The sequence below is a fragment of the Jaculus jaculus genome, chromosome 16, assembly GCF_020740685.1.
Source record: "Jaculus jaculus isolate mJacJac1 chromosome 16, mJacJac1.mat.Y.cur, whole genome shotgun sequence".
In the NCBI taxonomy this organism is placed as follows: Eukaryota; Metazoa; Chordata; class Mammalia; order Rodentia; family Dipodidae; genus Jaculus; species Jaculus jaculus.
Window position 1 is genome coordinate 13,847,257 of NC_059117.1, and position 132,094 is coordinate 13,979,350.

Consider the following 132,094-nt stretch of genomic DNA (forward strand, 5'->3'; position numbering starts at 1 on the left):
GACAAGCTTTATTGTACAGGAATCTGAATTACAGCAAAGACAGAAAGAGCAGAAAGGCTTAATCACAAGCAAGAACAGCATTGATCAGGAAGGTGGGAGCCCCCAAGTGGAGACTCCTCTGAGGGCTGAATTCGGAGGGCTTAAGGCTATCTGCACCTATAATTAAAAGTGTCCTATGGGCTGGAGAGATGGCTTTGCGGTTAAGCACTTGCCTGTGAAGCCTAAGGACCCCAGTTCGAGGCTCGATTCCCCAGGACCCACATTAGCCAGATGCACAAGGGGGCGCACACGTCTGGAGTGCATTTGCAGTGGCTGGAGGCCCAGGTGCACCCATTCTCTCTCTCTCTCTCTCTCTCTCTCTCTCTCTCTCTCTCTCTCTCTGTCTCCCTCTTCCTCTCTCTGTCTGTCGCTCTCAAATAAATAAATAAAATAATTTTAAAAAAAGAGAGGACTACCTGAAAGTCGTTTTAAAATGTGTCCTAAACGTATTGTCTCTTGAAACTTTAGCAGTAACCTAGAATTCTGTTGAAAAATAAGGGGTGAGCATGGACTGGAGAGATGGCTCAGTGGTTAAAAGCGCTTGCTTGTGAACCTGATGGCCCATGTTCGATTGCCCAGTACCCAAGTAAAACCAGATGCACAAAATGGCATATGCATGTGGATTTTTTTTTTTTTTTTGCAGTGGCACGAGGCCCTAAAGTTTGTTCTCTATCTATCTATCTATCTATCTATCTATCTATCTATCTCTCCTTGCAAATAAATAAATGAATAAAAATATTTTAAGAAATAAGAAGAGATGAGTTTGACTGGAAAGCTAGCCACAGAGAACCATTAGAAGCAGCCAGCTCTAACTGAACTTCCCTAGCTACAACGTTTTTCTGGCTGAATTTCCAGAATCCTGGTAAACTCTCAGAGCCCCAAACATCCCCAGCCACCCATAGTGGTTCAAAGTGAGCCATGCCCACCCTGCTCTACGTGGATGGCTGAGGCACTGAACCTGGGCTACAGTGGTCTGGCTGGAAGAGTGGGAAAACCTGGGCTGGTGCTGACATCACCCAGTTCACCACGTCAGGGGGGAAAAGTGCTTAAGGAAAATTGGTTTCCTCCAAAGAGAAGATGGAGCTAAAAATAAATAAATAAATGAGATGAAGCCAGCTCAGTTAGATCTAGTTTTTTGGTTTGGTTTTGGGGCTTGAGTTAGTTTTGTGCATTGTCATGGTTACATGTGAACCCCCAAACTTGAACTATGAGATGTGACTCAGCAAAATAGTAATATTCCTTTTTTTGTTTGTTTTTTGTTTTTGTTTTTTCAAGGTGGGGTCTCGCTCTGGCCCAGGCTGACCTGGAATTAACTATAGAATTAACTCAGGCTGGCCTTGAGCTCATGGCAGTCCTCCTACCTCTGCCTCCCAAGTGCTGGGATCAAAGGCATGTGCCACCACGCCCAGCAAAATAGTAATATGCTTGTTTACTTGCTGGGTTTTGCTTTTTGGAGATGGAGGTGGTCTCATGTAGCCCAGGTTGGCCTGAAACTTGATATGTAGTAGAGGCTGATGTTGAATTCCTGATCCTTCTGCCTCCACCTCCCAAGTCTGGGAATTATAGATAGGCCCATGCCACTGTGCCCAGCTCAGAGCTGAATGCTCTTGCATTTAGATTTAAATTGCTGTGGCACAATGGAGAGGTGACTAGACATACTCTTGTCTAATAAGTGTTTTAAATAATTTTATTTATTTATTTATTTATTTATTTATTTGAAAGCAGAGAGAGAATGGGCATGCCAGGGCCTCCAGCTGCTGCTGATGCATTCCAGATGTATGCTCCACCTGGCTTAACGTGGGTTCTGGTGAATCGAACCCAGGTCATTAGGTTTTTCAGGCAAGCACCTGAACTGCTAAGCCATCTCTCCAGCCCAAGTTTGTTTTTAGTTTACTTAAATTGAGACCATAGAAGAAATTTTTTTTTAGTGTATTTTGGAATATTTACTCAGTTTCCTCATTTGTCAAACAAACTGTTCTGAGAAGTAGAGCTGGCCCTGGGGTCGCCCAGACTAGAGCAGACTACAAGGACAAAGCTGGGGACTTTCAGAGTGTGGGGGCGGCGAGGGGGCTAAGTTCCCATTGGGGGTCAGCTCTAGCCTAGGATTCTGCACACGAATGAGAAGGACTCAGACTTCACAGCCCAGTAAGTGGGAAGGGGCAAAGCGCTAAGAGGAAAAGACCACCAGGGCCTGCCGATGGTCTCAGCCATGTTCCCCTTCCCCCAGGTCCCGGCCGCTCCCCTTTCCCAGAAAGGTGAGACAGCCCATGGTGGGGCGAAGGGCGGGGGCTGGGGTCATTTTGTAAACGTCCAGCCAGAGGCACAGAGAAGGAAAAAGCAGCAGCAGAGCCAGGCATGTTGGCTCACGTCTTTAATCCCAGCACTCAGGAGGCAGAGGTAGGAGGATTGCCATGAGTTCAAGGCCACCCTGAGACTCCATAGTGAATTCCAGGTCAGCCTGGGCTAGAGTGAGACCCTACCTCAGAAAACCAAAAAAAAAAGCATCAGTAGAATAGAGCCACTTCCAAAAGCCTACACTGGCCACCCCAGAAGCACAGCCACACAAGTGCTGGGACCCAGAGACAGTACACACAGCTCAGCGCTACTGAACAGTACTACTGCTGGTGGTGCAGCCTGGTGAGGGTTGCCTGGGGTCCTGTGTCCAAAGCTGAGAGGCCACCAGTGAAGGCCCCTGGATGGGCAGAGGTGTGTGGTCTACACCAAGGAATCGCACTGTGAGTCAGTAAGTACACAGTCACCCTGAGTCCCTGCTAACCCCTCCAGGCAACAGGATCAAGGAAATGTCCCCAGAGCAAAAACAGACACAGTACCCAGCAAGGTATCCCACCCCTGCCCTTTGGCACCAGCTCACTTGACACAGGAGTGGTCATTCTGAGAAGAGGCCTTCCAGTATCTCCTGCACAGACAACCCAACCCTCGGGCAATACCCTACATTGTCTGCAAGAAGCAAGTGGCTCATTCTTGTAATTTCCAGAAACTACAGAAAAGCACCAAGAGATATCTCTGAGAAAGCCCCTACCCCTGGGGCTTGCTTTCTAGCTCCTGTTTGGTTACTTATGTAATTCAGTACAAATATGGAACCCTTTGTCCCTGAAAAACCCTAACACAACCATTTAAAATAACTATTACAGAGGGCTGGAGACATGGCTCAGCTGTTTAGGCATTTGCTTGCAAAGCCTAAAGGTACCTGTTAGATTCCCTAATACCCACATAAATCCAGATGCACAGAATGGCACATGCATCTGGAGTTCCTTTACAGTGGCAGAAGGCCTTTTTCTCTCTCTCTCTCCACTTTCACATATACAAAACAGGACTGGAGAGATGGTTTAGTGGTTACAACACTTGCCTAGAAAGCCAAAGGACCCAGGTTCAATTTTCCAGGATCCACATACGCCAGATGCACTAGGAGTCTAGAGCTCATTTGCAGTGGCTGGAGGCTCTGCCATGCCCGTTCTATCTGCCTGCCTCTCTCCCTCTCTCTCTCTCTCTCTCTCTCTCTCTCTCTCTCTCTCTCTCTCTTTCCTCTCTCCAATAAATAATTTTTTTTCTTGGGAGGGGTTTAAGGTAGGGTCTTGCTATAGCCCAGACTGACCTGGAGTTAGTCTCAGGCTGGCCTTGAACTCACAGATATCCTCCTACATCAGCCTCCTGAGTGCTGGGATTTGTTTTTCAAGATAGTGTCTCTCTAGAGCAGACTAACCTGGAATTCACTATGTAGTCTCAGGGTAACCTTGAACTCATGGCAATCCTCCTACCTCTGACTCCTGAGTACTAGGATTAAAGGCATGTGCTACCATGCCTGGCTCAAAAAAATTTTTTTTAATGTCCATTACATTTATAACATATCTTCCCACACTGGTTTTCTGTTATTTTGAGGTAGGGTCTCACTCTAGTGGAAGCTAAGCTGGAACTCACCCTGTAGCCTCAAGCTGGCCTTGAACTCACAGCGATCTTCCTACTCTACCTCCCAACGGCTGGGATTAAAAGCATGCACCACCTTTCCCAGCCTTATTACAGACCTTATTTCTTCTTCTCTGGTCCTCAACTTCCTTTATTCTCATAATAAACATGGGTTACTTTGTTGTTGTTGTTGTTTCAAGGTAGGATCCCACTTTAGCCCAGGCTGACCTGGCACTCATCCTGTAGTTCCAGGCCGGCCTCCATTAAAGGCAAGTACTTTTAAAATGTGTTACTTTTAAAACATTAAAAAAAAAAAAAAAAAGCCGGGCATGGTGGCGCACGCCTTTAAACCCAGCACTTGGGAGGCAGAGATAGGAGGATTGCCATGAGTTCGAGGCTACCCTGAGACTACATAGTGAATTCCAAGTCAGCCTGGACTACAATGAGACCCTACCATGAAAATCGAAAATAAAAAAAATAAAAAAAAAAAAAGATGACGCTTACAAGGGACTTTTTTTTAAATCATGACCTTGCTTGTGGCACTCCTCTGGGCCTACCAAGAAGGAAGTGCCTGAGCCCATCTGGGACTGCGCCAACCTACCCACCTCTCCTGTCTTCCTCCTGGTGATCCTTTAAATGCACGCTAGGCACTCAGGCTGCCATCAGTCAGTCACCTGCCTGCCACCACCACCTGCCACCATGCGCTGTCTCATTAGCCTTGCCCTTGGCCTGCTCGCCGTGGAGGTGGCCCTTGCTCTGGAGCCCGTCTTCACCGCAGGTAGGCCCCGCCTCGCCGCTTGACGTGGTTTGGAGAATGCTTCCTCCCAACACTGAGCTGCGCTCCCCATGCAACCGAGCGTGCTGAGGTCCCTGGCAGTTTGGTGACAAGGCTAGGAGGTCAAAAACAGAATGGCTAGCCTCAGAGATGACAAGAAAGCAGGGCCTTGTTTCCATAGAGTGGGTGCCTGGAACAGCAATTCCAATGCCAGGACCTTGGATGAGGAATGTCCACGCTGGCAGATTGGAGTGATGGGCCGGGGGAGGGGGGATTGTCTTCCTGCTCTGGCCTCTTCTGGTCAGGCTGTTAACTTTCCTCCTGTGACATGAGCCTAGGACATGCTTCCTAACTTTCACAGCTGATCGTGCTCTGTCACATAGGCCACAGTACCAGTAGCTTTTTCTTTCCCACTAAGAAATGGAGCCTTGGGTTGCTGGAGACTGGCTTCCTCATGGACTCCATCCATATCTCTTGACGTTCCCCTGAGGAGCCGTACAAGTAGGCGCAGGGGCCTTCATTCACCTTCCTGTCCCTTGTGCAGCCCAGTCCATGTGCCCTAAGGCCAGCTCTGAAAAGGAAATGTCCTGTACCCAAAACTGCCGCTCCAACCAGGACTGTGAAGGAAACGCCGTGTGCTGCCCCAGTTCCTGCGGCCTCACCTGCAAAACCCCCATCAACTGTAAGGCCCTGAGTGACCCTGGGTGAGGGGAGGGGAGGGACAAGCATTGTCAACAGTCTCCCTGTAAAGGGCACAGCAGACCTCCATACCCGCATAGCCACCCTGTCTGTAAGCCCCTCTCATATGCCAAACTCTGCCTAAGGCCTCTTGCCCAGCCTGGTCCCTGAGGGCTTTGGGCTGCCAAGGGCACTGCCTGAAGCCAACAGGAGGAAGGCCCCTAGCAACTTCCCCATTTGCTAACTGGGGTTTTCTGGTCAGAGGTCCAGTAAGGTGAACCCAACATGGCTGTGAACATGAAAGGGTTTTGGATAGTAAAGGGCTGGCCCATCTCTCCCTAGTGGATGCCCCAAAGGCTGGCCGCTGCCCCTGGGTTTCACCCCAGATCATCCCTTCCGAGTCATGCTCAGAGCAGAATGAGTGCTCCACCGACAGTGACTGTGAAGGCAACGAGAAATGCTGCACCTCTCGGTGTGCCATGAAGTGCGTGGTCCCCCAAGCAGGTATGCGACCCCAAGACTCTTGGACTCCCTTTCTCCCTTGACTTCCTCTGGCCAGTGCCCCACCCTTCAGCAGCCCTGGGGCAGCTACTGTGCAAGAACAAGCCTAAGACCAGGTCCCAAGTCGGGGAGGGGAATGGTTTTGCCAAGCAAGGCATGCCACCCTCAGGCATCTGTTGGCATTTGATGTGGTCACTCCAGCCAGGAATGAGTGTTAGTGATAGGGGAGAGGGGAGGCCTGAGAAAGCACAAAGACACCAGGACTCAGAGCTGGTGGCTGGTGGGACTTGGTCCTGGTGGGCCTATGAGCTAGGCTGGTCCTTTGCTATTTAACCTGAGGGGGCAATGAAGAACTGAAAGTTAGGAATCTGAACAAAACATGGGCTCAGATCCAGCGGTCCATGCCCACCTGTAACCTGGATGTCCCCACTGCAGACGAGGGTGACCTCACCCACATACCTGTGGGGGATGGAATGACATGTATTCCCCTACCTACGCAGCCAGGAAAGATGCCTGCCCTTCAGGTCCCTAAGCTGACAAGCAGGTGGGTGAGGGGCAGAAGTGACATCCCTCCTCTCATTCCCGCAGATGATTCCCTTCAGTGAGCGGCCTACACCAGGATCCTCTGACTGCCAGAAGTGACTGGCCCGTGCCTGCTCAGCAAGAACCTTCCCTCCTGGATCCAGACAGAATATGATGTCTCCTATCTGCTGCTAATAAAAAAATAAATTTGGCTTTATGTCTCTTTGTCTTTCTGTCTATCTGTCCTGGGCTCTTGAAGGAAAGATAAAGGAAGCACAGGCCTCCCGGCCCCCCAGGATCTCCAGAGTAGCTAGGCAGCCTGCTGGGATGAGCTTGTGTGGGAAGGCAGGGAGCGGATCCAGATTCAAACTCTGAGAACTATAAGGCCACGGTGGATCTTGGCCAGAAGTTTCCCCACATACCTTTATGGATATGAGCCGGGTCTCCTGTCTGCCTCTTTAGAGGTGTGACTGCCCAGTGTGGGGACAGAGCGGAAACTGAAACTGTCCAGAGGTTACTGATTCATGGCGCCTCGGCCAGTTTGGGGGCACGGAGAGGGTGAGGAATGGTCACTGAACACAGAGCATGAGGAAGAGCATGGGCACAGGAAGATACAGCTGTCAGGCAGCACTGTGCAGATTCACCAGCAAGGAGAGTGTATCTCGCTTGGACACCAGCTGCACATTCCAGAGCCCATGCCCTCATATTGACAGACTGGATTCACATCAGACAGCACACGTTAGAGATCCACTCTCACGGACTGTTCTGACTTCGGATGCTAGACCCAAGTCCGGAGGCCTCCATCAGTTGGCTACTGATTTGGAGTCTCCCAGGATCTCTTTGTAGCCATCTTGGCAGGAGTGGAGCTACTCTAAGTGAGATGCTTGTGCCCTGCCCTTTGGCTATCAGACTACTGAGATAATGGACCCCAGGGAACTGGAATTTCCCCAGGAATCTCATGCTGGAGAAGGACAAATCTGAAGCCCTGGTCCAGCCAGAGGAGGAATTTGTCTCCCAGGAAGAGATTCCACACAGTACTGACAATTCGTTAGGCCGCCATGCAGGATTCGCTGGAGCCCAGATGACAATAGGTTAAAGGTGGGCAGGAGCTCACCTTGACCAGGTTTGCTGTTATTCATACCTCCCGCCCTCTCCTTAAACATCAACCCATGTCAGGACAGTAAAGATGGTTCTGGGAAGGGTCACTGGATTTCTTGATTTATTTCTCTTCGCAATGTGGCCATACTGAACAAGTCTCCTTTCTCTACTTTTCACTACTACTCGGCATATTGAAGACATGTAGCCCAAAACTAGGGCTACCAGAGCCCAGATTTGACCCCAAAACCTCTGGTAACACCTTCGGCTTCAATAGTTCATTAGAATGACTCACAGAAGCTGTCAACTTATGATTATGCTTTTATCATAAAGGACACAGATCAAGAGCATCCAGAAGAAGAGATGTGCAAGATGGGACTGAGGGAGGAGACATGCAGGAATCTACTCCCTCCCAAGGCAGTGAAGCATGGCACCCTCCCAGTGTGTACACCAGCCTGGAAGTCACCCTGAGCCTCCATGGCCAGAGCTTTTATGATGGTTTAATTACATATGCATGCTTGATTGAATCACCAGCCCTGAGACGAGAAGGTCCAGCCCACTAATCCAGTGGCTAAACTTTCTTGTGACCAGCCCCATGTGAAGTCTCACCTGACCAGCCTTCATTTGAAGCTGTGTCTTGGTTGGCTGCCCCTAAATTGGACTGGGGTGTTGCTGGGGAAGGTTTGTCACAGAGGGGTGCTCCTGTCAGCAGCAGCAGAAGATAGGCCGGAGACACAGCTCCATGCTGCCCCTTCACTTCTGGGACTTACACAGTCAACCAAGAAACTAAGAAATAACATGGTTGACTGGGAAATGGTTGGTGCTCTGGGAGTTCAGCCAGAAGCACTACAGCTGGCTAGAGGCAAAATGACAACACTTCTCTGTGATCAACTTACCAGGCAGCTCTCTAATCCAATAGATTTCTCCATTACTGTAAACTTCCAATAGACAGTCGATGAGCTAAGACACCTGGAGTAGACAGCTTCACTCTGCTGGGATGCACATGCAAACCAGACAGAGTCTGTGGGAAGAAGTGATCTACTCCTCGCTTACCCATGCAAGGAGGCACTGTCATGGTGGAAGAAGCCTCTTCCACACACCCAAGCAGAAAGAGACAACCAAACCGCCCATAAAAATCAAAAGCAGCAAGCAGCAGGTTCCAGGCAGAGCTCACAACTCTCTGCACACCTTTTGGATGGAATTCAGATCCGCCCCCGGAAACACCTTATGGCTGGACTCCAGGATCCACTCCCTCACCCAGTGACACCCCCTCCAGCCAAAAGGCTGGAGACCCAAGATACAACTTTAATAAAACACCTGAGTCAGTGAGAGACTTACATGCAAACTAACACAACACCTTCTACTACAGATAAGACCCCCAATATACAGGCCTTGAATTCAGCCCTCAGTTGTTTCCCACTTTCAGGGGCTCCCATCCATATCAATGTGTGCTTTTCTGCTTTTGACAAAGCCTGCTGCCTATGCCTTTACTGTATTTCCAAACTTTACTTAATAAAGCCAGTTGCATTCATTCCTCCTATATACAACTTTGTATATTGTCTCACAGCCTGGGAACAGTAATACTTTGCGGCTTCCTGGGTCAGAATCCAATCCATTCCAGCAGAGCTCACCAGCTGTTGCTGGCTCTCCCCCTGTTTAAAGGTGAAGCCTAGATTCTCTTTTTTTTAACTTCTTATTGACATCTTCCATAAGTATAGACAATAAACCATGATAATTTCCTCCCCCACCCCTGTTCTCCCCCGCAAAAAAAAAAAAAACACCATCCATTGAATCCCTTCTTTCCAGTCAGTCTCTCTTCTATTTTGATTCATATGCTTTTCCTCCTATGATGAGGGTCTTGCGTAGGTCATGTCAGGCATAAATGTGAGGTCATAAATCTCCAGGCCATTTTGTGTCTGGAAAATTACATTGTAAGCAGTCCTACTCTTCCTTTTGCTCTTACATTATTTTGGCCACCTTTTCCACAATGGATCTTAAGCCTCGGAAGGTGTGATAGAGATGTCTCAGTGCTCAATACTCCACTATCACTTTTTATCAGCACTATGGTGACTTTTGAGTCACCCCAGTGGCCAGCTTCTCTATCCAAAAGTGAAAGTAGGCTGGGCATGGCAGTGCATGCCTATAATCCCAGCACTTGGGAGGCTGAGGTAGGAGGATTTTTGTCAGTTCAAGGCCAGCCTTGAGACTACATAGTGAATTCCAGACCAGCCTGGGCAAGAGAGGACCCACCTCAAAAAAAAAGTGAGAGTAGCATTAATATATGGGCATAAACATATAAAAAGTGATTAGAGGACAGTTCAGTGGGCATAATATATGCATTTATCCAGACAACAGCAGACATTACTTCCCTAAGGCTTATGGCCTCCAAAGCCATAGGCTTTTGACTAGGTTTTCAGGACCAGGCATGTATTCCTTCCCATGGATCAGGCCTCTAGTCCAATTAGAGAGCAGTTGGTTTCCCCATAACAGACATGCCACTATTGCACCAGTTGGCACATTTGGCCTGGCTGGCCAATCTCAAGACTTGCAGGGTCTACTGCTATTTAACACTGTTGATGACTTCTCTCTCCCAAAAGGCTGCATGCAGTGGGGCATAATGGCACATGCCTTTAGTCCTAGCACTCAAGAGGCAGAGGTAGAAGGATCACTGTGGGTTCAAAGCCAGCCCAAGACTATACAGCAAGTTCCAACTCAGTCTGGGCTAAAGTGAGACCTTACCTCAGAAAGAAAATGCTACATGAAGCATAGCTCTTTCCAGCTGTCTGACAGCCAGTCAATGTGGAGGAGGTTTCCAGCTCAGCTCCAGCCTGATTTCTCAAGCATGTAGAGTCTTCAGCAATACAGTCTTACTGTCTAGTTCTGGTGGGTAACCAAGAGCCTTGACAGTGGTCTGTAATGTTCTGGGGGTGTCAGGGAACTCCCTGGACAACAACTCACTGAAAGGTGTCCAATTCCTGCCACTGAATTTTTTTTCTTTTTATTTATTTATTTGACAGAGAGAGAGAGAGAGACAGAGACAGAGAGAATGGGCACACCAGGGCCTCCAGCCACTGCAAATGAACTCCAGACTCATGTACCACCTTTTGCATCTGGCTAACGTGGGTTCTAGGGAATAGAATCTGGGTACTTTGAAGTATGGGAATGGGCTTCTCAAAAGAAAAACAATTAAGGGCTGAAGAGATGGGTTAATGGTTAAGGCACCTGACTGCAAAGCCTAAGAACCCTGGTTAGATATTCCATTACCCATATAAGCCAGATGTACAAGGTGACACATGCATCTAGAGTTTGTTTGCAGTAGCTAGTGGCTCTAGTGCACCCATTTACTCTCTCTCTCTCTCTCTCTCTCTCTCTCTCTCTCTCTCCCTCCCTCCCTCCCTCCCTCCCTCCCTCTCTCTCTTTCTTTCTCTCCCTCCCTCCCTCTCTCTCTCTCTCTCTCTCTTGCGCACACACACTCTCAAATATATATTTTTTAATTTATAAAAAAAGAATAGCAACTAAGTGTCTTTACAATAGCCATATATATGATTTTAGTAGCTTTTGAATTACATCTCAAAGAGTTGTAAAAGGAATATAAGTGAGATCATAGAATGGTTCCTGATGCACTGGGTAGGAACAAAGCTGATAAGGTAAAACCCTAGGTTACAAGGGTTGCATGGGAAGTTATATTCTTGTTATTCCCAGAAGATATCTGGGAAAGGAATAAGGCCATATTTTGAAGGCCCATGTATATTCAAGCTTTAATCATGGTTCATTGCTATTTTAACATTCTTTTTAAAAAATTACTTATTGGGGGCTGGAGAGATGGCTTAGCGGTTAACCGCTTGCCTGTGAAGCCTAAGGACCCCGGTTCGAGGCTCGGTTCCCCAGGTCCCACATTAGCCAGATGCACAAGGGGGCGCACACGTCTGGAGTTCGTTTTCAGAGGCTGGAAGCCCTGGCGCGCCCATTCTCTCTCTCTCTCTCCCTCTATCTGTCTTTCTCTCTGTGTCTGTCGCTCTCAAATAAATAAATAAATAAATAAATAAAATAAAAATAAAAAATTACTTATTGGGGGGAGGGAGGGTATTACCATTTATCATAGGGTATTTTTTATAATCATGTAAAATGTTAATAAAAATTTGAGAAAAAATAAAAAGTAAAAATAAATTACTTATTTACTTGCATGAACACATGTGTTTTTGTGTATGCGTGTATGCAAACAGGGTCTTTTGCTGCTGCAAATGAACACCAGGTGCATGTACCATTTTGTATGCAGATTTATGTGCATGCTGGGGCATTGAACCCAGGCCATCAGGTTTTGCAAGCAAGTGCCTTTAACTGCTGAACCATCTCTCCAGCCTTAACATTCATTTTTATGGATTCTGACAAGAAATACTATTGTGTCTTTACTGACATATACTTGAATACTTGAATTTACAATTCCATTTGAAAATTAACATTCAACTTACATAAACTAACATTTTCTTCCACAGATTTCCAATATATAAAAAATGTGGATGTGGAACCCAGTGGAGATGCTGGGACCATCAGATGGCTGCTAGGGCAAGCTGCGGGCTCCATTGAAGTATTCCAGGACTGTGAGTAGCCTAGTTGGAGGGGCAGAATTGCTGGTTAGAATTATCAGACTTGGAGATTTGTCACGGGCTAGAATTGTTGGACTTGAAGCTACTGAGTTTGATGTTTGCCCTGGTTGTTTTAAATCTTATATTGGCTGAATGTTTCTTTGCTATGCCCAATGCCACCTTCTGCAGTGTGAATGTTTATTCTGTGCCATTATGGGTTTTTGAGGTTAATTTTTGGTGTTATGGCTCAGTTAGAAGATCTTGGACTATGGTATTGTAGGAATATCATTGGGGTTGAGAAAATCTATGGGGACTTTTAAAGTTAGATGAATGCATTGCATTTTACATCATGTATGGTTATCAGTTTATGGGGGCCAGGGGTAGAATGTGATGGTTTGATTCAGGTGTCCCCCATAAACTTAGGTGTTCTGAAGCAAGGTTCCCAGCTGATGGAGATTTGGGAATTAATGCCTCCTGGAGGCAGTGTATTGTTGGAGGCGGGCTTATGGGTATTATAGCCAGCTTTCCCATGGCAGTGTTTGTCACACTCTCCTGTTCCTGTTGTCCACCTTATATAGGCCAGGGGGTGATGTCCACCCTCTGCTCATGCCATCATTTCCCCCTGCCATTGTAGAGCTTCCCATCGAGCCTATAAGCCAAAATAAATCTCTTTTTCCCTCCAGCTGCTCTTGGTTGGGTGAATTCTACCAGTGATGCTGAAGCATACTGCAGCACCATGTGTTTGAGACCACCCTATGATACATAGTAAATTCCAGGTCAGTCTGAGCTAGAGTGAGACCCTTCCTTGAAACTCCCCCCCCCAAAAAAAAGAAGCAATGTGGGGGCTGGAGAGATTTCTCAGTGGTTAAGGCATTTAGCTGCAAAGCCTCCTCACTACCTATGTAAAGTCAGAAGCACAAGGAGGCACATGCCACATGTTGGCAGTGGCTACAGGCCCTAGCATGTCCATTCTCTCTCAAACAAATTAATAAATAATGGCCAGAGAGATGGCTTAGCAGTTAAGGCACTTGCCTGCCAAGCCTAAGGACCCAGGTTCAATTCTCCAAGTCCCATGGAAGCCAGATACACATTGTGGCACAAGCATTTGGAGTTTGTGTGCAGTGGCTAGAGGCCCTGGCATGCTCATTCTCACTCTCTCTCTCTCTATCTCTCTCTCCCTCTGTTTATCTCTAATAAATAAATGAAATATTTTTAAAAAATAAATAAGATTATTTTGTAAACAAGCAATATGAATGGTATAATCCCATGTGTTGGGACTCCAGATTGAGTAACAAGGAGACTGTGAGCAGAGGACAAGCATTAATCTGCCTCTGCATCCTAAGTGCTGAAGCAAAGTGACTGCCTCATTCTTCTGACACCATGGCTTCCCTGCCATGAAGAACTATGGCCAAAATAAACCTTTCCTCCCTTAAGTAGCCTCTTGTCAGGTATTGGGTCACAGCAGTGAGTAATTAATATATACTGTGAGTCTAAAGAATCCACATAAGGGGCTGGAGAGATGGCTCAGTAGTTAAGGTGCTTGCCTAAAAAGCCTAATGACAGGGGCTGGAGAGAAAAAAAAAAAAAAAAAGCCTAATGACCTGAGTTTAATTCCCCAGTACCCATGTAGAGCCAGATGCACAGGTGGTATGTGCATCTGGACTTTGTTTGCATTGGCTAGAGGCCCTGGTGCACTCATTCTCATTCATTTTCTCGCCCTCCCAGGTATGGTGGCACATACCTTTAATCCAAGCACAGGAGGCAGAGGCAGAAGGATCACTGTGAATTCAAGACCAGCCTGAGAGTACATAGTGAATTCCAGGTTAGTCTGGGCTTTTGGAATAAGATTCTACCTCAAAAAAAAAAAAAAAAAGTTAAGTTTTCTACCATAAAACATTATCATGTACAACAAATAATTTAGCCAGTTAGCACAATACACTCTTTTAATCCCAGCCCATTTGTGTGCTGGTGATACAGATTCAGCAGTAGTTAGGGATTAAAAGCTAGCTTGAGCCGTGTATGGTGGTGCACACCTTTAATCCAAGCATTTGAGAGGCAGAGGTAGGAGGACCACTGTGAGCTCAAGGCTACCCTGAGACTACATAGTGAATTCCAGGTCAGCCTGGGCTAGAGTGACACCCTATCTCAAAAAACAAATGAAACAAAAACAAAAAAAGCTATCTTGAGCAAGAGAGAAGGGCACTATATTTTAACAGTCTTGAGGTATTTCCATATTTCTTTTCTTTTTCTTTCTTTTTTGGGGGAGGGGCTGACCTGGAACCCACTATGCAGTCTCAGGGTAGCCTTGAACTAATGGCTATCCTCCTACCTCTGCCTCCCGAGTGCTGGGATTAAAGGTGTACACCACTGTGCCTGGCTATTTCCATATTTCAAATAAAATACTCTCTCTGCGGGCAACCTTCACAGCAAGGGTTGTGAGTTGTGCTCACATTTTTGACTCTCAACTGGCTTGAGGCTTCAACCTGACTCCGTGGTGAGGACTTTTTCTCCTTCCTGTGTTCACTTAATTTTCCTTGTCTTTTTATCCTGCCTTACTCCCATGCACTTGTAAGTGGCAAGTACCAACCCACACACTGTGATGTATTGAGAAAATTGACAGATATTTATCTGGTGTTTCTCTTTGATTCTTGGCACAAAGCTCCTAAAACCCTAGGTGGATTTACCTGGTAGTTGTGGTGGCCACCTAAGTTTAATTGGCTTTATCTAGAGAGGAAACAAACTGAATATGTCTAAAACAAGACAGTGTCTCACTCTTTAGCAAAAGTAAGGGTGGTGGTTTGAGTCAGGTGTCCCCCATAAACTCATGTTTTGGGGGCCTGAGTCTCCAGTTGGTGGTAATTTGGAAACTGGAGCATCCTGAAGGGAATGTGTTATTGGGGTCAGGCTTATGGTTACTATAGCCAGCTTCCCCTTATTGGGGTTTGGCACACTCTCCTGCTGATGTTGTCCACCTTATGTTGGCCAGAAGGTGATGCCCAGCCTGTGCTCATACCACCAGTCACCAGGGAGCTTCCCCTTGAATCTGTAAGCCAAAATAAACCCTTCCCTCCCACCAGCTACTTTTGGTCGAGTGCTTTCTGCCAGCAATGAGAGGGTAACTGCAACAGTTAGTCTGGAACTTATGGTGATAGAGGCAACTTCAACCATATGGCAGTTGAAGGTGTCCAGGAAAAATCCCAAGCTGGCATCAGAACTTGGCCATGTTGCCCACATGGTGCTGGTTTTGGAGGTCTGAAAGATACAAGATTGAGTGGTCAGAGTCTCACACCATAGTAATGAAGTAATGTAAGGTAGGGTGAGATCCCATGCAAGGAGGTTCTGAGAAGCCACTGTGTAAAGCTGGAAACGTGAAGCTTATGTTGCAAATAGAGACCCCAGGATGTTGGAGAGGCCAGGACCATGGGACATCTGCTGAGGAAAGCTGCTGGCATGGGAAGAATCTGCCCTGAGAGAGGGGCTACAAGCAGCAGAGCTAATGGAGCAGGGCTATTCAAATACCTTAGAGTCCAGATGATTCCATCCTAAGCCCCAGGTATCCCGCATGCAGCTAACATGCTAAGTCACAGTCTTGCTTTGACCTGATCTCTCCTGCTATGCCCTCATTCCTCCCTTTTGGTATGAAAATGTTAATGTGTGCTCATGCATATATTGGAATCATATAACTTGTTGGTTGATTTTATAGAGGCTCACAGTTAGTTAAGCAATTGCTTTGAGTCTCAGAAGACTATGTTATTTATTTGCAAGGAAAGGCAGAGAGAAAACAGGCCAGGACCTCTTGCTGCTACAAATGCACTCCAAAAATAGGTGCCACTATATGCATCTGACTTTACATAGGTACTTGGGATTTGAACCCAGATTGAACCTGGGCCAGCAGGCTTTACAAACAAGTAACTTTAAGCACCATCTCTCCAGCCCCAACTTTGGACTTTTGAACAGTGTTGGGACTGCTTAAAGCTATGGGGACTTCTTTTAAAGTTGGGAGAAATGCTTTTTACATTATCAGATGGCTATAATCCATGGGGCCCAAGGGACAAAAGGTCATGGGTTAAAAGTGATGCTTGTCAAGTCAACAAAGGGGTGGGTTATGAGGTTAATTTTAACTTGATACAATTTAGAATCACAACAGAAACAAACATCTGTGTATATCTGTGGGTCTCTATATTAGGTTAATTGAGATGGGAAGACCCCCCCCAAATGTGAGTTGCAGCATCCTATGGACAGAGGTTCTGAGCTGTATAAAAAGGAGAAAGTGAGTTGAGCCCAAGCATCCATCTCCCTGCTTTATGACTGTGGACACATGTGACCAGATGTTTCATGCTCCTGCCACATGCCTTCTCCACCACGAGGGACTATCTCCTCTCAAAATGAAAGCTTGAACAAACCCTTCCTCCTTAAATTGTGTTTGTTGGATATTTTTGCTGTGGCAATAAGACAAGTAAATAGTAAGTAAATAGTGCAATAACCCAAACTCAGTCTTTTTTATTTTTTTATTTATTTATTTTTTTGGTTTTTCAAAGTAGGGTCTCACTCTAGCCCAGGCTGACCTGGAATTCACTATGGAGTCTCAGGGTGGCCTTGAACTCACGGCAATCCTCCTACTTCTGCCTCCCAAGTGCTCGGATTAAAGGCGTGCACCACCGTGCCTGGCTCATTTTGTTACAGCAATAGAGAAGAGACTGAAACAAGCATGAAAAGACCCCTTAAAATTAAGTACCCCAAAGCCAGGTATGGTGGCACATGCCTTTAATGCCAGAACTAGGGAGGCAGGGATAGGAGGATTTCCATGAATTCGAGGCAACCCTGAGACTATATAGTGAGATCCAGGTCAGCCTGGGCTAGTATGAAATCCTATCTCAAAGAAAAAAAAAAAAGTAAGTGCCCCAGAACCATGTATAAGATAAGAAAAAAGGTCTTGCTCCTTTTTTATGGTAGAAAACTTGTTAAGAAGCTGGAGAGATGGTTCAGCAATTAAGGTATTTGCCTGCAAAGCCAAAAGACCCAGGTTCAATTACCCAGGACCCACATAAGCCAGCTGCACAAGATGGAGCATGTTCTAGAATTCATTTGCAGTAGCTTCATGCCCTGGCGTACCCATTCTCTGTGGGTGTCTCCCTCTCCTTCACCCTCTCTCTGCCCCTTTCTCTCAAATAAATAAAAATATTTTTAAAAAGAAGAAGAACACTTGTGAAGGCAGTCCTCAGTGAGGGAGGGGAAGTTGGGGTGCCAGAGGCCATTTCAGAAGGCACTAATGTCAAAGACTAGAAATCAAGAGTGCAAGGACCAGGCTGGAGAGATGGCTTAGCAGTTAAGGTGCTTGCCTACAAAACCTAAGGACCCATGTTTGACTCTGCAGATCCCACATAAGCCATATGCACAAGGTAACATAAGCCCAAGGTCACATATGTGTACAAGGTGGCACACATGTCTGGAGTTAGATCACAGTGGCTGGAAGCCTGGCATACCAATTCTCTCTCTTTCTCTCACTCTCTCTCCCCTTTTGTCTCTCTCCCCTCTCTTGCAATCTCTCCCTTGCTCCCTTTCTCCCCCCCTCCGCCTCATAAAAAATATAAAAAACTGCAAGGACCTATTTCTACCAGCTATGATTTGCATCTAAAATGTTCCTGATTAGCTCATGCTTTGAATCCTTATTCCCCAGCTACTGCTGCTATTCTGGGAAGCTGTGGGAAGTTCAGGAAGTGTGGACCTGGCTGGTAGAAGTAGTTCACTAGGGATAAACCCTAGAAGGTTCTAACCTGGTCCTGGTTCCTAGCCGTTATCTACTCCCTGGTCCACTGAGACATGAACCTCCCCCATTCACTTTCACTGCCCTGGACTCTTCCACGCCTTTCACTGTATGCCAGACTCAATCTTTCCTCCTTTATTTTGTCTCCATGTGGTATTTTGGTCACAGCAATACAAAACAATTGGTCTGGAGAGGTGAAGGCACTAGCCTGCAAAGCCAAAGGACCCAAGTTCTATTCCCCAGGATCCATGTAATACAGATGCACAGGGTGGCGCATGTGTCTGGAGTTTGTTTTCAGCAGCTAAAGGCCCTGGTGCACTCGCTCTCGCTCTCTCACTCTCCCTCTCTCTTTCTCTCTCTCAAATTAAAAAATAATAATAATAACACACCATCATTCTGCTAGAAGTATCTCCCTACTTAGTAAGGAGACTGCAAGACTCAGAGCAGCAAAACTGTGGCAATTTATTTTCAATCATGCAAGCTTGGGTGCAGCCCAGGAAAAAAAGCGGTGGCAAGCTGCACAAACATCGTAGGTAATTTTATAGTTCCTGAGCAGGTGAATCCCTCCTCCTCTTTACTATTAGATACTCGGGGAGGCAAGAGTTCCAATGTAATCCCTGCCCTGAGGGGGTTTTGTTTGCTTTTGAGGTAGTTTATCACTCTAGCCCAGGCTGACTTCAAACTCACTCTATAGTCTCAGCCTGGCCTCAAACTCACAGCCATCCTCCTACCTGATCCTCCTACTTTTGCCTCCAGAGTGCTAGGATTAAAGGCAGGTTAGCCGGGCGTGGTGGCGCACGCCTTTAATCCCAGCACTCGGGAGGCAGAGGTAGGAGGATCGCCGAGAGTTCGAGGCCACCCTGAGACTACATAGTGAATTCCAGGTCAGCCTGAGCCAGAGTGAGACCCTAACTCGAAAAAACCAAAAAAAAAAAAAAAAAAGGCAGGTGCCACCACAAGGCTTTTGTTTTGATTTTTTATTTATTGAGCTTCTTTATTTAGCTGGCCTTGGTTCTGATTCTGCTTTTAGAAGAAATGAGGTATTTATGTAAATCTTAGGGCTTTGATATCTACAGACCATGCTCTGAGTCACTTCACAACCTGTGAATTTCCACTCTGGACAAAAGAATCTAAATGGCAGGTGTTCAGTACCTCTGGTTTGCTAAACCTGTGAACTCAACTCTTATGTGAGGTATATATTTTAAAAGACCATAGACCATCATCATATTTTTCTTGTTTACAATTCCATCTGTGATCACTCAATAACTCAGTACAGCCATCATGTATGTCTTCTTTAAATAAATGTCCATCTAAAAATCTTCAACAATTTAGGGTCTGGGAAGATGGCTCAATTGTTAAAGGTGCTTGCTTGCAAAGCCTTGTCAGACCAGGTCCAATTCTCCAGCACTCACACAAAGCTAGATTTTAAAAAGTAGTGTGTGTGTGACATTCATTTACAGTGGCAAGAGACTCTTGAACTCATATCATGCACACACATAAATAACAATTTAAAAGGAAATCTTAAAATAACATTAAGAACAAAAACTCAATAAAAAGTGTCCAGCAATTTTGTTTTTTACATGTTCTTATTTTACTTATGTGAGAGAGAGACAGACAGAGATAGTATGGGCATGCCAGGGCCTGTGCCACTGCAGACAAACTCCAGACATATGCACCACTTTGTGCACCTGACTTTACCTGGGCACTGGGGAATCAAACTCTGGTCATTGGGGTTTTCAGGCAAGTGCCTTAACTGCTGAGCCATCTCTCTAGCCCCACAATTTTGTTTTTAAAGATGGGTTGTCATGTAGTCCAGGCTGGCCTTGAACTCACTACATAGTCAAGGATGGCCTTAAACCCTTCACCTTCCTGTCTCCACTTCCCACATACAAGGAGTAATGTGTGCCACTATACCCAGCTCCCTCTGACAATTAGTTATTACTTATTTTAAAGCTGTAAGCAATTTTATGTCCTTAATTATCTCAGATATGTAATTTGTAAATATTTTTATTTTTAAAATCTCTTTTTATTCATTAGAGAGGAGAAAGAAGGGGTGTACCAGGGCCTTTGCTACTACAAACAAAGTGCAGATGCATGTTCCACTTTGTGCATCTGGCTTTACATGGGTACCAGAGAACTGCACCTGGGCTGTCAGGCTTTGTAAGCAAGTGCCTTAAACCACTAAACCATCTCTCCATTCCCTCTCCCTTTGGGCAGTGCTAAGGACAGAATTCAGGGCTTTGTGCAGCTAGACAATTGCTCTGCCACTGAGCTACATATCCCCAATCCATTTTTTTTTTAACCAGGAGTGTTGTTTTTTGAGGCAGGGTCTCTCTCTCTAGCCCAGGCTGACCTGGAATTCACTATGTAGTCTCAGGCTGGCCTCAAATTCACAGCAATCCTCCTACCTCTGCCTCCCCAGTGTTGGGAATTAAAGGCATGGGCCACCACACCAAGCCAATCCTTGTTATTCTGAGACAAGAGTCTTGTTATGTGGCCCACAATGGCCTGGAGCTCACACTCCTCCTTCCTCCACATGCAGAGTCCTGGGATACACCAACACCTCCTAGGCAATTTTTTATTTCCTTGATGGTGTCCTTTAAAGGACAAAAGGTTTTTAATGTTTGTAAAGTCCAATATACCTGTTTTTTTTTCCTTTTGTCATTTTGCTTTGAGTATCATGTCTAAGAAACCACTGCCTAATTCAAGATCATGAAAATTTTGTTTCAAGAGTTTTATACTTTCAATACTGACATTCATGTCTATGATCCATTTGACTTAATTTCTGCATATGGCATGAAATCGTAATATGAAAAAGGTAAATATAATATGATAGTGTGAACCTATAGTCCCCGCTACCTGGGAGGCGAACACAGGATAGTTTGGCTAATATAGCCCTGCCTCTTATTAAATTGATAGGAACCACATGCTACAACTTGATCTTAGCCAAAAGGCAGAGAAATGACACACTCTTACAAAAAAAAAAAATAATAATAATTAAAATAATTTAAAAGGAAAAACAATAAAGTCCAAAATATTTATTAATTTCTTATAAGATAAAATGCAGTGAAAGAAGGAAAATTAATCAAGTCCATACATAGACTTCAGCTATGTTTTGGTTGCTCCATGTGTTTAATTTGGGGGGGGGGTTGTTTGGGTTTTTTTCAATATTTTATTTATTTATTTGAGAGAGAGAGAAAAAGAGGCAGAGAGAGTGGGGGAAGAATATGGCACGCCAGGGCCTCCAGACATGGCAAACTAACTCTAGATACATGTGCCATCTTGTATATCTGGCTTTATGGGGTTACTGGAGAACTGAACTTGTGTTCTTAGGCTTTGCTGGCAAGCACCTTAACCACTAAGCCATCTCTACAGCCCTATTTTTTGTTTTTTGAAACAAGATCTTGCTGTGTAGCCCTCGCTGGCCTTAAACTCAGGATCCTCCAGCTTTGGCATCCCAGTGCTGAGAGTACAAGTGTGTACCATCAAATTGGCCTATACATTTTTAAAAATATATTTTATTTTTATTTTTTATTTATATACCTATTTGAGAGGGTTAAAGAGAGAGAGAGGCAGATATAAAAAGAGAGAATGGCTGGGCATGGTGGCACACGCCTTTAACTCTAGTACTCAGGAGGGAGAAGAGGATTGCCCTGAGTTTGAGGCCACCCTGAGGCTACATAGTGAATTCCAGGTCAGTATGAGCTAGTGTGAGACCCTACCTCAAAAATTAAAAAAGAAAGCACAGCGTGCTGGTGCACGCCTTTAATCCCAGCACTGGGGAGGCAGAGGTAAAAGGATTACCATGAGTTCTAGGCCACTCTGAGACTACATAGTGAATTCCAGGTCAGCCAAAAAATTTAAAAAGAAAAAGAAGAAAGAAAGTGGGGGGCAGAAAGAGAGAAGATTGGGGCTGGAGGAATGGCTTAGTGGTTAAGGCACTTGCCTGCAAAGCCTAAGGACCCCAGGTTTAATTCCCCAGTACCCAGATGCACAAGGTTTGCAGGGTCTAGAAGCCTTGTCACCCATTCCCCCCCCCCCACCAGCTCCAGATGCTTGTGTCACCATGTACATCTGGCATTACATGGTACTGGGGAATTGAACTCTGGTCCTTAGGCCTTGCAGGCAAGCACCTTAACCACTGAGCCACCTCTCTGACTTACATCTTTTCTTTTTTAATTTTAGAGAGAGAGAGAATTGGCACCCTGGGGCCTCAGCCACTGACAACTCACCTAGTGGGCTTGTGCGACCTTGCACTTGCCTCACCTTTTGTGTGTCTGGCTCACATGGGATCTGGAGAGTGGAACATGGGTCCTTAGGCGTCACAGGCAAGCACCTTAAGCCTTCTCTCCAGCCCAGATTTAAGCTTTTTGATGTTAGGCCTAGACAAAATTGCCTGCATTTGCTCAAATAGACCTGCAGCAGTGACTTATCATTCCAGTCCTCTTAGTAGGACTGCACACCCCACGACTCGCCACCGACCCCTCACCCAGGACAGCCGCCCCAATTCACGCTGTTTCCTGCAGAGCCTGTGAAAGGGCCAACGGGTTAGCACCGACTGACAATAAAGGGTCGTCTCCCCGCCCTCGGCCCCCGCCCGTGCAGCGTCCAAGTATGAGGTTCTGCTTCGGAGGCGGGGAACACAAGTCTCCCGGCACTGCTTTCTCCGTTCTTTATCCTCTCCCTTGTCCGTTGACCACTCTTTGCCTCGCTCTGTATTTCCCACCACGGCAGGCGCGCCCTCAACAAAGATGGCGCCTGGCTGGGGCAGGGCAGCGGGCGCGGCTTCGCTCCGGGCGGCGCGAGGGCAGCCGGACTTCCGGTGGCGCGCCAGTGACGTCCTGAGCGCGCCGCGTGGGCTCGGACGGTGCGTGCGGTGGAGGGAGGTCAGCGGGGTGGTGACCACCCAGGTGTGTGCTGCGCTTCGGGGAGAAAGGGCCGAGCGTGGGTACCCCGCGCATGGAGGCCTGGCTGGGCAGGAGGAAGTAGTAAGGGCCGGCGGGGTGGGAGCCCGAGGAGGCAGGTGGTGTTTGCACGAGACCCGGAGAGCCGGGCGGAGAGGGGCTGGTCGTGGCGGTGGACCCGGGCCCCGTGGCCATTGGCGCCGCTGAGGTGGCCGGGGCGGGGGGGGAGCGGCCGTTGGCTGCGGCGGGGGCTCCTGCTGGCTAGTGCGCACGCGCCGCCCGGTCTGCAGGGCGCTGCCCGCGTTGACCCGCGTCTCCCAGCCAGTCCGTTTCCGTGTCTTCACATCTCAAGGCCGCACTTCCGCGTTGCCACTCTCCTAAATCCTATTTCTGGGCTAAAGTTTCTTACTCTAAATTGCATTTAGAGCTGTCTTAAAAATCGGAAAGGTGGGCTAGAGAGATGGCTTAGCGGTTAAGGCGTTTTCTTGCAAACCCAAAGGACCCAGGTTCAGTTCCCTAGGACGCACGTAAACCAGGTGCAAGTTGGTACATGCATCTGGAGTTTGTTTGCTACAGCTGGAGGCCCTGTTGTGCCCATTCTCTCATTCATTCTCTCTCTCTCTCTCTCTCTCTCTCTCTCTCTCTCTGCCTTTTTCTTTTTATCTCTCTCTGAAATAAAAATAAAACTTTTTTTAAGTGGGAAGTGGTGGCTTTTTTCCTTTTTTGAAGGAAGAGTGAGGTTTTTTCTTTCAGAGAAAGAATTGGCTTGTCAGGGCCTCAGCTGCTGCAATCGAACTCTAAATGCTTGTGCCACCTAGTGGACATGTGTGACCTTTCGCTTGTCTCACGGTTGTGTGTCCGCATTATGTGCCATCTGAAAAGTCATACATGGGTCCATAGGCTTTGCAGGCAAGCCATCTCTCCAGCCCGCAGCCCATCTTCATTGAAGAAGTTTGCTCCTGTGTCTTAAGATTTTTTCCTAGAAGCTTTAAGAGTGTAATTTTTGCTAGGTGTGCCTTTAATCCCAGCACTCAGGAGGCAGAGATAGGAGGATTGCTGTGTGTCCAAGGCCTGCCCGAGACTACATAGTGAATCCCAGGTCAACCTGGGCTAGAGTAAGACCCTGCCTTTAAAAAAAAAAAAAAAAAGTAAGTTTTATATCCTAGATTCTAACTTAGAATATCCTGTCCTGGGCCAGGCGTGGTAGCACACGCCTTTAATCCCAGCACTCGGGAGGCAGAGATAGGAGGATCACCATGAGTTCAAGGCCACCCTGAGACTACATAGTGAATTCCAGGTCAGCCTGAACCAGAGTGACACCCTACTTCAAAAAAAAAAAAATCCTGTCCTGTTGTTTCTTGATCCTGGTTATCCTTGGGGGATAGGGAGTTAGTAGCAGCTGGACATGATGGCTCCCATCTGTAATCCCAGCTCTTGGAAGGATGAGGTAGGGCTATTGCCTTGAATTGGAGGTCTGCCTGGGCTAGAGTGAGACCCTGCCACAAAGAAAGAAAAAAAAGTGCTGTCCAAGATTTACCTGCCTAGATTCCTATTCAGGAAGTAATTGGTTTGAATGAATGAGGTAAGTTTTTGAAGTACAAATGGGACTGAAAGCCTGCCAAGCTGTAACACTCCTGAGGTTTTTTTTTTTTTTCTTTTATTAACATTTTCCATGATTATAAAAAAATATCCCATGGTAATACCCTCCCTCCCCCCCCCCCACACTTTCCCCTCACTCTTGAGTTTTGATGTTTGACTTCATTCTGTCCTGAAGAGAAATTGCAAATGGGTCTGTCTCATGTATGTGACTATTCAGAGTGGAGAAGGATTGCAGTCCATTTAAGGATGGTGGTGACTTCACGTCATTTGTCATGTTTTTCTAAGTTTGTAGCCCTCTTTTTTTCTTTTCAGGGCTTTAGAATCACTGGCTAGGGGTCTTATCTCCCTGCCTGCCCACCCACGCAGACCATCATGGCAGCACGCCTGGTGAAGCATTGCATGTGCCTCTTGAGAGAAACTACCCGCCTGGTCCCTACCATGGCTCCACTTTGCCAACTGAGACTTGCTGGGGCGACTCATAAGACTTTGACCTCTTCAGTCACATCACCCAGTTCCCCCTCCCCGGCTTCCTTGACAGAGCTGGTGGGAAAGGAGCAAGTGTTTACTCCCTACCCAGAGCACCAAGAGGCGGACTACCTCATCGAGAAAGCCACCAGGCCAGAGCAGCTCCTGGAGCTACTTGGTGCTGACCACAGCCTGCACCACAACCAGGCGGCCCACATACTCATCCGGCTCCCTCGCCTGCTGTCTGAGAAGCCAAAGGAAAAGGCCTTGCTTTTGCAGGATGCTCGCTTTCAGCGACTTGTCCACCTGGTCAACAGTCAGGTAGGTGCTGACATGTTGCCTGCATGCTTAGGTGAGGGGAGAGTAGCTGCAGGCATTAACTTCAAACAGGGGCCATCTTGTGGCAGTTCTGCCTTACTCAAGACTTCATAGTGCTTTCATGTACTTTCTCACAGGTGTCCCATTGGGTTGATCTTGCTGTTGTAGACAGGCAACCCAATGCCTTTTATTACAAGTACAGGAGGCGAGCTTGATTCTCAGTTCCTTCTTGACTTTCCCTTTAATATGCAGCCTTTGCTTACATACTGTTGCAGTCAGGTTAGCATTGCTGGCAGAAATCACCTGACCAAGAGCAGCTTTGGGGGGAAAAAAGAGTTTATTTTGGCTTACAGACTTGAGGGGACACTTCACAAAGGCAGGGAAAACGATGGCATAAGCAGAGGATGGATATCACTTCCTGGACAACATCAGGTGGACAACAAGAACAGGAAAGTGTGCCAAATACTGACAAGGGGGACACTGGCTATAATACCCATAAGCCCTCTCCCAAAAATATACTGCCTCCAGGGGCATTTATTCCCAAATCTCCCATCAGCTGGGAACCTAGCATTCAGAACACCTAAGTTTATGGGGGACACCTGAATCAAACCACCACACATCAGTGCTAGTTGACCCTGCTCTTAAAGTCAACTTGACTGGCATATGGGGAGCGTCCCTAAAGGTAAAGATGTGTACTAGCCACAGTCAGACCCTCACAGTATGAGCATGAAGAGACAAAGTCTGGGGGTGGGAAAGGAAACAACACTACAGAAGCCGGTTTCTACCCGGCTCCATTGGTCAAACTGGTCCTCACTCCCTAATCTGGGGGGTCAGATTCCCATGTAGTGTTGCTGAGTATGTACTGGGACATGAATTCAATAGGCCCCTTGTTCTGTGAAGCTTTTAATTCCAGTTGCTGGGGGTTCTTTTGTTTTTTATATACACTGTTTTATGATGCAAGACTAAATATTGAAACAAAACTGCAAAAGAATAGCAAAGTAGAAAACCGTCTTTGCAATGTAAATGATGGTAGGGCTTTCGCTCAAAGAGTTTTACTGCTGTCCAAGAAACCAGAAAGATCCAGAGTACTCCAGTGCTTGTAACTGCCCAGCACTGCAGACAGCAGCTTCTCTGTTCCCAGTTCAGCTCCTTGCGTATATCCATGTTTTCCCTTGCTCTCTCATGGGTGAAGGGACAAGAGCAGTCAGTGTGGGGAGAGTGGGCAAAAGTAATGACGGCCATTCTCATTTTACCATTTGCTGTCCTCAGCGAATGGTTATAGGCCAAGTTGACTTGTCCTTGAAGCTCTCCAAATCCTGGAGTCACTCCATGCATGGCAGAACATCCTCTTCAGAAAAGAGAAAGTCCAGCACCAGCAACGGGTGGACAGGGTGAAGGCTCTGGACCCAGAACTGTTCTGAGACTTGAGAACTCTGCTTTTGCTCAATGGCTGCTGATAAGCCTCAGAGGATATTGGTGTCTCATGGTGAATGTAGAAAGGCTCTGTGCACAGTAAGAGTATATTCGGGTGCTGTGGGCAAAGTTTACTACCAGGAGTGTTTTTACTCATGTCAAAAGCTTTCTGTGGAGCCCTTATGTATCAGGAGAGCCTGCCTGTAACTATAGCCAAGGTGCTATATGTAGGTTTGGGTTATATATATATATATTAGTTACTTTTCTCATAGCCATTAGAAAATGCCTAACAAGGGCTGGAGAGATGACTTAGCAGTTGAGGCACATGATTGTGAAGCCTAAGGACCCACGTTCAATTCTCCAGGCCCCACATAAGCCCTCATAGCTGTTAGAAAATGCCTAACAAGGGCTGGAGAGATGGCTTAGCGGTTAAGGCGCATGCCTGTGAAGCCTAAGGACCCACGTTCAATTCTCCAGGCCCCACATAAGCCCTCATAGCTGTTAGAAAATGCCTAACAAGGGCTGGAGAGATGGCTTAGCGGTTAAGGCGCATGCCTGTGAAGCCTAAGGACCCAGGTTCAATTCTCCAGGTTCCACATAAGCGAGATACACATGGTGATGTATGCATCTGGAGTTAGTTTGCAGTGGCTTAGAGGCCCTGGCATGCCTATTTTCCCCACCCCCCCCATCTATAATAAATAAACCTTAAAAAAAAAAAAAAAAGAAAAAGAAAATGCCTAACAAGGCAACTTCAGGGAGAAGAGATGTGTTTTTCACCACTGGTTTAGAGTGCAGTGTGTCATGATGAAGAAAGCAGGGCCGTGGCAGCCTGAGGCGCTGGTCACATCCAGCAACACCAGATGGAAGCAGGACAGGCCGTAAGCCTCAAGGCTCCACCCCTAGTGGCCCATGTCCCTTATCTCCTGTGTGTCCTAAAGGTTCCACAACCTCCCAGCTGGGGACCACCTGTACCGATGTGAGCCTGTTGGTGGAGGTGGGGGGAGCATTTCATATGGATACATACCAACATGCCACCCAAGGGTGTGGAAAATGGCAGCCGTGCACTTGGACTCTGCTTTACAGCATTTCATTCTTCTGTTTATCGTAGTGCTTACATTCCTGAGAAACCTCCCATAGCCAGAAACTTGTTTATTTAGAGAAAAATTGAGTTAGAGCTTCTCAGACTCAAAATAACTTTATTTTTCTAAAGAAAAATCAGGGGTTTTGTTACTATTTTTGCTTTTTTTTTTTTTTTTTAAGACAAGGTCATGTATAACCCAGAATGTCCTTGAACTTCGGGTCCTCTGTCTTCACCTTACAAGTGCTGGGTTTGCAGACATGTGCCCCTGTACCCAGTTTATGTGGTGCTAAGGATTGAACCTGGGTCTTCATGCATACTGGGCAGGCACTGAACAACTGAGCTGCATCCCCAGCCCAAGGGTGTGTGTTGTTGTTAATTTATTGATTTGCAAGCAGACAGACAAAGAAGGGGTGTTCCAGGGCCTCCTGCCACTGCAAACGAACTCCAGTTGCATGCACCACTATATGCATCTGGCTTTTGTACTGGGGTATCAGACCTGGGTTTTTTTTGGCTTTGCAAGCACCTAAACCACTGAGCCATCACTTAAGCCTGTTTGTTGTGGTTTTAAAGCTAAGACCAGCCTCAAATTGTGATCCTGCTGCCTTGGCCTGTAGCAGTTACCTGCAGCATGTGCCACCACAACTGGCAAGTCACGGAGGTTTTTTGCTATTTATTTGCAGGCAAATGGCTTTTTGCCACTGCATACAAACTCCAGATGCATGCATCACTTTGTGCATATGTCTTTACATAGGTAATGGGAATCGAACCTAGCCTGTCAGGCTTTGCAAGCAAGCACCTTTGACCACTGGGCCATCTCCCCAGCCCAAGGTCAGGGTTTTTAATACCTACAAATATGTCATTGCAAGCAGAGTTAGTAACAAAACTGGACTTAGAGCACTGGCGCTATTGCCTTTGCTATTGGAGTCAGGCCTCTCAGAGCCACGCTGACCCAGTTCTAGACCCCTGTGCTTGCTGTTCAGTGTGTATCCACTCAGCTGTGCCAGGAGTGCAGACCAAAAGCCCTATTTTCTGTTGAATCGGTCACATCAGATTGGATCTATATCAGAGAAACTTGGAGAATATCTCTTGGCATTCAGAATTCTTTCTTGAAAATGATGGCAAGCTGCCTTGCCTGTTTCTGAGCAGACGCTGGTGATCTGAGTAGAAGTATTCAATTCTCCGGAGGCTGCAGTGCCAGGCCAAAAGCAGGTCCAGTACGGTCGAGGGAGGAGCTAAGTGCTCTGAAGAGTTGTATTAAATCCCTACGAAACAGGCTTCATATAGCTCGTTTGCAAGGGTGACAGGGTGCCACCATGTGCCTTTGTTATTTTCCTGCCCAGATCACCTCAGCCTGGCATGGAACCCTTGTGAAGCTGCTGCGAAGCCTGTACACACTGGGGCTCCCTGCCACCTCCAAGGAGCTGCAGTCGGTGGAGCAAGAAGTGCACTGGCGCCTGCGAAGGCTCAAGTACAAGCACCTGGTCTTCCTGGTCGAGTCCTGCGCCTCCTACATGAAGGAACAGCACTCCCAGGAGCTGCTGGCTGAGTTGCTGGTGCACCTGGAGAGACGCTGGACAGAGATTGATGACAGCCGCACAGTGGTGACCTTGATGGTGAAGGCAGGGCACCTCTCAGAGTCACTGATGAACCGCCTGGAAGACAAGGTATGGCGCCAAGAGCAGGCCTCCCTGGGGTCTTTGGGTTTATTTGGGTGACCGTCTTCAGCAGAAGAGAAGGTTCATGTATACTAGAATGAGAATCTTGGAAGCTTCTGTCTGGTCTCAGGTTTCACATAAGGGTATAACAGGCCACTCCAAAGGTAACAAACAGCTCCTGGCCAGGCTTGTACTAGCCCTTGCATAGATCAGCTTTTGGATAGAACTCTCCCAGAGGTGCTAAGTCCTGCCTCACCCTCCCTCCAACCCATGATAATGTAGTCAAGTCAAATTCAGTCCCCATCCTATAGTGGTGGGAGCTGGCCCAGATGCCTGCCACAGCAAGCTCTGCTGCTCATGGGCCCTGACTCTCTTGCCCTAAGACCTAGGGATAAGTTTGGCTGCAGACATTGTGCTCCAGGCCCAAGAGTTCCTGGGCCGGGCAAAGAGGCAGGTCCTGCACAGATAGGCCTGTGTTGAGTCAGCTCAGGCCCAGTTGCTGTCTCACAGGGGCTGCACTGGATGGGACCCCTACCCCCAGCTCGTCCCCATCACCTCAGGCCATCAAGCTGACCCCTGCACGGCTGTGGTTGACAGTGCCTGGAGCTGGTGGAACAATTTGGCCCCGATGAGCTGCGGAAGGTGCTAGTGACTCTGGCAGCTCAGAACCGGCGATCTGTGCCCCTGCTGCGGGCTGTCTCCTATCACCTAGTACAGAAGCCCTTCCCACTGACAAAAGGCATGCTCCTGGACCTGGCCTACGCCTACGGTGAGGAAACAGGGTACCTGGCCACCTGCAGCTGTGTCAAATTCAGTGCCTGCCCTGCCAATGGCAGGCACTGGCCCAGGAGGCTGCCATAGAAACTCTGTGACCCATGGGCCCTGTTCCCCTTGCTCGGGCTCAGGGATAAATTTGGTCACAGACACCAAGTCCATAGACCTCAGGGTTGGGGTAGGGTGGGGCAGTGGGTAGCCATTGGCCTCCCTAGCTAATTGCCTTAATCTATTGCACCCCAAAGGAAAACTCAACTTTCACCAAACCCAAGTGTCCCAGCGCCTGGCTGCTGACCTGCTGTCCATCATGCCCAGCCTGACACCTGGTGAGGTGGCTCGCTGTGCCAAGTCCTTTGCTCTCCTAAAATGGCTCAACCTGCCCTTGTTTGAAGCCTTTACCCAGGTGAGTCAGGATTGTCTGTGCCTAGGGATTCTGTAGGCCTCTCAGATGGGAACCACTGCTGTAATCAGGAAAGCAAAGCCGGCCTGAAAGCAGTTGTTTATAAGTGGTAAATAGAGGGTTTTTTAAACTATTTGTTTGGAAAGCAATGTTTATTGATGAGGGCGGGGAGCATATTTGAGAGTCTTTTCCCCTGCTTCATCCCTGAATGTCCTTTTCCCATTTGTCTTGGGGTGCCTGTGTCTCAGGACAAGGATGGGAGGCTGAGGGTCCACTCAGAACTCTTAGGCACTGCTGAGCACCTGGGTGGAATCGCAGGGAACAATGGAACCTGCATTCACATATCCCCTCTGTTATCACTGTAGGAGAATAACTAAAAACACTGTCAGGGAGGTGGATTCCAGTGTCGGCCCTCTGTGGGCAGTTTCTGCTGGGTGGAGAAGGGTCTGGGCCCTTGGGAAGAGAGAACAGCCTCTGGCAGGGTACTTATTTCATCCTTCTGGTGGCCCAGCACCTCCTGAACAGAGCCCAGGACCTCTCCCTGACCCATCTGTGCAACATGCTTCTGGCTTTTGCCCGTCTGAACTTTCGCCCAGAGCAAGAGGAGCAGTTTTTCAGCTTGGTATGTGTATTGGATTCTCCCTCCCCCTCTCCCTCCCCCCCCCCCCCCAGCTACAACCCACTGTCCCAGGAGGCCCTAATACCTAGCTAGGGAGAGTGAGATACCCCACAAATCCTTGGGGAACATACATAAAACCCCATTGTGCCATCTTACGATGATCCCCTTGCTGCCTGGTGATGCTCAAAAGCTTCAGGTTCTTCTGCACAAACACCAGATGCCTGAGGACTGTAGATTTCTCTGCTCAGTGTACAAGCCACAAGGATGAGGGTGGCAGTGAAGAACTAGGGCATCCCAGAACCAGTAGGCTAGATTTGATGACCCCAGGCTCCCTGCCTCACCACTGGAGACCTCTGAGAGCAGCCAGCCAGAGGACTGGCTGCTTCAACTCTTGGGTGCTCTGTGATTCTCTCAAAGGGCCAGAAATGCCTCCTTCCTTATCCCAGTGCCCAGGGACATTATTGGGACAGAGATGTGGGACCTTTGGTCCCTGCTGATGAGTGAGATGTGGGTAAGCCTCATTTGATGCCAACATCAGGCATCACTCTTTGGAGCACAAGAAAGTTTCCTTGTACTTCCAGATTGGTCCATGACTCACCTGCTCTGGGTCCTGCTTTTGTTCCCCATAGCTGCCTATGGCTACAGTGTGACAGGTCAAAGTCCAGTCATTTACTGTGGTCTGTCCCTAGACAGAACCTGTACTCTTCACTATACACTGTCCTTTTGTCTAGGTGCATGAGAGGCTGGAATCCACCTTGGGTAGCTTGGAGCCAGTCCTGCAGGTGGACCTGGTGTGGGCACTCTGTGTGCTACAGCAGGTTCGGGATGTCGAGCTGCAAGCAGTTCTTGATGCTGGTTTTCACACACAGTTTCTAGGTGAGGACCCCACCACACCCATGCACATGCATGCACACACATTTTACAACTGGGAAGCCACCTGGTCTGCCAGCCAAGAAAGAAGTTGGAGCAGATAGAAGGCCAGAGCATACCCCAGGACTTTGGGCCACACGCCTGCAGTTGACCCACACAACTTAACCAGGAGCCCTAGCATATGTCGGCCACTGCCTTCCCATCTGGGCTGTCTTCTGACCCTGCTTATGCTCCTGCACTTCAGCCTACGTCTTTCTGTCTTCATTCTCCAGGAGGCAAATCTCCAAAGGACCAGAGTACCTTGCAGAAGTTGGTTCACATCAACACTACTGCCAGGCTGGAGCACCCTGAATACAAGGGCCCTCTCCTGCCAGCCTCAGCTGTAGCCCCTATTCCCTCGGCTCCTGACAAAATGACCCCTCTGCAAAAGGAGCTACAGGATGCACTGAAGGCACTGCTGGGAAGCGCTGACCGGGGCAGCCTGGAGGTGGCCACCCAGTATGGCTGGGTACTGGGTGAGGGCTCCCCTCAACAGGGAAAGGGCCTAGATCTAACAGTTAGGGAACCCCCCCCCCCCCAGGTAGAGTCTCACTCTAGCCCAGGCTGATCTGGAATTCATTGTGTAGTCTCGGTGGCCTCGAACTCACAGTGATCCTCCTGCGTCTGCATTGGGTGCTGGGATTGAAGGCGTGCGCCACCACACCCAGCTCAGTTAGAACCACCTCAGCCCTTGCAGCTGCAGCCACCAAGCCCTACTCCTGTTTCTGCCCGTTTTGGTGAGGAGTCTTGGGAGCAGCACCCACAGGTTCTCATCCCATACTTTCCTCCAGATGCAGAGGTGCTTCTGGATGCTGATGGCCAATTTCTGCCCCTGAGGGACTTTGTCGCACCTCACCTTGTCCAGCCGTCTGGAAGTCAGCCACTGCCCCCGGGCGCTAAGAGGTAGGTGGGGGAGGGGGCCTGGTCATGGTCCTGGTACAGGCTACGGCACCACAACCCCTGGTGGTGCACGGGCTGTTGTTTCTCTTCCCTCTTCCTCTGGGGGCTGACAGAGCACCCCCGTCTTCCTCTGCCAGGCTCGCTTTCCTGCGCTGGGAGTTCCCCAACTTCAGCAGCCGAAGCAAGGACTTACTGGGCCGCTTCGTCCTGGCCCGGCGCCACGTGCTGGCCGCAGGCTTCCTGGTGGTAGATGTGAGTACCTATTGGGCAGGTAATCACTGCCCAGGGACCAGCCCCCGCCCGTTCTAAAGTAGGTCTAGATAGAAGGATACAGACAGATGCCCATCCCTGATCCCTAGCCCAGGTCCTTGGACCTTTCATCCCTTGAACACACAGGAGTCAAGGTTCAGACCCTATGGGTGTACCCAGAAGATCACAGGAGTTCCCATTTAGGTTTGGGGGCAGGCAGGCCTGGGTTCTGCGTGTGCAGGTGAGGAGGTAAACCCATGAGGGCCACACAGCTGTGAAGCATTAGCAGTCATCCTCATCTGTGCTCTGCCTCCCTAGCCAGGTGTCCATTCTCCAGAAAGGTCAGACCTACAGCCCTGTGTGACCACATGGTTCTCCACTGAACCTGCAGGGAAAAGACCCAGGTCAGCATCTGGCTGCTGCAGTGGAAAGCCTTGACTATGATCAGGGTGCTGGGTGTTCAAAGGGTTAGACAGGAAGTACAGAGCCTGAAGAGCTGTGTAGCTTCCATTGTACTTTCCTCAGAAGCCCTGCTGGGCCCTGTCAGAGCCAGGGCCACTCAGTGTACAACTTCCAGTAGCTTGGGTTCTTCCTGAGGACTTGGAGGTCAGGGCTGGGTATGCAGAGCTGACAGTCATCAACACTACCAGAGTTGGAAGGGCAGCAGGTAGGCAGTGGACAGAGCTACTGGCCAAGAAAAGGCCCCCCAGCCAGTGTGACCTGTCCCCACTGGTTCTCTCCAGGTCCCATATTACGAGTGGCTGGATCTCAAGTCTGAATGGCAAAAAGGTGCCTACCTCAAAGACAAGATGCGCAAAGCAGTGGCTGAGGAACTGGCCAAATGACCTATTCCGGCAGTGGAGATTAACTGCTCAGAGGCCCAGAGTGAAGGCTGGGCAGGCCGAAGGTGCCACGCTATGGGAGGGTAACTTCAGTGCAGTACCTTGCTGGAGTGGGTGTGGCTCGCAGCTCCAAGAGACAAGTGGCCCTCTCTTCGCTAATAAATAACTTTGGTCAGCACCAGGTAGCCTCCTGGACTTGGAATATGTCTTTGTCTCTGCTCACACCCACACACAACCTTCCTTCTTTGCTCTTTCCTGTCTGCTTTAGAAGACAAGGAGTGGCTCTCCATTGTCCTCCTGCCCCTACTGGACACAGCCCAGCATAGAAGGGCTGGCTTCTTGCAAGACGGAAATAAACATGGGCTCAGCTCAGACTGGTGGTGTTCAGTTCTGGACTCCAGGGATGAGGTGCTTCCCCGGGGGAGCTGACTGCTTTTCGAGTGTACTGCAGGGTTCTGCTTGCAGTCCTGGAAGGCCCCCTCCTGTTCTGGAGGCTCCTTGATGTCCTCTGCTGACAGGTGGTGGTGAGGGTATTTGTGAGGCCCGGCTTTTGGTGGAAAAGCCTACTTGGCTAATGTCACAAGGTTCAGAGCCAGGCTCACTTCATGATCTCCCTGACCATAGCCATGTGTTGCCGTGTCAGAACCATCTGTTCAGAGGGGGTCCTGCGTCTTCCCTGCTACTGAGTCGCAGCAAGGTGTCCACCTTCTACCCACTGAGAGACTGCCATAGGCAGGGTCTGCCTGCAGGAAAGTTAAAACAAGACCCGACCCTTCTCCTTAAAATCACCAAGTCATTCTTCCTCTGTGGCCTAGCATTTCTTTCAGCACAGGTAGGTTAGTGCTAGGAACACAGCTCAGCTTATCCAGTGCAGGTTGCCACAGAGGACTGGTCGCAGTCCAGGGGAAGGGGGTGAGCAGCTGAAACTAGCTGAGAGGAGCATTCAGAAGAGAAGGGTTAGCTGGCTGAGGTGGGGTGGGCCCAGAATGCTGTGATGAGGCTGAGGAGCCAGCTAGGGAGGGCTGCTGGTGTCCTTGGAGATCCGGGCTTGTGCTGTGTCCCACTTGGGCTTTGGAACTAGAGATCTTGCAGGTCAGCACGTAGGTAGCGCCCTCTGGTAGACCTTGCTGACGCCTGTGAGGATGTCATCACAGGATCTGTATCTTCAACCATGTGCTCCATTGCTAGTTGTCAGACAGACTGTCACGTGAAGACATTCACAGGATGTGGACTTCGGGAACTGGACTTGGAGAAATGAGCCTCCCAAGCTTCAGTCATGCATGCACAGCCAGGTCATCCCTAGGTATGCCCTAGATAGAACCCTAGGTATTTAGTAGTGGACATCATAGTCCACTGACCTGCTCACCCACTGGAGACAATAGAGTGTTTCTGATTTGGGATATTACCAGTAGAAAAAAAAAGACTGCCTTGAAACATAAATTATTTAAAAAATAATAAAGTCGGTTGGAGAGATGGCTGAGTGGCTAAAGCAACCATGAAATCTGTCCAGGGTTTTTCTTTCCTTAACTTTGTTTATTTCAGGATAGGGTCTCACTCTAGCCCAGGCAGGCCCAGAATTCACTCTGTATCCAAATCCCAATCTGGCCTCAAACCCACAGTGAGCCTTCCACCTCTGCCCCCCGAGTGGCAGTATTAAAGGCATGTGCTACCACATCAGCCCTTTTTGTTTTTAAGGTAGGGTCTCATGCCAGCTGACCTGCTGGAATTCACTAGCCTTAAGTGGCCTCGAACTCACAGTGATCCTCCTACTTCTGCAATAAAACTTCAGATGCACAGGGGCATGCATCATTTTGTGTATTTGGCTTTACAAGGGTGCTAGGGAATTGGATGTGGGCCATCAGACTTTGCAAGCAAGCATTTTTAATTGCTGAGACATCTCTTCATCCCTAAAACTTATTTTATTTTATTATGAGAGGGAGAGAGAGAGAATTGGTGTGCCAGAGCTTCTAGTCACTACAATCAAACTCCAGACACATGTGCCACTTTGTACACATGTGCAATCTTGTGCACTAGCATCACATTGTGCATCTAGCTTATGTGGGAACTGGAGAATCAAACATGGGTCCTTAAGCTTCACAGGCAAGCATCTTAACTGCTAAGCCATCTCTGCAGCCTTTGAAACTATTTTTTAAAAAACTTAATATGAGGCCAGGTGTGGTGGCGCACACCTTTAATCCCAGGAGGCAGAGGTAGGAGGATCGCCATGAGTTCGAGGCCACCCTGAGAGTCTATAGTGAATTCTAGGTCCGCCTGAGCTAGAGTGAGACCCTACCTCAAAAAACCAAAAAAAAAAAAAAAAAACAAAACAAAACTTAATATGAGCTGCGTGTGGCAACATACACCTTTGATAGCACTTTGGAGATAGAGTATCACTGGAAGTTTGAGGCCAATCTGGGACTACAGAGTTCCAGATCAGCCTAGACTAGTGAGACTCTACCTCCAAAAAACAAGCAAACAAACAAAAAATTTGATATGTAACTGAGAATGGCCTTAAGCTCCTGCCTCCACCTCCCAAGTATTGAACCACCATGTCTAACATTTTATTGAGGAGTTTGTGCCTAAATCCATGAGAAATGCTGATCTGGTAGGATTTTTTTTGAGGGGTGGGGAGAGGTGATAGTATTTGTTGCTTTTGGTGTTGGCCTGTCACTTGCCTTACAAAATAAATTATGTGTCTCCTGTTTTTCTGGAAGACATTATTTATGATAATTTTATTTTGAATTCTTAGTAAAATTTTTCAGGGAAGCAATCTTAACCTGAAGATAAGATATTTTTAACGTGTGTGTGTGTGTATGGGTGCACTAGGGTCTTCCCACTGAAACAAATACCTATCCAGCTTTACACAGATGATTGGGGAACTGAACCCAGTTCAACAAACAGTGCAAGCTGTTGCTTAACCTCTGAGGCATCTCCTCAGTCCCTGCCTTTTGTTTCTAAAAATAAATAAATAAATAAATAAAAATAAAAAATAAAAATAAATCAGTGTCTCACTATATATCCTGGCTGGCCTAGAACTTACTGTATAGACCAGTCTGGCCTTAAACTTGCAGCAATCCTCCTGGCTCTGCCTCCCAAGTGCTGGAATTACATGTGCACAACCACCACGTCTTGTCATTGATTCCTAATTCTTGGTGTGAATACATGCTTGGTGTGATTCCAATTATTTTTGGTATGTCAGTGTTGTTTTATCACCTAGGAATTAGGTCTGTTTCTTTTTGGGGGAGGGGGGAAGCTAGGGAGATGGCTTAGTGGTTAAAGGCATGTTTAGCCAGGTATGGTGGCACACATCTTTAATCCCAGCACTGGGGAGGCTGATAAGAGGATTGCCATGAATTCTAGGCCAGTGAATTTCAGGTTAGCCAGAGCTACAGTGAGATTCTACCTTGTAGGGGAGAAGCTCTTGCTTGTAAAGCCTGCTGGTCTGGGTTCAATGCTCCTAGTCCCATGTAAAACACAAAGCCAAGTGATCAGAGATCCCAAAACACCTAGAACAGTGTGAGGTGGAGCCAGAAGAATACAAATCAGGAGGCAACTAGTCCTCCATGGTCCCTTGCAGTCTGGCAGTGTGTTCGCAGTAGCGAGAGACCCTCCTCAAAGACAGCGCAGACACGTGGGAGTTGTCCGCCACCCTCCACACGCGTCACGTCATGCACATACATGCACACAGAGAAAAAATTAATGTTTCCTGCTTGTTATGTTGGTTGATTGTGTGGTGTAGATCTTCTATATACTTGCTGACTTTTGTTTTTGGATTTTTTTTTTTTTTTTGAGGCAGGGTCTTAGTCTAGTCCATTCATTCTAGTCTACTCATTTTGTAGCCCAGGCTGGCCTCAAACTCACAGCAATCCTCCTACCTCAGCCTCTGAAGTGTTAGGATTAAAAGGCATGCACCACCACACCCTTTTATGTTGACTTTTTTCTAGTAGTTCTACCAGTTGACAGGAGTTTAAGCATTCAGCTATCATTATTGATACATCTACCTCTCCTTACAGCTCTACTCATTTTTGCCTTGTTTATTTAAATCCATAGATATTTAGGAAGCTCCAAGTCTTTTTTTTTTTTTTTTTTTAACTAGAATCTCACTCTAGCTGAGGCTGATGTGGAATTCCCTATGTAGTTTCAGGATAGCCTGGAACTCATGGCAATCCTCTTACCTCTGCCTCCCAAGGGCTGAGATTAAAGGTGTGCGCCACTATGCCCAGCCTCAGAGTCATTCTTTCAGCAGTTTGTTTCTGTTTGAAGAACTTCCATCTGCCATTCTTTTTTGTAATATTTTATATTTATTTATTTATTTATTTGACAAAGACAGAGAGAGAGTGGGCACGCCAGGGCCTCCAGCCACTACAGACAAACTCCAGACACATGCGCCCCCTTATGCATCTGGCTAACGTGGGTCCTGGGGAATCGAACCTGGGTCCTTTGGCTTTGCAGGCAAACGCCTTAAATGCTAAGCCATCCCTCCAGCCCCCATCTGCCATTCTTTAAGGGCAATTGCTTAAGTTTTTCTTCATCTGAGAATGTCTTTTTTTCTTTCTTTCTCTTTTTCGGCGTAGGGTCTTGCTCTAGCCCATGATGACCTGTAATTCACTATGTAGTCTCAGGCTGGCCTGGCCTCAAACTCCCAGTGATCCTATCTCAGCCTCAGTGCTGGGATTAAAGGCATGCACCATCATGCACAGCTTTTATTTATTTATTTATTTTAGTGAGATAGGATTTCATGTAGCTAAGGCTAGCTTCAGACTCATTATGTAACCCTGAAGCTGGCCTTGAATTCTTTTTTTTTTTTTTTTTTTTTTTTTTGGTTGTCTCACGCTAGTTCAGGCTGACCTGGAATTCACTATGTAGTCTCAGGGTGGCCTGAATCTCACAGTGACCCTCCTACCTCTGCCTCCCCAATGCTGGGATTAAAGGTGTGTGCCACCACTGCTGGTGTGGCCTTGAATTCTTGATTCTTCTGCCTCTATCTCCCTTGTGCTGGGATTACAGGTGTGTGCCACCATGCCTTGTTTATGCAGCACTAAAGATTGAACCTAGGGCCTTGTACATGCTAGACAAGCACTCTACTGAGCTACTTCCCTAGCCCTCACTCATTCTTTCTATTGTTAATTTTTTGCACATATATGTGCATCATGCGTGCATGCTTGTATTGTATGGGAACATGTTATGTAAGGGGGTATGTGGGTGTCAGAGGTGGCTGTTGGTTGTATTCACCAGCTGCTCCAAGGATCCTCCTGACTGCTTCCCCAGGGCTGGGATTATAGTTGCATGCCACTTTTATTTTTTTATTTTATTTTTATTTATTTACTTTTTTTAGATAGAGTGAGAGACAGAGGAGAGGTAAAAAATTGGTGTGCTGTGAACTCAAGACGTTTGTACCACCTAGTGGGCATGTGCAGCCTTGTGTTTCCCTCACCTGTGTGGGTCTGGCTCACGTGGGATCTGGAGGGTGGAACATGGATCCTTAGGCTTGGGAAGTACAATGGTTTGATTCAGGTGTGCCCCATAAACTTAGGTGTTCTGAATGCTAGGTTCCCACCTGATGGAGATTTGGGAATTAATGTCTCCTGGAGGAAGTGTATGGGTGTCATAACCAGTTTCCCCATGCCAGTGTTTGGCACACTCTCCTGATGGTATGGTTTGTTGGCCAGGGGTGATGTCCACCCTCTGCTCATGCCATTGTTTTCCCTGCCATCATGGAGCTTCCCCTCAAGCCTGTAAAACAAAATAAACCTCTTTTTTCCCCAGAAGCTGCTCTTGGTTGGGTGATTTCTACCAGTAATGCAAACCTGACTGCAACAGTAAAGTGGTGTCGAGGAGTAGGATTGCTGCTAGACACCTGACTGTGTGGCTTTGGCCTTTTGGAGCTGATTTTCAGAAGGAATGTGCAAGGATTTGAAACCTTGGCCTAAGAGATGACTTGCAGTGCTGTAAGTACAGCTGGATAGACCCGAATGCAATAAGAACAATGGACTGTGAGCCTTGGCTTATGAGGGTGAGAAAGAGCTTTGCTTGGACTGGGCTAGCAGTTTGTGTGAAAAGCCTGTAGTTATGCCCGTGTCCTGAGAAGTTGTGCAGGATTGCTTTGCATAGAAATGAACTGGTGTGAGCAGAGAGAAATGGCACAGAAAAATATGAAATCTTTGAACCTAAACTTCTGCCCATTCACCTGCAAATTGTTTAAGAGATTACAACCTTTGAGATCAGGCCAGTTGACCTGCACTGGGGCAACAGGAAGAATGTAGACTCTTTTGAAGGGGCCTGAGTGCTCAAGGACTGTCCTGTTCTTCAAAGTCTACCTTATTACCCCCTGGATTAAATTAGCACCCTACCTGGTATTGTGGAGTATGAGAAATGCAGGAAAGAGAGGATCATTGAGTTTGCAACACAGTCTTGTGTTTTGGAAATGGTCATGGGCAGTGTTAAGCAGATTTGCTGGATGCCTGCATGGAGACCCCATGGAACCATGAGGATGAACCGTGGATTACAGTGGAGACCCAGCGGAGATGCCAGGACCACAAGATGGCTGCTAAGGAAAGCTGCCAGCCCTGATGAAGTTTTCCAGGACTGTGAGTAGCCTAGCTGGAGGGGCAGAATTGGAATGCCAGAAACTTGTTGCTGGTTAGAATTATCAGACTTGGAGATTTGTTAAGGGCTAGAGTTGTTGGACATAAAGCTACAGAGCTTGATGTTTGCCCTGGTTGTTTTAAATCTTGTATTGGCTGAATGTTTCTTTGCTATGCCCAATGCCAACTTCTGCAGTGTGAATGCTTATTCTGTGCCATTATTGGTTTTTGAGGTTAATTTTTGGTATTATGGCTCAGTTAAAAGACCTTGGACTATGGGGATGTAGGAATATCATTGGGGTTGATAAAAACTATAGAGACTTTTAAAGTTTGACTGAATGCATGGCATTTAAAATCATGTATGTTTATCAGTTTATGGGGGCCAGAGGTGGAATGTGGTGGTTTGATTCAAGTGTTCCCCATAAACTTAAGTGTTCTGAATGCTAGGTTCCCAGCTGATGGAGATTTGAGAATTAATGTCTCCTGGAGGGATTTTGTTGGGGGGGGGAGGGCTTATGGGTGTTATAGCCAGTTTCCCTATGCCAGTGTTTGGCACACTCTCCTGTTGCTATGATGCACCTTATGTTGGCCAGGGGTTGATGTCCACCCTCTGCTCATGCTATGATTTCCCCCTACCATCGTGGAGCTTCCCCTTGAGCCTGTAAGCCAAAATAACCCTCTTTTTCCCAGAAGCTGCTCTTGGTTGGGTGATTTCTACCAGCAATGTGAACTGGACTGTAACAGCAAGCAAGCTCCTTAACTACTAAGCCGTCTTTCCGGCCCACTGTACAGTCTTTTTATAGGTGCTGTATTAGTCAGGGTTCTCTAGAGGAACAGAATTGCTAGAATGAATTATTTTAAAAAGGGAATTTATTGGATTAGCTTACAGTAGTCCAATAGCAGTTGCAGGCCCGAGAATCACTGAACCTGGTAGCTGCACAGTCCACGTGGCCAGATGCCTCAGCAGTCCTGACCCGGCACTGCAGGTGGTGCTGGAAAGCCTGGAGGCTTCCTGAGGAGCCGCTGGGTTTCGATCCATGCGGGTCTTCAGTTGATGTTGGTCTTTAGTCCACACTGGTCTTCAATCCACGCTAGAAGGTAGGGAGCAGCTCCGGCAGCCAAGTGGAAGGAAGGAAGGAAAAAGGGAACTAACTCTCCTACCCAGAGCTTCCTTATATCAAGTCCCTCTCTGAGCAGGGCCGCCCACTCTGGGGGAAGGGCTCACCCTGGGAGAAAGACCTCTTCCTTTAGTTGATCCTTCCTAGAAGCAGCATGTGGATTACTAAACAGATCAAGTTGACAACACCTTAACTATCACAGGTGCTAAGGGTCCAAACTTAGGCCTTCACTTTACTGACTGCGCCACCTCCCAGGACCGTTTGTGGAGTCAGTGTCACTCTGTGTAGGCCAGAGTGGGCTGGAGCTTATAATCCTCCTGCCTCGGCCTTCTGAGTGCTTGGATTACAAGTGTATGCTATCATTCCTGGCTTTTTGGCTTTGGAAAAGGGTGGTCAGACAGGGTATCATGGTCCAGGCTGGCCTTGAGCTCACAATGTAGCTGAGGATGACCCTCATCTTTGAGAGTTCTAGTTTGGATTTCTCTTTTTTCCTGTATTTACAGTTGTCCTTAATAAGGAGAAACAGAGACAAAGCAATGCCATCTTGTCTGGGCTGGAAGCCCATCAGGCCTCAGTAAAAGAGATTTGTTTTTCTGAAAATTCTGTGATGTCAACTTGGTAGGAAATAGAGTAGTGTGGGGTAGTGTTAGAATACAGCTTTTTAAAAATAGAAAGTTCAGGGCTGGAGCAGTTAAGGTGCTTGCCTGCAAAGCCTAAGGACCCAGTTCGATTCCCCAGTACCCACCTAAGCCAGATGCACAAGGTGGGTTCTGGGGAATGTACAGATGCACATGCCTCTGGAGGTAGTTTGCAGTGGCCAGAGACCCTGGTGTACCCATTCTCTCTCTCTCTCTCTCTCCCTCTCTCTTGCTCAAATAAATAAAAATATTACCGGCCGGAGAGATGGCTTAGTGGTTATGCACTTGCTTGTGAAGCCTAAGGATCCCAGTTCGAGGCTCGGTTCCCCAGAACTCACGTAAGCCAGATGCACAAGGTGGTACATACATCTGGAATTAGTTTGCAGTGGCTGGTGGCTCTGGTGCACCCATTCTCTGTCTATTGCTCTCAAATAAATAAATAGAAATAAACAAAAAAAATAGAAGAAAATAGAAGGCTCACAGAGGGAGGAGCTTGGGTCCTTGGGAGATGAGACAAGAGTCCTTAAGTGGAGAACATAAAGGAACAGGGAGAAAGCCTCACACCAGCCAAAAGGTGAAGTGTGTTGCCAACAGCTGAGGCTTGGGGCATTTTGTAGGAGAGTGCTGGGAACACATTTGGGCATAATGGGTCTGAGGACTAGGGTACGTGGGGGGTGTGCAATACTTCACTTTGAGGCAAGACCAGAGGAATGGGCGACACTCGCCTCTGGATTACTGATCTTGCTGGTTGGCCCAAACACTGCACATTGTAGCCTTCCCCTTGCCTGTCACAATGGCTGCTCTGATTTCCTCCCCTCCAGCTCACAGATGATGACAATGTGTCATTCATCCATCTCCTGGTGCCTGGCACAGAGCGAAAGGGTGGCACTCTGGACCTGGGGTGCAGGGCAGGGGCCTGTATGGAAGCAGTAGCACATTTCAGAAAGGGCAAGGGATTAGCACCATCCCTGGAGGTCACTTGGGTTGCTGGGCGGGCGGGCTGCAATGACGTCAAACACTCCCTCTCCCCCTCCCCCAGCTGAGAGACGGTGGCCGTGCAGGCTACTCTGGCCCGCCGCATTGACAGACTGGCCTATGGCAGGACAAAAAGATGGGGACAGGACAGGACCGCGCACGTCAAGGCCATGCTCGGGGAGGCCCCGCACGCAGAGCTGCCGGCTGCCCGAAGGCGGCCGCCAGGAATGAATGAAGCTGCATTTCTTCCCTGGCCTAGAGAACTGCTGAGTAGATGGATGGAGAGGTGCGGCTCCCCAACCTGGAAGGACCCAAAGATCCAGCCCAGACTGGAGCTTGTCTGGGGCCGCATTCCCTGCTGGGCTCTGAGACCCTACCCTGGTTGCCACAGAGACAGGAGGCGGTTGCCATGGAGACAGACTGCAAGGACCAACCAATCCAGTGCTGTGGAATGATCTACAGCAATCCCAGGAGGCGGTGGCGTGGGGAGGGGGAAGCTGTCCACCCCCACCCGTGCTCCCCGTGTCCTCTGCCAGGTCAGGGGGGGGTAGGCTGAGCCAGCACTCCCCAGCGCCCCTGTCCCGCCCCGAATACCTAGCTGTCTCCCCAAGCCCGCCCTCCTCACTCCCTCTTGGTTCTGGCGACACATCAGCATCTAGATCCCGGTCAAGAAGTGATGCTGTCACCCTGGGAAGAGCCCAGGATCCAAGGCGCCCCTCAACGCCTCCTTCGCGAAGGGCGTGGTGGGGGGCAGGATTCTGCGGGGAAGGCGGGGCGCTGCGCCGTAAGAGGGAGGACTTGCGGGGTTGGGCGAAGGTGGGAAATGAGCATCCTCCTCCCTCCCACCAACACGTACGCACACGCACACGCGCGCTCCGCAGTGCCCGGCGCACGCTCGCTCGGGATGCTGGGCGGCGGGCGGGGCGGCGCTGACGTCACTCACGCCCCCCCCCCCCCAGCTGAGGGGCGGTGGCCGCGCAGGCTACTCTGGCCCGCGGCACAGACGGACTGGCCGACGGCGGGACGGAAAGACGGGCACGGGCCGGCGCACGTCAAGGCTATGCCGGGAGAGGCCTCGCGCGCAGAGCTGCCGCTGTCCGAAGCGGGCGGGCCTGGGTCCCGCACAGGTGAGGCTGCGGCCGCTCCCCTCCCTCTCTCCAACATCCCTCTGCTCCCCCCCCAGCAGTTCCCTCCCGTTATTTCTGTGCGCTACCTCTTCCTCCACCCGAACCCCCGCTCCCCACCCTCAGAACTTTAGGAAGGGCGGGAGGGACGCACAGACGTCCCCGGGCCAGAAGCTGCGCCCTTGGTCCCTCGCTCCAGGCTGGGCCCTGGGGTCTGTGCGCACCGGAGGGGCTTCCAGGGCAGGCCCCAGAGCGCTATTGTCCTCGCAGATCTGCCAGGTCTCTAGGAACAAACGTAGTGGGTCCAACGGACTCCTTGCAGACAGACCCTACATGACTGGAAGGTTCTCAATGCCATCCAGGCTGCCCAAAGCAGCGAGCAGATAGGCTCAGGAGGGCGGGGAAGAACAGGACTTAATGAGGCTCAGCCGGAAGGCCGCGAGAGCTGGGTATAGGAATAGGGGCCCTGGGCAAGTGGCCCAGCCAGCAATGTCTTGTTGTGCAGACCCCAAGTCCTTAAGGAAGCTGGCTCAGCAAGTGGTGGTGGAAGCTGTCTGGGTGCTCTTTAAAGGCCTTGGAGGAGTATTCAAAGCCTGGATGGGCTCACTGGAGGATGGCTCTGAATGGCTTGGGCAGGGCCAAGGGCACCTTGCTGTGGGTGAGAAGTCATCTGGGGACCGGATAGGCAAGAATGGGGATGGAACCAGTGCTGGGCCAGGCACCCGGCAGAAAGGTGGTTCAGCAGCTACTCTTCTACTCTTGGTAGGAGTCAGGTAGTCCAGTCTGGGACTCCCCAAATTTCAAGCTATGAGCTGTTCCCTCTGGCTTGTTTGGTGACCTTGGATATGTCACCAAAAAAAGCCTTTGGCTTTTAATTTTCCTTTCATTTTCAGCCTTGGCCCTGTTCTCCCCTAGGCCACAGTAGGAGCTGGAGATGGCAAGAGCCTGACTTTGGGTCATCCACTGATGCCTGCTAGCCACACCCACTGCCAGTGTCAAGTGTACCTCTAGGAACCCAAAAGACCCCTTCCGTCACAACCCCTCAGGTGCTCTAGCAGCCTGCCCATTGGTTGACGGGCCCAGATGCCCAGTGTGTTCACACTGTCGAGGCCAAAGGGCAACCTGGGGAGGTGGCAGGGTGTCTGCAGCTTCTCTCTTCCTGGCTGTTTGCTTTGCAGCTGAGAGAGAGCCAAGGTGCAGGCAATGTTGCCCTGTCACTACTGGACACCGGTGTGCTGACCCAAGCATCAGGGCCTCCAGCAAATACTTCAAATAGATGAGTCTTTGGCCTGGGTCCAGGCAAGGCGAGGATGTTACACAGCCATTTACAAACGAGGCTCAGGAGCACTTCGAGCACAGGGAGAAGCACTTGCGAGGTTGGGTGGAAACCACAGGATTCAAAGGAGGGTGCAGAGTGACCTCAGTGGTGGCAAAGGCAGGTCAGCAAGAGGCAAGGAGACAGCGGCCAGAGCAATGGGGGATGGTGTGGTGTGGTGCCACTTGGAGCACTTTCTTCCACCTTCCTGAGTCCCCTAAGCACTTGCTGATCCACAGTACATGGCATGTGTGTGGTGTGGCTTGTCAGCTGCAAGTCCGTCAGCCCATGGGGGTTTCCTGAACACCTGTGGCTGCCCCACAGGGACTCAGAGCTGCTGGCACACTGGAGGATCTGGTACTCACCATGGAGTCATTGCCACTATGGAGAGGCATGTAGCCTGACCGATCCTCTTTCCACGGGCACCCTGGTCATCATCATTGCCCACCACTGCCCTTCTGGCCAGATACTGCTATCAGCCTACATCTGTCTCCATTCTCCAGAGGGCCCCGGTTTCCCCTCCCTGTGCCACAGGAAGAGGGTAGGGCTGAGCGGAGAGCCCTGGGAGATAGACTGGCCTCAAGTGTAGGTTGAAAGGATAGGAAAGCCGGGTGTGGTGACACACACCTTTAATCCCAGCACTCTGGAGGCAGTGGTAGGAGGATCCACGTGAATCCAAGGCTGTCCTCAACTACATAGTGAATTCCAGGTCAGCCTGGGCTAGAGCAAGACCCTACCTCAAAAAAAGAAAAAAGTAAATAATAAAAGAAAGGATAGGAGAGAAGGGACAGAGACAAGACCCCTGCTTCACAGAAGACATAAGGCCTGGAATGTGGGAGAGCTACAGTGTGCAGGGCCCCTGCCTCTGTCACAGGAGAAGGCTGGCACTGCACAGATTACGATGGGCATGTGCTCTTGCAGAGCCCAGCCGAATCATGCTGATTAAGAAACAGCAATCCCATCTCTAAAAAGGCATCTGCTTAAGTTAAGGGCCTGGATTTCTAATACAGCAGCACTCCCAACTCCCCTTGCTATAAAGTCACTCTCACCAGCTGTCTGCTTTGTTGAAAACTCTTAAAACTTCTCCCTCAAGCACCCCCAGTACACATCCACCATTATCTTTTCTCTTCTGCTTTCTCCAACCAGCTGTCTTCTGGGCTCTTTCCCATGGAAACCTGCCCTGTCCCATGCCAAGCTCCTTGCCTGGGCTGACTCAGATGTGTCCAGGAGCACCTCGTGTCCTTCTGTCTCCACAGGTCTCTCCTGTGATGCAGCTGCTGTCAGCGTCCTGAAAGGGGACCAGCGGGAGCCCCACGCCCTGACCCCAGGACCCAGTCCCTTGGCTCCCACGTTACTACCCAGCAAGCCAGGCGCCCGGCCTCAACCTGAGGGGGCCAGCTGGGATGTGGGACCTGGTGGGGTCCCCTCAGCCTGGGTGGATCCGGCAGAGGTCCCAAACCCAGCACTCCTCCCAGAGGGACTGTCCCTCCAGCCTTTGCCTGCCAAGGCCCCTCTTCCTGACACCTTGGAGCCCAGGATTGTGATGGGCGAGGAGACATGCCAGGCCCACACCTCACCCAGGGGAGCCTGGCCAGTGCTCAGGGACTGGGAGGGTGGGCATCCTGTCCTGCACCCACCTCCCGAGCTGTGTTCTCAGGGTGACTGTCCTGTGCCTTCCCCTCCCTCAGACCCTGATTCCTACTTCACACCCCCCTCCACTCCTACCTGTGCTCTGTTCCCTGCTCATGGACCCCATAGGGATGCCTGGGACCCTGAGGCTGAGCTGCTGGACTCGGCACCTGCCTCACCCTCAGGCTCATACATTACAGCCGATGGGGACAGCTGGGCCTCATCACCATCCTGCTCCCTCAGTCTGATGGCTCCAGGAGAAGGGCTGGACTTCCCCTCAGGCTGGGGCCTCTCCCCATCGGAGTCTGTGGGAGATGAGCAAGAGTCACAGCCTGAAGCACCCTCAGAGCCCCTGTCCTCTGAGTCCAGCCTCTCAGCAGACAGCAGCTCTTCCTGGAGCCAAGAGGGCCACTTCTTTGACCTGAACATCCTGACCAATGATGCAATGATCCCTGCTGCCCTCCTGCCTTTCCGGGGTAGCCTCATCTTCCAGGTGGAGGCGGTAGAGGTGACACCATTGCCCCAAGAGGAAGAGGAGGAAGAGGAGGAGGAAGCAGAGGCCGATGCTCCAGTGCCAGGTGGAGACCTGGCCGGAGACGATGAGGATGACAGCACATCTGCCTCCTTCCTGCAGTCACTGTCTGACCTGTCCATAATCGAGGGTATGGACGAGGCCTTTGCATTCCGGGATGACACCTCAGCGGCCTCCTCGGACTCGGACTCAGCCTCCTATGCAGGGGCAGATGATGACAGGCTGTACAGTGGGGAGCCCCATGCACTGCTGCATGACAGAGCCCAGAAGACAGAGGAGCACAGGGCAGGGGACGCATTCTGGGGGACTGTACCCATGCTTCAGACCTCCCAGCAAGAGACCCATCTCCCCCAGAGCCAGGAACCAACTGCAGAAATAACAGATGGTCTTGCTTTAGACGGGGAGACTGAGGCTCCTGCGCCCCTTCCCAATCTGCAGACAGTCCCGGGTCATCACACCTCAGAACAAGAAACCCAGGGCCAGGAACCAACTGCAGAAATTACAGATGGTCTTGCTTTAGATGGGGAGACCAAGGCTCCTGCGCCCCTTCTCAATCTGCAGACAGTCCCGGGTCGTCACACCTCAGAACAAGAAACCCAGGGCCAGGAACCAACTGCAGAAATAACAGATGGCCTTGCTTTAGACGGGGAGACTGAGGCTACTGCGCCCCTTCCCAATCTGCAGATAGTCCCGGGTCTTCAGGCCTCAGAGCAAGAAACCCAGGGCCAGGAACCAACTGCAGAAATTACAGATGGTCTTGCTTTAGATGGGGAGACTGAGGCTCCTGCGCCCCTTCCCAATCTGCAGACAGTCCCGGGTCTTCAGGCCTCAGAACAAGAAACCCAGGGCCAGAAACCAACTGCAGAAATAACAGATAGTCTTGCTTTAGACGGGGAGACCGAGGCTACTGCGCCCCTTCCCAATCTGCAGACAGTCCCGGGTCTTCAGACCTCAGAACAAGAAACCCAGGGCCAGGAACCAACTGCAGAAATTACAGATGGTCTTGCTTTAGACGGGGAGACCAAGGCTCCTGCGCCCCTTCCCAATCTGCAGACAGTCCCGGGTCGTCACACCTCAGAACAAGAAACCCAGGACCAGGAACCAACCGCAGAAATTACAGATGGTCTTGCTTTAGACGGGGAGACTGAGGCTACTGTGCCCCTTCCCAATCTGCAGACAGTCCCAGGTCTTCAGACCTCAGAGCACGAAACCCAGGGCCAGGAACCAACTGCAGAAATAACAGATGGCCTTGCTTTAGACGGGGAGACTGAGGCTCCTGTGCCCCTTCCCAATCTGCAGACAGTCCCGGGTCGTCACACCTCAGAACAAGAAACCCAGGACCAGGAACCAACCGCAGAAATTACAGATGGTCTTGCTTTAGATGGGGAGACTGAGGCTTCTGTGCCCCTTCCCAATCTGCAGACAGTCCCAGGTCTTCAGACCTCAGAGCAAGAAACCCAGGGCCAGGAACCAACCGCAGAAATAACAGATGGCCTTGCTTTAGACGGGGAGACTGAGGCTCCTGTGCCCCTTCCCAATCTGCAGACAGTCCCGGGTCGTCACACCTCAGAACAAGAAACCCAGGGCCAGGAACCAACTGCAGAAATTACAGATGGTCTTGCTTTAGACGGGGAGACTGAGGCTACTGCGCCCCTTCCCAATCTGCAGACAGTCCCGGGTCTTCAGGCCTCAGAGCGAGAAACCCAGGACCAGGAACCAACTGCAGAAATAACAGATGGCCTTGCTTTAGACGGGGAGACCAAGGCTACTGTGCCCCTTCCCAATCTGCAGATAGTGCCGGGTCTTCAGGCCTCAGAGCAAGAAACCCAGAGCCAGGAACCAACTGCAGAAATAACAGATGGTCTTGCTTTAGATGGGGAGACTGAGGCTCCTGCGCCCCTTCCCAATCTGCAGACAGTCCCGGGTCATCACACCTCAGAACAAGAAACCCAGGGCCAGGAACCAACTGCAGAAATTACAGATGGTCTTGCTTTAGACGGGGAGACTGAGGCTACTGCGCCCCTTCCCAATCTGCAGACAGTCCCGGGTCTTCAGGCCTCAGAACAAGAAACCCAGGGCCAGGAACCAACTGCAGAAATTACAGATGGTCTTGCTTTAGACGGGGAGACAGAGGCTCCTGCGCCCCTTCCCAATCTGCAGACAGTCCCAGGTCTTCAGGTGGAGGATACTACCACAGTGATCCCTTGGGTGGGGGGCAAACAAGTTGACTCCACTGCTGAGCAAGCACCTGCCTCTGGATCATCACCTCACCCCTCCTGGGGGATGAGCTCTGCCTTAGGTGCCGAACCTGTCACTGCAGAGTCATCTCCAGCTCTGCAGGAAGAAACAAGCTCCACCTTGTGTGGAGTCCTCCCTGAGAACTTGAAGGAAGAAGGCCAGGGCCCTTTGTCAGCCCTGAAGCCTGTGGCTGGAGCCACACTGGGGCCCCAACAGGCTGAGGGGAGTGTCACTGTGCCCCAGGACTCCCCCATGGCCACACCTCCACCCATGCAAGGCACAGATCTCACCTCAGGCTCAAAGCTGGTGTCTGTGGTCACACTGGCACCCCAACAGGTTGAGGGTAGTGACATAGTACCCCAGGACTCCCCCATGGCCACACCCCCACCCCTTCAAGGCATAGATCCCACCTCAGGCCCAGAATCTGTGGCCCAGCCAGAATCAGGTACAGCCACAGGACACAGGCCAGTGCCTGAGGAGCAAGAGGAAGCCCACGCTGGGGACTCTGAGCCACCAGCCTCCAGCCAGGTCCAACAGGATGGCCCAGAGCCAGTTGTACAGTCTAGGAAACTTTGGGCTCCAGGAAAAGAGGCAGGTCCCACCTTGGGAACAAGGGCACCTGAGCCTGCGTCTGGCGCAAGGGGGAAGGTAGCTCAGGGCCTTGTTGCACCTGAGCATAAAGCACATCCTGAGGCTCAGAAGGAGAATCTGAGGGCCAAGAATCACAGGGGTGGAGGCCCCAAGCCACCAGGGCAGGGACGTGGACCCAAGTCAGCAGCCCAAGGTGCAGGGCAGGCCCCAAAGGCACGTGCTATTGCCTGCCCTCAGGTAAGCCAGGTACAACTCCTGAGCTCAGCTGGAGAGGGAAAAGGCCTGAACAGCAAGGACACCCCAGGACCCAGGCTTCCTATGGCTGTGACCACAGAGGTCAGGCTAAGTTCCTGTCCAGGGTCCCCAGCAAGAGCCACACACAGGCAGGACAGGGCCTGCCCTGAAGAGCCTGTTCGGTCTACACCACCTTCCCGGCAGCAGGAGCCCACACTGGGCCTGAGCAGTGAAGAACAGCCCCGGGTGACCCCCTGTCTCCTCAGCCCTTCACCTCAGCTCCCAAGAACCCCTGCCAGGGGCCTGTCTAACACAGCCCGGAACAGACTCCTGGACTCTAACCCTTCTGTCCCCTGTGTCCTCACCAGGGCAGCCTCACCATCCCCAGGGCGCCCTGTCCCTTGCTTGTGCCCAGAGCCCCGGAAAGCTTCTGTGGAGGGTGAGGAGTCCCCAGCCTCTCGTGGCCTCCTGCTACCTGGAGTAGGAGCCCAGCAGGCTGCTGCCACCACCACCTCAGGATCCACACCGTCTTTGGGGGCCCAGCAGCAGGTCAGCCTCTCACTTCACTCTGCCCTCCTCAGCCCCAAGGTGGTCCCCACAGATGCCAAAGACCTAGCTTGTGGGATCTCAAGCCCCTGTCAAGTGCCTCCTCCCTCTGGGACCCTGAACCCATCTGGCCCTCAAGGGCTCCTAGCCCTGGAACAGCAAGAGGATGAGGACAGCCTGGAAGAAGGTAAGGAGGTGCGGGAAGCAGGGCTTAGGCTGTCCGAATGCCCAGAAAGGCCCTGGGTTGGAGGAGCTTCTGCAGTGGTGAGCCTCTCTCATTTCTCCCCTTCCCCAGACTCCCCGCGGGCTCCTGGTTCTGGCCAGCACTCGGATAGCCACGGAGACTCATCCACCGAGCTGGATGAGCGGGACGTTTCTGCACCTCAGACGGCACAGTGTCCAGGCCAGGTGCCAGCCTCAGGAGAGGGTGGGCCTCTGAATGGACACCCCCCACACACATAGATGCTCAGCTCTCACCTTTCCACAGGCCCCAGCAGGCAGCATTGAGGAGACCACTGCCAAAGCCAAGCAGAGTCGCAGTGAGAAGAAGGCTCGAAAGGTCAGCTGGGAACTCCCTGGGAGGTGTCCTTACCAACTTCCCTCATACCCTGAGGCCAGTGACGTCCCATCCATAGAACCTTTGGGTCAAATCTAGTCACTGCTCCCCTTCCTCTGAACAGTGGAGGCTGGAATGTCACGAGAGGCCCTTACACTTGTGTTAAGATGGAGTTCAGTCCCCGACACAAGGACAGTGGTCTGAGTCCCCTGCTCTCTGCCCTAGGCTATGTCGAAGCTGGGCTTGCGACAGATTCAGGGAGTCACCAGGATCACTATCCAGAAGTCCAAGAACATCCTGTTTGTCATCGCCAAGCCAGATGTCTTCAAGAGCCCTGCCTCAGACACATATGTGGTCTTTGGTGAGGCCAAGGTCTGTCCTGGCTATGACCATGACCATGGCTTGGGGGACAGGGCCAGGGCAGGTGGATGGGCTCTGCTAACACAGCTACCCCGTGCTGCAGATTGAGGACCTGTCCCAGCAAGTGCACAAAGCTGCGGCAGAGAAGTTCAAGGTGCCCTCTGAGTCCTCAGCCCTGGCCCCTGAATTGGCACCTGGGCCCCATGTGAAGCCAGAGTGTGAGGAGCAGGAGGATGAGGAAGAGGTAAGGCCCAGAGACGCTAGACCCTGCCTCAGGGAGGTTCTACGCTTGGGAGGGCCTTGCATGGGGGTCTTAGGCAGTTCAGGCTTCCTCCTTCTTCTCCCCACCAGGTGGAGGAGGCTGGGCTGGAACTGCGCGACATTGAGTTGGTGATGGCACAGGCTAACGTGTCCAGGGCCAAGGCTGTGAGAGCCCTAAGGGATAATCACAGTGACATCGTCAATGCCATCATGGTGAGTGATTGCTGGCCCCTTCCCCACTTCCCAGAAAGGTCCTGCTGTTGGCTATGCCAGGGAGAGACCCTCTCACGACATGACCTTCTCCATGTTTTTCTGCAGGAATTGACCATGTAGCTGCTGACCACGAGCTGGCTCCACTCTGCCCCTTTCCTCAGCTCTGCTGCCCAATAAACCACTGTCCCATTACCACCTTCTGGTGTCCCTTCAGTTCTCTGGTGTAGTGTCATCAACCCTGGCTGTCCTCTCAGATGTCCATTCATTGTTCTCTAGTGTCCCCCAGAACCTCCTGGTATCACTTCATTGCCTGTCACCCCTTAATACCATCATCCTCTAGTGTCCCCTGGAGGCCCTCTGGTGTCCCTTCAAATCCTGGACATCACCTCGTTGTCTTCAAGTGTCCTCTCACCGCCTCCTGCCGCCCCTCGCTCTCTGGTGTCACCGCAGTACTCCTGCAGCTCCTCGTCACCCTGTGTGTCCGACCATCCTGTAAAATCCCCTCAGCACCACTGGTGTCTCCCAGGCCAAGCTATGGCAGGATGGCCACACTCCCCATCCTCTCCTCTTGCAGTAGTGGCCGCCCTGGCAGCAGTGGCCCAGTGCCTTTGCCTGTACACACAGGGCTCTAAAAGGCTATGTTGGTGGTGGGGTAGAGTACGTGTGCCGAGACCCTGCTGGGGCACAGTGTGGTCTACTGCTTGTCTTCAGTCTCTCTTGCCATTTCCAGGACAGGCTCGTTTACATGTAAATCAAGAGACTACTCCAACAGTGTTTCAACTTCCTTGGCTTGGCCTAGACTCCCATGGCCAGTCAGAGGATAGCCCAGGACTGGGAAAATTCCATCAAGTACTGCCTTGAAGGCACCTGAGTGCCAGTGGTGTCCATGGAGCCCCTGGGCCTCTGCCCCAGATTGAGTCCCCTACCTTCTGCCTCTGAGAAGGTCCCAGCCTTGATATACAGCCCCTCTGCCCAGCAGGGCACAAACCTCCAGGAGCTTTCTATGTGTACCCTGACGGCTCTTGGCAAAGTGGACGCTCTGGTTCAGGGAAAGGTCAGGATAGCCTGATCCCGTGTGTCCTAAGCAAGGTTTGAAGGGATTTGCAGGGCAAAGACCAGAATGAACCCAAAAGTCTTGGGAGAAGAGCACTCTGGGGAAGGAGACAGGACAAGGACACGGGGAGGGTTGTGGGGCCCACGTGAGCCTCCCAGGAGCCCCAGTTCCACGGTGAAAGGCCTTGTGGACTGCACTGCTAGTGGGCAGGGAGGCCCAGGTAAGGGACCAGAACAAGCCAGTGTCCTTGGGTGTAAAGATTAAGTGTCCCTGACATTTGTGAGAGACCCCGGAACATCTGCTCCTGCGCCATGTCCACAAAGCCAAAGCCTAAACACCCACTGCCTCAGCCTCCAAGACCAATGCTCTGCCCTGAGTACTGTGGGCAGATGTGGCCCTGCGGATGTGGGCCAGAGCGCATCCTTTGGACAACACAGCCTTCACCCAACTGAAACAGAAAAAGGCCTGGCAACTGGAAATTAAATTATTCACATTGTAGTAAACTTCTTTTTAAGGTCTCTGAGAGTTACAAGAGGAACATCATGTGCAAAATTCCCAGCTGCCCAGAGCCAGGCTGACACAATTGGCCCTCTCTGCCGGGTGGCCCGGCTCTCCCCAAATGGGGCCATGCCACAGGGCAAAGCTGAGCCCTAAGGATGAGGCACAGGGCTTTCTGTCCAGAATCAGGGCAAGTGGTCTATGGCAGCTCCCTGCCCCTTCACAGTAGATGACCTGGCCGCCGAGGCCACCTGTGCCTGTAGGCCCTCCCCAGCCCCTAGCCAGAGAGAAGGGCTGATACACAGGTCTGGGCCTCTCCTCCCAGAGAGGTCTGGGGAAGGTGTACGGGACACGTGGGCACGTGTATGACCCTCACGCAGAGTCCTGGTCCATGCTGCAGCCCAGTGCCTCAATATCACTACTGATGTCTGAGATCATACGGTCCCACTCGTCCCCCTCTGAGGGTGCTGACCGATCATCAGGGCTTCCTGTGGTCCTGTTCCCATTGGTTGTGGAGGTGGACGTGGTGCTCTGGGCCCGTCGGTGTCTGCCAAAGCTGTCGGTGATGATGCCACGGCCGTCTTTCACACCAATGGTCTCCAAGAAGTTCTCAAAGTGTTGGCTGTCCTTCTCAGGGATGAAGGGCCTCAGACCTGCCAATATAGGAACTAAATGTGGCACCCCAGGGGACTCCCATAGCTGTCTCCAGGGAACAGCCTGAGGATCCTGACACCATATCTCAACAGGGACTCTACCTCTGGACAGTTTGCTGACAATCTCTCATTTTTAAAAATATTTTATTTATTTATTTATACGACAGAGAGAGAGAATGGGTGCGCCAGGGCCTCCAGCCACTGCAGACGAACTCCAGACGCATGCACCCCCTTCTGCATCTGGCTAACGTGGGTCCTGGGGAATTGAACCTGGGTCCTCTGGCTTTGCAGGCAAATGCCTTAAACCGTAAGCCATCCCTCCAGCCCTCTCCTTGGTTTTGAGGTGTGCCATTGGTCAGGGGCCCATGACCTCCTCTAGCCTCTTGTCAGTTCTCAGATTCCATATTTTACAGATTAGAAGGCCAAGACTACAAAGTCATCATCTATGAAGTGATGTCTTCAGAGCCCCATGCCAAAGCCAGAGGTTCAATTCAGAGTAACCTTTCCAACCAATCAGCAGGCTGCCCTCCCCTCCTAAGGAAATCCATTGTTTCTCAGAACCTCTGAACCCCTAATGAGGGTAGCCAGGCTAGAATCCATCCAGAGGGACTGAAGGTTCTAAGAAAACAATGGGGGGGGGGGCTGCTACAAAGCCTGTTTTATAGGTACTACCTGGCTCCACCTTTCATGAAATCCCAACAGAACCCCTAACATGGCATGTTGTGCTGTGAAGACCCTGCAAGGTAACGAGAAGTGACCCAAGCTGGGCATTGTAGTCCACAACTACATATGCAGTACTTAGGAGGTGAAGGCAAGAGGACCAGGAATTCAAGGTTATTCTGTGCTACTTAAGAGCCTGTCTTAGAAAACCAAAACAGACCAAAAAAATAAAATGGGGATTGGGAAGATAGCTCATCGGTTAAAGGTACTTGCTTGCAAAACCTGCCAGCCTAGGTTCAATTCCCCAGCTATCCTTGTAAAACCATATGGGCATTCACTGACAGCAGCAAGAAGCCCTGACACATGCATATGCACAAGTGCTCCTGCATACACGCGTGCGCGCGCGCGCACACACACACACACACACACACACACACACACATGCAAATAAATTATTTTTTTATTTACTTAGAGAATGGGCACACCAGGGCCATCAGCCACTGCAAATGAACTCCAGACACATGTGCCACCTTGTGCAGCTGGTTTACATGGGTCCTGGGGAATTGAACCTGGATCCTATGGCTTTGCAGGCAAGCACCTTAACTGCTAAGCCATCTCTCCAGCCTGAATTTTTAAAAACTGAAAGGAAGCTGGCTACCTAGGGGAGAACCAGGAGGTGATGCGGGAAGAGACCTAGGAGCTGTAGGAAGTACCTAAAGGTACCTACAGCCCAACTCCTCTCCAATCTACCTTTTTATTGTTCTTTGAGACAGTCTTGCTCTACAACCCAGGCTGACCTTGAACTTGGATCCTCCTGCTTCAGCCTGCTGAGTGCTAGGATTATAAATATGCCTACCACCTCACAACTCACCAAAGCTCACTGATGAGGCACTTCCTTAGAGAAACCCATGTCCATCCAACAGCACACATCTCCTGAGTTTATGGGCTCTTCACAGTCTCAGCCTAGGGGACCTCCAGCTCTCTGGAAGAGTCCATCCAGCTCAGCTCAGGGTTCAGAGAGCAGTGGCCTAGGAAGAACACTTCTACCTCGCTGTCCTGTACCCGGTACCTCGGCCAATTTCTGAAGACTGCTGCCGCCCTCGGGGGCTCTACTCACCGAGCAGCAGGAACTTGCGGCTATCTCCGTAGAGCTGCCGGAGGCTGACGCAGAACTCGTGGATGGAGGCCCCGTTGCGGTATTCGTGCAGCAGTGCTGCGAACTGCTGGATTTCCTGGGATGACAGCTTGGTGCGCAGCTGTGGAGGCGGAGCAGAATGGCAAGGGACAGGCACAGGTGAGAGCACGGTGGCTGGGTCCTGCCCTGCCACATCCCCAGCGAGCAGGGCTGAACACTGGGTGTCAGGACAACCCCCATTCATCCCCGTCATCAGGCCTAGCATGGGAGCTGCTCAGAGAACCGGAGGCTCGACCAGCTCTGTCCTCCTGAGACAGAGGCTCCTCAACTCTTCGGGGTGCAGAGGAGCTGGCTCTGCACTGAGCCACAGGGGTACAAACTGACCCTTTGGCACAGAACCCAGGATGGCTGGTTTTCAAGGACAAATCTGAGATGTGGGGACACATTCGGCCAAGGTTGCTGCTAGAGACAATGTTCTCGCCCAGGCAGGACACAGTAGCGGAGTAGTCCTGGCCCGATGGCCTAGTACCAACTCGGGCTCACAGACTGACTCATGCTCCCACAGAGCAAGGCTGGCACAAACCAGGGCAAGGCACGGCCCGCCCCAAGCCAGTCTTAGCCCTGAGCTGGGCAGGAAGCCGCTGCCGTGGTGTGGCTGGCCCCCCAAGGCTGCCTACCGTAAGCATGTAGTCCTGCAGCAGCTCCGTGGCGCTAGTGCTCAGCTCGCTCTCACTGACCGTCTTGCTGTGGGGTGACGCCTGCATGCAGAAGGGCAAGGACAGCAGACCTCCGGTGTCCCCAGGGTCAGGGAAGCAGCTGAAAAGGGACATGATGCATTGGGCAGGCAGCCTCTTGCCCCTCTCACACTTGTGTCAACACTGGCCCATGGGCCTGGTCAGAGCTGGGGCTGGTGTGCCCACCCAGGAGCAGACCCAACTCAGTGAATGTCAGTGATGAGGAGAAAGCCAGCTGGGTGTGGCTACAGGGGTGGTGGAGAAAGACTAGCTCCCACAAGGGGTCAGCTCAGCCTGGTCCAGGGGCTCCCCAAAGGAGTGGCTCTCAGATGGACTCTGGGCAACGGGACGGAGTTCATGGGTGAGGGCAGTGTTGCAGAGGAATACGAGGCTCAGAGGGAGGTTTAGCCTGCTCAAACAGTACGCAGAGATGGGGACAGGAGGGCAGGGGAGCCCACGGAATGAGCTGTGACAGAGGTGTAGGCAGTGGCAGGGAGAAGCGGGGAGGTGCAGGATGCCACCATTCAGTGTACTTTTTGCAAGTTCACGTTCTGGAGCCATGGAAGGCAGGCAGGAGAAAGGGCTAACAAGGGTCCAGACATCAATGTCAGAGGCGCTGGACTCAGTGGGGCTGCTAGCCAAGGCAGTGCATCTTGTGACTGTCTAACCCCAGGGCTCAGGACACATGCACTCACAAAGTGCTGGCCTCAGCGTCATAGGTGTCCTTCATGTCTGCTTTTGTGGAAGAGTCATCTGCAGAAGAAATGTAGAGGACTGTCAGGTACAGGGTGGTGTTTCAGGCCCAGCCACCCCACTGGCCCCAAGATGAGCACTCAGTAGTTATGACCCTCCTATGCATACAGGAAAGGACACAGCCTAGACTTAGCCTTTGGGCTGATTCTTCATGAGCCACTCCTGCCCTGGGAAGTGACGGGTACCCAGGGACGGACTCCTACACTTGAACCCCAACCCCTCCTCTTAGGCATTCCACCAAACACATGTCCTGCAGTAGGCTGGGATGGAGTCCACAGAGGACTCTCAGGTGGCTTTGGCAGCATCAACATCATGCTAAACTGAATCAGAGCCGATGCTACACATCCTGAGACACTCAGAAAGAAGAAGCCGCAGGGCCAGGTAGTCAGACCTCAGCCTGGACACAGCTGAGGCCTTAGAACCTGGAATCCTTCAGGCTCACAAAGGAGCTGGCATAGGACAAGCAGTGAGTGAGAGCTTTCTGAGACAAGGTGTCTTGAAAAAGGGCAAGATTTCAGATGGGAGCAAGAAAAAGGGGACAGGAAGAAAGGGTATTTTAAAAATGTTTTACTTGGGCTGGAGAGATGGCTTAGCGGTTAAGCGCTTGCCTGTGAAGCCTAAGGACCCCGGTTCGAGGCTCGGTTCCCCAGGTCCCATGTTAGCCAGATGCACAAGGGGGCACACGCGTCTGGAGTTCGTTTGCAGAGGCTGGAAGCCCTGGCGCGCCCATTCTCTCTCTCTCCCTCTATCTGTCTTTCTCTCTGTGTCTGTCGCTCTCAAATAAATAAATAAAAAATAGACAAAAAAAAATTAAAAAAAAAATGTTTTACTTGTTTTGTATGCATGCGTGTGTGGATGCACCAGGTCCACTTGCTACTGCAAATGAATACCACACAGTTATTCCACTTTTTGCATCCAGCTTATGTGGGTGGCGTAAGAAACAAATCCCAGGGCTGGAAGGATGGCTTAGTGGTTAGTGAAAATCCAAAGGACCCAGGTTCAATTCCCCAGGACCCACGATAAACCAGATGCACAAGGGGGCACATGCATCTGGAGTTCATTTGCAGTGGCTGGAGGCCCTGGTGTGTCCATTCTCTCTCCCTCTTTCTCTGTCAAATAAACAAATAAATAAATAATAAAATATTTAAAAAATTAATTCTTGCCAGTAGGTTTTGCAAACGAGCACTTTCAACCACTGAACCAACTTTCCAGCTCCAAATGGGAAATTTGTGACAGGGGAGCTAGGAATGGATGGTGGCAGGTCATGGCCTCAAATGTACCCAAATCCTGATCCCCAGAACTGTGAATATATTATGTGGCAAAGAAGAATTAAGGTTGCTAATCATCTGACTTTAAACTCATCTTAAAATAGGGAGATGTAGAAAAAAAAAATAAGGAGATGTAGTTGGGCATGGTGGCAGCTGCCTTAATCCCAGAATCGGGGAGGCTAAGGTAGGAGGATTACCCTGAGTTCAAACCCACCCTGAGACTACAGAGTGAATTCCAGGTCAGCCTGGGCTAGAGTGAGACCCCACCTTGAAAAACCAAAACAGAAAAAAAGTGGGGGGGAGATGTTCCTGGGTTATGGTGGGGGAATACAAGTGCCCTGTTTTGGTTTAGATATTAAGTATCTCTCCACAAGGATTGGGGACTGAAAGCTTGGTCACCAGATGGTGGCACTATAATCAGACTGGGAGTTCTGGAAACGTGAGGGGGTGGGACCTAGCTATAGAAGTAGGTCACTGGGCATGTGTTCTGGGGCTACAGAAACCCTCCTCTGTTCTACTTCCTGGCCACCAGGATGTGAGCAGCTTGTTCCTCCCACCCTCCTTGCCATGATGTTATGGCTCACTGTGGCCCAGAAGCAAAAGCCAGTTAGCCGGAAACTATAAAACAGTGAGCCAAAATAAGTCCTTCCTCCTTTTCAACTTGTTTCTCTTGGGTATTTGTCACATGATGAAAACTCTAACATGATGTTTTCTTGTGGCAGGGGATGGAGAATCATAGCAGGAAGGGCAACCAGGGGGAAAAGGAGCCGTGCTGCAGGGAAGCTGGGACGAAAGCCTGGGCCAAGGCACACAGCACCTCTAGAGCTGGAAAAGTCAAGGAAGTAGAGCTTGCAGAGCTGTCAGGACACCTGGACTTTAGCGCCACAAAGCTTCTCCTGGACTCTAGTGCACAGAACTCGTAAAGATGTGCCTGAGATGCTGAAGATGTAAAGCCATTCGCCAGGGCAGAAGAGCGAGCCCAGCGAGCAAGATCAGACAATGAGCAGCGGACGTGCTTGCGGTGTGAATGGCTGCTGTGCGTGTGCGCAGGCTGGCAGGGCGCAGCCCACTCAGCTGGACAGCAGCGCCACACAGGTGCCTCCTGTGTGAAAACACATCTGTCTGTACACTCATCAGAAAAATAGTTATTTTTAAAGGCCTCTAGTGGCAATTTCAATGCACAAGGACCAAGGCAATCCCATGGACACAGGACTGCTCCTGCTGCAGTGCACTGCTCTGGAAAACCACTGACCTCCCCATTTGTAAACTGGGTTAGTGTGTTGCTGCCCTACTGTGGTGTGGAAGACTCCACAGCAGGCGTACTCACCTGGAGAGCATGCACACCCGCTCAAAGGACCCCTCCCAGCTTACAAAGGGCTCTCTGGGAGTTACGGGGGAAGGGTGGGCAGTTAAAGGAACTTATCTCCATAAAAGGAAGAAACTACAAGCATCAAGCGGCCCTGCTCCCAGCACCTTTCTTTTCACGCCCCTGCAGCATACACATCACTAATTCTCAATAAACGATACAGCTGAAACTAGATGCTTTGGTGTTTAGGACAGTTAGCTCTACTGAGCTTGTTCACAAAGGAAGTTTTATTTTGTTAGGCAGGGCCCAGTTACGTAGCCCAGGCCAGCCTGGAACTCGCAGCAATCTTCCTGTCTCTGTCTTTCAAGTTTTGGGAGTAAACAGGGATGCTATGGACCGAAAGTCCTAATCAGCTCTGTGGCCATCCATGGTGGACGGTGCCAGGTGCCTGTCCTGCTGTGGAGCCATCCCTCTCCTCCACCCTCTGTCTTCAGCCTGGGGGCAGCCCCAGCACTCCCACCCAGCGTGGCCATGGTCCTCAAAGGAGCCACACACCGACAGCAGCCCAGGCTGAGTATACTGAACGGGAGGCTCCCTGACATGGGCTCAGACTCGCCGGTTCCATAGCAACTGAAGCGTCATTCGTGGCCCACAAACTTTCATGGTTCACTGTCACTTAACATACCGCTGTGCAGGGACAGGTGGTGGGTGGGCGTGGAGGCCCCATCAAATATCGCTCGGTCCAGAAAGTCGATAGTGGACTCTGTGTAAACAATCTGGAAGACCTGGCTGAGCAAGGAGCAGAGCTCTTCTGCGGCGACCTGCAGGAGGCGGAGATGGCAGCTGCGGTCAGAGGATAAGGCCACAGACTGCACCCTCCTGGGAGGTCGCTAGGGTCCCACAAATACAAAAGGCGAGTAGACACCAGATTTAAGGGTTCCTGTGCCTTTCATGACCCACACGAGTGTCAGGAGGGTAAACCAGTGAATGGCTCTAGAACAGATGGTGGCTGAGGCGTGGCTTCACAGGCACCTGGGAGCCATATGGGATATGGTGTCAGCGCCAACCCTGCCTCCTCCTCCCTTCAAATGACCACCATGCTCAAGACTGCAACCTAGGCCTAGGAAGAGTAAGAGAAGACACCCCCAGTCTCACCCCACCTTCTCCTGGAGCATGTCTAGCAAGAGAAGTAATTTCTCAACAGGTTGCTGTTTAAAGCAGGACTTCTCTGCTGGGTTGAAATTGGCCCCGGTCCCCATCCCACACCTGATGATATATGGGGACTTTTGGTCACCAAAAGGGAAAGCACAGGATGTTGTTCAGCCCCTACAATGCATGAAGGAACCTCTCACAGTGAAAAAGAATGTGTCATAGCATTAAGGCAACCTAGAGGCTACTTAGGTGGGTAGTCACTATAACTCACTTTACAGACATGGTGAAGTACATGGGAAGATGCTAAGTGACTCTGAGGCCCTGTGGCTGTTGAGTGGTTGCAGGGAGACTAGAACCTAACCCACACCCCATCTCGGTGTTCCTCCCTGGCTGTCTACACACTGAGGAAACCTTGCAGTTCATAGCCAGGCAGGTCTAGGTGACCACACCTATGACCCTGCCTAACCATTACAGGAGAGATGCGGAGAAGCACCCTGAAAAGTTCAGCTGTCCATCCCCGGGATGGGGCCAGAGGGGTGTTGGGAGGGCAAAACAGCACGGGCCAGGCTGGAGGAGGGGGTGGGACAGGGCCAAGCACAGGAGGCACTCTGTGTATGAGGCCAGGGCAGGGGCTACTGTGGTTGCAGGGAGGGACGTGGATTAAGCCCTGAGGAGGGCTTAGGACAGGGCTGAACAGATGGGGAGGAAGAGTTGGCTGGGCTGGAGGTGGTGGTTGGCCATGGGCAGGACCAGGGTCTGAGCTGGGCCTTGGGTAATGCCTGGACTATGGACACGGTAGGCCTGTGGTAGGGGTGGGCCACTGTGGAGAGTTCTCACCTTGCTCTCTGTGGCCAGGATGACCAGACAGCATGCCTCAACTGGCCCCACTGCACTCTCAGACAGGGAACCTGCACTGAGGCCTCTGGAGCCTTCCGCACACAGACTCTGGCTGGGAGAGATGCCTGGGTCCTGAGCTGAGAAGTAAACACATCAGGTTAGTGCAAGGGACAGAAGGCAGGCGTGAGGCACTTGGGGAACAAGCCAAGGAGTCTTGCACTTGGCTCAGTTATCTACCAAACAAACCAACCTGTACCAGGTATACAGTCTGGGTGGCCCTTCCCTTCCCCAAATCAGGTAGGCACAGGAACCAGGGTACCAGAGCACCTGATCTTCTACTCCACTGTTTGTCACTCACTCCATGTTACCCCTAGCATGCCTGCTGAAGACGGAGACTCACAGCATCTGGTATTCAACTAATTATACCAAAGGGAACTCACAGGGTTCAATCTGACAGACAACTGACTACAAACCCAATCCCAGCAGAGGTCCACCTCAGGGAAGGTTTCATGTATTCTGGCCCAAGAAACTCCCTTTTCACAGACAAGTAAAATCAAGGCAGAGAGACCCCAGGGCATGCGAATGGTTTAGCCCAGGTCCTGATAGACACATCCATGGCCAAATCCTCTCACTGTGTACTCCCTAGACAGTCTGTGCAGTTGTCCAGGGAGCAGGGCTCTGAGAATGGGCACATCAGTCAGACCATCTGCCTAGGAAGACATCAGGACTGGAAATAAACCTTTATGTGGCCCTAATGCCAGGATGCCAGAGGGCAAGTTCACCACAGGAGAAAGGGGGAAGCAAAACCACAAAAACCTGAGGCTTAGACATAGCCCTGGAGACACACCCAGGGCAGATAAAGGTGGAGCAAGGACCCAGGGCTTTAACGGGCTGTTCTGTGAGCAGTCTGAGGTCCCAGGGGCTGTACAGCAGCTACTAGCCACAGTCACTGAGCACGAGGACCATGACAAGGACATGCTGAGACACGCACAGGGCAAACCAAACTTAGGGCTCCAGACTTGGCACAAAGTAGACCCTAAATAAACTAGTCATTTTCACAGTCAGCATATGTCGGATACACGGGGCTAAATATACCATTAAAACCAGGTGTTGTGAAACTCACCTGTACTCAGGAGGCTGAGGCACAAGGATTACCACAAATATAAATATAACATGGAGAGCGAGGGGGGGAGAGGGAATGTGTTTTAAATTGGCTCCCTGGCTTGCTCCTGGGACAGTCCTCCAGGAAGAGGCGGGGCGCTCTGAAGAATGGAGGGCAAGCATGTGCCATCTGTGACAACACGATTGCTACCCCTTGCGCAGCCAGCCAGGATGCTCCGCACCCACAGCTTTAGTTCCACTACCCTCCTTTCCCGCATCATACAAAATGCTTTGACAGACACTACGTGCTCTGTTTCATCTGTTCTCAAATAGAATTTTGTCCTGGGCCCCCACCCTAGACTGTCCCCAATACCAGTGACTCTTGGGTCAAAAAAAGGCACACAGAGGAACCACAGGAAATGAACAAGTACCAAGTGAACACGACCGATTCATCGCCTGGCTCTGCGTGGGTAATGTCACATGGCCAATCCTAAATTTATTTTTGGAAAGTTCCTTCTGTGGAGCACATTCTCTCAAAACTCAAATTATTAGGGCTGGAGAGATGGCTTAGCAGTTAAGGCATTTGCATGCAAAGCCAAAGGATCCTGGTTCAATTCTCCAGGACCCACGTAAGCCAGATGCACAAGGGGGCACATTCATCTGGGGTTTGTTTGCAGTGGCTGGAGGCCCTGGTGTGCCCATTCTCTCTTTATCTATCTCTTCCTCTCTCTTTCAAAAAATTAATTAAATCAAAACTCAGTTATCCATTTTCTTTAACAATTTGCTCTAATAATTCAAGCAGAAAATTGTTGGGCAACACAAGAAATAAAGAGCTATTTCCCTCCATACCAACTTAAAATAGCCAGAACCTGGTCAAGAGGAGCAGGCCTCCCCAAGGTCACCTTCTGCAGAGCCCCAAGGTCAGGGAAACAGAGGGTCACCTTAGACAGAGGAGCTAGAGCCCAATAAGAGCAGAAAGAACTGATTCACGCCCATCCCTTTCATTAACTCATGGCCTTCTATTACTCCACTTGTTAGGTGGGAATTGGTGGAACCCTTACTGGCTTACTGCAGATATTAAATGAGAAAATTCATGTCCAGTGTTTTGTACTAGTTTGAGCCTTGCTAAATTGTCATTTTAGTAGATTAAAACAACTATCCAGGTGTGGTGGCACACGCCTTTAATCCCAGCACTCTGGAGGTTGAAGTAGGAGGATCGATCGCCATGAGTTCAAGGGCAGCCTGGAACAACAAATTGAGTTCCAGGTCAGCCTCAGCTAAAGTGAGACCCTGCCTGAAAAAATAAAAATAAAACAACTAGATAGTGACAATTTCACACTGTCTGACCTAACTTAAAGCTTTACATGAAGAAGCCAATGCTTGTTCAACACTGAAGGAAAACAAAGGACCGAGGTGCTGCTGCTGCTGCTCAAACAAGGCCTGGGCCCTCAGGGCGGTGCTACTGGAGGGGTAAAACTTTCAGGAGGGTTAGTTCTGTTCTTTTTTTTTGTTTTGTTTTGTTTTTGAGGTAGGGTCTCACTCTGGCCCAGGCTGACCCGGAATTAACTATGTAGTCTCAGGGCCTCAAACTCACTGCGATCCTCCTACCTCTGCCTCGTACGCCACCACGACCGGCACAGGTGACTAGGGCATGCCCCAGAGGAGATTGTGGGACCCATGCCTTTTCTTCTTCCTCTCTTGGCTTCTTGGCCGTGAAGTGAGCAGCTTTGTCTACCATCTAATGCCCCGGATGGACCCTCAGAAGCCATTAGCCAGAATAAGCCTTTTCTCTTTGTTAACTAATTGTCTCAGGGGAACCCTGTTCAAATGTGCTTACTACAGTACGATGACTGTGTGAGTGCAAGCGTGTGACTGTGAACATGCATGTGGGCATGTGCATCTGAATGCCTGGCTGTGTGAGAACTGCATGTGTGCAGTGTGTGACATGTGAGAGTGTAGGGAGAGTAAGTAAACTACTGCTACAGAGACAAGGCAGGACACCTACAATTCTTTCATAAGCAACCTGCAATAGCACATGGGCCAAAAACGGTTGCTCCACACCATTAAACCACTCAGATCAGCTGTGGACCCTGGTCCTTTCATCAACCCTCTGGAGTAGAAGAACCCTGCGGTCATCCCAGGCATTCACAGTGATGCAGCAAGCCTAGGCCAGTTGTGCCTGTAGCAATGCAAGCTCAGAACTTAACAACTGGGACTGGCGAGAAAGCTCATGGGCTATAAAGGTGCTTGCTTGCAAAGCCTACCAGCCCAAGTTCAACTCCCCAGAACCAATGTACAGCTGGACACATACGGCACTTGCACCTATGACCCCAGTGCACCTGTGACAACAGGACGGACAGCTGGGGGAATCCAAAGCTAGGCCAGATTCATTTGCAGCAGCAACGGACCTTGTCTTACAGAATCTGAGGCAGTTACCTTGAGATTGTCATTTGAACTGCATGCACATTTTTTTTAAAAGAATTTCACCAGCAACACAGGTAAGACACAGTTTCTCCTTATTCTCACTGTATCAAACACCAAACCAGGCCAAAGGAACAGGAAGCTAGCAAGCAGCTTTTGCACATGAGACCCCATGAAGGCAAGTGCTGCCCTCATCAGCAGAAAAGGAGTGAGTGGGAAGTGACACCCAGAAAAGTCCCTGTCTGATGTCAGCAAAAGAGCCTGGGGGGGAGGAGGGGACTTGCCTTGTGTTGTTCCAGCTTAGGGAACATTGTGCAGGGCTCAAAAAGTGGGCTATGGGGCTAGAGAAATGGCTTAGAAGTTAAGGTGCTTGTCTGCAAAGCCTAAGAACTCAATGTTTGAATCTCCAGGTCCCACACAGCCAGACGCCCAGTGACACAAGTGCACAATGTTGTACATGCCCACAAGGGGGTGCACACGTCTGAGTTGGTTAACAGCGGCTGAAGGCCCTGGCATGCCCATTCTCTCTCTCTCTCAAAAAAAAAAAAAAAAATTAAAAAAGTGAGCTATGCTCAGGGGAGGTCCCTGCCACCACCTTTATTCCCGCCCTTCTCCCTGGGGCTCCACCACACCTGGCACTGTGGGCAACATGTTATGGGGGCCAGGGACTGAGAGCCTACCAGGAGAAAGGACAGACAGGACACTGGCTCTTTGAATACTGGCCCCAGTCTCTAAATGTTACAGGGATCCTGGGACCACAGCAGCTAATGGCTAGTCCTCCTTTGGTGGAACTGAAACAAGAGGGTCAGTTCTTAGCCACAATAGATAGCACTCAGTATAGTGCCGCAAAAGCCATCTCCAGAGTGTCATGAAAGCCATGGGTATTCTAGGACAAGGGGGACCCTCCCCCACAGCTCCTGCATTCTAGGTCCATACCTGTCTTCAGGACCACCAGGTGTGCAGCATCATCTCGGACATAGGAGACAGCAGCAATGTCATGGATGGGCACCCTGAGGATAATGTCCTCGCCGTCCCTCCAGGCCAGCTTGACGTTGTAGGCAGACAAGCTGAGCACGGCATCATGCTCCTGGGTCAGGTGTCCAGGAAGCTGGTGGGCTCGCTGCAAAGAATCACAAGGCGTCAGAAGCGCCGGCCGCCACCCAGGGCTCTTCTCCAGGAGCACAGCTAGCTGACAGCCACCAAATTTCCCACTCTGAGTGAATGAGAGCTGTTCACCTCAGTGCAGTGAACTCACTCCTTGGACACACCAATGCATTCAAACCATTCAGGAGATCTTTCTGGAACTGCTTTTAGATTCAGACTTATAGCATATGGTCTGGAATATATTCAGACTGTGAATTTGAGAAATAGCTCCAAACCAGAGAGCAGATCTGGAGAAATGAGGTTCAGGTTAAGGAACAGTCTTTGTGGTCAAGAGCCAAATGTACCCATAACGGACAGAACTGGGTCATCCCTCTCAGCCATGAGGTAAAGAGTGAAGGGAGAAGGGCTGGTGCGGGCCAAGCGGATGAGCGCAGGGAGGAGGTGCTTACCTTTGCATTGTCTATGAAATGCAGGATTTCAGTCCTACTGGAAGGATTCAGGTATCCAGGTATGGATGTTAACTGACCTAAATACTGGAAGAGAGGAAAGAAAGAGTGTGGTAAGAAAAAAGAGCACAGCCCCACAGCCTGTCCTTAAGCTACATATCCCCACCCTGGTTCTGAGGCATGATGGTTTTGTTTGTTTTGTTTTGTTTTGTTTTGTTTTGTTTTGTTTTGTTTTGTTGAGGTAGGGTCTCACTCTAGTCCAGGCTGACCTGGAAGTCACTATGTAGTCTCAGGGTGGCCTTGAACTCACAGTGATCCACCTACCTCTGCCTCCCAAGTGTTGGGATTAAAGGTGTGCACCACCATGCCTGGCTACTGGGATGAGTTTTGATTTCTTTCTTTCTTTTTCTTTTTTAAATTTTATTTATTTATTTGAGAGAAAGAGAGAAGGCAGAGTGAATGGGTGCGCTAGGCCTTCTAGCTATCCCAAGCGGACTCCAGATGCACGCACCGTGTTGGCTCCTCTGTTTTATAAGGGAACTGGGGAGTGAAACCTGAGTCCTCTGCAGGCAAGTGCCTTAACTGCTAAGCCATCTCTCCAGGCCAAGTTCTGATTTCTGACTGAAGTCCCTGAGGCTGATTACAAGATCCTCACATTTCTTACATCTGATTTAAGGCTGTTACCCTAAATCCTGCAAGGGCATCTCATGGTGAATCAGTAGAGGGACAGCAAGTGTTTCCTGCTTATGGATGGGGAAAGAGGTGTACCCCAGTAAGAGTAAACTGCCCTCAAGAATGGACTGATGCCATTATGCAGAAGTAGGCTCTTACTTGGATTTGTTTTGTTTTGAGGTAGGGTCTCGCTCTAGTCCAGGCTGACCTGGAATTCACTATGTAGTCTCAGGGTGGCCTCAAACTCACGGCAATCCTCCTACCTCTCTGTCTCCCAAGTGCTAGGATTAAAGGTGTGTGCCATCACGCCTGGCCTTTTTTTTTTTTTTGCTTTTTGAGACAGTCTTTCTACGTAGCCCAGGCCGGTCTCAAGCTCACAGCAATCCTGTGTCTTAGCTTCCTAAGGACTGGGATTACAAGCTTGAGTTCTTTTTAAGAAGAATGACTTTGGTCCCCTTCTTGCTCTGTCACCCTCTCCTGCCTTCCACCCACTGTGGGATGACTCAGGATGGCCTTCACCAGACCAGCCCCTTCACAGTGAACTCACAGCCTTCTGTTCTATAAACTACCTAGTCTATTCCGTTCAAGATGCAGTGAGACTAGAAGTGAATGGCTCTGTTTTGTAACTCAGGTCATGAGGCCTTTAGCTTCTAAACCATCAGGACGCAAGGCCATGCAGATGGAAGACCGTAAACAGCAGCTCTCTGCTACTTTGATATGTAGGTCTTATAATATAATATATATAATGTCTTTAATGTTTTGGTTGTTTTTATTTTTCTTAATGGACTACTGATTTCTTCCCAAGAATACATTTCTTAGACTCCACACGTCTCAGTCATTCATTAACTTATATAATTAAGTTCTCTATGAAAAAGGAGTAAAGAGGACTGGAGAAATGGCTTAGCAGTTAAGATGCTTGCCTGCAAAGCCAAAGGACCCAGGTTCAATTCCCCAGGACCCACGTAAGCCATATCCACAAGATGACATATGTTTCTGGAGTTCATTTGCAGTGGCTGGAGACCCTGCCATGCCCATTTTCTATCCTCCCTCCCACTCCCTCCATCTCTCAAATAAATATATAAATTATTTTTTTTAAAGGAGTGAAGAGCCAGGTGTGGTGGCACACACCTTTAATCCCAGCACTTGAGAGGCAGAGGAAGGATTGCTGTGAGTGTGAGGCCACCCTGAGACTACATAGTAAAGTCCAGGTCAGCTTGGGCTAGAGCAAAACCCTACCTCGGGGGGAGGGCGGGTAATGAAGGAAAGAGTTGGAGAGATAGCTCAGAGATTAAAGGTGCTATTTGCAAACCTGACAGCCTGAGTTCAACTCCCCAGTACCCACATAATGCCAGATGCACAAAGTGGTGCATGCATCTAGAGTTCAACTGCAGTGGCAGGAGGCCCTGGCGCACCCATACCCACTCTCTCCTTGAAGATTGGGGTTTTTCATTTTGTTGGTTTGGTTTTGGTTTTCCAATGTAGGGTCTCACTCTAGCCCAGGCTAACCTGGAATTCACTATGTAGTCTCAGGGTGGCCTTGGACTCCCAGCGATCCTCCTTACCCCTGCCTCTCAAGTGCTGGGATTAAAGGTGTGTACCACCAAGCCCAGCCCTTGAAGACTGTTTTTAAAAAGTCAGAAACATTTCAACTGGAAGATCTGTGTGCAGTAATCAGTCAGTGTATTTATCAGCATTGCAGGGACTATGATAAAACAGCACTCACATAGAAAGTGAACAAGAAGTAGAACACGTCAATTGTTCCAGATTTGCCATTGCATCGTGTTTATATCCAGTTCCTATTTAATTCACTTCTGACATGTCTGCATAGCTGATGGAAGATGAAATCTTGCATCTTCAAGGAAAAGATTGAAACAGTAAAATACAAGTATTTAAAATTTCTGGTATTTATGTATATGTGTAATATAACTGATTAATATTGGAAACTTATTTGAACAAAGTACTGTAATAATAGTAATAACTGAAGTTTGGCTAAATCTTTAAGGTATTTTAAACTAATGTTTTATGGCATTTGCATGGTTGGGCACGCCTTTAATCTCAGCACTTGGAAGGCTGAGGGAGGAAGATTGCTGTGAATTTGCGGCCAGCCTGGGGTTACAGAGTGAGTACCAGGTCATCTTAGGCTAGAAAGAGACCCTGCCTCAAAAGAAAAAAAGAGCCAGATGTGGGGGGTGCACGCCTTTAATCCTAGCACTTGGGAGGCAAAGGTAGGAGGGTCGCTGTGAGTTTGAAGTTCAGCCTGGAACTACAGAGTAAGTTCCAGGTAACCTAGGGCTAGAGTAAGACCCTACCTTGGAAGGAAGGAAGGAGGGAAGGAGGGCGGGCGGGCGGGCGGGAGGGCAAAGAAAAACAAACAAACAAAAAAGCCAGAAATAGTGGCTCCCTTCTACAATCCTAGCACTGAGGAGGCTGAGGTAGAAGGATCAGCCTGAATTAGAATAAGACTATCTCAAAACAAACAGGGCTGGGGAAACAGCTCAGTGGTTAAGATCATTTGTCACTTAAACATGAGGGCCGCTCAGGCAGGAGACCACCAAGTTCAACTCCTGAGAACCCACGTAAAAAGCTGGGTATGAGGGCTGGAGAGATGGCTTAGCAGTTAAAGTGCTTGCCTGCAAAACCTAAGGACCCGTGTGCGACTCTCCAGATCCCACGTAATCCAGACACACAAGGTGATGCAAGTATACAAGGTCACACATGTGCACAAGGTGGCACACACATCTGGAGTTCACTAGAGACCCTGGCATACCAATTCTCTCTTCCTCTCTCTCAGTCTCCCTACTGCATTAAAAGGGGGGGATGGTCTGGAGAGATGGCTTAGCAGTTAAGGCATTTGCCTGCAAAGCTAAAGGACTTCGGTTCAATTCCTGAGGACCCACATAAGTCAGCTGCACAAGGTGGCACATAGGCTGGAGTTTGTTTGCAGTGGCTGAAGGCCCTGGCATGCCCAGTCTCTCTCTCTCTCTTCCTCTTTCTCTCTCATGCTCTCTTAAATAAATAAATAAGTTTTTTTACCAAAAAGGCCAGTCTATTGGGTTTTCCTCAAATGAAAAAAAAGCTGGGTATGAATATATACATCTAAAACCCCTGCTCATGGGGGATGGCGAGCCAAGAACTGGTGGGGCTGGCTGACTGACAGCAGCTCCGGATTGGGGCACAGGCATAGTTCTTAAATTCTTACACACACATGGGGCACGTGCATCTGCACACACATGTACATACATAACCTATCTCACACACACACACACACAAAAAAAATAAAAACAAACAAACCAAAAAGCATGGTGGCAAACAACTATAATCCTACCACTTGGGAGGCTGCCATAAGTTTAAAGGGCTTCCTGTCCTGCAGTGTAGTTGATCCAGACGTGAGGCATTGGGGCAGGCCAGGGGATCACAGCAGCAAACTGGCTACTAATAACCTAGGGAACAGGAGCTCCTGAGGCAGAAAAGTGCATCGGGTCAAGGTGGGATGGATGACCAAGGCTTGGACTCCAGCTCCCACGGCAGACAATCAAGGCCAGTAGAAGCAGCAGCAGGGCAAGAGTCTCACAAAGGGGCAATGGGAGAGCACACCTGAGATCCCAGTATTCAAGATGCTGACACAGGAGGACCATGAGTTTGAGGTCAGCTGGCCCACTACCCCTATTTTGAGGAAATGAGCCTTATGGGTCAAGAAATTGCAGCAGAGGCCAGTAAGCTAGAAAAAGGCTGTAAGGGAGGGAGGAGAGGAAAGTGAGGAGAGGGGGTTATATTGTATATATGTAAGTAGAATAACAGATTATAGGTAGAGGAAAGGCCTAAGCGAGTCCAGGGAAGCAGATTGTATAAAACAAGGGTGAGATGGGGGGAGTCAATAAAAATTAAAGATATTCTGATTAAGATATATGAAAACCTACTTTTTTGAATAATGGCACATCCAGAAGCCATACACTTACTAGAAAATTTTCAGTGGATGGGATACCTTCCAGTGAGTTGTTGGCTAGGGAGGTCCCTGTTGCCTTCTAAACATTACAGGCTATTGCCAAGGCCATTGGTTTCCCTTCAGAAACAGACGGTAAGACCCTATTGCTGAAGACTTCACATGCCTGAGCGGCAAAGTCACTGAGAAATCAAGCTGGTGCTGAGCAGAAAACCTTCTCCCTGTAGACCAGCTGACTGAAAGCTGGAAAAAGCTGCACTGCATGAAGCCCTATGGGAGACACAAGTCATCAGTGGTGAAAACAGTGGATACTGGAAGCCTCAGACAGGCCAAATGACCAAACAGGTGTAATAGTGGCATGCTTGCTCTGCGGAAAACCAACTGCTCTCTAACTGGACTGGAGGCCCACTCTATGTGAGGGAATACTTGCCTGGTACACAAAACCTAATAAAAAACCTATGGCAGGGCTGGAGGGATAGCTTAGCAGTTAAGGCGCTTGCCTACAAAGCTAAAGGACCCAGGTTCGATTCCTTAGGACCTATGTAAGCCAGATGCACAATGGGGCACATGCACCTGGAGTTCATTTGCACTGGCTGGAGGCCCTGGCATGCCCATTCCCTCCCTCCCTCCCTCTCTCTCTCTCTCTTAAAAATAAATAAAAAAATTTTTAAAAGCCTATGGCAAAGGAGATCATGAGCCTTAGGGGTATAAAGCCTGCTCTTGTCTGGATAAATATATTATTCTCACCAAACTGCCCTGAAAGCACTACACTTCATGTTCATATTCATATATTAATGCTACTCTTACTTCTCGTTAGAGAAGCTTCTCTTTTCAGATGGCAGTAACCACTGGGATGACCCAAAAGGCAACATAGTGCTGAGAAGTGACAGAGGAGTGCTCAGCACTTAAACATCTCTATCACACCCTTCAAGGCTCAGGGTCCATTGTAGAAGAGGTGGCAGAAAGAATGTAAGAACCAAACGAAGGGTACGACTCCTTACAATGCAACTGTCCAGACAGAAATTGGCCTTAATATCTATGACCTCGCTGTACCTAGCAATACCTACACTAGACCCTCATAATAGGAGGAAAAGATGATGACATCAAATTAAAAGAGAGACTAATGGAGAGAGGGAGGGGATATGACTGAGAGCAGAGTTGCAAAGGGGAAAATGGGGGAGGAGAGGGAAATATCATGGTTTATTGTCTGTAAGTATAGAAGTTGTCAATAAAAAATAAAATCAATTAATTAAAATAAAAAAGAAGAAATTCCAGCTCAGGGCTAGAGAGACGGCTCAGCCCTCCTGCACAAGCATGAGGGCCTGAAGGGCCTGAGACTGCCACAGCTCAAATCTCTAAAACACAGAAGAACAGTTGGGCACAAACACTGTGATTGTCACCCCAGCCCCACAGAACATCAGAGACCTGAGAATCATCATCAGAGCCTGACAAGCTCTGTAGGTTCAAAACAAGGATGAGTTCAAGGCCACCCTGAGACTACATAGTGAATCCATGTCAGCAGCGTGGGCTAGAGCAAGACCTTACTTTGCAAAACAAACAACAACAACAACAAAAACAAAAAACAAAAACAAAAAAAAAGATCAGGCATAAGAACCATGAAGCTAGACAGTGGACATTGCACTCTGGCCACCACAGGAGAGCACCCTAGCCGCAGGCACAACACACCATGCTCATGCACGCACAAAATCCACCCCTTAAATTTATCCACCTCTGAAATTTAACCTATAGAAGCAGTAAAACATTTATGTAACCATATTACTAGGTCACTGGTTAAATAAAATACTATGCAGCCACTAAAATGAGAGGTGCAACACCATGTTCAGCTCTGATTTTGTTCTTGTCTCTGCTTTTGTGGTATTTATTTATTTATTTATTTATTTATTTTAAACAAGGAGTATATTTTTATTTTCTCTCTATATCTGTAAAACACTTAGGACCAACATTAAAAAAAATCTTGTGGAAAAATTACATTGCAATGGGTGGGGGTGTTACCCCCATGAACTTAGAGCAATTCTGATTGGTCCAAGAAATGGAAAAGCTACTGGGAGGATAGAAGAGAGGGAAGGAAGATAACAATTTACTGAGGGAGAGGGCCCTGAAGTGGGCCACGAGGGGGAACTGGAGGCCGGGGAGTGGGTCTGGGTGGAGGGAGGTTTTTCAAAGTAGGGACTGGCTCTAGCCCAGGCTGACCTAAAATTCACTATGTAGTCTCAGGGTGGCCTCAAACTCACAGCAATCATCCTACCTCTGCCTCTCAAGTGCTGGTATTAGACATATGCCACCATGTGTGGCCTGTGGCATTTGTTTGTTTTAAAAGTCTTGCTTGCATCTTGCTTTTTACCTTGAACAAAGTGTATCAACAAAAAGTAGGTATGTTGGGCTGAAGAGAAGGCTCAGCACTTAAGGTGCTTGCCTGCAAAGCCTAAAGACCTAGGTTTGATTCCTCAGTCCCCATGTAAAGCCAGATGCACAAAGTGGAGCATGCATCTGGAGTCTGTTTACAGTGGTTAGAAGCCTTGGTGCTCCCATTCTCTCTCCCCAAATGAATATTTTGGGGGGAGGTTTACGAAATAGGGTCTCACTCTAGCCCAGGCTGGCCTGGAATTCACTATGCAGTCTCTCAGGCTGGCCTCGAACAATACATCACTATGCCCAGCTAAAAGTATTTCTTTTAAAACTAGATGCGGTAGTACACACCTACAATCCCAGCACATGGGAGGAGGAGGCAGAAGGATCAGAAGTTCAAAGTTATTCTCAGCTACATAAGGAGTTTGGTTTATTGTCTATAATTATGGACGTTGTCAATAAAAATAAATAAGTCAAAAATAAGCATTTGAGGTAATTAGTTATTAAACATGCACTGATGCCGGGAATGGTAGCACACCTTTAATCGCAGTACTTGGGAGGCAGAGGTAAGAGGATGGCTGTGAGTTCGAGGCCACCCTGCAAATACACAGTGAATTCCAGGTCAGCCTGGACTAAAGCCAGACCTTACCTCAAAAAAAAAAAAAAACACAACCACGACAGGAAAGCTGGGGGGTGAAGCAGTGGGCATGAGCGCTGTGCAAGCTTGAGAGCCTGAGCTCTGTAGCCAGCACCCACACAGAGAGCTGCACGTGGCTGTGTACACCCCTCAACCCTGCACAGAGGGACGGAAACCGCAGGGTCATTCAGGGTCACTGATCAGCCAATCTAACGGAAGCAACGATGCCTGCTCCAGGGTCATGGAGGCACCCTGCCTGAAGGAAGTACGACAGAGGGGCAAAAGAGGAAGAGACCTGATGTCCTCCTCTGGCCTCTGCACATGCACGTGTGCACGGGGCCCACTCATCTGGACACATACACACAGCACACACACAAACCCAAATAAGTTTTAAATTTTTTTCAGAAGCAAGACAGGGTTGTAGAGAGGGCCTGGTGGTTAAGACACTGGCTGCCCAAGCGTGAGCGCCTGGGTGTGGAGCCCCCAAGCCCGCCTGAAGCCAAGCAGTGGCAGAAGCACTTGTCAACCCCAGCGCTACTGCAGCGAGAAGGGAAGAGGCAACGTGACTCCTGCGAGCCTGCAGGACAAGTGGCTTGGTAAGTACCCCGCCTCAGCCAAGGTGTAAGGGAATGACTAACCTCCAAGCTTATCCCCTGACCTTCCCGCAAATGCTGTGGCATGAATCTGCAATCACACACAGAAGCACACACACAAAGCAAGATGTGACCCAGGCATGACGACACATGCCTGTGATCCTAGCACTCTGGAGGCGGAGGCAGGAGAACTGAGTTGAAGGCCAGCCTGGGCTGCACAGCAACTTCCAGGCCAGCCTATGTTACATAAAGGACCCTGCTTCAAAAATATAAATATGTAGGGCTGGGGAGATGGCTCAGCAGTTAAAGCACTTGCCTGTGAAGCTTAAGGACTCATGTTCAACTCTTCAGACCCATATAAACCAGACGGACAAGGTGACACAAATGCACAAGGTGGCATACACACACAAGGTAAAGCATGCACCTAGAGTTCAATTATAGCAGCCAGAGGCCCTGGCACACCAGTTGTGTGTCTGTCTGTCTGTCTGTCTCTCTCTCTCTCTCTCTCTCTTGAAAAAAAAAAACAAGCAAGAAAGAAAATAGAGAGATATATTTACAATAACAAATTTAACCAAAAAACTTCTTGGTTTTGGTTTTACCATTGTTATTAATCACTTACTGCCTCTGCCAGAATTAACAGCACATAGCCTGATGTGCATTCACAGACACCAGGCCCAAGACATCTACCGTGAGCTCACTCCACACCAAACATAGTGAGCCACACACCCACCTGTGAAGGAAAGTGCTTCTACTATATGATGGCTTCGTAAGAATTGGACACGAATGTATTTTAGCATGTGACGCAGTGCTGAGGTACAGTGCCATCAGCTTCTGAAAGTGGGATCTGCTGTGACTTCTTGTTGGCTTCATCAGTGATCCTTATAAACACAAAATACTTTCCAAGAACCATAATGGAAAGTGGGAGGTTGGCATAGGAGAGTTGCAATGAGTTCAAGGCCAACCTGGGGCTACAGACTGAGTTCCAGGTCAGCCCAGGCTAAAAGAGAGAGACCCTCCTCTCAACTTTCAATTATCTCATTAGTCCCATTTCCTCCCTCTCCCTTTTTTTTTTTTTCTCTCAAGGCAGGTTCTCACTCTAGCTCAGGCTGGTCTGGGATTAGTCTCAGGGTGGCCTTGAACTCACAACAGTCCTCCTACATCTGCCTCCCGAGTGCTGGGATGAAAGAGGTGCACCACCACTCCCGGCCCATTTCCTCCATTTTTTAAGGCATGTGTGTGCGTGCATGCAAGTGGAGACCAGAAGATAACCTCAAGTGCTGTTCATCAAGAACACCATCCAGGTTTTTTAAGAAAAGGGTCACTTAGCCTAGGCTAGCTGGTCAGTGAGCTCCAGAGATCTGTCTGTTCCTACCTCCCCAGCACTAGGATTACAAGGCATACCACCATGTCCACCAGTTACTTTGGCATGTATGTGTATAATGTGGTGTGTGTGTGTGTGTGTGTGTGTGGTGTACAGCGTGCTTACCTGTAGCAGGGTGACCTCCCATGCAGTGGCTGGAAGTGGGTACTAGATATTCCCCCCCACCACTGCTCTTCTATGCATGCTTACTTGAACTGGAATCTCTACTGATCCTAGATCTTCTCTCTCTCTTTTTCCCCATGAGATCCAGCGACTACCTGGTCTCTGCTCCCAAAGGACTGGGGTTACAGACATGCATGGCCAACACCCAGCTGCTTATGAGGGGGCTGTGGACCAAACTCCAACAGTTTCTCAGGCCTCCTCAGACACTTAATGCTTAGGCAGAAAGTGCTCCTAACTGCTGAGCCACCTCTCCAGCCCATGCCCAGCATTTTTACTTGGGTCTTGGCAACCAACCCAGATTCTCATTCTTATAAGGCAAGTACTTTACTGAATATCTCCCCAGCCCCAGTTTTTTTTCCCTACAACAATGGTACTTAATCATTACTCAGTGATTGTACTGTTGTGTCATATATCTCATTGTATTAGCATGAAACTGCAATCTTGTTTTAGCACAATCCTGCTTCTTAAATTTTTTTAAGTTTGATTTTTTTATTTGAGAAAGAGGAAGGGGAAAAGGGAGGGATGGAGAAAATGGGCATACCAGGGCTTCTAGCCACTGTAAACAAACTCTTGGCACATGTGCCACTCTGTGATCTGGCATACATGGTAACTGGGAATCGAACCTGGGTGCTTATGCTTTGCAGACAAGCACCTTAACCACTAAGCCATCTCTGCAGCCCTTTAAAAAAATTTTCCGAGATGGTGTTTTACTACATTGCCCAGGCTAGCCTTGAACTGTAGGCTCAAGAAGCCTCATGTTTTAGATTCCTGAGGTTAACTGTACCTAGCTATGCACAAACTTTTATTCTTTTACAACTAAACTTTTTACTTTTTTATTTTTTTGTCCATTTTTATTTATTTGAGAGAGAGAGAGAGAGAAAAAGACAGAGAGAGAGAGAGAGAGAGAGAGAGAGAATGGGTGCACCAGGGCTTCCAGCCACTGCAAACGAACTCCAGATGCGTGCACCCCCTTGTGCATCTGGCTAATGTGGGTCCTGGAGAATCGAGCCTTGAACCGGGGTCCTTGGGCTTCACAGGCAAGTGCTTAACTGCTAAGCCATCTCTCCAGCCCTAAACTTTGCACTTTAAGGTAACTGCAAATTCACATGCTATTGTAAGAAATAATATAGGAAGACCTGCTGTAACTTTTGTTCCCTTCACATTGGGGACGGCAACTTCAGGACTGGAGCACATCACACAGGAGACAGACAATGACAATCATCATTTAGAACATTCATCAGTCAAGGTCTCTTCCTACTGCCTTTTTTAAAAAAAAAAAATTATTAGCATTTTCCATGATTATAAAAAAAATCCCATGGTAATTCCCTCCCTCCCCCCCCACTCTACTGCCTTTTGATAGACATAGGTATTTCCTGTGATAGAGAGGAACCTTTTTGTTTAAGCACTTGCCTACTAAAAGAGCTAGGCTAGGGCTGGAGAGATGGCTTAGAGGTTAAGGTACTTGCCTGTAAAGCCTAAGGATCCAGGTTTGATTCTGCAGAGCCCACATAAGTTAGATACACAAGGGGGCGCATGTGTCTAGAGTTCGTTTGCGGTGGCTCTGGCACACCCATTCTCACTCAAGTAAATAAATAAATGCAAACATACACTAGGCTAACACAACTACAACTGCTTTGAATACTCATGCCAGTTTTCGTATGAACAGTAATTTGCATTTCCTTAGGATAAAGGCTTAGGAGTGCAATTGTAAGGAAGCATATTACATATTAAAATGTTTTTAAGTACCCCCCCAAAAAATGAGACAGGTACCAAGCTCTTTTCCATGGTGACTATAGCAGTTTGAATGTGAAATAACCACCATAGCCTTATGAGCTTGTGATTAAGCCTCCTATTCTATCCCCACCTGGTGGCAATTTGAAAAGTGGAGGCTTGCTGAAAGAGGCGTGTTGCTTGGGGCTGACCTTAAAGTGTTAGAGCCCAGGCCAGAGCCAGTTCACTCCTCCAGCCACCTTCAGGCTAGCTGCTCAAGCAGTGATGCCCAGTCTCTGCTCTACCATGCTTCCCTGCCATGATGGAACATCTCTCAAAACTGTAGGCTGCAATGTTTAAACCCTTTCCTCCCACGAGCTGCTTTTGATTGGACACTTTGTCCCAGCAACAAGAAGGTGATCGCAACTGCCCTTGTAGCAGTTTACCTTGTAGCAGCAAGACGTGGGCCCTGTCCTCCTCCCCTTCACTAGTACTGGGGGCTGCACCACGTCACTTCAGGCATTGTTAGAAGTAGACAGATCACCACTGTGCATTTAACTTGCATCTCCCTGATGGCCAGTGCTATCGGACATCTCGTGTGCCCAGCTGCCACTCCATGTATTGCCCTTAGTGAAATGTCTCTGTACCCACTTATGTTCTAGCTGGATTATCTTCCTGTTGAGTCTGGAAAGTTCTTCCTCTATTGTAGATACTAGCTCTTGGTCGGATAGGTCATTTCCAAATAATTCCTCTCCATCTGTGACATGTCTTTTTATCCTTTTTTCCTTTTCAGTGCTAGGAGTAGTGCTTATGCAAGCTATGCAAATGCGCTACCACTGTTTTCATCCTCTTTTGCAGAGCAAAATTTTGATGAACGCCAGGTGCAGGTTTTCCTTTGTTGGATTACCTTGGGTGTCAATCTAAGCTATATTTGCCTAGCCAGACACGCAGGATATTTGAGGGTTTTGTTTTTCCCAGGAGTCCTGTACTGCCCCTCTGTGGTCTGCCTTACGAGAACAGCTTCTCTCACCCCATCCTTCCAACTTTACTTCAAAACTGTTTGGCATTCTACTTCTTTTGCCTTCCCATAGAAATTCTAAATTAATACTGTTTCTACTTTCAAAACCAGCTTGCTGGGATTTTTTTGGTTTTTTTGAGGTAGGGTTTCACTGTAGCCCAGGCTGACTTGGAACTCACTCTCAGATTCACAGCAATCCACCTGCCTCTGCCTCCCAAGTGCTGGGATGGAAGACATGTGCCACCACACCGGGCTTGCTGGAATTTTAACAGGAGCTGTTATTCACTTTTAATAGCCATTAAGCTATTCAAATTACCTATTTCATTTTGGGTGTCAGTGGCAGGTTGTGCTGGCTCACTTATATGAACATGAGAGCTGCCATATAAACTAGGCTGTCTTGAAGTCCACACACAGTATTATTTTGTTCATTAGAGTCTCTGATTTGTATTTTTCTTTTCTATTTTTATTTATTTATTTGAGAGGGAGAGAAAGAGATAAAGAACGAGGCAGATAGAGAGAATGGGAACACCTGGCACACCCATTCTCTCACTCAAATAAATACAAACATACACTAGGCTAACACAACTACTTTGAATACTCATGCCAGTTTTCATATGAACAGAAATTTGCATTTCCTTAGGATAAAGCCTTAGGAGTACAATTGTAAGGAAGCATATTACATATTAAAATGTTTTTAAGAGCACCCCCCCCCAAAAAAAAAGAGACAGGTACCAAACTCTTTTCCATGGTGACTATAGCAGTTTGAATGTGAAATGACCACCACAGCCTTATGTGCCTGTGATTAAGCCTCCTATTCCATCCCCACCCGGTGGCCTACACTGCTATACCTGGCATTTTGGAAGCCTGAAGAGAAAGGGATTGTAGATTCTTACCAACCATAAGAGGTTGGTTAAGAACCACCTACCAGGGCTGGAGAGATGGCTTAGCAGTTAAGGCTCTTGCTTATAAAACCTAAGGACCCAGGCTCAATTCCCTAGAACCCACATAAGCCAGCTGCACATGGACGTGCACGCATCTAGAGTTCATTCGCATAGGCTGGAGGCCCAGGCATGCCCATTCTCTCTCTCTCTCTCTCTCTCTCTCTCTCTCTCTCTCTCTCTCTCATAAATAAATAATAAAATAATTTTTTAAAAAAGAAGAATTGCCCTATCTTCAGAGTGGTGTCTGTCTCTTTACCCCACTCCTTTGCCAGGCACCAGCATGTCCAAAGACCTACCTCCTAGTGGAGAGGGGGAGCCAGTCTCTGGCCCTCACCAGCCCCTGGACTCTGTCCTCTGCAGGCACTTGGTCCAGCTGGGTCTACTACCTCACGTTTATCGTCTTCCTTCTTCCCATTTATGGGTCCCTAAGACCTGTCATTTCTTTTCCAATTCTCTCTAACTCATGGCATTATGCCCTTTTATTCACTGACTTTCATTTTAGAGGACATAACACAGCTCAAACAGTTTCTTGGATGCAGGCCTCTGAGACACAATGTTGGGTCTCAAATAAGCAGGCTGAGTATCCAGGCCCTAAACAGCAGCATACACAATAGCTCCAGGGCCAAATATCTCTTGTCACCTGCAAACTGGAAGATGTGGGTTTTCTCCTGTTCTATAACCCTCTTCTGGTGGAGCAGGGCACACTGCCCACAAGACCTTCAAGAGACACAGGTGGCAAGCTACTTCTGCATGAAGAATTAGAAATGGGGAGGAGGGTTCAGTGGTTAAGGCGCTTGCCTGCAAACCCTAATGATTCAGTTTCAATTCCCAAGTACCCATGGGAAGCCAGTGGCACAAAGCAGCACATGCATCTGGAGCTCATCTGCGGTGGCTAGAGGCTCAGTTGCGCCCACTTATTCGTTTATTCTTCTCTCTCCTCTCTCTGCTTATAAGTAAACATTTTTTTTTTTTTTTTTGGTTTGGTTGGTTTTTCGAGGTGGGGTCTCACTCTAGCTCAGGCTGACCTGGAATTCACTAGGTAGTCTCAGGGTGGCCTCAAACTCAGGGTGATCCTCCTACCTCTGCCTCCCGAGTGCTGGGATTAAAGGCGTGCGCCACCACGCCCGGCTGTAAACAAAGTATTTTTAAAAAGAATCAGAGACAAGTCAGCAGCTAAAACTTGGGGTTTTAAGTTTCCTGCTCATTAACTATGACAGCAGAAGCGGGACAGTGGGTAGGACCCAGGCTAACCCACTTAGGTGGAAGTGCCTGAAACGCTGCGTGGCAGGAGCGCGCCGAGGCCTGTGACGACTTACCTTCACCTCCTTCTCAATATAGTCGCTCAGCAGTCTGTCTGGCTCGACACGCTCAGGCAATGACAGCACCACAGTGTGCAGAGGGCGCCTCTCTGTCACCTTCTCATGGGCTTTCTTATCTCTACTCTTTTCACCTTTTAGGAATACTCGTTTAAATGGCGACACAATTCCAGGCTGCAGGCAGAAATGGCAATGATTGGAGTTCATTATTCACGTTTTGTGTTGCAACTACTGTTAATAAACAAAAGGAGCCAAAACGACTACCAGAGTCCCCATGCAGACAGGAGTTGGCTCCGTCAGCCTACGAGAAAGGACCAAGAACATACAAGGCTGAGGGAGTGGGCTCTCCAGGCCAGCTCGTGTGCCAGGGCGGGTAAGTGGCCAAGCAACAGAGGCCTATTTAGCAGCTCCTATGACACTCAGAAGATGAGCAACTTTAGTGGATGAAAAGATCCAGACTGGGAAGAATCCCCCAGAAGGTAACACACAGAAGGGCTGTAATTCCTCCCAGCTCTGTGGGCCCAATTCACTTCAGAGAGTGGAGGAGGCAGGTGGGACGTGTATCCGCTAGCAGGGAACGAGTCTCAGCAGCCAAGGCTGAGTGTGTTCTAGGGAAGAGCACGTCTAATCTGCATGGGCAACTCCGTCCCAAGGCTGGGCTTCAGGCCAACCAGCACACAGAACCACCACCTGAGCTCACAGCCTCAGACCCTGCTTGAACCTAACAAGGGCTCTGAGGCTCAACCTATAAGCAAGGTGAACCTGAAAGATAGAGAGAGGAGATCAAAGTAAATCTTGCCCACGAAGTGCCAGGGCAAATCTGAAGCCTCCTGATCAAGGCCTTAGAAGTCATCTCAAGTCCTGCTGAGATATAGCTGCCATCCCTGCTTTGTCACCCAAAGGAACATGAACCCAGAAACATCAAGACACCTATGTGCAACCTCGGCAATAACAGGTCACAAACATGGGTGTGTAGAGGCCAACCAAAACAGAGATGAAGTCACAGCTATTTTCTCTGTGATCCAATACCCAGCTCAGGGAGAAGCTGGTTAGCACTCTTCCTGAGGCCCGGCCCAGCATCCAGGCAGTACCACAAGCAGGCCCAGCTCGGACCTCTCCTTATCCCAAAACACAGTAACACAAAACTAAAAAAGCAGACAGGGCTGGGGAGATGGCTCAGCAGTACACTTGCTTGCAAGCCCTCCAGCTTGAGTTTGATCTTCCCAGGACCCATGTAAAGCAGGCATTGGGGTCAAAACTCCCAATACGCCCAAGACCATGGGAGGTGGAGCCAGGAGAATCCCAAGCTCTAAAGGTAGCTAAGGTTGGCATTGACAGTGGTGCACACAAGAGAGACCCTGTCTCAGCAGGATTGGAAGGGAAGTACAGGTGCCTCAAGCTTGTTGTCTGACCTCTACACACACCATGGCATGTGAGAACACACACATAATTTTTAAAGATTAAAGAACAAACAAGGGCTGAAGATGGTTCAGCGGTTAAGATGTTTGCCTGCAGAGCCTAACAACATGGGTTTGATTTCCCAGCATCCATATAAAGCCAGATGCACAAAGTGGCACATGCATCTGGAGTTCATTTGCAGTGGCTAGATGCCCTGGCACATCTATTCTCTCTCCCTCCCCCCTCTCTCTCTCCTTGCAAATAAATATAATATTGTTTAAAAATGGTGACACAGAACTTGTGGTCCTAGAGGACACCTTGCCCAATCAACCAATTTCATGGATGGGCAGTCACAGATGAAGTAATAGCTCAAAGACCATTCCTGACTTAAGCAGGGCTTGGTGGCCCAGTAGCCCCTAGAAGACCCTGCAGTGCATAGATAGAGCTCTCCCCACATCCCACCACTTAGGCTCAGCACGGATGGAAAGGTCATGAAGCAAACAAGGCTCAATCTGCCTCAGAAAACAGCCCCAATACTGTCCCCACACCTGCTACCTCCTGCCAATGGAGCTCACAGTGACATTCCTAACCCTTTGAGGTTCAACAAGGAAACACATTCAACAAAATCGCAACAGCACCATGACAAGTTAGCTGAGCTCTGACAATCTCAAAAAAGAGCTCATGATCCTTATAGGTCACCACGAACAGTCTAGAAAGCTCTGAGCACATACCTAACACATTTTATATAAGCAAAACGGAGGTCAAGAGTTTTTGACTGCTTTAGCTCTTGATAATACATCAAAAATCCATTTCTTCTTCAACTGTTGCCGTTATAGAGATGGGACCAAAACTGCAGACTGGCTTCTACTCACCATAACTAGACTGCAGAATAAAACAGGGCCAGGCATCACCCACCTCATCCACACCTTCTGCTGCACCTGGCTGACCTTCCAGAAGTTGTCTGCTAGACTAGCTCATTACTAATCTACACACAGGAGCAACAGGAAACCAAATTTGAGCCTAGAGATTGTCCAAATCAACCTCTAACCAAGAAGCCCTCACCAAATCAATAGGTCCACAATCCACAGGCAACTTGTGTTGTTATTGTAACAGAGATGTACAGCTCATAAAACCAGACTCTGCGTGACAAGTAAACTGTGCAGAGGAGGACCCCAGGGCCTGTCTTGCAGTCTCTGGTGGTGTGACTCAGGTGTCCCACATAAACGTGTGTGTTATGAATGCTAAATCCCCAGCAGGTGGCAAGTTGAAAATTGAAGCCTCCTGGAGGCAGTGTATTGTTAGGGGTGAGCTTATAGGTGTTATAGCCATCTTCCCCTTGCCAGTGTTTGGCACACTCTCCTGATGCTCTTGTCCATCTAATGTTGGCCAGGAGTGATGTCCACCCTCTGCTCACCTGCCATCATGGAGCTTCACCTCAAGTCTGTAAGCCAAAATAAACCCTTTTTCCCCCACAAGCTGCTCTTGGTTAGGTGTTTTCCGCCCACAATGTGAACCTGACCGCAACAGTAAGGCTAGTGAGAAGTGGGATCACTGCTGCTAGAAACCTGACTATGGCTTTTGGCCTTTGGAGCTGATTTGCAGGAAGAATGTGGACAAATTTGAAACCTTGGCCTAAGAGACTCCTTGCAATGCTGTAAGTACAACTTGATGGACCATTCTGGTCAGCTGAAAGACCTGAATGCAGTAAGAACTATGGTCTGTGAGGTTTGACTTATGAGGGTGAGAAAGATGAGTTGTGTGAGAGGCTTGGTACGTTTTGTTTGCCTGTGTCCTGGGAACTTCTGCATTGCATAGAAGTGGACTGGTGTGAGCAGAGGGATATGGCACAGTAAAAAAAGAAAGGAAGAAAGAAAAGAAATCTTAACGGTCATGGTGGTACATGCCTTTAATCCCAGAACTCGGGAGGCAGAGGTAGGAGGATCGCTGTGAGTTCAAGGCCACCCTGAGACTACATAGTGAATTCCAGGTCAGCCTGAGCCAGAGTGAGACCCTACCTCAAAAATCCAAAAAGAAAAAAGAAATCTTTGGGCTGAAACTGCTGTCCATTCAATTGCAGTTGTTTGAGAGATTGCAACCAATGAGGTTGGGCCAGCTAATCTGCATGGGGACAACAGGAAGAATGCAGTCTGCATAAAGGGTCTGAATGCTGGAGTGTCCTCTTCTTCAAAATCAGCTTCATTCCCCCCTGGATTAACAAACTGGTAGCCCACCTGGTATTACGGAGTATAACAAATGCAGGAAAGAGAGGGTCACTGAATTTGCAACATGGTTTTGTATTTTGGAAATGGTCATGGACAGTGTAAAGCAGGCTTGTTGGATTACCTGCATGGAGACCCAATGGAGATGCCAGGACTATGGGATGGATGCCAAAGACAGCTGCAAGCACTGGGTGAAATTTTCCAGGACTGTGAGTAGCCTAGCTGGAGGGGAAGAACTGGAACTCCAGAGACTTGTCACTGGTTAGAATTATCTGACTTAGAGCTACAGAGTTTGATGTTTGCCCTGTTTAAATCTTGCATTAGTTCAGTATTTCTTTTCTGTGCCTAAAGCCATCCTTTTCAGTGTGAACATTATTCTGTAATATTATGGTGTTTTTTGCTTCTTGGGTTTTTTTTGTTTTGTTTTGTTTTTTAAGATTTTTTTTTTATTTGATTATTTGAGAGAGAAAGAGGCAGACAGAGAGTGAGAGAGAGAATGGGCGCGCCAGGGCTTCCAGCCACTGCAAACGAACTCCAGACGCGTGCACCCCCTTGTGCATCTGGCTAACGTGGGACCTGGGGAACCGAGCCTCGAACCGGGGTCCATAGGCTTCACAGGCAAGTACTTAACCACTATGCCATCTCTCCAGCCCTTCTTGGGTTTTTTTTTTTGTTTTGTTTGTATTATGGCTTAGTTAAAAGACCTTGCACTATGGGGATGTTTGAACCTCATTGGGATGAATAAAAACTATGGGAACTGGGCTGGAGAGATGGCTTAGCGGTTAAGCACTTGCCTGTGAAGCCTAAGGACCCCAGTTCGAGGCTCGGTTCCCCAGGTCCCACGTTAGCCAGATGCACAAGGGGGCGCATGCGTCTGGAGTTCGTTTGCAGAGGCTGGAAGCCCTGGCGCGCCCATTCTCTCTCTCTCCCTCTGACTGTCTTTCTCTCTGTGTCTGTCGCTCTCAAATAAATAAATAAATAAAAATTTAAAAAAAAAAAACTATGGGAACTCTTAAAGTCAGACTGAATGCATTGTATTTTACATCATGTATGGTTATCAGTGTATGGGGGTCAAGGATGGAATCTGGAGGTGTGATTCAGGTGTCCTCCATAAACTTAAGTGTTCTGAATGCTAGGTCCCCATCTGGTGGCAATTTGGGAATTGGAGCTCCCAGAAGTAGTGTATTGTTGGGGTGGTCTTATAGGTATTATAGCCAGCTTCCTCTTGCTAGTGTTTGGCACACTCTCCTGTTGCTGTTGTCCACCCAATGTTGGCGAGGAGGTGACGTCCACCCTTGGATCATGCCATCATTTTCCTCTGCCATCAAGGAGCTTCCCCTCAAGTCTGTCAGCAAAAGTAAGCACCTGTCTCCCACAAACTGTTCTTGGTCGGGTGTTTTCTGCCAGCAATGTGAACCTGACTACAACACGACCCAACCCCAAAGATAGACCCTCTGCCACGAGGCAGCATCTGCTAGACCTCTGACAACACAAAGAAATCAGGCCAGCCCCTGCAGAGGGCAGGCTGTCGACGTCTTTCACCGCTGAGTCCATTCCAGCACTAGCGTGAGCTAAGCAAGTGTCCCACCACCAAGCTTTGTCCTCAGCTTACCTCTGGCTCTTACTACATAGCATGGAGCCTGCACAAGGCTGAGGAGCAACAAATGTTGGTATGGACCCTTCACTTATGTGCATACCAGGCCAGGGAGGCACTGTGGGTGGACAGTCCTTGCCCTGGAGAGGGTTATAGCAAAGCAGACCAGAGCAGAGGAGTAGGAATTAAATCCATGACAAGAACCACCAGTCAGCACAGCAGGCTGCAAAAGTGCAGCGTAATGTTAATCCGCCCTGTTTCTGTTTCTGTGCTCTCAAAGCAGCAGGGGACAAGAGGAACCAATGAGTCTGGCAAGAGAGAACACAATGCCCAACATCACACAGGTCGTATGGAGGTGTTCCAAGGGAAGTGCCTCTTAGCCCTGGGCTTTCAAGTATAACAGACATTGTACATTATAGTAATCCACTAATCCATAGCTTCATTTTCAAAGGTTTCATTTATCCATGGTCAACTGTGATGAGAAAATATTAAGTGGAAAATTCCAGAAATTAACAATTCACTTACTCTAGTAACTTTTACTATAGTACACTGCTGTAATTGCTCTGTATTATTACAGTGGTTAACTTATTACTGTGTCTAATTTATCAATTAAATTTTATTGTAGGTATGTATGTAGGTATAAGAAAAAAGCATCTATATTAGTGCTATGGTCAGTTTCAAGCCTCCACTAGGGGGCCTGGAATATACCCATGATGTAAGGGGAATCACTGCACTCAGGCAGGTAAGCATTTAGCCCTGGATATAGCAAATACTACATGCTCTTGTTTTATGTTAAAGGTGTTTCATTTTTTTGGTGTTTTTTTTGTTTTTTGAGGTAGGGTCTCACTCTAGTCCAGCCTGTCCTGGAATTCACTATGTAGTCTCAGGATGGCCTCGAACTCACAGTGATCCTCCTACCTCAGTCTCCCAAGTGCTGGGGATTACAGGTGTGAGCCAACATGCTTAGCTCTAGACTTGCTTATTTGAAAATTCAGAAAGAAATTCTGGCCGGGTATGGTACATGCTTTTAATCCCAGCACTCAAGAGGCTGAGGTTGGAGGACTGCATGAGTTCAAGGCCACCCTGAGACTACACAGTGAATTCCAGGTCAGCCTGGACTAGAGTGAGACCCTACCTCAAAAAAAAAGGAGGGGGGGACTCTGGTTACAAAGTAAACTGACAATCAGGAGGGCAAGGAATTGGCTCAGTAGTGAAGTGCTTGCCACACAAGCATGAGGACGTTACGTTTGGATCCTCAGCACTTACATAACTGCCAGGTATGCAGAGCAGCCCACCTCCCATCCCTGGGAAAAACTGTCTAGCTAGACGACTCTTCAAGTGAGAGATCCTGTCTTAATAAGTAAGGTGGAGAGCTATTGAGGAAGACCCAATGTTAACCTCTGGTCTCCAAACTCAAGTACACTCACACATACACCTCTACACATATAAATACACACACATGCACACTTAGACATACTTGAGGTAAAATGACACTCAGTAGCCTTCCTACATACCAATAATAAACATGCTGAAGAAATCGAGAAAACAACCCCATACACAACTGCCTCAAAGGAAGGGAGAGAAGAAGGAAGGAGGGAGGGAGGGATGGGGGAGAGCAAAGAAAAGAAAAACCACAGAATAAACAACCAAGGCCACGAAAGTCCTCTTTTAAATCCTAAGCATAAAAAAAATAATGCTAGGCTTGGTGTGGTGGCGCACGCCTTTAATCCCAGCACTCACGAGGCAGAGGTAGGAAGATCACCATGAGTTCAAGGCCACCCTGAGACTACATAGTAAATTGCAGGTCAGCCTGAGCCAGAGTAAGACCCTGCCTCAAAAAACCAAAATAAGTAAATAAATAAATAAATAATGCTGGGATTTGGGGAGGTTGAAGCAAGCAGATCTACATGTGTTCAAGGACAGCCTGGGCTACATAGTGAGTTCAACACCAGTCCGGGTTATAGTTTAAGACCCTGTCTCAAAAATAAATAAATCAGGCAGCACTGAATTTGATCAATTAAAGCATCCAGAAGCAAGTTTAGGGTCTCAGATTTCCATGTTAACTAAACCATTTGCAAGCTTATGCTGACAATATTAGTAAATATTTCACTGAAACACTTCTGAAATGTTAGGCTTCCAGTATTTATGAAACAAATCTCTGAGAGAGGCACTGGGCTCATTATGATGGGATTGTATAGTTCTTAACAAGTCTTCAATTTGGACATTTCAGAAATTCTGCTTGGTCTGTTTTCTTAGATGGTACATCATGTGACTAAAATCAAGTAGGATAGTTGAAACTGTTAGACCATTACTCATGTCAGCTTAACTAGGTACTGTTTATATTGTTAATAGCTGAGATGTTAAAGATTATGAACCCTAAAAAATAAGGATGAAATATTCCTGTATTAACTCTATTTTAAGATTGTCCTAGAAATAAGACTCATTTCCTCATATTATGTGATTCGTCATAAGATAACGTACACACATTGTATTTCAAATGATCATGTGGGTAAGGCAGCTACTCCTCACACAAGGCTCATAAAAATTTTAAAGACAATGTGTTCTGCATTTCAAACGTTTATCTTTTGCTGATATACACTGACCAAATCCCATGCAAGAAAAGACAGACCCTATATGAATTTGAATATTTTTGGAAATATGTCATTTTTGAGGATCATCCTCCTATATTTATTTCATCCTCTGGAAGTGTGTGGGTAATCATAAAACTGCTTTTGAAGCCAGGTGTGGTGGCACATGCCTTTAATCCCAGCACTTGTGAGGCAGAGGTAAGAGGATCACTATAAGTTTGAGGCCACCCTGAGACTAATAGTGAATTCCAGGTCAGCCTGGGCTAGAGTGAGACCCTACCTTGAAAAACTTAAAAAAAAAAAAGTTATTGAAGTGAACCCATCAGTATTCTGTTCTAATACTTAGAGTATGACCTTCATGTTAATCAGTATTTTATTTATTTGAGAGGGGGGTTGGATATAGAGAGAATGGGCATGCTAGGGGCTATGGCCACTGCAAATGAACTCTAGATGCATGCACCACCTGCTTACGTGGGTACTGGGGAATTGAACCTGGGTCCTTAGGCTTTGTAGGCAAGTACCTTAATCACTAAGCCATTTCTCCAGCCCAGCCTTAATGTTTAAATATGTCTTTGTTTCCACTATACAATGATAAATCCAGGAAATGTTTTCCTTTATAATGAAAACAATTTTTTATTTGTAAAATGTTTATAATGGAAAAGTCAATCCTATACATGTCCAGTAAAAGTAATACCTCAAAAGTTAAAAAAAAAATAATGCTGGGGCTAGAGAAATGGCTCAGTGGCTAAGGGTGCTTCCTTGCAAAGCCTTGTGGTATGAGTTTGATTTCCTACTGCCCAGGTAAAGCCAGATGCACAAAGTGGCACATTCATCTAGAATTCGTTTGTAGCAGCAGGAAATCCTAACATGCTCATACACATGCACAGTCTCTTTCCTAATGAATAAGATATTAATAAGTAAATAAAAGTAGCTTTAAAAATAATGCCAGAGGTATCACCACAACTGATTTCAAGTTATATTACAGAGCTATAGTAAGGAAAACAGTATGGTACTGGTACAAAAAAAAAAAAAGTCATGTCCACTTATGGAACAGAAGACCCAGATATAAACACATTCAGATACAGCCATCTGATGTTAAAAATTTACATCAGAAAAAAAGAAAATTTCTTTAACAAAGAGAGCTGGGAAAACTGGAAATCTACATGTAGAAGAATGAAACTAGATCTTTTACTCTCATCTTGCACAAAAATCAACTCCAAATGAATCCAAGATTTTAATGTTTTGGGGGGGGGTAAGGGTTGAGGTAGGGTCTGTCTCTGGTCCATGTTTACCTGGAATTAACTATGTAATCTCAGGTAGCCTCAAACTCATGGTGATCCTACCTCTAGCTCCCAAGCGATGGGATTAAAGGCGTGTGCCACCATGCCAGGTGAATCAAAGACTTTGAGAGCTGAAAGTCTTATAACTATTGAAGGGAAAAGTAAGGAAAACAGTTTAAGATAAAGACATGGTTAAGGACATTCTCCAGTCACTCAGGAAGTAACTGACAAATAGGACCCCATGAAATTAAAAAGCTTCTGTATAGAAAAGGAAGCACTTATTAAGTGGAAAGTCAGTCTACAGAACAGGAGAAAATTCTTACCAACTATATTTCTGAAAATCTATAATATTTTTTTAAAAAGCTAAAAAAAAGCCACCCAACGAAAAATTAAGTTAATAAACTAGTGAGTTCTCAAAAGCAGAAATACAAATGACCAGTAAATATCTTTACAAGTGTTTAACATCTTTAGCCATCAAGGAAATACAAAATAAAACTACTTTGAGATTCCATTTCACTCCAGTCAGAATGGCATCAAGTAAACACGACAAGCCAGGCATGGTGGCATATGCCTTTAATCCCAGCCAGCCCTTGGGAGGCAGAGGTAGGAGGATCACTGTGAGTTTGAGGCCACCCTGAGACTACATAGTGAATTCCAGGTCAGTCTGAGCTAGAGTAAGACCCTACCTTGCAAAACCAAAAAAAAAAAAAAAAAAAAAGAAAAAGAAAAAGAAAACACAACAACACAACAACAAGGACTGGAGAGTTGGCTTAGCAATTAATGTGTTTGCCTGCAAAGCCTAAGGACCCAGTTTTGATTCCCCAGTACCCATGTGAGTGAGCCAGATGCAAAAGGTGGCACATGTGTCTAGAGTTCGTTTGTAGTAGCTAGAGGCCCTGGTGCACCCATTCTCTCTCTCTCTCTCTGCCTCTTTTTTCTCTCTCTTTCAAATAAATGTTAAATTTATTTTAAAAAATTATTAACTAGAAATATGACTGGAGAGATGGCTTAGCAGTTAAGGTGCTTACCTGCAAAGCCAAAGGACCCAGGTTCAATTCCCAAGACCCACATAAGCTAGATGCAAAAGGTGGCACATGTATCTGGAGTTTCTTTCCAGTGGCTGGAGGCCAGGACACATTCATATTCTCTCTCTCTCAGTCTCTCTCTCTCTCTCACACACACACACACCCTTCCTCAAATAAGTAAATATATACTTTTTAAAGCTAGAAATAAAGCTAATATATGATACAGCTATACCATGCCTGGGACTATACCCAAAGGACTCTATGTTTTATGACAAAAATACCTGTACATCTTTGTTTTTGCTTTTCTATTCTCAATAACTAGAAAACGGAATTAACCTAGATGCCCACCAACAAAGGAATGGATAATGAAAATGTGGTGTATATGTACAATGGAGTTTTATTATAAAATTTGCAGGAAAATAGATGGAACCAGAAAATACAATATTAAGTGATACAATTTGGGCTCAGCCAAACAAGATTGTATGTTCTGTCATACACAGATCCTAGATTCTAATTCTAGAAGTGAGAATGTGTAGAGGCCAAGAAACTAGAAAGGGTCAGGAAAGGTGAGGAAAAGCTTTTAAAGGAAGGGTGGAGAGAGTAATTGAATACATGTGATATGAAAGTGGGAGAAGGAATAATGGGGGTGGAAGACTATAAGCAGAAATGAGGGCAGCAGGGGAGTGGGGAGAGAAGAGATGAGAGGATTAACCAAAACTAAGTTTGTATGAAAATACCAAAAAGGGGCTGGAGAGATGCCTTAGCATCTTGCCTGTGAAGCCTAAGGATCCCAGTTCAAGGCTCGATTCCCCAGGACCTACATAAGCCAGGTACACAAGGGGGCGCATGCATCTGGAGTTTGTTTGCAGTGGTTGGAGGCTCTGATGTGCCCATTCTCTGTCCCTCTCTCCCTCTCTATAGCTCTCAAATAAATAAATAAAAATAAACAATCAAATGCCAGGCGTGGTAGCACATGCCTTTAATCCCAGCACTTGGGAGGCAGAGGTAGGAGGATGGCCATGAGTTTGAGGCCACCCTGAGACTACATAGTGAATTCCAGGTCAGCTAGAGTGAGATCCTACCTCAAAATAAATAAATAAATAAACAAACAAAATCTAAAAAAACAAAAAACTATCTCTTAAAAAAAAAAAAAAGAAAATGCTAAAGGGAAACCTACTAACTGTAAGCTAATTAAAAAATAAAATGCAGCTGGGCACGGTGGCACACGCCTTTAATCACAGCACTTGGGAGGCAGAGGTAGGAGGATCGCTGTGAGTTTGAGGCCAGCCTGAGACTACATAGTGAATTCCAGGTCAGTGTGGGCTAGAGTGGAACCCTACCTCACAAACCAAAAAAAAACAAAATAAATAAAATGCTGGGGCTGGAGAGATGGCTTAGCGGTTAAGGCACCTGCCTGCAAAGCCAAAGGACCCAGGTTTGATTCCCCAGGACCCACATAAGCCAGCTGCACAAGGAGGTGTGTGCATCTGAGTTCCTTTGCTGTGACAAGAGGCCCTTGTGCATCCATTTTCTCTCATGTTCTCTCTCTCTCTATTCAAATAAACAAAAATAAACTAGTAAAAAACAAGATGCTAGAGGCAGGCATGGTGGCACATGCCTTTAATCCCAGCACTCGGGAGGCAGAGGTAGGAGGATCACCAAGAGTTGCGGAGGCCAGTCTGAGACTACATAGTGAATTCCAGGTCAGCCTGGACTAGAGTGAGACCCTACCTCGAAAAAAAAAATCAAATATTACAAAATTGCTAAGCTCAGAACACTTTCCTAGACAAAGTGCTAGCAAGTGAATGAGAGAAAGGAAAAGGGAGAGAGAAAAGAGAAACAGAAAGGTAAAAAGAAAGAAGAAACTGAGGAACACAGGTACCTTGTTCATGTTGGCATTTTCACATGTGCATCTGATTTAATCCTCACAATAAACTAAAAGGTAGGTCTTATCTAGTTAATAAAGCAAGACTAAGACTGCCTCCCAACAAAAATGTTTACAGTCAGGCTGGAGGGATGGCTTAGCAGTTAAGGCATTTGCCTGCAAAGCCAAAGGACACACATTCGATCCCCCAGGATACATTAGCCAGATGCACAAGGGGGCGCACGTGTGTGGAGTTCGTCTGCAGTGGCTGGAGACCCTGGCACGCCCATTCTCTTTCTCCTTTCTCTGTCAAATAAATAAATAAAAATAAAATATTTTGGAAAAAAGTTTACACTCAAAGTCCCCGAGTGTGCTGGAGCTCAATGAGACGCTGCACTCTGCTGCTGGCACAGGCTGCAGCAGTGAAGGCAGCACCATTGAGACGAGGGCCTGGGAAGACGGCTCCGCAAGTAAAAGCCTTTGCTGGGCCAGCACAAGGACCTGCATGGGCGTGTCCAAATGCCACAGCGCCCTCAGTCCTGAAGAGGGCGGAACTAGGGGCTTGCTGACTAAAAACAACAGTTCCAGGCTCAGAAGAGCACAGACACCACTTAAGATCCTCCTCTGGTGTGAGGGCACATGCATCTGCATACATACACACTACATATGCCAAGAAAAAAAAAAGTAACTGCACAGCAATGAGACAACAACTGGAAGAGGCAGCAAGTCCAGGGTGAAGGTGAGAAGACTGCACAAGACAGGCCTGCTTAGGCAGAAAAGCAGCACAGGCAGGAGGGCATTAAGAGCCACTCTCTACAGACCAGTATCTGCTGCCTCTCACACAACACTGTCAGACCAGGGTGCAACAGAAACACTGTAACAAACGCTCTTCTACAAAGTCTACAACAAAGAACTCACTCTGCTGATCTGATATCACAACACTGTCTCACCAAACAGCAACTGGTCTCCAGCACTCTCTACAATGCCCCTTGACGCATTCACTTGTTTTGTTTTTTGGAGGTAGCCCAGGCTGACCTGGAAATCACTCAATAGCCTCAGGGGGGCCCTGAGCTCATGGCAATCCTCCTACCTCTGCCTTCTGAAGTGTGGGATTCAAGGTGTGTGTCACCATGCCCAGCTAGAGAAGGAAGGGAGGAAAGAAGGAATGGAGAGAGGGAGGGAGAAAGAAAGGAAAGAAGAAAGAAAGAAAGAAAGAGGCTGGAGAGATAGCTTAGCGGTTAAGGTATTTGCCTACAATACCAAAGAACCCACGTTCAATTCCCCAGGACCCACATAAGCGAGATGCACACAGTGGCACATGCATCTGGAGTTCATTTGCAGCAGCTGAAGGCCCTGGCATGCCCATTCTCTCTCTCTCTCCCTCCTTGAAATAAATAATTTAAAAAAAAAAACAGCTTTAGAGGAAAAGAAAGGAAAGGAAAGGAAAGGGAAAGGGAAGGGAAAAGAAAAGATGAAGCTGAGCATGGTGACATATGCCTTTAATCCAGCACTAAGGAGGCCAAGGTAGGAGGATCACTGTGAGTTCAAGGTAAGCCTGGGACAGTGAATTCCAGATCAACCTGAGCTAGAGAGAGACCCTACTTCAGGAGGGGGAAAAAAAAAGAAATCAGGCCTGCCGGGTATGGTGGTACATGCCTTTAATTCCAGCACTCATCTTTAATCCCAGCACTCAGGAGGCAGAGGTAGAGGATGGCCGTGAGTTCAAGGCCACCCTGGGACTACATAGGGAATTCTAGGTCAGTCTGGGCTACAGCGAGACCCTTCCTTGAAAAACTTAAAAAAGTAAAATTAAGCCGGGCGTGGTGGCGCACGCCTTTAATCCCAGCACTCGGGAGGCAGAGGTAGGAGGATCGCCAAGAGTTCAAGGCCATCCTGAGACTACATAGTGAATTCCAGGTCAGCCTGAGCCAGAGTGAGACCCTACCTCAAAAAAAAAAAAAAAAAAAAAGTAAAATTAATAGGAAACAAAAAAAAAAAAGAAGCTAGGCCTACAAAAGAAAGAAGGACCTTTCCTTGCCACAGAGACCTAAGTACTGAGCATAACACAGGCTGTGTGCATCCCAATCTCAGGATTTACCTGTTTGCTCTAGTGACAAGTACACAAACCCTTTGTTGCCCATGGGAGAACTATGAATTTGAGGCTAGCTTGGCTACATAGTGAGATGGGCCAACATCCAACTTTAATACAGTTGTGGGCCCATAGACAAATTCCAGGCACAAGTGTTCTGTTTCCTTGATTTCTTGACTTTTTCCCCTCCACTGTTTTTTTTTTTTTTTCTTTTCTTTTTAAATCCCAAAGGACTATAAAACCACAGGAAAATTGTTCCTGGAAAACAAAGCCCATGGCCTCTTTATCCCTTTAGTTAGGACAGATGAATCCGACCATCTCCGCACCCTAGTTAGCCAGGACAGTTCTTTACTTGCAGGTAACAAATCTTGACCATCACCCTCCAGCACACTGCCTCCATTACACTAACCCTTCACTTATCACCACAATAAGGCCACCCACAAGGGCCCCACACAGTGATCCACACTGGACGTGAACCTACCTCATTCTCCATGGAACACCCCATTAGACACTCAGTTTGAGTTGTTTCTTTGGAGGAATTCTGGTTTTTCACCCTCTGCCGACAGTTGCTATGCATTTTCTATTCCCTTTTCAGTTTGTTGAAAAATATGGTCAGATGCTAGCCCTCCCTCTGAAAAAAAAAAAAAACGCAAGTACACAGGAAGACCAGAAACCACAGCTTCCTTCTGCAAAGCCCACTGACGCTGTTTTGTTTGTAAAGAATGCAGAAGGCAGCTGGAAGCATGAACCTGAATCATCCAGAAGCAAGCTTGTTTTAATTTCTTTACATTTTCTCACTCAGAAGTCAGGTTTATCGAGGCTGAAGACCCTTGTGACTTAATATTCCAGAATGGGGATGGGAGATGGCACGGTGGTTAAGGGTGACTGCACACAACGCCTGCTGACCCAGGTTCAAACACCTAGTGCTCACAGACACACAGACTAGCACTATGTCTGAAGTTTGTTTGCATCAGCAAGAGGCCCTGGTGTGCCAATTCATTCTCTTTTTCTTTCTCTCACTCACTCACATAATTTTTTTTTTAAATGAAATCTTATAGAAGCCAGGCATGGTGGAACACGCCTTTAACCCCAACACTCAGGAGGCAAAGGTAGGAGGATCGCAATGAGTTCAAAGCCAGCCAAGACTACAGAGTGAGTTCCGGGTCAGCCTGAGCTAGAGTAAGACTCTACTTCAGCCGGGCGTGGTGGCGCACGCCTTTAATCCCAGCATTGGGAGGCAGAGGTAGGAGGATCGCCGTGAGTTCGAGGCCACCCTGAGACTACATAGTGAATTCCAGGTCAGCCTGAGCCAAAATGAGACCCTACCTTGCAAAACCAAAAAAAAAGACTCTACTTCAAAATAAATAAAAAAGCTGGGTGCAGTGGTGCACATCTTTAATCCTAGCACTTGGGAGGCAGAGGTAGAAGGATCATCATGAGTTCGAAGCTACCCTGAGATTACATAGTGAATTCCAGGTTAGCCCAGACTAAAGCAAGACCCTACCTCGAAAACAGCAATAAATAAATAAATAGCTTATTAAAAATATTCCAAGGCTAGAGTGAAACCCTGCATCAAATAGAAAAAGAAGGGCTGGAGAGATGGCTTAGTGGTTAAGCACTTGCCTGTGAAGCCTAAGGACCCCAGTTCGAGGCTTGATTCCCCAGGACCCATGTTAGCCAGATGCACAAGGGGGCGCATGCATCTGGAGTTCTTTTGCAGAGGCTGGAGGCTCTGGTGCACCCATTCTCTCTCTCTCTCTAACTCCTTCTCTCTCTATCACTCTCAACTAAATAAATAAAAATGAACAAAAAAATTAAAAATAAATAATAAAAAAAAAAGAAAAAAGCCAAACATGGTGGTGCACACCTTTGATTCTGGCACGCAGGAGGCAAAGGTAGGAGAATGAATCACTGTGAGTGCGAGGCCAGCCTGAGACTACATAGTGAATTCCAGGTCAGCCTGGGCCAGAGTGAGACCCTACCTTGAACCCTCCCCCTGCCAAAAAAAATTCCAGAATGGTTACAAACAGAATCAACTTCTTAATATTCTACTTAATTACAATGTGTGTGTACGCATGTGTGCATGTGTGTGTGTGTATGTTTCACAGATCAAATGTAATGCAAACAGGTATGCATGGACCTAGATGGGGTTAAACCTCAATAAACCTGCCACAAGTTGAAAATAACCTTAAGTCAAATACTTTCAATACATCTAAAAGGGCCTAGCTTATCCGGGTATGGTGGCATACTCCTTTAATCCCAGCACTCAGGAGGCAGAGGCAGGAGGATTGCTGTGAGTTGGAGTACACCCTGAGACTACATAGTGAATTCCAGGTCAGCCTGAGCTTGAGTGAAACCCTACCTCAAAAAAAAAAAAAAAAAAAAAAAAAATCCTTTTCTTTAAAAGTCAAGGTCCAGCCGGGAGTGGCGGCGCACGCCTTTAATCCCAACACTCGGGAGGCAGAAGTAGGAGGATTGCCATGAGTTCGAGGCCACCCTGAGATTCCATAGTGAATTCCAGGTCAGCCTGGGCTAGAGTGAGACCCTACCTGGAAAAAAAACAGTATTGCAAGACAGGATTAACAAGTCTGCTTCTCAGCGAACACTCTCCCCACCTCCCCCAGCCCTAGCCAAGGCAAACACAGATCTGCAACCCAACGGTGGTAGTCCCCAGCTGAAACTCAGTCCTCCCAGCTGGCACCAATTCCATGAAGACCTAGGTGAAGGGCTGGGCTGCTGCCCACATCTGGGACCCCAGGGCCTCCAGCTGGCATCTGTAAGCACTCCTGCAGTGCAATCTGCCCCCAGAAAAGCAGGACCACTTCCTGTTGGGACAGGAGCTCCCCAGAAGTTCCTCAGGAAGGCAGCGTACCAAGCTCCCACAGTGGGATGCTTCAGTGCAGGAGAGTTCTGCATCTCCCTGCCCACCATGGGTCTGACCTAGGGGGAAGGAGAACCAAGGACTGAGACCAAAAAGTTTTATTGCTGCTGTTTCTGGTTTTGGTTTTGTTTTTCTTCTTTTTTTCTCTGTGCTACTCTACTAAAGTATGGTCTTCCTAAAGCCAGGGCAGTCCTAGAACTCACTCTGTAACCTAGATCAGTCTTGAGTTCAAGATCTACCCCTTAATCCAGCCTTCAGAGCACAGGGTGAGTGGGTATGAACAACAACCCTAAAAGCCAGGAAAGATTGGAATGATATATTCCAAGCAATGAAGGAAAAGAACTAACCAAGAATGCTATTGGATACACTGGGAGAGAGAGAAATTACCAGTGAAGATACTCAACAGTGGACACTACAAGTCTTAAATTTTGCCAGCCAGTCCAAATGAGCCAATAGATACAATAGTGGCATGTCTGTCATGGTGGAAACCAACTGCCCTCTAATTGGACTGGAGGCCCACTCCATGGGAGGGAATACATCCCTGATACTGAAAACTTAAAACAGGGGTAGACATGAGCCCTAGGGGTGTAATGTCTGCTGCTGTCTGGCTAAATGTATATACTATGCTCATCAAACTGCCCAATAAGCACTTCTCTTAATGTTCATACACATATATTAATGCTACTCTCACTTTTGGTAGAGAACCTTCTCTTTTCAGAAGGCAGTGATCTTGGAATGACTCAGAAGGCATCATGGTGCTGGAAAGAAGTGACAGGAGTGCTCAGCACTGCAGTAACTCTATTGCACTTTCTAAGGCTCAAGATCTATTGAGGAAGAGGTGGCAGAAAGAATGTAAGAGCCAAAAGAAGGGTAGGACTCCTTACAATGTGCTCCCCCCAGACACAAAATGGCCGGGATATCCATGACCTCACAGTGCCTGACACTACCTACACAAGACCATCATTATAGGAGGAAAAGATCATGACATCAAAATAAGAGAGAGACTGATTGAGATGGGGAGGGGATATAATGGAGAATGAAGTTACAAAGGGGAAAGTGGGGGGAGGGAGGGCATTACCATGGGATATTGTTTACAATCACGGAAGTTGTTAATAAAAAATTAATTAATTAAAAAAAAACTCTTTAGAGCTGAAATAAAAAAGAATGCTGTTGGAGGGCTGGGGAGATGGCTTAGTGGTTAAGGCATTTGTCTGCAAAGCCAAAGGACCTTGGTTCAATACCCCAGGTCCCACATAAGGCAGATGCACAAGGTGATGTAAGCACTCAAGGTCACACATGCTTCTGGAGTTCAATTACAGTAGCCAGAGGCCCTGGCATGCCAATCCTCTCTCTCTTATTTAAAAAAAAAGGGGGGGAGAAGTGGGAGAGATGGCTTAGCAGTTAAGGCACTTGCCTGAGAAGCCTGAGGACCCATGTTCTACTCTCCAGATCCCAAGTAAGCCAGACGCACAAAGGTGAGGCACATGCAAGGTTGCACATGCCCATTAGGTGGTGCAAGCATCTGGAGTTCAATTGCAGTGGATGAGGCCCTGGTGTGCCCACTCTTTCTCTCTCTAAAATAAAATTCTAAAAAATTTAAAAAAGGAGCTGGGCGTGGTGGCGTACGCCTTTAATCCCAGCATTTGGGAGGCAAAGGTAGGAGGATCGCTGAGAGTTTGAGGCCACCCTGAGACTACATAATGAATTCCAGGTCAGCCTGAGCTATCATGAGACCCACCTCAGGGGGAAAAAAAATTAGAAAGGGTCTACAGAGATGGCTCAGCAGTTAAGGTGTTTGCCTACAAAACCTGAATTCAGTTCCCCAGTACCCATGTAAAGCCAGATGCACAAAGTGGCATATGTATCTGGAGTCTGTTTGCAGTGGCTGAAGGCCATGGCATGACCTTGCCCTTGCTCTTCCTCCCTCCCTCTCTCTCTCGCCAATAAAATTTAAAGGAAAAAAAAAAAAAAAGAATGCTATTGGACCTTTGCAGCAGGAGTCCATCAACTCCACTGATCATTCTTGCCAAGGAACAAGTCACAACAACCATGGCCTTTAGAGGTACCAGGAAGACAGCCATGGTACCAGAGGTGGTGATTCACAGAATTCATATGACCCTCCACCAGCCGCAACATGAAGTCTCTAGAGAAAGTGTGTGCTGACTTGATCAGAGGAGCCAAGGACAAGAGCATCAGAGTAAAGGTACCTGTTCACATGTCCACCAAGACACTACAAGGACAATGTATTTTGGTGAAGGTTCCAAGATGGGAGTGCTTCCAGATAAAAATCCACAAACGACTGACTCATTGACTTACACAGGGCTTCTAAGATTGCTAAGCAGATTACTTTCATCAGCACTGAGCCAGGAGTGGACATTGAAGTCACCACTGCAGATGGCTAAGTCAATTATTTTAATAAACTGACCTCAGTCTTTAAAAAAGAAGAATGCTATGGGACTAGAGAGATTGCTCAGTGGTACAGGCCTGCAAAACCTAACAACTACAATTTGATTTCCCAGTACCACCTCAAGGCTCTAAAAGGACACCAAGCCAACCCCAAACCCAGTAGACAACAAGAAATAATAAAAATAAGGACAGAAATTAATAGAAACTAAAAGAAAAATACACAGAGTTAATCAAAGAAGTGGGTCTTCAACAAAAGAAATAAAAGCCAGGCATGGTGGAACACGCCTTTAATCCCACCACTTGGGAAGCAGAGGTAGGAGAATCACCATAAGTTCAAAGCCACCCTTAGACTACATAGCAAATTCCAGGTCAGCCTGGGCTAGAGAAACCCTACCTAAAGAAAAAAAAAAAAAAAGGTAAATAAGTGATAAACCCTTACCCAAGCTAACAAAAAGGGAGAAATTCAAATTAACAAAATTAGAGACAAAAATGGAGTCATTACAACAGACCCCAATGAAATCCAAAATGCCATTAAATACTCAATAGGGCTGAAGGGATGGCTAAGCAGTTAAGGTGCTTGCCTGGAAAGCCAAGGGACCTCAGTTCAATTCCCCAGGACCCACATTAGCCAGATGCACAAGAGGGTGCATGCACCTGGAGTTCATTTGCAGTGGCTGGAGGCCCTCCATACCCATTCTCTCTCCCCCTCTCTCTCTCAAACAAGTAAATAAAGTAAAAAAAAAAATTTTAAAGAATACCATAAAGCTGGGAAGCATGGAAAAATTTCTTTCTTTCTTTCTTTTATTTTTTTTTTAATTTTTATTTTTTACTTATTTATTTGAGAGTGACAGACAGAGAGAGAAAGACAGATAGAGGGAGAGAGAGAGAATGGGCGCGCCAGGGCTTCCAGCCTCTGCAGACAAACTCCAGACGCGTGCGCCCCCTTGTGCATCTGGCTAACGTGGGACCTGGGGAACTGAGCCTCGAACCGGGGTCCTTAGGCTTCACAGGCAAGCGCTTAACTGCTAAGCCATCTCTCCAGCCCATCTTTTTTTTGGTTTTTTGACGTAGGGTCTTACTCCTCTAGTCCAGGCTGACCTGAAATTCACTGTGTAGTCTCAGGGTATCCTTGAACTCATGGCAATCCTCCTACCTCTGCCTCCCAAGTGCTGGGATTAAAGGCATGTGCCACTACGCACAGCTTAAATGGAAAATTTCTAAACACACACCCTTCCAAAATTAAGTGGATGGCATCAAAACCTTAGACCCATTATAAGTAACAAGACTGAGATGTAATCAGAAGTGTCCCCACAAAGAACAGCACAGGACCAGATGGATGCACCTGTGCGCTAGGGCTTCCTGCTGCCCGAACAAGCTCCTGATACACACACCACTGAGAGTCTGGCTTTACACGGACACCTGAGAGCCAAACCCAGCCACTAGCAAGGGACTCAACTGCTGAGCCGTGTCTCCAGCCCAAGTTGTCTACTCTATTGCTTTTTTCGAGGTAGATCTCACTCTAGCCCAGGCTGACCTGGAACTCACTCTGTAGTCCCAGGCAGGCCTCAAACTCACAGTGATCCTACTACCTCTGCCTCCAGAGTGCTGTGATTAAAGGCGTTTACCCAGCAAAGATGGCTATTCTTTTTTTTTTTTTTTTTTAGGAACTGAACCTCTTTAAAAATTTATTTATTGGGTGGGGAGGGAGGGAATTACCATGGGATATATTTTATAATCATGGAAAATGTTAATAAAATATTTTTTAAAATTATTTATTTATTTTCAAGGAGACAGATAATGAGAATGAACATGTCAGGGCCTCTAGCCACTGTAAACTCCAGACACACTTTGTGCATCTGGCTTATTGTGGATACTAGGGAATTGAACCCTAGTTGTTAGGCTTTGAAGGCAAGTACCTTAAGTGCTGAGCCATCTGTCCAGCCCTAAGCTGGCTATTTTTAAAAAGCTAACACAGCCCAAAATAAGTTTTGGCTCTGGGCTGGTAACATTTAATTGCTGCAATCCACACTGAAGTTCTAGTAACACCACTGTGGCTTCCGAGAGCCTCGGCTTTCTGTTCTTTTTTTGCCAACACATTGTAATTTGTGTCCTTTGTGTATGTAGCAAGTTGATGTTTTCTCCTAGGCTAGAGGGGAGCTCTTCAAGAGATAATATTTAGCAGAGTCATTAAGGAAAGAACTTTTTTTAAATAAATATTTATTTGAGTAAAAGAGAAAGGTAGATAGAGAGAGTGGGGACACCAGGGCCTCTAGCCACTGCAAATGAACTCCAGATGCATGCGCCACCATGTACATTTGGCTTACATGGGTACCGGAGAATCAAACCTGGGTCCTTAAGTTTCAAAGGCAAGCACCTTAACCGCTAAGCCATCTCTCCAGCCTCAAGAACTTCTTTTTCTTTTCTTTCTCTCTCCCTCTCCCTCTCTCTCTCCCTCTCCCTCCCTCCCTCTCTCTCTCTCTCTCTCTCTCTCTCTCTCTCTCTCTCTCTCTCTTTGTTGTTGTTTTTCAATGTAAGGTCCTACTGTACCCCAGGTGGACCTGGAATTCACTATGAAGTCTCATTGTGGCCTCGAAATCACAGCGATCCTCCTGCCTCCTGAGTACTGCACACACCTTTAATTCTAGTACTTAGGAAGGACAGGTAGGAGGGTCACTGTGAGTTCCAGATCAGTTTGGGCTAGAGTAAAACTCTACCTCAATAAGCAATCAGCAGGCGTGGTGGTGCACACCTTTAATCCCAACCTTTGGGAGGCAGAGGTAGGAGGATCACCATGAGTTCCAGGTCACCCTGAGACTCCATAGTGAATTCTAGGTCAGCCTGGGATAGAGCAAAACCCTACCTTGACAAACCAAGACAAACAAGGGCTGGAGAGATGGCTTAGAAGTTAAGGCATTTGCCTGCAAAGCCTAAAGACCCGGGTTCAATTCCCCAGTATCCACATAAGGTAGATGCACAAGGGGGTATACATATCTGGAATTCATTTGCAGTGGCTGGAGGCCCTAGCATATCCATTCTCCCTGTCTCTCTCTCTCTCTCAAGTAAATACATTTTTCAAAAGGCTAGAGAGATGGTTTAGCAGTTAAGGTGCTTGCCAGTAAAGCCTAAGGACCCAAGTTCAACTCTTCAGATCCCACGTAAACCAGACACACAAGATGACGTGTCTAGAGTTGGAATACAGTGGCTAGATGCCTTGGCAGGCCAATTCTCTCTTTCTCATATATTAAAAAAAAAAAAAAAGGGCAAGTCTGTTGGGCTTGCCTCAAAAAACAAAATTCTTGGGCTGGAGCAATTAAGCAGTTAAGGCACTTGCCTACCAAACCTAGGGACCCATGTTTGACTCCCCAGCTCTAACATAAGCCAGATGCACAAAGGTGAGGCAAGCACAAGGTCACACGTGCCCACTAGGTGGCACAAGCATCTGGAGTTGGATTTCAGCTAGGCCCTAGCGGGCCAATTCTCTGTTTCTCTTGCTCGCTCTATCTGAAAATAAAAAATAAAAATTCTTGTTTGCAAATGGTTCTGTAAGCATCAGCAAAAGTACATCAACATCTAGGAGATCTATTGTTATAAACAGAAAGCTTAGCATTTTGGAAACATTAATAGCAAAATCATATTTAATAAAATTAGAATTTTAAAAATATTTACTTATTTGAGAGAGGGGGAGGGATGAGAGAATGAGAAGGTGCAACAGGGCTCTAGTCACTGCAAATGAATTCCAAGCATAAACACCACCTTGTGCATCAGGCTTTAGATAGGTACTAGGGAATCAAACCTGGGTCCTTTGGCTTTGCCTGCAAGCACCTCAACTGCTAAGCCATCTCTTCAGCCCTAAAATTGGAATTTTTGATTGCAGAAGCTTAATACTATGTACAAATGTAAATCTTCTAAATACATTTCAGTGAGGATTAACAACCTTTAGTCCAGACCTTGTTAATTTAGAAATGTGTATGTTCTCTCATATATAGCTAGGATCAGTCATCTGGACAGGGGGAAATGGTCCCCCCCCCCCTTTTTTGTTTCAGTTTTTCAAGGCAGAGTTTTGCTTTAGCCCAGGCTGACCTGGAATTCACTATAGTCTCAGGGTGGCCCTCGAACTCACGGTGATCCTCCTACCTCTGTCTCCCAAGTGCTGGTCCCAGCTCTTCCCTTCTTATTATTACTGTGGAAAAAGGAAGTTGGATCATCTTTGAATGACATCTAAGCCTAGTGTTTAACTGGGCATGGATCACAGTGCTTTGTTTTGGTTTTCCACATAGGGTCTCACTCTAGTCCAGGTTGACCAGGAATTTAGTCTCAGGCTGGTCCGGAAACTTACAGTGATCTTCCTACCTCAGCCCCCCCCAAGTGCTGGAATTAAAGGCTTGTACCACCACACCCGGTTTATCACTGTTTTTAAGACTTGAAATCCCAAATTATCTAGGAAGTGGTGTTGACTCCATATGGTTTCTTCAGCCTAAAGATGGGTGAAGAGAGGTTGTTAGGGTCTCTATTCTTGTTGGCTTTTAGGCCTTGAAAGGCCAATAAAAGGGACCCCAGAAAGATAGTTATATTAGTCTTGTATTGTTGGCTTTTATGTGTTATTTAAAATAAAGGTTAAATAGTAAGGACTCAAAATGAATTAAATTCTTATTATATCTTTTGTAATAAAAACGCAGGAAGTTATAATTAAGAACACTTTTAAATGAAAACTTGACAGACATTATATTTTATTTAGCAGTTACAAATAAAGCTTAGTAATATTTTGAGACATTTTTAATTAATCAATGTAATAAGACAGTTAGAAAGTACCTAGAAAATTGTTAGCAAAGACAATTAAAAATAGGATAACTGGGAGCTGGAGAGATGGCTTAGCGGTTAAGCGCTTGCTTGTCAAGCCTAAGGACCCTGGTTCAAGGCTTGATTCCCCAGTACCCACGTAAGCCAGATGCACAAGGTGTTGTGTGCATCTGGAGGTTGTTTGCAGTGGCTGAAGGCCTTGGTGTGCCCATTCTCTCTGTCTCTCGTTTTCAAATAAATTTTTTTTTTTTAAATTTTTAATAGGATAACTGCTGGGAGTAGTGGCTCACACCTTTAATCCAAGCACCTGAGAGGCACAGGTAGGAGGATAACTGTGAGCTCAAGGCGAGCCTGAGACTACATAGTAAATTCCAGGTCAGCCTGAGTTAGAGGGAGACCCGAACTCTTAAAATAAATAAATAAATAAAAATAAAAAAGGGTATTTCTGTTTTCAAAACATTTTTGTTAACCTGTATACCTTCAGAGGCAAGCAAGCATGCCAATCAGGAGGGTGAGGTCGGAAGGTCTGAGTTGGAGGACCAGCTACAAAGAATTCCAGGTCAGCCTGGACTATAGTGAGACCCTACCTAAAAAACAAAACTGGGGGGGGGGGGTGCTGGAGAGATGGCTTAGCGGTTCAGGCAATTGCCTGCAAAGCCAAAGGACCTGGAATTCACTATGTAGTCTCAGGGTGGCCTCGAGTTTATGGTGATCCTCCTACCTCTGCCTCCCGAGTGCTGGGATTAAAGGCATGAGGCACCATGCCTAGCCTATTTTCATTTAATTTTGACAATTTCATACATACATACATACATACATACATACACACACACACACACACATATATATAAATAAATGTTGATCATATTTATCCTTCTATTATCCTCTCTTATCCCTCATCCCACTCCCAGTAAACTTCTGTCCAAATAATCCCCTTCCTGTTTTTCACTTTTTCTGTGACTCAGTTAAATTTAGGGTTAGGGAATTATTTATTGGAATATGGACAATTAACCTATGGCTATATCACTCAAGAACATGACTCCTCCCCCAGCAACCAGTAACTGCCAATAATTCCTTTGAGAGGAGTAGACGCCTATGAGCCCCCCTCCCCCATTCAAGATGGAATGCTGTCAGGTTCAGTCTTGTGCAGGAAACCACAGCTGCTGTGAGCTCATGAGTTTACACTGTCTGTCCAGAGACAGCACTCCTCAGCATTTCTCCCCATCTTCTGGTGCTCACATTCGTTCTGATCCCCACCACCACCACGTTCCTTGACACACAGTGTTCTGCCTGGGTTTGGAGGTATTTCTTTTTTCTTTTTTAAAATATATTTAGAGAGAGAGAGACAGAGACAGAGACAAATTGGGTGTGCCAGGGCCTCCAGCCACTGCAAACAAACTCCAAATGCATGTGCCTCCTTGTGCATCTGGCTTATGTGGGTCCTGGAAAATCGAACCGTGATTCTTTGGCTTTGCAGGCAAGCGCCTTAACGGCTAAGCCATCTCTCCAGCCCTCTGGAGGTCTTTCTGGAACCTCACTACACTCTCAGGTTGCTTCTCATTTCGGTTTCCCTCCTTTCTTGCTACTGACCACCACTGCCCTGCCCATCAGCCATTGTCCTACTGTACGCTCATCAGAAACTGTCCGGGGACTCTGTCCCGTTACTGGCCTATGCCTTGTCTTTCCTGCCAGTTTCAGCTCTCCCCTGAGCCCTGTTTAAACCCCATGGGAGCTGGAGAGACATGTCATTCCCATTAGCAGCTTCAATGTATGACCAAGTTAACCAATAGAGAGGCACTAGAGAGCTAATCAGGATGCTGGCTAGCCTTGCAAAGTTTAAAGAAAACAACCTTGTAGTGCTGTGGGGGGAGGGGAGGTATGGTTCAGTGGTTAAAGGCACTTGCTTGCAAAATTTACTGGCCTGAGTTTGATTCCTCTGTATCCATGTATAGCCAGATGTACAAACTAGCACGTGCATCTGGAGTTTGCAATGGCTAAAAGCCCTCATGCGCCCTTATACATTCTGTCAAGAATAAATAAAAATATATTTTAAAAGACATTTATCTCTCCCCCTTTAATAATGTTACACGTTATTTGTCATATACCTGACATATGTATTTGTTATATATACATATGGCTGGCCAGTAACTGTCATGTGTTTATGTGTTTCATGTCTATCTTTTTGTTTGTTTATCTGTTCTTTTGAGGTAGGGTCTCACTCTAGCCCAAGCTGACCTGAAATTCACTGTGTAGTTTCAGGGTGGCCTTGAACTCGTGATCCTCCTACCTCTGCCTCCCAAGTGCTAGGATTTATGCACCACACCTGGCCTCATGCCTGTCTTTTAAAATACCTGTAGTTGCTCAATGTAATGGTGCATGCCTTTGATGGCACATGCCTTTAATCCCAGCACTGGGAGGCAGAGGTAGGAGGATCACAATGAGTTCAAGGCCACCCAGAGACTACACAGTGAATTCCAGGTCAGTCTGGGCTAGAGGGCTAAAGTGAGACCCTACCACAAAAGAACAGATAAACTGCCAGGCATTCCAGCACGAGGCAGAGGCACGAGGACCTGAGATCCATCTCTGGCACTCATGTAAAAAGCCAGTCATGGCCATGTACACTGGAAACCCCAATGCCAAGGGGACAAACGAGAGCACTACACCACTCTGGTGATCCAGTCTAGCCAAAGAACAAGTGAGAAGGGTAACCAGTGTTCTCCTCTGAGCACACCAAGTGCTCACAGGTGCATTCATCCATACACATGTGTACACACATGCACACACTAAACATGCAACACACATGCAAACAAATGTGTTTTTTTCAAAAAGTTGGCTAGTTGGAAAAAAGAGTTTCAGTGGAGGAGTATAGGGAAGAGAGGACAAAGCAGGGTGGTGGTATTATGATCATGATATATATTATGTGTATGTATGGAGGTTGTCAATAATTTTTTTTAAGTTTTTTGAGGTAGGAATTTACTATGTAGTCTCAAGGAGGCCTCAAACTCACAGCAATCCCCCTACATCTGCCTCCCAAGTGCTGGGATTAAAAGTGTATTCCACCATGCCCAGCTAATAAAAATTTTAAGTAAGGGCCTAGAAGGCTCAGCAGTTAAGACCTTGCTTGCATGGCCAGACGGCCTGGGTTCAATTCCCTCATACCCACACCAAACAATATGCACTGAGTGGTGCATGCATCTGGAGTTTGGTTGAAGTGGACGGAGGTCTGGTATGCCCATTTTTGTCTTTCTCTCCCTTGATCATGAAAATAAATAACAAAAATATTTTAAAAGATAAATGCCAGGGGACTGGGGAAATGACTTAGCAGTTATGGCATTTGCCTGCAAATCCTAAGGACCTGAGTTTGATTCCCTATGACTTAACATAAGCCAGATGCACAAGGGAGCATATGTGTGTGGAGTTCGTATACAGTGGCTAGAGGACCTGGTGTGCCCACTCTCTCTTTCTCTCTAATAAATAAATAAAATATTTTTTTTAAAAAACCAGAACTGGGCATGGTGACCTCACCTATAATCCCAGCACTCAGGAGGCAGAGGTAGGAGGATCACCGTGAGTTTGAGCCACCCTGAGACTACATAGTGAATTCCAGGTCAGCCTGGACTAGAATGAAACTCTACCTCAAAAAAATAAATAAATAAATGCTAGATCTGCATGGGAAAGTATCTATGTTGAAGAATATTAAAGTATTAATAGTAAAGCTGCCAGGCATGGTTACACATCCCAGCACTCAGGAGGCTAAGGTAGGAAGATCACTATGAGTTCAAGACCACCCTGAGACTACATAGTGAATTCCAGGTCACCCTGGGCTACCTGGGCTAAAGTGAGACCCCACCTTGAAAAACAAACAAACAAAAAAAAAATCCAGACGTGGTAGCAAACGCCTTTAATCCCAGAATTTGGGAGGCAGAAGTAGGAGGATCACCATGAGTTCAAGTTCAAGCCACCCTGAGGCTACATAGTGAATTCCAGGTCAGCCTGAGCTACAGTAAGACCCTACCTTAAAAAACAAAAAAACAAAACAAAACAAAAAAAACACTATTCAGGGAGGTACTGAATGGCAGAAATAAAAGAACTAATCATCAGACATGTGACAAAAAGTCAACATGCTGCCATAGATCCATAGATCAAGTTCTTAATAACACACCAACAAAAGAAACTGAATACCAGTAACACCAGGCTGGAGGATTAAGGTAACAACACACAGGAAGCAGGCTGGATTTGGAGGGAAAAAATGATAGGATGGATACAAACATTTCAAGGTTTCTCTCTCTTTTCCTCAAGGTTAAAGTGACAATACTTATGAAATGGTACTGAGTACCCAAGCAACACACCATTCAAGGTACCCCTAAGAACAGTAACATCGCAGGCTTAAGATGACCAGTTTTCTCACTTTCAAAATTCAATTATTCTTTTTGTCTCCCTAGGTTACAGGATACACCACCTTAAGCTGCAAACAAAAGCCAAATTCCAACTTCCTACTGTGCTTATTAAAGAGGATAGCTTTCATTGCACAAATCTAATGCCCGCGGTCAAATGCCTTAATTCCTAACACAATCCAAGCAGAATACTGTTACCAATAAGGCACACTTGGGGTGGGGGGAAGTGTCACATTTTTGGCACTAGCACAGAACTAAGGGGGGGAGGGGAGTCCTAAGTCTAATGAGAAAAGGAAGGGGGGAAAAGACCTTGGACTGGGAGTACAGCTCCGTAGTTGAGCACTTGCCTTGCATTCATGTGGCTCTGGGTTCAACCTTCAGCACCAAAACCCCCAATAAACCAAACAGCTACTGGTTCATTTGACAAATACACAAACCCCTCACATCTGCATAGTCATCAGAGCTGCTGCTTCTAAGGCTGAGGAATAAAAGAAAGTGAGGCTGGGAAGGCGGATCAGCAGCAAAAGACACTTGGCTATGAAGCCTGCTGTCCTGGGTTTGACTCATCAGTACCCATGTACAAAGCCAGGTACACATGCATCTGGACTGTTTGCAGCAACAAGAGCCCAAGTGTGCTGGTGCCCACTCACACTCGCTCTAGCGCATTCTCTCTAATAAGTAAAAATACAAGAAAAAAGAAGGCTGGAGAGATGGCTTAGCGGTTAAGGCATTTGTATGCAAAGCCAAAGGACTTCGGTTCAATTCCCCAGAACCCACATAAAACAGATGCCCAAAGGGGCGCACCCATCTGGAGTTATTTGTATATATGGAAAAGGAACTGAAGCAGCAACCCTGGACTGTACTGAGTACAGCTCAGTAGTTGAGCACTTGCCTTGCATTCATGTGGTGGTCTGCTTGGGCAGAAACCATGGTGTGGCCCACTCCTCCCACTGCAGATCCCTATAAACAAACCCTGTCCCTCACTGTGTCTGGACAAGTTTTCCAGACCATAAAGGGGGGAATAAAGCACAGTGGTTTAGCACTCAGGAGGCTGAGGCCAGAGAATTCCCACAAATTCAAGGTCAGCCCAGGCAACAGGGTGACTCTTATCTCAACTCGCTCTTTTCCTCCTAAGAGGAACCTGCAAGGTATGGACCCCAGAGTACAATGAGAGCTTGCCTAGGATGACAGCACAAACCATGTCCTCAGGACCTGGCCCAGCATCACAACACTCCCATCTATAGACACATTGACCTATAGACTCAAAATACCCTGCTAGGTCATCCAGATGAAATACAGCAGGCCCATGGTAGGTAACAAGCCGTGGCTTGAGCCACTTAAACTTATTCTCTCCCTGACCTGTAGGATGGAGTCCAAGATCTGGGTGTGGGCAGGGCTGCTTTTCCTGACGTCTCTCCTATGCTTGTAGAGGCATCTTCTCCCCATGTCCTCAAACCTGAGACCTAATCTCCTTTCCTTCCAAGAACAGAAGTCAAATCAAATCACAGTCCATCCCATGTAGTCAGTTAACCTCAAGTGCCTCTTGTCAAGTGTGGTGATGCACACTTGTAATCCCAGCATCTGGAAGGCTGACGCAAAAGAGTGCCCTCAAATTCAAGGCCTCTGGACCACAGAGTAAGTTCAAGGCCAGCCTGGGCTACAGAGATCCTGTCTCAACAAAACAAAATTAAATTAAAATCTTAAGTACGTCTTTAAAGATTCCCATATCCAAATAAAGGCACCTCCTGAGGTTGTGGACTTGAAGTTACAGCACGTGATTTCGGGGGCAGAGGCAATTCATCCCACACAGGCATAAGCGGGATGAGAAGAAGGTGCACACAAGAGGCTGTATTGGAGGCACTCATAGGTCATAAGCACTCCAGTACAGAAAGATGATTAAAATGACAGACGTAAAAGACTTAGTCTTGGCTATGTAATTATATTGAAAAGTGACAGGGGGGGGGGGCACTGTTGGTAAAAATGCAGTTACCAAGTATAGTAGTTTGATTCATATGTCCTCCATAAACTTATGTGTTATGAATGCTAAATCCCCACCTGGTGGCAATTTGGGAATTGGAGCCTCCTGAAGGCAGTGTATTTTGGGGGACAGGCTTATGGATATTATAGCCAGCTTCCTCTTGCCAGTGTTTGACACACTCTCCTGCTGCTGTTGTCCATCTGATATTGGCCAGGAGGTGATGTCCACCCTCTCCTAATACCATCACTTTCCCCTGCCATCACAGAGCTTCCCCTCAAGTCTATAAGCCAAAATAAACCCTTTTCCTCCAGCAAGCTGCTCTTGGTGGAATGTTTTCTGCCAGCAAATTGAAGTTAACTATAAAAACCAAGCCAGTTATTATGGCTCATACCTCCCAGCCCTCAGGAGGCTGAGGTCAGAGAAAAACTGTGAATTTGAAGCTAGCCTATAGAGTGAGTTCCAGGTCAGCTAGAATGACTCGGGAGGCTGAGGTAAGAGAATCATTGTGAGTTTGAGGGCAGCCTGGGACTACAGAGTGAGTTCCAGGTCAGCCTGGGCTAAAGTGAGACTCTACCTCAAAAAGAAAAAAGAAAGAAAGAAAGAAAGAAAGAAAGAAAGGAAGGAAGGAAGGAAGGAAGGAAGGAAGGAAGGAAGGAAGGAAGGAAGGAAGGAAGGAAGGAAGGAAGGAAAGAGAAAGTAGTAAGCAGTTACCAAACTTTAAAGGTTTAAAAGGGCTGGGATGTAGCTCAGTTGGCAGAGTGCTTGCCTACCATACATGAAGCCCAGCACTGCATAAACTGATAGACTAGGAGTGGGTGCACATACCTGTAATATTACTTGACAGGTGGAGGCAGGGAGATCATGTCAAGATCATCCTCAACTACATAATGAACCTAGTCTGAGACACATAAGATCCCATCTCATGAAAGGTGGATGTGTTGCCAAGCATGGTGGTGGACACCTTTAATCCCTGCACTCGGGAAGCAGAGGTAAGAGGATTGCTGTGAGTTCAAGGCCAGCCTGAGACTATATAGTGAATTCCAGGTCAGCTTGGGCTAGAGTGAGACCCTACCTCAGAAAAAAAAAAAAGGAGGGGGGTCTATCAACAGGTAAAATGCCTACTGAACATGCAAGAAGCCCTGGATTTGATCCCCAGCACCTTATTACTGGGTGTGGTGGCACAAGTATGAAATCCCAGCACTTGGGAGGTGGAGGCAGGAGGGTCAGAAGTTCTTGGGCTCACACAGCAAGTGCAAGATCAGCCTGAGCTACATGAGACCTTGTCTCCAAAGAAAGGTGGTGGGCATGTGGTGGTTCAAACCTCAAGACCCAGCACTGGGGAGGCTGAGGAAGGAGGATCACTGTGAGTTTGAGGCAAGCCTGGGCTACAGAGACCCCACTTCAGAAACAAACAAACAAAAAAAGACAGGGAGATAGTTCAGTTGGCAAAAGCACTTGCCTTACAAGCATGAGAACGTAGTTCAATCCCTAGAATTCACATAAAAATCCCAGCACTGAGGCACTGGGGCTCGGTGGCCAGCCAGTGTGGTCTAATGGCTGAGTTTTAGGGCAAAGAAAGGCCCTGTTTCAAAGTAAGGTAGACAGTGTTCCTGAGGAGTAACACCCAAGGCTGTCCACTGGCCTTCACAGGCGCAGCACCCATAAATACACACAAACAAAAAAAGGGTAAGTGTGTGTGCATGCATGTCTGCACATGTGTTCACACACACACACACACACCCCATGCTCCCAATTCTGTAGACAATGAATTAATGATAATTTTGCAGGAATATGTGCTGAGTCCAGGGCCCACAACCTAGGGGCTCTTTTCTGGATACTTTTTATTATGGAAATTCAAAATTATGCAAAAGTAGGCAGAATCATACACACCCAATACCCAAGAAATGTGATTCAAATGTACTGTCAAAAGAATACCCGTGTTGGAACGTAGGAGCTTTGAGAGGTGCGGAGGAGGGCTGGGCAGCTAGCTCAGTAGGTAAAGCAGTTGCCTCACAAAGCTTGAGAACTTGAGTTTGATTCCCAGGACACACACAAAATGCTGGACATGTAGCACGTGCCTGTAATCCCAGCACTGGGGAGGTGATGGGCAGAACCCTGGAGCTCACTGGCCAGTTAGTCTCAACTAATTGGTGAGCTCCGGGCCAATTTACAGAGCTTGTCTCAAAGAGGTGGGGAGCATGCCTGGGGAAGGACTCCTGAGGTTGTCCTCTATCCTCTTCCCACACCCCTATAAATATGAACACATGTGCACACACAAAAGGTGAGTAGAGCTATGCATGTTGTCTCACACCTACAATCCCAGCGTTGGAAGGCAAGAGGCCGTGAGGAGTTTAAGGCCAGCCTAGACTACATAGTAAATTCTAAGCCAGAGCAACACCATCTGGAAAGAAGGGAGGGAAGCCCAGGTGTAGGGGTGCATGCCTTAAATCCCAGCACTCAGGAGGCAGAGGTAGGAGGATCATGTGAGTCCAAGGGCACCCTAAGACTACATAGTGAATTCCAGGGCAGCCTAGGCTAGAGTGAGACCTAACCTCGAGGGGAGGGGGTAGTTAAAAAGAGGGAGGGAGGGAGGGAAGGAATAAAGGGGGACAAGAGGGGAGGAAGGAAGAGTCAAAGACAGGTAAGTCCAACCTCCTTAAACGCTCACACTCACCCTTTCTTGCCCTGATGGCGTCTGCTGGAAGGTAATACAGCAAGAAGGCCCTCACCAGATGCTATCCCCTTGATCTAGGACTACCCAGCCTCATAACTATTGCTAGAAATAAACCTGTTCTTTACAAATTACTGAGTCTCAGGTATTATATGACAGCAGCACAAAACAAAGACACAAACTAGTGCAGACTGATTGAGAGGGGGAGGGGATATGATGGAGAGTGGAGTTTCAAAGGGGAAAGCGGGGGAGGGAGGGAATTACCATGGGATATTGTTTACAATTATGGACGTTATTAATAATATATAAAAAATTAAATAATAAAAAAACTAGTGCAGCATTAGTGGCATAGCAATAAGCACATCTGCCTTCTAAGACACAAAGCATGTACATTTTCTTCTAGTCCCCCCCCTTAAAGAAAAGATACTGTTGGGCTGGAGAGATGGCTTTGCGGTTAAGCGCTTGCCTGTGAAGCCTAAGGACCCCGGTTCGAGGCTCGGTTCCCCAGGTCCCACGTTAGCCAGATGCACAAGGGGGCGCACGCGTCTGGAGTTCGTTTGCAGAGGCTGGAGGCCCTGGCGCGCCCATTCTCTGTCTCTCTCTCTCTCCCTCTATCTGTCTTTCTCTCTGTGTCTGTCACTCTCAAATAAATAAATAAAAATAAAAAATTTAAAAAAATATATATTTAAAAAAAAAAGAAAAGATACTGTCTTTTTCATTCTTTATTTTGAGAGAAAGAGGCGCAGGGAGAATATGGACACAACAGGGCCTGAAGTTGCTGGAACTGCACACGTGTGCTCCCCCTTGTGGCACATGTGCAACACTGTGTGCTTGCGTCTGGCTACATAGAAACTGGAGATTGGAAAATGAGTTCTTAGGCTTCACAGGCAAACATCTTAACCACTAAGACATCTCTCTAGCCCTCTTCTTCTAGTCTGAGCAAAGCAAATCCTAAAGCTGTATTACTTCTAGTAAAAAGTCAGCATGGTGGTTGGGAGATAGCACAGCAGTTAAAAGTACTTGTTTGGAGTCAGGTATGGTGGCACATGCCTTTAATCCCAGCACTCAAGGAGGCAGAGGTAGGAGGACTGCTGAGAGTTCAAGGCCACCCTGGGACTGCATAGTGAATTGCAGGTCAGCCTGGGCTAGAGTGAGACCCTACCTCAAAAAAAAAAAAAAAAAAAAAACTTGTTTGGGGCTGCAGAGATGGCTTAGTGGTTAAGGACTTGCCTGCAAAAACCTAACCACTTGAGTCCGATTCCCAAATACCCACGTAAAGGCAGATGCATAATATGGCACATGCATCTGGAGTCCATTTATAGCAGCAAGAGGCCCTAGCATGCACATACTCTTTTTGTCTGTCTCTCAAGACCAAATGAAGCCTAGCATGCATGAAGCCCAGGTTCCATCCCCACCACAGCATAAAACCAGGCTTAGTGGTGTACACCTATTATTGCCAGCACTCTAGAGGTAGAGACAAGAGGATCAAAAGTTCAAGGTCATCCTTGTGAGTTCAAGGCCAGCTTGAGATACATGAAACCCTGTGTTTCCCCCCTCCCAAAAAAAAGTGAGGGGCCGGAGAGATGTCTCAGTGGTTAAGGTGCTTGCCTACAAAGCCTAACCAACACGATTTGATAACCCCCTACCCACGTAAAGCCAGATACACAAAGTGATGCATGTGTCTGATGTCTGTGTGTAGTGGCAAGAGGCCCTGGCATACACATTCTGTCATCTTCTATCTCTCCCTGCTTGCAAATAAATAAATAAGTAGGAATTGTCTTGACTAGATAGTGCCACATTTGAGTCCATTTTCCAAAAAAGAAAAAAAAGGGGGGGGCTTACTCTTCATATCCAAAACTGGGACTTTCCATCACTTTTTAGACATCAAGGAAACCACTAAATGGTCATGTCTACACCACTTCCACAATTTCAGCAGCCAGTTCATCTGCCAATGCACTTATCACTCCAGATACCCCTAGCACTGATTCAGCTCTTCCTGCATTCACTACTCTGTGGACTCATGGGACACAACAGAGGCTCAACAGATGTTTGATGCACTATGTCCAGGTAGAGATGGATAGTCACCGTAAGTACATTTGCTGTGGCGGCTTAAAGGGCAGGGTCACAGGCAAAGGCACTTCCATGAAATCTGCGTGGTCCACTTGGTTCTCTGACAGCTCACTGATTCCTGTCCCAAGAAGAATGGGCCAGACTTTACTAGTAAAACAAGCCCCAGTCACTGCTTGACAAGACACTGAGTACCTGAGATCTGGAAAAAGCCTGTCAGTCCACATTTTTAAAGGTTTAAATCTGTACTGGGGTAGAGGGTGGAGTAAGCACCAAGTGAATTTAAAAGTCCAAACTGTAATTTTGTTTTGTTTTGGTTTGATTTTTCGAGGTAGGATGGGTCTCTGGCCCAGGTTGACCTGGAATTCACTCTGTATTCTCATGGTGGCCTTGAACTCATGGTGAACCTCCTACCTCTGCCTCCTGAGTGTTGGGATTAAAGGTGTGGGCCACCGCTCCTTGCCTCCAAACTGTGATTTTATAAAACTTATTAAACTTCAGTTTGTGAAATGTTTAAAACAGATCCCTTGTGTGAACTAACCATTGTGAATGACTTAAGCTCCTAAATTTGCAAGTTGGAGAAGAAATCAAATCAAGGAGCAGAAGAGAAAGTTCTATCAGCTTAAGGGTACTGGGTAAACTGTAAACTCATGGCCTGGGTAGGGGTCCATGCCTCAAAGGCAGTCTGGGCTGCCTACAGGGAACACACAAGTGGCAGAATGAACACAACTCCTGGCTTAAGTGTGGACACAACAGACCACCTCCTCTAACCAAGACAAATTCATCATCACTCTTGTCCACTCCTAGACGTCTTCATGTCCCCCAACTGTAAATTTTTTCACTAGGTTTTTACCATTCAAAAAGCTCAGGAATTAGTTCATAATTTTAAAAATTAAATTAAAAAAAATAAAGCTCAGGAATGTTTTACTGCTTGTTTCTCAGCATTGCTGAAGGTTTCCATCAAAAGCAGTTAAGAAGAGCCCAGCATGGTGGCACACACCTTTAATCCCAGCACTCAGGAGGTAGAGGTAGGAGGATCCCCATGACTTTGAGGCCACCCTGAGACTACATAGTGAATTCCAGGTCAGCCTGGGGTAGAGTGAAACCCTACCTCAAGGAAAAAAAAAAAAAAGTAGAAGCTGGGCGTGGTGGCACATGCTTTTATCCCCAGGACTTAGGAGGTAGAGGTAGGAGGATCATCATAAATTCAAGGCCACCCTGGCTACAGTGAGACCCTACATAAAAAAAAAAAAAAAAAAGGTAGGAGGCTCAAGGGGGGGGAAAATCCAGCACAACCCATCCTTACCAGTCACAGGCAAAAAGGTGAGCCAGGTGTCCCTGTGAGTGGTGCACATCCAGGAGATCGCTGGTTCCCCTCCCCAGCACTGTAGGCTGCTGACATTCCAAAGAACAGCTGACTGAATTCTAGCAGAGTTCAGCATCACCCATCCACTCTGACCTGGTCCCTCCTAAGCAGTCACTCTGTCAGCTCCTCTCTTTTTATGTTGCTCATCTCCCCCCTTTTCTGTGGTACAATACTTAACAGGCTGAATCATTTTCTTGGACTGTTTTCCAGCCTTAAGCCACCTATGCAGGTAACCACAATTGACAGATATTACATCTAAATTATACATGCATGTTCCTAACATGGAACAAGGAGAAAGTAGCGGTAGCATCACCTGACTCACTAAATGGCCACCTGGCTACACTCCATGCCAAAAAAGACTTTTTAAAATGGGACACCTCATAAACAAGGTGATGAGTACTGGCCAATTAAAGACTACAGAACGCTGGGTGATGACAGAGTTAGGACATCAAAGTCTGTTTTCAACTTTCCATAAAAAAAATGAACACACACATTTATCAAAATGAAAATGACAGGCAAAACATGAAGATTATAAAGCATTTATTTGAAGATACATTTTATCAAAACCCATTTTCCACTTTAATCATAGCTTATTCCATATGGTCTTTTCAGGATCTTTAAAATGTTCTTATCAACTACTTAAGCCTGTAATTAAAGCCACATTTTAAAACTACATAAACTAAGGAGCCTCTTGAACTATGTCCTCAATCCCACTGCCAAATATAACGTCACTGAAGTCACTCATTTAGTATTTAAGTACTGAGCGACGTGCGACCAGCGAGGAGCAGACGGAGAAGCGAAGCCCATCTCTGCTTTGACGGGACATCCAAAAACAAAGCCTGGTGAGCGGCGACCGCCTCCAACGGGAGTCGCACAGCCCACTGGCCCCAGTTCAGCCCGGGAACTCCTGGCCCCTCGCTGGGCCCACTTCCTCTGCGGCCTCAGCCAACGAGGGGAAGGCGGGCCCACGGACCAAAGCCGGTGGCGAGCCGCCCAAGGGACCCCAGGAAAGGCGCGGTGCTTCCGGCTCCCAGCCGCGGGCCCACCAACACCATTGTCCCGGGCCCCGCGCCGCCCCGTCGGCCGCAGCTGCCCAGAGCCCCGAAGGGCCTCCCCTACCCGCTCCGGGGACCGCCAGGACCAGATCCGCCTCGCACCGACCCCCACCCCCGGCAGGACTCTCACCTTCTTGCCCTTCTTGCCCTCCTCCTCCATGTCGCCGCATGCGGCCCCCACGGCCCGCCCCGGGAGCCCCGCCGCCAGCGGCCGCTACATGCTCGCCCTAGGCCAGCCACCCCCGAGCTCCCAGGCACCACCCTCCCGCCCGCAGTCTCCGCCCAGGCCGCGCCCCGCAGCAGCACTTCCGGGCCCGCGGGAACCGGCCCGCCTCGCGACGCCCCGCCCCCCGAGCAAGCCCCGCCCATCGCCGCCGCGCACGCGCACTTCCGGGTCCGACCCACCAAGATCTCTGCTTCTGTAGGGCGCAAATACGCCGCCCAGAGAAGCCCCACACCTTCTCCCCGCCTTCCCTGGGTCTTGGGAGCTCGCCTGTCCGCCCCTTCCTGTCTGCCCCTCCCTCAGGGAAGCGACATCTAGCTCGCCCCAAACTCTCAGCGCCATGGGAGCACGGGCGGTGGGGTAAACTCCTACACCTTTTCAATTGTGCCGCCATCTTTAGGGAGGCTGACTTCCCAGCCTGCATAGCGGTCGGGGAGGCGGGCCTGGGACCTGGATGGGCGGGGCTATCGGGGAGTGGGTGGGGCCAGGCTAAGGAACAGGAGCTGGGGGGGTGGGGGAGTGGTGTCTGGCCCCAGGGTCTGGGCGCGCTGCCACTTCCTATTCTTGCCTCTATTCTCTGGGCCACAGAGAAGCCCTTTTCTTACACTTTCTGTTCTGGCTGAGCTGGACATGGCGGTGTCATCCTCGGCTATATGGTGAGTTGGAGGCCAGTCTAGGCTTTATGAAACCACATTAAAAAAAAAAGGGGAGTGCCGGGCGTGGTGGCGCACGCCTTTAATCCCAGCACTCGGGAGGCAGAGGTAGGAGGATCGCCGTGAGTTCAAGGCCACCCTGAGACTACAGAGTTAATTCCAAGTCAGCCTGGACCAGAGTGAGACCCTACCTCGAAAAACCAAAAAAAAAAAAAAGGGGGGGGCTGGAGAGATGGCTTAACCGTTAAGCGCTTGCTTGCGAAGCCTAAGGACCGTGGTTCAAGGCTGGATTCCCCAGGACCCACGTTAGCCAGATGCACAAGGGGGCGCACGCGTCTGGAGTTCGTTTGCAGCGGCTGGAGACCCTGGCGCACCCATTCTCTCTATCTGCCTCTTTCTCTGTCTGTCACTCTCAAATAAATAAAATAAAAAATAAAAATAATTTTAAAAAACCGGGTTTGGTGGCCCAGCATTTAAGAGGCAGAGGTAGAAGGATCACCGAGAGTTCAAAGCAAGCCTGAGACTACATAGTGAATTCCAGGTCAGTCTGAGCTGCAGTGAAACCCAACCTGGCAAAAAAAAAAAAAAAAAAAAAAGCAATAGGGGTGGAGAAACAGATGCTCAAGGTGGCGCGTGCATCTTTAGTTTGTTTACATTGGCTACAGGCCCTGGCACGCCCATTCTCTCCTTCCCTCCCTCCCTCCCTCCGTCCCTCCCTCCCTCCCTTTCTCCCCCCCTCCCTCCCTCCCTCCCCTCCCTCCCTCTCCTCCCTCTCTCTCTCTCTCTCTCTCTCTCTCTCTCTCCCCCCCCTCTTCTTTCTTATTCTGTCTCAAAATGAATGTAGCCGGGTGTGGTGGCGCACACCTTTAAACTCAGCACTCAGGAGGCAGAGGAAGGATCTCTGTGAGTTCAAAGCCACCCTGAGACTACAGAGTGAATTCCAGGGCAGCCTGGGCTAGGAAGACCCTACTTCAAAAAACCAATAAATAAATATTTTAAAAATTAAAAAAAAAAACAGAGCTTTGTCCAGAGCTTGCTGTCATGAGGGAGTTGGCCACCATCACTAAGTGCAAAGGCAAGTAGAGTGAGAAAGTGATAGGGGAAAACACTTCAAAAGAAGCCCAGACTCACTCACACTTTCTATTGTTTTTGTTTTAATTTCTTGTTTTTGTTTTTCAAAGTAGGTTCTTAATTCTAGCCCACGCTGACCTGGAATTCATTCTGTAGTCTCAGGGTGGCCAAAAACTCATGGCAATCCTCCTACCTGTACCTCCACCTCCCAAGTGCTAGGATTAAAGGCATGCGCCACGACGCCCAGCTAACATTTTTTATTTATTACTAGAGAGAGAATGGGCATGCTAGAGCCTCTAGCCACTGCAAACGAACTCCAAACACATGAGGTACCATGTGCATCTGTCTTACATAAGTACTGGGGAATTGTACCTGGATCCTTAGGCTTCGCAGGCAAGAGCCTTAACTGCTAAATCATCTCTTCAGCCCTAATTTTTTTTTAACATGTACTTATTTATTTGCAAGCAGAGAGAGAGAGAGAGAGAGAGAGAAGAGAGACAGCCACAGAGAATGGGCGCTCCAGGGTCTCCATTCCCAGCAAACAAACTCCAGATGTATGTGCCACTTTGTGCATCTGGCCTTACATGGGTGCTGGGGAATGGAACTTGGGTTGTTAGGTTTGCAGGCAAGCAGTTTAACAGCTGAGCCATCTCTGCAGCCCCTCTCTCATTCTTTCTCTGTTCTCTCTGCCTCAAAAATAAATTTAAAAAATTAAGATTTGTTTTAATTTATTACAGAGAGAGAGAGATTAGGTGTGCCAGGGCCTCTAGCCACTACAAACAAACTCCAGATGCATGCACTACCATGTTTATCTGGCTTATGTGGGACCTAAAGAATCAAACCTGGGTCCTTAGGCTTCTCAGGCAAGTGCCTTAACCACTTAGCCATCTCTCCAGACCAGTAAAAATATTTTTTAAGCAATGCCCATATTGCTGGGTTTAGGGACAAATTCCTATAATCCCAGCACTTGGAATGTGGTGGCAGAAAGATCAGTTTAAGGCCAGCTTCAGCTATGTAGAGAGTTTGAGGTTCACGCCTTTAATCCCACTGATCAGGAGGCAGAAGTAGAAGGATCCCTGTGAGTTTGAGGCCCAGCCTGGGACTGCAGAGTGAATTCCAAGTCAGCCTGAGCTAGAGTGAGACCTTACCTTTAAAAAAAAAAAAAAAGACCAGGGCGGGGGAGGGAGGGTATTACCATGGGATATTTTTTATCATCGTGTAAAATGTTAATAAAAATTGTGAAAAGAAAAAAATAATAAAAATAAAATTAAAAAGACCTTAACATCAGACCTGAAACTCTGAAACTGCTAGAGGTAAAAGTAGGGGAAACCCTCCAACATATTGGTCTTGGCAAAGACTTTCTGAATACAACCCCAATTGCTCAGGCAATAAAACCACAGATTAATCACTGGGACCTCATGAAATTACAAAGATTTTGCACTGCAAAGGACACAGTGAAAAAAGCAAAGAGGCAACCGACAGAATGGGGAAAAATCTTCACCAGCTATATATCTGATAGAGGATTAATATCTAGGATATACAAAGAATTCAAAAAGTTAAATAATAAGGAATCAAATAAGCCAATCAAAAAATGGGCTATGGAGCTAAATAGAGAGTTCTCAAAGGAAGAAATACAAATGGCATATAAGCATCTAAAAAAATGTTCTACGTCACTAGTCATCAGGGAAATGCAGATTAAAACTACATTGAGATTCCATCTCACTCCTGTCAGATTGGCCACCATCATGAAAACAAATGATCATAAATGTTGGCGGGGATGTGGAAAAAGAGGAACCCTTCTACACTGCTGGTGGGAATGCAATCTGGTCCAGCCATTGTGGAAATCACTGTGGAGGTTCCTAAAATAGCTAAAGATTGATCTACCATATGACCCAGCTATAGCACTCCTAGGCATATATCCAAAGGACTCATCTCATTTCCTTAGAAGTACATGCTCAACCATGTTTATTGCTGCTCAATTTATAATAGCTGGGAAATGGAACCAGCCTAGATGTCCCTCAACTGATGAGTGGATAATGAAGATGTGGCACATTTATACAATGGAGTTCTACTCAGCGGTAAAGAAAAATGAAGTTATAAAATTTGCAGAAAAATGGATGGACCTGGAAAGGATTATACTAAGTGAGGTAACCCAGGCCCAGAAAGCCAAGTGCCACATGTTCTCTCTCATATGTGGATCCTAGTTACAGATGATTGGGCTTCTGCGTGAGAATGAAAATACTTAGTAGCAGAGCCCAGTAAGTTAAAAAGGAGACATAAAGGGAAGAGAAAGGAAGGAAGGAGGGTACTGAATTCGTTGATATTGTATATATGTAAGTACAATGATTGTGATGTGGAGGTAATATGATGGAGAATGGAATTTCAATGGGGAAAGTGTCGAGGGGAGGGAGGGAATTACCATGGGATATTTTTTTATAATCATGGAAAATGCTAATAAAAATTAAAAAAATAAAAAGACCAGCCTGGCATGGCATGGTGGCAGGCACCTTTAATCCCAGCAGTTGGGAAACAGAGGTAGGAGGATCGCCATGAGTTCAAGGGCACCCTGAGACTACAAAGTGAATTCCAGGTCAGCCAGGGCCAGAGCAAGACCCCACTTCGAAAAAAAAGTTGGTCTACCTGATATGTTGCTGCAAAAAAAAAAAAAAATAATAATAATAACAACAACCAAATAAAAGGGTGGGGGTGTCTGGAGACATGGGTTAGTGGTTAAGGTGTTTGTCTGAGAAGCCTAAGGACCCAGATTCAATTTGCCAGTACCCATGTAAGGCAGATGCACTAAATAAATAAACTAAATAAATAAATAATTTTTTAAAGTAAAAAAAGGAAGATGGCATTTTCATCTGGAACTTGCCCTAAAAATTAATGGAGCTGTCAATTAGTCATCAAACCCTGGACATTGGCCATAGAAGTTACGTATTAGCTTTCTCAGTTGTCTCTAGTGACTGGGCCTGGTTTGCTACACGTCTGTCTTACAGCAAGCTGGCTTCGTGAACCAGTTACTGTAGATAAGGGTTAGTTTCTTAGGCAAGCTGCTGCAGGTTCTGGGTCAGAGTTCTAGGTGTATAAAAGATCTAGTTAAGAAATTAGTGTCTCTCCAGGTCAGCCTGAGCCAGAGTGAGACCCTACCTTGAAAAAAACAAAAAAAAAGAAAGAAAAAAAAAAAGAAATTAGTGTCTCTAGTAACATAGTAACACACCAGTAAAACCAGCTATAATGGCTTTGGAACAATAAAACCTTGCTTTTTTTTTTTCAAGGTAGGGTCTCACTCTAGCTCAGGGTGGCTTTGAATTCACAGCAATCCCCCTATCTCTGCCTCCAAAGTGCTGGAATTTCTTTTTTTGTTTTTTTAATTGACAACTTTCATAATTGTAACCAATATCCGATGGTAATTCCCTCCCTCCCCCCACTTTCCCCTTTGAAACTCCTCTCCATCTCTCTATTTTATTTATTTATTTATATATTTATTTATTTTGTTGTTGTTTTTGTTTTTCAAGGTAGGGACTCACTCTAGCCCAGGCTGACCTGGAATTCACTATGTAGTCTTAGGGTGTCCTCGAACTCATGGCGATCCTCCTATCTCAGCCTCCCAAGTGCTGGGATTAAAGGCGTTTGCCACCATGCCCGGCTGCTCTGACTTCTTGAAATGGCTCAGTCACTAAAGCATGTACTAGTTTGAGGACCTGAGTTCAGAACCCCAACACACACATAAATGCTAGGTGGGCATGGCAGCCTACCTATAACCCCAGTTTTCTGGAAACATAAGTAGAGGATTCCCTAAGGCTAGCTAGACTAGCAATCAGTGAGTTCTGGGCTCAAGTCAGAGAACTTGTTTCAATAAATAAGGTGGAAAGAGATGAAGGGATATAGCCAATATCAAACTTCATACACAGCTGCACCTACACACACATGAACACTCACACACATGCACACCACACATAGACATTCATGCACATGACTGAGCTACTCAGTTACTCAACTGCCCACCCTTTGGGAAAGCAATAATCTTCCCTTCTTCCTGCCTCAAAATTGCTTAGGGCCAACCCAAACTTTTCAAAACTCTCTTCCTCCTCCCCTATGGTGAGACATGGATAGCCTGTTTGTTTGTTTGTTTTTTCCTTGGTTTCTGTCCCTGCTTGTAGCAGAGTAATGAACCCTCTGGATAGTTTCCCTTATTGGCATTTGCCGTCCAGCTAAAGCATCACCTTTTCCACTAAATCAGTACAGTTTTTCCCTCCTCCAGTTCCTACGACATTTATTTGTATTTCTGTGATGAGACAAGTTAACCAGGCTTGGGGGTATTTCCTCTACTATATTGTATGTTTAAGAACATGAGGCAGAGCAGAGGGGCCCAAATATTCTCAACAGGTACTTATATTTTATAATATTTGGGGGGTGGTGGTTTTGAGGTAGGGTCTCATGTTAGCCCAGGCTAACCAGGAATTCACTGTAGTCTCAGGTCAGCCTCAAACTCAGAGATCCTCCTACCTCATCCTCCCGAGTTCTAGGATTAAAGGCGTGCACCACCACACCTAGCCATTATTTTTATTATTTTCAAGAGTGAGTGAGTATGGACATGGCAGGGCTTATTGCCACTGTAAATGAACTCCAGACCTATACATTACTTTGTACATTTGGCTTGACATGGGTACTAGGGAATCAAACCTAGGCTGCCAGACTTTGCAAGTGAGCACCTTTAAGCACTGAGCCAACACCCTAGCCCTTCTTCTTCTTCTTTCTTCTTTCTTCTTTCTTCTTCTCCTTCTCCTTCTCCTTCTCCTTCTCCTTCTCCTTCTTCTTTCCATCTTCGACAGCCAATTCTGTCTGGACCAGCAAGAGCTAATGCCAGTGACCTGGCTTTTCATTCCTTCCACACACTCAGCCACTCAGGTGCCACACCACACTGAAGTGCTTCTTTGGCTTGGTCTGGCCAGGTTGCCACATTGACAGGCACAGCTGTGTGGGCTGGAGAGATGGCTCAACAGTTAAAGGCATTTGTTTGTAAAGCCTCACAGCCTGGGTTCAAATTCCCATACCCATGTAAAGCCAGATGCACAAAGTGGCTCATACATCTAAAGTTCATTTGCAGTTCAGAAGACCCTGGTGCACCCATGTTCCCACACACACCCTCTCTCTCTCAAGTAATTTTTTTTTTAAGTGAATGAATGAATGCAGCATTCCCTAAATCCTTATCAAGTCAATCCAGGGAGAGTTTGCTCAGTTTACTGCAATATGAATCTTGGATGGTTTTATTTTGCTTATTTATGATTTCTACCTCAAGCAGAGCAGGCCAAACTGGTCAACACTAAACAGCAAATAACCTTAAGCGCTGTTAGCCCTGAAAATAGAATAGCTAGCAGCCAGTTTCCAGTACTTGCAGGACACACTCCTAGGATAGACTATTAGAAAAGATGCAGAAAGAGCTGCTTCCAGCTGTAGGAAGACTGTAGGATGAGCTGTTAATTGTGGCTACTGGAAAAGCAGCACGGAAAGCTGCTAATACTAATATTAGATAATGCTGATAGCTGTTAGCACCGAGTAGCTGCACTTCTCCTACTTGTGATTTTATTTTATTTTTTTAACATACTTTTCATCTTTATTTATTTATTTGAGAGAGAGAGAGAGAGAATGGGTGCACCAGGGCCTCCAGCCACTGCAAAGGAACTCCAGACGCATGTGCCCCTTGTGCATCTGGCTAACATGGGTCCTGGGGAAATCGAGCCTCGAACTGGGGTCCTTAGGCTTCACAGGCAAGCGCCTTAACCGCTAAGATCTCTCCAGCCCCTGTGATTTCTTTTTTAAATATATATTTTGCTTTTTGAGGTAGGGTCTCACTGTAGCCCAGGCTGACCTGGAATTCACTATGGAGTCTCAGGGTGGCCTCGAACTCACGATAACCCTACCTCTGCCTCCCAAGTGCTGGGATTAAAGGCGTGCACCACCATGCCCGGATAAATACATTTTTAATTTACTTATTTGGAAGCAGAGACAGAGAGAGGGAGAGGGAGAAAGCAAGAAAGAATAGGCACTCCAGGGCCTCCAGCTACTGCAAATGAACTCCAGATACATGCACCACTTTGTGCATCTGGCTTTATGTGGGACCTGGAGAATCAAACCGGGGTCGATTAGGTCATTGAGTTTTGCAGGCAAGTGCCTTAACCACTGGGAAATCTCTCCAGTACCTACTTGTGATTTCTATCTAAACTGAACAAAAGTGGCCAGGCATGGTGGCATGCACCTGTAACTCTAGCATCTGGGTGGTAGAGGCAGACAGATCATGAGTTCAAGGTTATCTGCTGCTACATAGTGAGTTTGAGGCCACCTTGAGCTACATAAGATATGTCTCAAGGGAAAAAAAAATAAAACAGGGCTAGAGATACGGCTCAGAGGTTAAGGTCCTTGTTTAAAAATCCTGATGGCCATCCCAATCCGTCTGTCTTTTATTTTGATGTCATGATCTTTTCCTCCTCTCATGATGTTCCTGTGTAGGTAGTGTTGGGTACTGTGAGATCATGGATATCCAGGCCATTTTGTGTCTGGGAGGGGGGGGAGCATGTTGTAAGGAGTCCTACCCTTCCTTTGACTCTTACATTCTTTCCTCCCTCCACCTCTTCCACAATAGACCCTGAGCCTTGAAAGGTGTGATAGAGATATTGCAATGTTGAGCACTCCTCTGTCATTTCTTAGCACTGTGATGCCTTCTGAGTCATCACAAGGTCACTGCCATCTGAAAAGAGAAGTTTCTCTACCAAAAGTGAGAGTAGGGCCGGGCGTGGTGGCGCATGCCTTTAATCCCAGCACTTGGGAGGCAGAGGTAGGAGGATCACCGTGAGTTCAAGGCCACCCTGAGACTACATAGTGAATTCCAGGTCAGCCTGGGCTAGAGTGAGACCCTACCTCAAAAAAAACAAAAAAAAAAAAAAAACAAAAACAAAAGTGAGAGTAGCATTAATATATGGGTATGCACATTAAGAGAAGTTCTTACTGGGCAGTTTGATAAGCATAGTATATACATTTAGCCAGATAGCAGCAGACGTTACACCCCTAGGGCTCATGACTACCCCTGTTTTAAGTTTTCAGTATCAGGGATGTATTCCCTTCCATGGAGTGGGCCTCCAGTCCAACTAGAGGGCGGTTGGTTTCATGACACACGTGCCACTATTGTACATGGGCGCTGGGAATTGAACAGGGGGCACTAGGCTTTACAAACAAACACCTTTAGCTGCTAAGCAATCTCCCCAGTCAAATAATTATTTTTCTGAATGATGAAATATACAGCAGATAAATCATTATAATTCTCTAAGCATGAATAGAACTTTCTAACTAATCATGGTCTGAATAGGTACAGAATATCAAAAGCCAGATAGTTCTGTGCTACAAAACTCTGCACTCAATATAAAAAATTATAGAGTGGCATCGCTTCATTTTTAATTTTTTTTTCAAGATAGGGTCTTGCTCTAGTCCAGGCTAACCTGGAATTCACTATATAGTCTCAGAGTAGCCTCAGACTCATGGTGCTCCTCATACCTCTGCCTCCCAAATGCTTGGATTAAAGGTGTGAGCTTGCTGGAGAGAGAGTTTAGTGGTTAAGGAGCTTGCCAGCAAAACCTAAGGACCCATGTTCCATCTCTCTCCAAATCCCAAGTAAGCCAGATGCATGAGGGCTAATCAAAATCTAAGAGGATATAAACAAATCATATGGAAACCTACTTTTTTGGACAATGGAATACTCAGGAGCCATAGATTATTGCTAAAAAATTTTCAGTGCTAGGGATGGGATATCTTCCAGTGAGTTGTTGGCCAGGGAGGTCCCTGATGCTTCCAAAACACTACAGGGCACTGCCAAGGCCCTTGGTTTCCCATCAGGAATATATGGTAAGACCGTATGCTGAAGACTCTACTTGGGCTGCAAGGCCACTGAGAAATTCTGCTGGAGCTGAGCTGAAAACCCCCTCCATGTAGACCAGCTGACAGAAAGCTGGAAAAAGCCATTCTGCATGCAGTTCAATGGAAGAGAGAGAAATCACCAGTGAAAATACTCAACAGTGGTCACTGCAAGACTTAAATTTTGCCAGCCAGGCCAAATGAGCCAACGGGTGCAATAGTGGCACATCTGTCATGATGAAAACCCACTGCCCTCTCATTGGACAGGAGGCCCACTCCATGGGAGGGAATACATCCTGATACTGAAAACTTAAAACAGGGATAGTCATGAGCCCTAGGGGTGTAACATCTGCTGCTGTCTGGCTAAATGTATATACTATGCTTATCAAACTGTCCAATAAGCACTTTTCAATGTTCATACCCATATATTTATGCTACTCTCACTTTTGGTAGACAACCTTTTCTTTTCCGATGGTAGTGACCTTGGGATGGCTCAGAAAGCATCAGGGTGCTGTGAAGATGTGACAGAGAAGTGCTCAGCATTACAGTATCTCTATCACACCTTCCAAGGCTCAGGGTCTATTGCAGAAGAGGTGATGGAAAGAATGTAAGAGCCAAAGGAAGTTTAGGACTCTTTACAACGTATGCCCCAGACACAAAATGGCCTGGATATCCATGACCTCACAGTGCCTGACACTACCTACACAATACCATCACAATAGGAGAAAAAGGTCATGATATCAAAATAAAAGAGAGACGGATTGAGAGGGGAAGGGGATATGATGGAGAATGGAGTTTCAAAGGGAAAAGTGGGGGGGAAGGTGGGCATTACCATCGGATATTACTTACAATCAGGGAAGTTGTTAAAAAAAAAAAAACAGCAACAAAAAGAAAAAAATGGTGAGGCAAGCACGGGCTGGAGAGATGGCTTAGCAGTTAAGGCATTTGTCTGCAAAGGCAAAGGACCCAGGTTTGATTCCCCAGGACCCACATAAGCCAATTGTACAAGGAGGCTCACGCATCTAGTTTGTTTGCAATGGCTGGAGCCCTGGAGCACTCATTCTCTCTCTCTCTACCCCACCCTTTTCTCCCTTTTTCTCTTTGTCAAATAAATAAAAATAAAATATATTTTAAAAAAGGTGAAGTCAGGCATGGTGGCACATGCCTTTAATCCCAGCACTTGGGAGGCAGAGGTAGGAGGATTGCTGTGAGTTCAAGGCCATCCTGAGATTACATAGTGAAATCCAGGTCAGTCTGGACTAGTGTGAGACCCGACCTCTAAAAGGGGGGGGGGGGTCTGGAGAAATGGCTTAGTGGTTAAGGCACTTGTCTGCAAAGCCAAAGGACCTCAGTTCGATTCCCCAGGATCCACATAAGCCAGATGTACAAAGGGGTGCATGCATCTGGAGTTCATTTGCAGTAGCTGGAAGCCCTGATGCACCCATTCTCTCCTTCCCTATCTCTCTCTCCTTCCCTCCCTCAAATAAATAAATAAATAAATAAAAAATTTTTAAAAAGGTGAGGCAACTGCTGAGATGGCTCAGTGGTTAAGGCACTTGCCTGCTAAACCTAACAGCCTAGTTTCAATCCCCCAGTTCCCAGGTAAATCCATATGCACAGAGTGACGCATGCATCTGGAGTTCCTTTGCAGTAGCGGGAGGCCCTGGTGAGCCCATTCTCTCTACCTGTCTCTCTTCTATTTCCCTCTCTCTCTTGACTTGTAAATAAATAAATAAATAATACAAATGTTTAAAAAACTAAAGTATCCTCACAATTGTTTGGTAGTACAGT

At 47.7% G+C, this 132,094-nt stretch overlaps 4 protein-coding genes and 2 non-coding genes across 8 annotated transcripts; 5 read left to right on the top strand and 1 right to left on the bottom strand.

Annotated features, from left to right (window-relative positions):
* Positions 1 to 4,659: 4,659 nt before the first annotated feature.
* LOC101606540 (whey acidic protein-like) lies at positions 4,660 to 6,556 on the top strand. The gene is made up of 5 exons (XM_012947570.1): positions 4,660 to 4,738; positions 5,280 to 5,417; positions 5,756 to 5,917; positions 5,973 to 6,037; positions 6,503 to 6,556. The coding sequence occupies exons 1-5, from the start codon at positions 4,660 to 4,662 to the stop codon at positions 6,554 to 6,556; spliced, it is 498 nt and encodes a 165-aa protein (XP_012803024.1).
* Positions 6,557 to 22,711: 16,155 nt separating this feature from the next.
* Positions 22,712 to 34,184, top strand: Tbrg4 (transforming growth factor beta regulator 4). Its single transcript, XM_004652923.2, has 11 exons — positions 22,712 to 22,788; positions 24,694 to 25,167; positions 28,999 to 29,322; positions 29,911 to 30,082; positions 30,333 to 30,490; positions 30,999 to 31,109; positions 31,838 to 31,982; positions 32,249 to 32,491; positions 32,807 to 32,918; positions 33,053 to 33,167; positions 33,908 to 34,184. Exons 2-11 carry the CDS (start codon positions 24,754 to 24,756, stop codon positions 34,007 to 34,009), a joined length of 1,896 nt encoding a protein of 631 aa, XP_004652980.2. The 5' UTR covers positions 22,712 to 22,788; positions 24,694 to 24,753; the 3' UTR covers positions 34,010 to 34,184.
* Positions 29,591 to 29,726, top strand: LOC123455439. The gene has a single exon (XR_006633913.1). It is a non-coding gene; the product is annotated as a small nucleolar RNA SNORA5 (small nucleolar RNA).
* On the top strand, positions 30,109 to 30,242 carry LOC123455438. The gene has a single exon (XR_006633912.1). It is a non-coding gene; the product is annotated as a small nucleolar RNA SNORA5 (small nucleolar RNA).
* A 10,029-nt stretch (positions 34,185 to 44,213) lies between the features above and the next one.
* Positions 44,214 to 53,112, top strand: Nacad (NAC alpha domain containing). The gene is made up of 8 exons (XM_045135737.1): positions 44,214 to 44,448; positions 47,017 to 51,717; positions 51,826 to 51,938; positions 52,018 to 52,089; positions 52,312 to 52,458; positions 52,550 to 52,690; positions 52,798 to 52,920; positions 53,026 to 53,112. The coding sequence occupies exons 1-8, from the start codon at positions 44,226 to 44,228 to the stop codon at positions 53,038 to 53,040; spliced, it is 5,535 nt and encodes a 1,844-aa protein (XP_044991672.1). The 5' UTR covers positions 44,214 to 44,225; the 3' UTR covers positions 53,041 to 53,112.
* Positions 53,113 to 54,453: 1,341 nt separating this feature from the next.
* Positions 54,454 to 120,696, bottom strand: Ccm2 (CCM2 scaffold protein). 3 transcript variants are annotated; one of them, XM_045136181.1, is made up of 11 exons: positions 120,582 to 120,645; positions 97,318 to 97,467; positions 82,780 to 82,953; positions 68,046 to 68,129; positions 67,429 to 67,612; positions 62,971 to 63,107; positions 61,667 to 61,802; positions 58,350 to 58,407; positions 57,598 to 57,736; positions 56,903 to 57,041; positions 54,454 to 55,125 (listed from the first exon to the last, which is right to left on the bottom strand). In XM_045136181.1, the coding sequence occupies exons 2-11, from the start codon at positions 97,411 to 97,413 to the stop codon at positions 54,845 to 54,847; spliced, it is 1,428 nt and encodes a 475-aa protein (XP_044992116.1). In that variant the 5' UTR covers positions 97,414 to 97,467; positions 120,582 to 120,645; the 3' UTR covers positions 54,454 to 54,844. The 3 variants fall into 3 exon arrangements, with proteins under 3 accessions (XP_044992116.1, XP_004652978.1, XP_004652979.1); XM_004652921.3 differs by lacking the exon at positions 97,318 to 97,467 and having other exon boundaries at positions 120,582 to 120,696; XM_004652922.2 differs by lacking the exons at positions 82,780 to 82,953; positions 97,318 to 97,467 and having other exon boundaries at positions 120,582 to 120,656.
* Positions 120,697 to 132,094: the final 11,398 nt, after the last annotated feature.

What these genes read in the sequence shown, in the direction of transcription:
- LOC101606540 (XM_012947570.1), top strand. Translation starts at nt 4,660, where the DNA reads ATGCGCTGTCTCATTAGCCTTGCCCTTGGCCTGCTCGCCGTGGAGGTG. An exon ending in GGAGCCCGTCTTCACCGCAG is followed by an intron (nt 4,739 to 5,279) that starts GTAGGCCCCGCC and finishes TCCCTTGTGCAG; the next exon opens with CCCAGTCCATGTGCCCTAAG. An exon ending in CTGCAAAACCCCCATCAACT is followed by an intron (nt 5,418 to 5,755) that starts GTAAGGCCCTGA and finishes ATCTCTCCCTAG; the next exon opens with TGGATGCCCCAAAGGCTGGC.
- Tbrg4 (XM_004652923.2), top strand. Translation starts at nt 24,754, where the DNA reads ATGGCAGCACGCCTGGTGAAGCATTGCATGTGCCTCTTGAGAGAAACT. An exon ending in TGTTTGAAGCCTTTACCCAG is followed by an intron (nt 30,491 to 30,998) that starts GTGAGTCAGGAT and finishes CTGGTGGCCCAG; the next exon opens with CACCTCCTGAACAGAGCCCA. An exon ending in TTTTCACACACAGTTTCTAG is followed by an intron (nt 31,983 to 32,248) that starts GTGAGGACCCCA and finishes TTCATTCTCCAG; the next exon opens with GAGGCAAATCTCCAAAGGAC.
- Nacad (XM_045135737.1), top strand. Translation starts at nt 44,226, where the DNA reads ATGCTGGGCGGCGGGCGGGGCGGCGCTGACGTCACTCACGCCCCCCCC. An exon ending in TGGTCTTTGGTGAGGCCAAG is followed by an intron (nt 52,459 to 52,549) that starts GTCTGTCCTGGC and finishes CCCGTGCTGCAG; the next exon opens with ATTGAGGACCTGTCCCAGCA. An exon ending in AGCAGGAGGATGAGGAAGAG is followed by an intron (nt 52,691 to 52,797) that starts GTAAGGCCCAGA and finishes TCTCCCCACCAG; the next exon opens with GTGGAGGAGGCTGGGCTGGA.
- Ccm2 (XM_045136181.1), bottom strand. Translation starts at nt 97,413, where the DNA reads ATGCATAGCAACTGTCGGCAGAGGGTGAAAAACCAGAATTCCTCCAAA. An exon ending in GACGCTGAGGCCAGCACTTT is followed by an intron (nt 57,737 to 58,349) that starts GTGAGTGCATGT and finishes GTCCCTTTTCAG; the next exon opens with CTGCTTCCCTGACCCTGGGG. An exon ending in TGCAGGACTACATGCTTACG is followed by an intron (nt 57,042 to 57,597) that starts GTAGGCAGCCTT and finishes CCGCCTCCACAG; the next exon opens with CTGCGCACCAAGCTGTCATC.